Genomic DNA, 140,470 nt, shown 5'->3' with positions numbered 1-140,470 from the left:
GGACTTGTCTCGATGGTCAGACCCCTCTACTTACAATCGAAGGTTTTGGTTTGATTCTTGGGTAGTGAATCCTTAAAAAATTGGATCTGGGTAATTGTAGTGCAATTTGTATCAAATCATCAAGGATTGATCTAAAGAAGCCATAATGGTTAGATCGTTACCCAAGCCTGTGAAGTAGAGCCATAATGGCTGTTACAGTAATATGAATAGAATAGGATGAACCAAGACTATCCTGGTGGTCACACCCCTCTGCTTGGCAATTGGAGGTTTTGGTTTTGATTCTTGGATGGTGCATCCTCAAAAATCTGGACCTGGGTAAGGGGTGGGGGTGGGGGGATAAGGAAAGAGAGATGCTTCTAATTCTGTATTTAATTCAGTCTGAACCCCTCTTTTTCATGCCGTATATATGGTTGACGCTAGTGGAAGGCTTGATTTTCTGGTGAGTTTTGTAGTCTGTGATTCACCACTTCAAAATGTTGGCTTGCGCTAGTTGGGTGCAAAACCATTACACCAGGGCCTAACAATTCAAAACCCGTCACATATCAACCGAAGAACACTATGCCATAATCGAAACATGATTTCATCAAGTCAATCTTCAACAACCTATATTTGGGGAGGCTAACGTTTCACATTCCAAAGTTTCTAGTTAACAACTTTCGCATTTAATGACTAACAATGGAAGTGAAGACAGTCAATAAAAGGGATGAGTTTAGGTGCTTGCAGACATCATGGTTTGCTTCTCTAGGAAGTGTCACTAGCTCTACTTAGGTATCTGAAAGATATGTTCTATGAATTCCTGTCAAATGTATATTTTGTAGAAATTTAACTTAAAATAATTCTGTATGGATGTCTTTCTGCTGCATGTGTTTGCTATCTAATATCTACTAAAAGGGGTATTCTAGTGAAAATTGAGACAGATTAGAATACCACCTAATAAATTAGCAGTCTTAGATAAAGTGCTTCCATTTACTCGGATCCGACGCTTGCTAATTTTCCTTGTTACATGAGTAATCTCTTATGTGCTTGCTTCTTATGGATCTCAATTAAGATGAAAAGGTGTCATGACAGGAAACATGAGTGCTTTTTATTATATTTTTCTAGCTATTATTACTTAAATGACTTCCTAGCAGGACCAATTGGGTTTTATACTGATTGTGTCAGACATGCTTTATGTTAATAATTGTATTTGTGAACTGCTTCCATTGCTCAATTTTTTCAGAAAAACTTTATCTAAGTCCACTACTGTTTCCCTTATCAGTGGATTGTCACATATGTGGTCATGCAAGTAATGTTTTCCACTCATGAAATCTATCTTCTTAGCAGATTTTTACACAGCCTGGAATGTTATTTCGAAGCATATGCTTGATCATTCTGTTGATCCTATTGTTGCGCATGGGTAAGTAGACCTCCAGTATGTTATCCTTTTCTTTGGATGGGATTGAGTGGCTCAAGTATTCTATAATTCTTTAACTCAATTTCCCTTGATCTATTCTTTTGCTACCTTTTACAAAGCACACGACATGGTTCAACAAGATTGCTCATAAGCAAGATGCCTATATGATGACATTTTGCATGCATCTTTCTTGATCATCAACATCCATTTCATTTTTGCACCAAAAAATTCGAATTTAAGCAAATAAATTGTTACAAGAACTATGCCATTACTTTGGAATTTTGTCAGTTTCTTGTGTCATCTACATGGTTTCATTTTGACTTTTTTCTCGTCAACTACAAGACAACCCTAATGTATTTCCCTTTAGGTCTTGTTTGGGAAATCCAGCAAGATTGGGTTGGATTTCTTGCTAGATTCGTGGATTGGGAAGCCCATGTGGATAGGGCCCATATCAACCCAACACCCTCCCAACTCCAATCCTGTGGGAGGAAAAAAAAAAGATCTTCATGGGTCTTTTTTTCCTTCTTGCAGATCAACAGGCCCATGGACTGGGATTTAGGCTAAGTCTTGGTTGGCCTTTAGGAGACTTGCGGGCTGGCCAGGCCAATAGGCCTGATTTCCAGCAGGAATACCCAAATGCCTTAAAAATTCGCTCTTCCAATCCTTAATTGTTTAGTCAAACACCTTTTTATAATTTGAACCTGAAATAGAGGCCATTTGTGGCTCTTGCTGTGCATGCTCCAATTGGCTTATTCTATCGTTGTCTAATAATTAAATTATGTAGCCTTTATTCGCCAACATTACATTTTAAATAATATTGATGGTTTTTTTTTTTTGGGAATATTGAGCCTAAATGACTAGCCAATAATCATACTATGATTTAGAGAGCTCACTGTCATTTTGTGTATTTGTTTTATTTGATGACTTGAACATAACAATTAATTTCTTAATGGTATCTGTTTGTTATTTAAAAAAAAGACCAATAGCCATCATATAGGTGCAAAGTTAGTATCTCCTACGTGTCATCTTTTTTAAATTTAAGTGCCTTAAATCATGCAAACATGTGAGTTGATTGCAACAAATGAGAAAATCCTGAAGGTGCAGACTGCAGTTGATCTGAAATAAAGAAGAAAAAGCGAAGAATGAAGAAAGTAGATAAACAGAAGGGAGAAAAAGCGGTACGAATTAAAATAACCATGTTGTTCCAGGAGATCAAAATGCCCCTTGGGCTATACAATGACTATTCTATTTGTGTGGCCTGGGCTTATACCTGGTCACAGACCATTCTTTGACCACTCATGTATATTTCTTGCAAGCAAACATTTTTGACTGAAAGGAAATTATCGTCGAAATAATCTCTTTAGCACGTGGCAGTCAGAAATGAATATGGAAAAACCAATGATGCTTAGTTTAGTGGCAATGGAAAATAGTTGAATAAATAATTGGTGAAATAACTAGAGGCCCGACAATAATAAAAGCATACTGAAAAAAATGCTTCACCACCAAAAATAGCATAATTAAATGTTGGTAAACTAACTTGCTTTGTTTCATTTTTATGGGCTTGGGTCCATGATTCCTTTTTGCCCTTTTTTCCTTCTCTATGACCACATTAACGCACACCCTTTCACATATCATCACGGAACTTCTTGGGGAGTTTGGAGTTGTCAATAGCTCATACTATTAAAGGATTACCTAAAGCATTCATTGCTTTGTTATTTAAGTTAATCTTAGCTTCACATTTGTGCCGTTGTTCATTTTTTTTTGTTCTCCCAAACCATTGTGCAGCTTGTGCACCTTGTTAAGATGGGGTGCGATGGATGCAGAAGCTTACCCTGAAGCTGCAAAAACTGTTGTGCAGATTTTGTGGGAAGTTGGAACATCTAGGAGCTGTATTTTGGAATCTTTATGGGTGAAAGCACGGGTTGCTGCCTTTAAGTCCTTGTCCCATTATGAGGTGAGGCTATTGTCCATTGTGGCTCAATGACTCACTCCTCCCACATATGCCTTTTATTTCCTAGAGTAAAATTTTCTTTTTTGGTACATTTTGATCTTTTTAACTGGTTGATTTCTTAAAATATTTGTATTCTTTCTTTGTAGCTGAAATGGCTCATCTCTCATTTCTTCACGTAAATTAAAAAATCTCAGGTTGCACAAATTCAGGACAAGATTTCTGATTTTAAGAGAAGAAATTTTCAGTGTCTCGTTTCTGAAGATAATGTGGAAGTACTCAAGGCCAAGGAGGAATTCCAAGTCAAGATTATCAAATTTGAACACATGTCAACATCATTTTTATTAATTTAACATATATCTTCTTATTATTTGAAAAATGATTGATGTGCACTTAATAAGATTTGTATATTGACTCCAGAACTCGACGTAGATTTCATAAGGAGAAAAGAGTCATGGTGCACAAGGTTGAAAAATTATTGGATGCCTTTCCTCTGGCTATGTTTTCTCCAGGTATCAAGAAATACTGGTTGTTAATTTTAGACAAATGGCCTTTTAGTAGCATGCCGCATATCTGGGTCGGCGTCGGTTCAGTTTGGTATGGGCTGAACTGCCGGTTCGGGTCATTTTGGCGTTCTTTGAAATTTTCATTTTGTTGATCTGAATAAAGTCTCTTGGTGCAAATCTTACGTTTTGTGAATGTTTATTGCTTTTATCATTCTCGACTTTTATGTTTGTTACATATTAGTATCTGTTACAACTGTTTTGAAGCCAGAAAGTTGATTTAAGAACCTGGTTCTAATGTTTTTATGCAGGGGAACAAAAACATGTTGAGTTACCTGGTGCAGCTCTGCTATCTCTTGTTTTCACTTCTAAGGATCCCATTGGCAATGGGACATCAAAGGTGAGGCTTCTATACTACTGCCTAGTGGTTGATGATGCTTTTAGTTCTTTAAGAATTGAAAATTACACTATTGATTTTTTTCCTGTAAATGTGGTTTACCTATAGGATTTTCGCAAACTACATTCTGTTTATGAAAAGACACTGTTGGAAATAGCTGAGTCCCTTCATACATCGAGAAATATATTGTTTGCACTTCTTGCACTGCAATCGTGGAAACCTTTCATTCACCATTGGATGGGGGCAGTGGCTATTCATACTGATGCTAAAGGTTCTTCTGATGGATTGGATAAAAGTTCAAGGGCTGCCAGCGATATCTTCAAGGTTCACTCCTTCACTTTTTTATGACTGCTGCATATCTTGTCTGTTATCACTTCATCGTTTTGTATGGTGCTGCAGTGTAACTTTAGGCCTTCTCTCCAGATTAAATAAATGCACTTTATAGGAATCTAGGGCATTGATATATTATATTATACCAACTTGAGTATAGCTTGATTACCAGAACCAAACAACTTACCTTAGAGTGATTATAGGAAAGAACTGTGAAAACAATGTTTTATTTCAAAAAAGATAATGCTACAAGCCTACAACTGATATTGCATACTTACCTTGAACTTTTTTTTCATTATCGTCTTTCACCTCTTATTTTATGATTGCAATCGTTGTTTTGGAGAATTCTACTTTTTTGTCAGAGAAACTATGCTGAGGTATCTCTAGGACATGGTTTTTGAAGGATCTGATGTACTTAATATCTGATGTATGCCTGAGGAAAGATGTTAACATGGATTTGTTAAGACTGAGATAACAGGGAATCACTTTTCTGTGATATCAGCTACACTGGATTTGAAACCTTTATGTAAACTTTTATGCCAATTAGTCAATGGTGAGACTTTTTGAGAGAGGCCAATGGCAAATCCAAAACCTTGTCCCATGTGAAACTTGCAGTTTATTCACATGAAGTATTCTACTTCATGTAGCTGTCATGTGAGTTCAAGATGGATCTGCCAATCTGGGGTATACCATAAACATGAATGTCTTCTGAGCTTGTGTATGTGGTGTACATGGTGTTATAGGACTTACTTTTGTAGCATACGTATGTAGAGAGTTTTGGGCTCTTGGGTTGTGTAAGCCCAGATCGATGGGGGACATAATTGGGGGAAATAAGCTCAATGTGTATGAATCTGGACTAACAGGCTTTTAGGACTATAGTACAGGGGTGATGAGGAACCCTCCATGCTAGGTGCCTTAGGTTGGTTTTGGTCAAGAAGTGCAGAAAATATGACTTTTTGCTGATCTCATCTCGTAGCTTAGCATTTCATGTCATAAATTGACAATTGTGGCTATTGTTTTCTTGGTTTGAGAGTTCAGCAGCTTTTATTGGCAATATGAAGGCTCAACGTTGTTTCTTCACAATAACACAATTAACAATTTGCCGTATTTAGCCAAAAAAACAATTTAGAATTCTGTAATACAGAACTAGTTCCAGAGACTAGAAATCTCTTGTTCATGCTTCACAAAGCTCTAGAAAGAGGCCTATAGTGGTGAGTATGTACAATTAAATTGAATTTCAAATTAAGTAGTATCACTCCCTTTGCTTGTGCTTTATTCCAGAAGTTACAACTCAAGCTTGAGTTTATGCTTGCTAGTGCTTGAATTGATGTCTCCAAACTAGTGACATAATTTTTTTTAAGGGCATGTTGCTATTATGACATAATTTTCCCAAGCAGATCTCGTGTTCCTGCTGTGAAATTTATTGCTAGTATTTCTGGTTTATCTTGTATACTATTATGCTTAGCCTTGTTTCAGGTTGAGTAAATTGCTTGGCTTTTCTAGTTTTAGGTATTGTACAGATTTCTGAGTATCTCATAGAAGTTTCTGCATGCTAATTATACATTTATTCCTGTGTAGACAATGTGTAAAGTTGCCGCAGATTCTGTTCCTCGAGTTGCAGTAAACATAGCCTTTGCTATTGGTGCACTATGCATGGTAAGATGAGATCTCATTATGGTATATTGGTATGCCTTACTGATCAGTTTCATATTTTCCATAATGGAAGTGCTAGTAGAAAATTTAATCTGCTTGATTATTAAATCCACAAGCAAAGTCATACAAGCAACGCCAAACTAAATTGCCCTCATAATGTGGAATATTATAGCTTCCAATACCATTTTGTATCACTTACAGACTCCCAACGTGGCATAATTTTTGCTAACAATAGGCGATTTGGTTTATGTTGATGTTATTCTTAAATGCCACTGCATTGGAGTAAAGAACTCATTTGACTTCTTTATATGGCTCCTAGTGCGATAATGTATGCTACTCAGAATGACCTTTCAACATCATGTGCTAGGTGGCAGGTGCTATGTTTAGTACTTATTCTGGTTGACCAGATAACATTAAATGAGCTGCCTTTAGTTCTCTGTTAGATCAGATCTTTCACATTTTTTTGAATCTTGGGGACCATTTTGAGCAGCCCAGTCGCAGCCTTATTTTAATTTCTATAATCTGATATAACTTGAAAATTTGTCCGTGTGGGAGAAAAATAAGGAGCCGTGATTTCCAGTGATCTTTAATCCAACCAACAAGAGAATGAAAAGTAACAAATAATACCTTCACGTTTAGATGACTGTCAGAAGAAATGAATCTCTGAGGACTGTTTCCCAAAAGGATGATAGAGACTTTATGGGAGATGAAAGAAATAAGAGGGCAAAGGGAAGAGATCTACAGTAGCAAAAAAAATGCAATGTCCCATTGAACATTCAAATTTTAAATAACAGTTATTTAAAGCTCCACAAAATTGCTTATAACCTTATTCAGTGAAACCATTTCAATAATAATGGCTATAAATCTTATTTAAATCCTAACTTTAAAGATAAAAGATTTCATAAAACCTAATCCCAGAAAATTACATCTTGATAGGCTAGCTGTGTCATAAGCATCTTCTAAACCGCAAACTCTTGTCATTTAGGACCTATGAAGTATGAAGCAATCATACACTAAAGACATTTCCACTATTCCTTTTTAGCTTTTTCAAAACAAACCAAATGATATCTAATAAAAATCATATATTAATACTGTATGACATAGATCATTTATATTTTTGGGTATAAGTTCTTTGAGTTTTATTGTCCTTCACATGCTATCCTTTTTGTTCAATTTCACCTGTAGGCATTCAAATTTCCCTTAACCTTGGTAAGACCCAAGTTACCTTCTACACTCTCACTGAACCTTGTTTTGGGAGATCCTCATGGAACAAGGAACCATTGATTTCTTGCTTTAACTTGTTTGCAAATCATATGCTTCTAAGCCTTTTTGAGATCATCCATGACACGAGATGTAATTCTTCTTTTGTAACCAATAATTGCTTCATGTCTAGAAAAGTTATCTATGAGAAGAGAGAGAGAAAGAGAGGTAGAGAGAGATGTTTCATGTTTTGTTATTTTGGAACAAATAATGCATATTATCTAGGCCTTGCTATGTTGATGTTCCTTGAGAAATTTGTCCTAGCAACCCAAGTCAATGGTATTCTAACAGCAATGAATGGCATCAAAAAGATTTTTAAAAAGATATATTCTTATATTCCCCACTTGGCTTTATAGTATAATTCATTTGTTTTAATTTGACTCTAATGCTCATGAAACTGATTTCACCCAGTAAGCTAGTTAGATACTTAGATATATGCTCATTTGAATTGTAATGAAATATAATGGCCAAGCATTACTATCTGAAATCATTGTCATTTCTTTTTGACAATAACATTATAAAACACTACAATATTTAGAATATCAGGAGTAATGTCAACATGGATTTAGTGCTGGTTGGCACTGTATGACATGACATAAAAAACGTACAAAGCTAGTGCCTTACTGGCATGTGGCATGGGCATGGAATGGCATGCTATGGTTCTATGCTAGTGCCAAGCCAGCATGCCATTGGCATGTGATGCTTCAATCTTTGAATGTCACTGCATAAAGTATTCCAGAAGTTCACGTATTGCATCATCAAACAAATAAGCCTTCTCTTATTTAGGGCCTTTTTGGAATCACTGTCAGTTTTCAATTTTTGGTTTTTGTTTATGAGAATATTGAAATCAAGGAAATCAAGGCTGGAAACTTCTTGATTAGCATTTTGCAGTTTGATTTCTGAAATATGTGAAAGTTCTTAGGAGTAGCTTTCATGGTTTTTTTTTAACAAAAACCATCCATAACCAACACCGTTGCCGCTGCCACCCCCCTCATTGGCCCTATGCCACCGCCTGTCGGCCACTTATCGCCACCATTGTTTAGCACCTCCACCAGCCACCGTTACTGCTCGCTAGCCGGCCGGCCACCACTGCCGCCACAACTTGAGTATTACCAAACAAGTTTTGGGTTCAGTCTTCAAAACAAGAGAAGGTGGTTTTGGTTTTTTTGAAAATTGAAAACTGAATATTGGAAGTGATGCCTAACAGATCCTTAGTTATGCATTCTTGCATATGTGAAAAGAGAGTTTTGGTTTGACTTATGGTTATTGGACTTCAACATGTATGACCCTCCCAATATGGCTCAGTTTTTTGCTGAGGCCTAACAAGTACACCCTGTCAAGTGTGAAGCTGTCAGCACAAAAGGCACTACTCCTGAGGGTCACAAGTGCAATTACTTACCACTGGATCTAGTTTAACTTTAGCTTGAGAGAAAGTTGATTAACTGCTATTTTGTGTGTAGGATTCAAAACCAATAGCTACCGGTTCATAATATGTGGTGGGCATTGAGATTGAAAATTTACATCATTGAATATAATCATGACACCTTACATGCCACAAAACCCAAAAATATTGTTTTTGGAGGTTTACTACCAAAGCATTTAATGGACAAAAATGTGGTTTTTGTCAAGCCCTGAACTCAGGACCTGGGTTAGCTACGTGACACGACTGTATACTCTCTAGGGCAAGGCCCAAGAGAATATGCAAGGCTTGAAAATTTATTACAACCTCAATATTACTGAATAATAATGATCTCAATTCACAATAAATAACAAAACTTGTACAATTACAAAATTTAATCATCTAACCGGTATCATTGATTGTCTATCTATTTATCCTTTTACTCGTGATCCCAATTATAGCCAAGTACCAAGCATCCTGCAACTTTGAAAGAAAAAAGCAAGATGTGGTGTGAGCTTTACGATCCAGTAAGAATTTTCAGACATCCACACCAACACAATAATATAAGTTTGAAAATAGCAAGAAATCATTACCCACAATGAAATCACAAACCGACTATCAACAATGCTCGAATAAACAGTATAAATATCAATAAAAATCCAACCACTCAAGGGTGATATATCATACGATATCTCATAAATCTTTAATAGTATTTTCAACAGGCAGCTTTTCATTCCATTCCTTTTTAACCCTATCTGGATCCAAGATCGATTATCTTTTTGACTTTAGGCCAAATTTCGGTCGCATTTCATGCTCGTGACAGGGCAATCAATAGATATCACGTTTTCCGCCCATGACGGCGTAATTGATAGTGCCACATTTTCAGCTTGTGATAGGTCAATCGATAATAACAAGATCAGCTAGAGTCTTTATTCATTCAATCAAATTCACATCCACATATCAATTCTTTTTATTTCTGGCTTTAGACTAACCATGGTCACGTTTTTCTCCCATGATGGAGCAATCGATTAGTGTCACATTTCTAGCCTATGACGGGACAAGTGTCATGTTTTCCGCCTGTGATAGAGCAATCAATATAACATGGTTAATCTAGAGCACCGTATTTATTAGTTTGATTATACAAATGTAAGTTATACTCATATATGCATCCATCATAGTATTAATCACAAGTATACATAATCAAAATATTGTTTAATACATGAACCATCATAAAATTTTTTTTTGCATCTTACTTATCTTGATCATTAGCATATCATGCATATACATTTACAAAATATTTATAAACATGCAGGTGGGTGTACAAGAATTCTTACCTCTATGCCGACAATCCAGACTAACTAATTACCTGTCCACAGTCCACACTGCGATCTACGAATCAGGGTGTGCAGAATCCTGCTCGATGTCCTCTTGCCCATAAGATTGTTCTCCTACAAAACTAAATTAACATCAAAAATCATTCGAGGTAACTAAAGGGTCCACTATCACGTAGCAAGCTAGGACTACCCACTGAGTCCCTTTCACCCAAAGTTTTGCTGAATAAACTAGAGAGAGAAACACGAAGATAGAGAGAGAAGGGAGGAAGAAAAGGACAACATTCTTTTATGGAGGAGCCCTAGGGCTCCGCTCGAATCCGGCGGAAACGGGGAAGAGAAAAACTCTTATCATGAGTCTTCCTCCTTGCCAACGTGCGTGATGCGGCCCAGTGGCCAGCCCAGGCCCAACTCTTTTAAAAAAATATGGGCTCTTATAATTTTCCATCTATGGCATATGAATTGTGTTTTTGCCCGGCCATGAGACATTGCCTTTTATTGTATGGTGTTGAATGATTGTTATATTCTAACAAATCTTTTTTAACCTATTTTTGTTGCTCTAGCTCACATTTACGATATCTTATTTGCTTGTACTCATCTCTTTGCTACTTCATTTTTGCTCAGGTTGTGCCTTCATCAGCCCATGCAGTAATCTCTTCAGCATCAAACGTTCTTCTGAAATGGTTGTTTGAGTATGAACATGAACACCAACAATGGTCAGCAGCCCTTTCATTGGGACTGGTTTCTAATTGTCTTCATGCAACAGATAGAAGGCAAAAGTTTGAAGTCATAAATGGACTACTTCAGGTACATTATTGGTTTGTTCTTTTAAATAAGATCGAACCTATCTCGTGTAGTGCATGTGGATATCGCAGTTTAGATTGATGCATTACCCTAGATCACAAGGAGGGGAGAAAAGACATGGACAAGATAAATCTTCAAGAGAGACTTTGACCCACTGATTTTGTATAGCCCCCCTCTCTGTCTCTCACTCAAAGGGTGGGGGTGCATCAAAATAATGAAAGAAGGACGAAATCAGCTTTTGAGGTAAATTTATAAGACTTTGGAGCAAACAAACCTTGGCTAATCTCTGGAAGAAAAAGGTATGACACTTAACTAGAAGTATCATTTTAGGCTATTAATTTCAATCACTAAATAATTTAGACCTCTTGTCCTCTAACAAAACACAAAAATATCTGTATCAAGTGTTCTCTTGCAGGATTCTTGATTCTTGAGATTCTAGATACAATGCCACTAGGTATTGTATACAAGATGATCAGCAATGTATAATATTATGCTAATAATACTGTCAATAGCAACATGCTTTCTAAGGCAACCTAACATTTAGCACAAATCTTATTCCACTCAAACAGTCGAACTAGGACTCGTTGGATGCTAAACTTTTTTCCTTGTGCAGATCCTTTTCTAACCAACCAAAACTTAAATTCCTTAAGCTACAACCTAATATTTCACGTGTTTAAAAAGCTTTATGTTTCATATCACAACACTTAAAAAATATACAACTGAGTTAAAATAAAAATAATTGGAGATATTTTTGCTGTATGACATTTCTAGCATTGAAATGAGCTATTATAGTTTGATTAATATATTGGAATTGTTGTATACACTTCACACTTTTTTTTCCTTTTGTCATGTGCTTGTGGTTTATTTTCTTGAAGGTTATCAACCACAAAAGAGTTTATAATATGATCTATTATCTATTTATGATTTACACCCTGATCTGTATTTCATAAACTTGTTTGTAATTCTTCTGCTAGACTAGTGGTCTTGGCATTTGTGTTTACTTAAGATTCTGTTATTGTACCGTCATTACAAGTTTCTATCGAATAAAGTATTTCACAGCTCTTGCTTTTGGTTATTCATTGTATCAGGTAATCTGTAACAGCAAGAGCCCTTTTGTGAAAGGAGCTTGTGGAGTGGGTCTTGGTTTTGCTTGTCAGGACCTTCTTACGAGGGCTGGAATTTCTGATGATTCAGAATTTGAAGGAAGTACTAGGCTTACAGAAACTACATTGCTTCATGATATTGTTAGCACCTTGTCTCGGATGATATGCCAGCTATGCCCTTCTACATCTGTTTCATTTAAGAGCCTCAATGATAGCTTTCCACTGACTGGATATGGAGCAAGCACTTCAGACTTGCCCCTTGAAAACTGTGATAACTTGGAGGAAGATGCTTGGGGTCTTGCAGGGCTTGTACTGGGTTTGGGAAATTGTGTGGTTGCACTATATAGATTTGGAGCTCATGATGCTGTTCTTAAAATAAAAAATATGTTAGTTTCATGGATCTTGCATGTTAATTCCCCTACCTATAGTTCCCTAGTTTGCAATGAACTGGCTGAGATACCACTTTGTATGGGCTCATGTCTTGCACTTCCCAAAGTTGTGGGTTTTTGCCAGAGAGTTGAATTAGTCGACAATAATTTAGATACACTCTTCAATCTTTACACTTCATTAATTTCTGATCTTCTAAACTTAAAAAAATCTGGAACTCTTTATCAGAATCTGTTGATGACAACCTCTGTTGGTGCTGGATCCTTACTTTCTTGCATCCTGAATGATGGGGTGCACTCTATGAGATTTGATGATGTAAAGCATCTTCTGGAAATTCTAAGAAACACTTACACTCACCCATATCCTCCTCCTGTCCACTTGGGTGGGATGCTTGGAGTTGTTAATGCATTTGGTGCAGGTGCAGGGGATCTCACGGAAGTGTATCCTCAGCCCATCACTTTGCAAATTAATCGTGAGCAGGTCATTAGTTATTTCCTGATGTTCTTCAGTGTGTAGCTTCTTCATTAACTGACTTGACCATCATTTTATTAAGCAGGAGTCTACCTTTATCAGGGGCCCCATACTTTCAAGTCCTGTTTGTGAGACCCTCTCAACATCAATGGTTCAGGAAATGTTTCTGGTTGCAAAGAATTCAAAGGATCAACATGTTAAACAATATGCTGCTTGGGCTGTTTCATTTCTTAGACACCGATGGTGGTCAAAGGAATTTCAAAACGTCAATGGTTCCCAAACAAGTTCCATTGATTTCCATCAATCATCACAAAATTTTTCTGAGGAAAGCTTAGTTTGGAAACTCTGCTTGTGGCTAAATGATATTGACTATAATAAGGTGAGTTTGCTGATTCTATTGTCAGTTTTATCTGCATTTTACTGAATTCTTTTTGCGTTAGTGGTTGGTACACAAGTAAGCAACTAATGCTAATGGGAGACATACACTGAAAGAGCTCACATCAGCATGTTGTAGCACTAGGACACCCAAAGCTCAATCATAATTTGTGTCTTTAAGGAATTTCTGTGTTGGGTGAAATATGAAAGTCTAACTTCTCTTAGAACTTAGAAGTCTGGAAAGGATGCCACCCTGGTCATATTAAGGTTGTATCTGAATTGATGGACTTATACTGTGATTGAAGATGATAAAAATATTGCCAATTTGGATGCAGCAAAAGGGGTATTGAAGAATCTTTATTGTGTTGAACAAAGGCTGATGAGGAAAATGGTATATCTGCACTAGAAACAATCTCTAATACACGTCGAATCCTTTTGTTTTTCCTCATTGCAGGGAAACCTGCCACTGGGGATGTCATCAATGGCTTCTTTCCTTGTTTTGTCTCAAAAATTTGGTGACTGAATTACTTACTGACCTTTTGTACATTTTTTCAGAAAAATATCAAGTATTTGTAAAAATCCTTTATCCTAATTATGATTTCAAGAAATTGCATTCTATGAGTAATTTTATACTCTACAAGTTTCATGAGTATTCACATATTCTACCTTCTTGCAAGACGTATGGTTACTTGGTTGGACAAGTAATTTACACCTGATCTGATCCTATGTGCTTTGTATACTTGATTACCATTTGTTGCATATTTTACTTTAATGGGTTAGAGCAAAATGATGCAAAGAATGTCTTGAAATTTGAGTAATTCACAATTTAGTCAATATTATTTTAGTTAAAAATCTGTGCAAATTCTCCAACTGTTGCCATTTGATTGTCACTCTATCACTTCCTAAATTGACATCACAAGATTCTAACTGCTTTTTCTCCAAGTGAGAGCACAGCCATTGGCATGTTTCATCACTCACATCTTGCTTTATACCACACACATATTCATAGCTTAATGCAGTCATCTCAATATTTCCCCCTCCCACTTAGTTCATAATTGTCCCCTTTTTAATGGTGAAACAGTCAAGGGAAATTAAACTAATTTCACTTTCATCTTTAGTTTGCACTCAAACGAAAGGTAACACATTGGTTTCACCCATTTCCCTTTTTTAACCACCAATCAAAAGAAGTTGGTCGGAAAGGAAGAAATCATGCTTGCACTTGCCTATTAGAGGTCTATATAGTTGGAAACAGATGAGAGATGCATTATTCAAGATGATAGTGTACAAATTGGAGATAGGCCAAGTGTGGCATAACATAAGAAACATTAGATATAGGGCATGAAGGTGTTCAAAAATGATAAAGCTACCTTAAAAATATGGTCTTACTGAACTTTTAGCCTTTACAAGGAATATGTAAATAACAAGAAGCATCTATTTGACTTATAGAAACTGAGTTTATAGTTCAATTAGGAACCTGAAAAAAAACATTATTAACTTTTTGGGCCACTGCTAGAATTTAAATATGTTTATACTTGAGTTAAGTGCCTGGAGAACATTACGAATTTTGTAGCCAGCTGCTAAAATATAATCATAAGTTGATCCACAAGGTGTCGTATGATAAGTGGCTCCAGAACTGGTATGCAGGGTAGTTAACCAACCAGGCAAGTTGTGCACATATTCGGGAAAAAATGAAGTGTTCAACAGTTCCAATGATGCAATGTGTTGCTAATAGAGACAAGTGTTAGAGGGGCACAATAAGGCCATGGAAGACTTGACCAAGGTTTGGTCAAAAAAATGAGACACAATTCATTGAGAGGATGGGAGACTAGGTAATTATTAAAGAATAACTAATGTGCGGAATTGGCCCAACTTGTACAATTGCAATAGGCCATCAACTCTACTCAACTCAAGTAAGCCTTAATCCTAAACTAGTTGGGGTCGGCCATATATCCCGTAAATATAAAGATTATATTTAAGAGCCCATAGAACATTATTAAATTTTGTAGCCAGCTACTAAAATTAAGTTGATCCACCAGGTGTCATATGATGAGTAGTTCTAGACGTGGTATGCAGTATAGTTAACCAATAAGGCAAGTTGTGCACCAGTAATTCTGGAAAATTAAGTGTTCAACAATTACAATGTTTGCAACATGTTACTAATAGAGACAGGTATTACGGGGGTACAATAATGCCATGGAACACTAAGTTAAGTTTGGTCAAAATAATGAGCTCAATTCATTGAGAGGACTGGAGACTAGGTAATTATTAAAGAATGACTAATGTGTGAAATTGGCCTCAACTTATAAAGTTGCACCAGGCCATAACTCAACTAAGCCTTAATCCCAAACTAGTTGGGTTTGGCCATATATCCTATAGATATAATATTCACAATTGATACATGAGATTCTGGTTTATACATATTACATACAAAACCTGACAATCAGTTTCCATATAAGAACGTATATGTGCAAGTTAAAGAAGCTTAAAAAGTTGAATCTTGTTTGGAAGATAATTGTGGATTCAATATCTGGAATTCATATTGATTGCTTTATTTTTGCTGACAATTTTTGACTTTATGGCAAAAGGGTGTGCACTTCTAAGTGAATACGTCCTTAAATGATTTATATTAATATTGATCTTGTCAGTTCTTGTTACCAAGCTTTTAGTTGTATATTTACTTGTTTTACTAACTTGCAGACAGGTGAGATACCACATGCAAACACAATTGCAACTGTTTTAAGATGCCTCTCAGAGGCTCCTAGATTGCCTACTTTAGATTGGGGCGCTATCGTCAGACGTTGCATGAGGTATGAAGCCCAGTCGTCTATCAAGGTGCAGATGGAACTGTCTTCGAAATTACTTAGAGAAGAATGTATACTTTTCTCTCTAGCTCATGCAAATGATGTCAGCCACCTCCTGCATTTCTTGGATGAGCTCACAGAGTTATCCAGGTTCAGGACACTAGAGCCAAATCTGCAATCATTACTGCTCGACCACCTGTCTGACTTTTTAAAACTATTTTCTGGTTTGAGGTTAGAAAAACTGTATGATGATTTGGTCAACTACTTCAATTCCTCAGCTTCTTCATACTTGGTTTATGGACCAGATCAGAGAAGGTTATTGAGAGTTTCATTTTGGAAGGGGCTTTGTCAATGCCTCACTGAGACCTCTGAAGAGTCAGTTATATTGAATATGAAAAAATGCATGGAGTGCTTGTTCTTTTTTTTGCCTTTGTTGACTTGTGATGTCATTTCAGAAGGGGGGCAGGTTGCTCCTGTAGAGGAGTGGTCAGAAGCTGTAAGATGCTTGGCTAAGGCACCACAAGATTGGCTGATGGATATGCTGCAAGTACGTATACTTCCCTTGTAATTTGTTTCTAAATATTCCTTTATGTGGTCTATCTATAACGTCATATAAACATATACTCAGACTGCTCAACCCTTGTGTCTTGTTTGTAGAAGCTATATATTTGCACATGTTCTGCATCGCATGACTGAATTTGCCAGGTTATCTGTAGAAATGGAAAGTTTCAAATTTGAAAATAAGACTTCAGTTTTTTTTTTCTTCAAATTATTGGAGACCTTGAAACCCTTTTTGTTGTTATTACTAGAATGGTATTTATTGCACTTTTTTTATGCTGTTTGGTATTTATAGCTTATGTTCCTTTTTACAGGTTCCCGTTTCAGACCTGTTTCATGGAGGAACCCAGTCTAATGAAGTGGCAAAACGAATTTTAGCCAAAGCCAGGCTAGTTAGGATTGGATGTGCTCCAGTTTCTGAACTGGGGGAGCTAAGAGCATACATATTGAATGCAAAAACTGAAGGTCAACTTCTGCAACTCAAATCCTACCAAAAAACTTCTGCAACTCAAACACAATTATAGTCGTACTGATTTTTCACATCCACATACTGTGTTGCATAGGTAGAACTGTAGAAGACATGGGAATACATATATATTCACCGAGTCTAATAGTTGCAAATATCACAAACATTCCCACTATAACGAAGCGAGGATCTCTGGTCGTTCATTGTTGGGCAACTTGCAATATTCCCTATTATTGTTACTAAAATAGCTCTTGTGAGTTGAGGACAATATATCTTGAGTGGAAGATTCCAAGACATGTCTCTGGCATCAGTGTTAAGCACGTGACAGCTATGTAAAACTAGCATGGTGACCCCTTCATGATTTCTTACTAAGGATGGTTGGATTGGATCAGGGAATTAACAGGTGGAGCATAGTTGCTTTTCAGTCCAAAATGTCAAATGAGGTCACTCTGACCTAGGATTTAACGGATGGTAGGATCTCAGAGCTCAAAAGTTACTAGTGACTTGGAGCTAAGGATCAAAGTATAGGCTTTGATAGCCAGAAGATCAAGAGAGTCAAAAAACCTAAAACCGCAATGTTAAACAGAAGAAATGAATATTTACTACATTAAAATTGACTGTACATAACAGGAGCAATGGTGCATATAAATTATAATAGTAAGGTAAGCTCATGGAACATTAGGTGGTAACTCTATTAGGAATTCCATAACAAAAATATTATGGACTTATATGAACTACACTGGCTCCAAATGGTGCTTACTTTGGGTGTGGTTATGAGTGGCAAAACCAATAGTGCATAAGTAATTTAAAAGAAAATCAGAAGGTGAGCTTGGAAGTTTTCTAACTCCTTAAGTGGAGGTTATGGATGGAGAGATCGTGACTGTAAGTGCAAACATGCCAACATTTTCTTGCTTGGAGACCTGTAGGGCAAGGTTTCAAATACTGGTACTGGGTCATGTATCATGGTTTTGCTGGAACGACAGTTTTGGGTACCGATGCACGGTAAGGGACTGCCCTTTGTAGTGACACACTATGTATTGGTGCCTATTTTTAGCCGGAATGATTCGGTATTTCTTGTATCATCCTGTCCTGGCAGTTTTTAAAACCTCGCTTGTTGGTACAAATGTAGAGTTTGGCAAAGATGGGGAGTTCATGAATTCTTCGTAGCGAAGACAAAAGATTGTCCAAGTTCTATTGAGAGAGGTGCATGGGTGGATCCACACTGCAAGGCTGGTACTGCAGCAGTTTGATTGAATTTACTTTCAATGACACATACCTTCCCAGATCAACTCCCATGTTGTTGGACTTTATCTTGGAGTTTTCTGAAAGTGATTTACGTAGATTTGCTTTGAGCCATACACCAACAATTTCAAATTTCTTGGGTATTGGACAAATGACATAAGATTCAATTGGAAACACAATAGTGGATAATGGATCTCATTATTTCCTGATTTAAATTCACGTGGGCAATAAAAAATAGACTTTAAATTTAAAAAGATAAAACGAAATAAAGACATTTTGGGAAATCACCATCAAATAGGAGAGTTTAGAAGTGAAAGTTGTAGGGCATTTAACTTTTAGGAAAATAATGGTTTAGGGTTAAGTGTAAAGTGCTATATGAAGAGAATTGACTGGTAATATAATCTTTAAAACCAATAAGGAAATTTGTCTCAGGTTATTACTTGATTGGGGTCATTTCATAGTGCAATGGTAAAAGGCTTGGGCTAACAAGCACGATGGCACAGGTTCGCATCTTGAGGCAGCCATTTTGTGTAATAAAAATGTCGAAGGTTAGGTCTGTCCCCAATTTACACCTCCTAAGACCCCAGATTGTTTGGACCTCGCCCATATCTGTGTAATGTACTTTTAATCTGTCTCAATCCATTCTCTCGAAGAGAGGAAGTGATAGGATCATATGATGTAAGATATTAGGCCATGCTATTCCATAAACACTTGTGGGGTCAAAAGAACTGAATGCCCTTCATAAGTTTCTACAATATATGCAGTTACAATGGTTTTTAATCTTGTATGATGGCCGATTACATGGAGTGATGTCTAGAATGGCCAGCGGCTCTATAATATATATGAGCAACTTAATTGATCACGACCTCTGCATCAAACAACATTAGTTCATAAGAGTTTCAGCAATGAACATAACGTAGAAAGATTCTTTAAATTTTTGCCTTTCAAAATCAACAAGTCTATTATCTGAGGAGTTTATTTATAAATTATAGTTCAAAGGATAGATCTTAATATTTTTATTTTCTACTTCTATCTGTCTTTTTCGCTTTCAATGGATGCGATTGCTACCTTTGCCCTTAACGAAATACGAGGCAAGGAACACTCATGGTAAATATGATAATGGCTATTTTGATGCTCCCTTTTTTTGTATGCATTGTTTTTTCTTTTTGGGGGGGTGGGGACAGTCTTTATCCTGCATATTCGGGACAAGCAGTTTATGTTGCATACTATTTGGCATTTTAAGAATATTTTAAATAACAGGTATCTGGTGGAGTGTTATTGTGGAAGTTGTTGCAGCTATATCCAGTGCAGAAGTTGGTATCAAAAGACGATGGCTTTTTGATGCATTAGAGATATGCTGCATAACAGAATACCCTGCAACGGTGAGCACATTTCATATTTAACATTATAACTTAGATAGCACGATTCTTTTTTATATTTTGAATTCTTTTGATGTAGTTGCTTAGAGAAGTTTCAGATAATATTTCTTTTTTAAGCATCTGTAGACAGCTTAACCTAGCTTTGAGTGATTTCATCTAGTTCTTTACATTTGCACACACTGACATATAGCCATGCTCCTCGGAGGTCTCATGTTTTTTTTGAAAATGCCTTTTTGCACGTACATGACACCATCGCTAATTAGCATACATAAAATAATACACATTCTAAATCTTTATGTGAATCCCTAAAGTTCTTTATGAAAGCACAAGTACTTTATTCTTTCATTAACAAAAAAAGGGGGCGATATGCGAATTGAACAATCAAATCCATATTCTGCAATTGAATCTTGCCCTGCACAGGAATATTTTAGGGATATCTGTATCACTGACTTCTTTTAGATTGTCTTTAAATCTCTCACAACATATCATCTCCCAATGTCATTTTATATCTTTTTTCTTCTCATTACCCTTCAGGTTAAATTGTCTGTTTTTTTCCTTTTTTTCTGAGACTTCATTTGTTTAACTAATCCTGATTAGAATTGCAAGAGCACACCTGCAAACAAGTTATCAAACTCTATTTCTATCATATCCAGATCTAGTTTAATGGTGAAAATTATGATTTACAAACCTGACCCTAACCGATGGAACCAAGGGATAAGTATAAATGGAAGGTAAAAATACAAATAACATTGAGATATGCATTTTTGCATCTACACTTCATCATGGGTTGGGATCAATCATTTATTAGGTTATTAGGTATAAAAGTTGGCTTTGAAAGATGATATGTGCCCCGTTTTTTTATCAAAAATTTTCAGGCACTGCAGTTTATAGGTTTGCTAGCAGGTAGCTGTTGTATGTACATGCCACTTCTGATCATCAATCCAACCAGCGTCTTAAGTGACCTGCCAGTTACCCTGCCATCGCTTCTGTCAGACAGCAGCTGGGGTGCCATTTCAGGGCCTTTGGTTGATAAGCTATGGTCATCCACAGAGCGAATCTGCACATGGGCAGCACAGTTAGCTAATGGAAATGGCTTTCCCAGGCAAGACGGCATCAATGAAGCTGAAGCTAGCATGCGCATTTTCTTGGCACGTGTGATGTGTCGGACATGCATTTCTTTGAAAGACTACTTGCCATTCCATAAGCAGGTCAGGCTTGCAAACCTAGAGCTGTTGTAAATCCAGCACATCTTCAGTGTGAAATAGTTCTTTCCCTGCTCCTGTTTGTCCTTGTAAATCTGCTTGCGCTTTTAAATTGAATGCAGTTGTTCTTATGATCTGATTTTGAGCTGAATGGCTGCATTTTTAGCATAGAACAGCTTAACCAGGCAACTTCCTAAGCCTGTTAATAAGAAGGGTAACGGTCGACTTCCATGCAAGCGCGCTGCATATGTATAATTAACAGAGGTAGCTTCCTCTTAGTTGTGCAACTACGAGCACTAGGAAGGTGGACATGCGAGCCGAAACGTTGAGTTGGCGCTATCTGTATGAGAACGGTGGTGATGACGGACGCGCCAAATCACTGCTGAAGGATTCTCAGTGGGGTGCCAATAACATGTTCGACTCTGTTTGACTAGACATCCGATAAAATTTTTCGCGAGTCGGGGGTTGGACTGATGAGAGAGAGCCATCTAAGGCGCTCCATAACTTTGTTATATTTTAATTTTTTTAAATATATTTATATTAGATTTATATGAGCTATTTGGTGTAGCAATATATATATATATATATATATATATATATATACATATTTATGCACACATATACATATATATATATATATATATATATATGTGTGTATATATATGTGTGTGTGTATATATATATAGACACACACTCCTAGCACTTCAGCACGACACGGTAGGCTTGAGAGTTTGGCTTGAGTTTTGAGTTTGGTCTGCGACCATCTTTCAACTTACCGGCCATTTCTCAGAACTGTCTCGTTTGGAAAACGCATTTTTCACTTATAATTATTGTATACCTTTCCATTGTTTGTTTTTAGAAAAAGTTAAACCAACTGAATTATATTTGTATCAGAAAGGAGATACGTGCAACAAAGCACCTGACTGATAGAGTGATAGGCAGTATTCTAATCGTATCCGTATGCAACTCAAAAACCTTACATCAAGACGCAAGTAATTTACATTCGGCAAGGTGAAAAGTGTATGACGGCAGTTTCCTTGAATCTTGCAAAGAACCACTCTTATGTGCTGGGCTCAAGGAAACAAAATATCGGTTTGGGATCTATGACTAAGGTACTGATCAGATGATCATCTCAAACCACCTCCAAGCGTGACAATATATATATATATATATATATTTTGCCCCCGCAGCCCCCCCACAAAAAAAAAAAGAAAAAAAACTTTTTCCTGCAATTTCCTTCTTTTCTTCTTCTGAAATTAATATTCCACCCTCCTGCCAAGCGAAAGGGTGGAAACAGCATACACAGAATCCACTTAATCGCATGGACAGGCATGTTTGAGGTGCATGTAGCAAAAACTCCGACATATATAATACGAGGCTGGAAGTTTTCAACTTGTACAAAGTAAGACGAGGTCTATTTGGAAGACTAAAATTCAAGTCGACTTAACGGGCAGCTGGAACCCGGGGAGGCCTGCGCTTCGGGCCTCGACGACCCTTGACGGAGCTCACCACCCACGAGAGTGACATCAGCGCCGTCAGCCCGAACGCCCCCGACGCGAGGAAACCCATCACCGCCAGTCCAATCGCCAACGCCACTGGTACCAGCACCGGGCTGAAGATCACGAACAGCGGCGTCACGGCGGCGAGCCCGATGACGGTGCCGGCGAGGATGATGCCAGAGAGGGCAAGGAGGATGCCGCCGATGGGGAGAAGAGTGACCACCGCCAGGACCTGCGAGGCCGAAGGACCCTTCTCACGGAGCAGGCCCTTGGTGAGCTCCTCCATCGCCGCTGGTGGCGGCGCCTGGTGGTGCCGCTCCGCCATCAATTGACTGCAACTCTAGGAGATTAAGTTACCGCCAACCGGAGGAGGCGAGGAGGTGATGGTCGTGGTGGTGGAGTTTATAAAGGAACTTGGAGGTAGAGAGGGACGGCGCATGTACGTGTCTGTAGGGATGACACGTGTGGCGCCGCGGTGGTGTCATTACTTGGCGAGCTCGCATGCACCGTGCCACCTTTCATCTCGTATGTTGTTTATGGGGTCTGGGTCTGATAGATTGAAAAAAAAGAAAAAGAAGAAGATAAAAAGGTCGAGGATCTTTCCAGACCAAATTAATATTTGAGGCATAATTAACAGGATCACGTTCCAGCTGGTAACACAAACTAGCAAGGGATGATTAATAGAAACAAGTACTTCAATGGTTGGATTGGGTTGAAAGTGTGGTGTCCACGAGGCATAAGATGCAGAAACGCCCGACCAAAGCATATTTCTCATCTATCATTCATGCTGGCACCTGGCTTCTTATCCATGCATCGAGTACATCTATGGATGCAACCAAAAAAAAAAAGTTCGCACGACAGATCCAACATACAGTCAATTAGTAGGGACACATTTTGCTCCTGAAACTTATCCAAGCCATTGGTAAGGACCTACATGCAATTTGGAAACTGTGTCAGCTTCGAATCTGGTACTAGCAAGGAAGATGGATGGTTGGGGAACTCTACCTTGAAGCTTCCGTTTCGAAATCTATGTCCCAACATTAGCAAGGTTAATATATATCACAGTGGCATCTCAATGCATGGAGATAGAGAGATCACAAATGGCAGTTGCATATTGTATACGTTGATTTCAAAATACCCGCTCTTTCCTCTCAAACAGTATACGTTGATTTCAAAATACCTCCATGACTCTTCCGTTCATAAGAAAATATTTATTTGTCACTTTGTAATCTCCTTCCTTCTTGGTAAGATACTTGCATACATGTTATGCAGATCTGCTTCTCGGGCTCGTTGGCAGGATTATAACCTTACAGTTATCTCTGAACATGAAGGATCTGGCTGGGATTGCTTATTCTCTAAAGCTATAGTCAGACCGAAACCAAAGAATTTGACTTGGGCCAGCGGATTTGGTTCCAATTATCACCAAAATGCATGATCTTTTCCCACCCAATTAATGTTCTATTTGAAAGGAGTGAGAGGAACAAAAAGAAAAGGTTGGGTTCCGTTTAAAGCAATGCTCGGCAATTTTCCACTTTCGAGCTTTAAGAGCCGCGTGTTGCTTCCATGTGTCAAACCAGTGTGGCCGCGGCGACTCCTCCGGAGAAGTCCGAGCACGCCTATTTCTGCGTGCGCTCTCTCGCCTGAGGGCATGACTCTTGATGCCGGAGCCGCAGGTAGCGCGGATCTTCGCGCGCACGCGAACGGGAGATGCGATACCACGCATTGGCGGTAATCGTGGCAGGCGCTCGGCGGTCCATTTCGGGAGGGGCGACCGACACGTGGCCAAGCGCTTCAATATCCGGTGATTTAAAACATGAAACGAGGTAAAGATTTCTTTATTAAAAAAAGAAATAAGAGAAGGGGTTAAAAATACGAGCGCGGAGGCTGCCAGCGGAATCGGAGCATGATCTCAATTCGATCAAATCCATTGTTAATCTTTGGACTTCCTTTCTCCGCTTTCTATCGGTAAGCACTATTTAGAACGGCGTCCTTCTTCCCCTAAAAGTTTGCTTTCTATCGATTTTTTCTCTTTTTTTTCAATTCTTGAATTCTTTTTCACTCATAGGTGTGATCTCGTACTAAAATTATCTGTTTTGATGGGAAATTGGTTGCCGATTGTATCCTTGATTCCGTCCCCCGTTTCCGTTTGTTATGTACTGAGAACATAAAATAATGAGTTCAGTGATTTATGGGTTTCTGTTTTTCTTTTTTCTTTTGTTTTTAAGAATTTGGACATTGCGATGAAAACTTCCGAGTAGTTAAAAAAAAAGAAGAAAAGAATAGAAGCATTCTAGCCTTTCTAGGAATTTGAGATATTAGAAAGGAAGAATGGTTATGGTGGATTTCCTTATTTCTTGTTTGTTTTTTGTCTAATCTTGGCCAGTGCAAATTATTGACTATTTTTCCGTACTAGATGTGCTTCAAGAAAAAAGGCTTTTAGGAAATTCGACAGTTCTCAAATCCCCTCTATGTGAATAGTCGCTAAAGTGGAGAGTAGCGAGTCCATTGCATTTTAGTGGGACAAAACGAGCAGAGAATTTGAAGCAATAACAATTTTGTTTCAGATTAGTGTACATACTTTTTTGCTTTTCCTTATTAGTGCTTTAAAATCTCAAGCCCATTTAATTAGTTCCCTCCAATTTCTACAGCTTTTCTGATCATTGGTTTTGACCCGCTTACGCAGAATCTCGAATTTTGATGATGGTTAATGAATATTGATTTGTGAAAACTTACCAATATTTTGTGGTGACGGTGATTTTGTTTGATTTGTGATTTGATTGTAGAACAATAATCAATCCTACTGAAATTTCCATTTTAATTATTGTGTCTAGTAATGGTTATGGCCACTTTCTTATTATCGCTCTAACTCTGACAATGTGAAATTTTGATTAAGTTGCAGTGTATACTTACCCGTGTTCTTCTCCTAGGGATTATCGGCATTCTGCGTTTGATTATGAGCTGAGACTGGAGTGATAATAAGTCATTATGGCTGGCCTGGAGGAGCTGAAAAAGAGATTAGAGCCCTTATTTGATTCAGAAAAAGGGCCCTTGAGTGGGATGCCATTGGATCCTTGTGACTCATATATGGTTAAGTATTTCAGTACAAAAATCAAATTTCTAGAAAATTGCTCTACGTTGACATCGAGAAACAAAACCAAGTAATGCTTTGCCAAGCTTATGTCGCCAACATACTGGATAGGGCATTGTCTTCTTGCTTAGAATTTATTCCCCCAGTGTTACAGTGGAAACTTTAATCTTTGTCCCATAAAGAGAGGAAGTATAGTCTCTCATGTATGCATGTGTGCATGCAAGTTTTTAAGTGCGCAATGCATGTGTGTGGGATTTCTTATGAGATTTTAATCATCTACAATGCTTGCTAGAGAAATAAGGCAAACTTTCCTGGGCTCTGCTCGCTCGTCTACGCTCCGACCAATTCAGTAAAAATGGAAAAAACGAGGTTTCCTTGCTTTAAGATTAAGGTCAATTATTTTAATTTGATTTTTAATTTATTTATCTTTTTTCCTTTTTGACTATAGAATTTGCACTACTAGGTAATACACTTGTAAATAGATGACACAAAACTGATTGGCGCACCATTTCCTCTTACAAAGGTAGCCTCATTTGGTGGATTTTCCTTCCGAAAAAAACTAAGTTCTTTTGTTATTCTTTATGCTAAACATGGATAGGGAATTTTGCTCAACTTTTTTTTTTAAAATTTTTTTTGGCAATACAAGCTTCTAACATTATTCTATCTACATTTACTAAGATGTGTAATATATCCATGTTATCATGTGCTCGTTGACACTAATAGATATCTCTTTTAAATATAAGTCAGTATGCTTCAGTTTTTCCAGAAACGTGCTCATTGTGTGCCATACATATTACCATCTAAATCACAGCTTATTACTTTTGATAAGAAAGAAACAAATTACTTTTGGTGTTCTGAAGGTATCAGAAGGTGGAACAGTCAACTTGTTGAGCAGATCATGTGGAGTGTACAATATTAATGAACTAGGTCTGCAAAAGCGTACTGCAGGAATAGTGGATGAAGTGGAAGGAGAAAAGATGTATCGATGTGCTTCTCGTGATATGCATATTTTTGGAGCCATAGGTTGTGGAGCAAGCAGTGTAGTTCAGAGAGCAATATATGTACCCATTCACCGAATTTTGGCCCTGAAGAAGATAAACGTATTTGAGAAGGTTTAAAATTTTGCTCCTGTTTCTTTCCATATTTGCGCCAGCTTAAAACTGCATCCATGGTTTCTAATATTGAATCACTTAAGTTGGTCTCACATGTAGCTCTTTATTTCCTAAACAATCATTAAAGACCAACTACCTCCATCAGGACTTCAGTCTTATACATGTCATATACAAGCCAAATATCTTGAACTACCCAAAGTTGAAACCTGTAGTGAGGAGCAGTCAAATCCCTGATATGTCTGCAGAAGTTCATCTTCACTCCTAGAAGTTCTTTTAAGATACCTTTGATCAAATTTTAGTTATTGCCATAAAATGTAGCAGATTAACTTTTTGCTCATGAGAACTTCCTTTTGCTGCACAGTAATCCTCGTTTTTCAACCCGATCCCCAAACAGTCCCCCTTTTTATTAAGAAAAGAGAGACATTGGGCCTCTAACTTTTGGTCAACAAGAGAAATCAACACCTCTCATCTAACTAAAAATTAGCTGCCTTGCAATCATTCTTTTAAATAACTATAACTAATTTTAATGTAAATGATCTGGTAGTTAAGCCATGATCATATAACAAGCTGTGGATTAGATCCAGAAGCCTCCCATGACGTACATCATATGGTTGCTGATTCACAGTTCTCATGAACTAAATTGTATACTATAGCAGGGACACGGTTTAAGTGAAAATGAAAGTACTACCATTAAAAGTTAGAAGGGTCCATTTTAGATTGGAAGGGTTTTAGGTTAAAATAACCATTTAAATGGAAGAGATCAACAAAATTCAATGTTTATTTCATTGACAGAGGCTTTTTTTCCTTTCACAAAAAAAATCAGAGAATGGATGCCTTTCCATAAGAAAATGGGACTGTTTTGGAATTGTGTCAAGAAGGGGGGCTAATGCATCAAAATTCCTTGCTCATCTGCTTGATAATGCTAAGCTTTAATATAGTGTGTCTCCATGTGCAAACCCTACTTGAAAAATAAGGAACCAACATTGCCTCTAGAACCTTTTCATCTGCATCAACTGTGTCATTTATTGGCTCTTGAATCTTCTCAATGCAAGGTGAATTGTTTGCATATCATCTCTCTCTCTCTTTCTTACTCCGCCGCACCCCCCCCCCCCCCCCCCCCCCGCCCCCCGCGCCCGAAGATATGTGTGCGTATGCACATGCTTGCTTGTGATCATAGCGGACACCATACTGTTATTTTTGGTCTTTTCTTTTTCAGTATCGTTCGGTATAAGCATACATGCAATTAATCATGCACATTCAATTTAAAAAATCTGTTCATTCTTTTAGAGATTTTGTTGCATGTGTAGACATCTAAAGCTGGATGTTACATTTAGTCACCCATATTTAGTACTTAGAGAAGTTCAAAGTTATGATGAATGCAACATATTGGTTAGTTATGCATATTTTCTTACCCCTTAAAGGAGAAAAGGCAACAACTTCTTAATGAGATAAGGACACTATGTGAGGCATCTTGCTATCCGGGTTTAGTTGAATTCCATGGAGCATTTTATTCCCCTGACTCAGGACAAATTAGTATTGCCCTGGAATACATGGATGGGGGTTCACTTGCAGATGTTTTGAGGGTGAAGAAATGTATACCAGAGCCAGTTCTTTCACATATGGTTCAAAAATTGCTGCGAGTAAGATTATTTCTTTTTTGTATTTGCTGTTTCCATAATTGCTTATTATTAGTTTATGTTGTGCCCTATTTATTTATCTGTATGATCAGTTAGATGTTTTAACTTTCAAGGGGTTGAGCTACTTGCATGGGACAAGACATCTAGTGCACAGAGATATAAAGCCTGCAAATTTGCTCATAAATCTCAAGGGGGAGCCGAAAATTACTGATTTTGGAATAAGTGCAGGCTTAGAGAATTCAATGGCGATGGTCTGTTATCTCTCGTACAATACTAGTAATCACTGAGTTTATTTCTTCTAATATGATCACTTTCCAAGCCTTTGATTCTTAAAGGGTTGCTTTTTTGCAACTGACTTCTATTCGACGTGGAACTTAAGGGTATATATTTGTAACATCTCTCCATATTTTCTGACAGTGTGCTACCTTCGTTGGTACTGTTACTTACATGTCACCTGAGAGAATTCGAAATGAGAACTACTCATACCCAGCTGACATTTGGAGCCTTGGATTAGCCATATTTGAATGCGGCACAGGAAAATTTCCATATACAGCAAACGAAGGACCTGCCAATCTTATGTTGCAGGTAAAATAGTGTTTGGTAAAATTTCTTATTGTTTTTTATTTTCTTCGTTTTTATTTTTCTCAATCATGCCTTCATTCTGAACTACATTTGCTATTCTGATTCATTTGAAGTAATAGTTTCTTATATTAAAGCAATACAACTGTCACCACTTTTTGAATAGTCAAATAGGTGTCATCAACAATCTATTATGAATAGTTATATTGGTGGATTTTGAATCCAAGGAAAATCTTATAGTTTTTTGAAAAAGCTTAAGTTTGAGAACATGATAGGTACTACTAGTTCTTTTTTTTTTTTAAGTCGTATGATTGGTAGTCATCTTTTTGGTTGCCATTCTGCGTTGCATCTATCTGCCATATACCTATTTGGTGGAGTCCAAAAAATATTGCATCTTTTCAACTTGTTCTCCAAATAACATATAAGCAAAGATCTTTGTGTACTTTTAGTAGAAGCAGGCAATCAATTATCTAAGACTGCGTCATTTGCTGTTCATCTCTATGGTTTAATTGTAGTATTATATGACCCATGTCTAGAATCAAACAATTTGAGAATCTGTTACGAAAACTCAGCACATAACAAGACTTCTGTACCTGATGTAGTGAGGAGTTCGCTTTAGTGATTCATTGATGGATGTTGGATTTCAACTTAACAATTAAGCATCTTGGTCAATTTGTGGCACTTAGCTTGAAGAAATCATGAATTGTTAGCAGTCAGACCGCCATGATTTCATATGTTCATATTATTCCAGTTAACTGCTTCCCCTAGTAGTAGTTCCTCTTTTCCTCTCTATTGGAGTGTTTATTGGTTGTCTATTTTGATTTTTCCAGCCTCCACTTGACAGGTTGTAACTGATTTCGCGTAGTTTTGTTATTCAGCTCCTTTGCCTGAGAAAACATTTAAATCCTGTTTGCCCTCTTACGGGTCTGCTTTTATGCAAGCTTGCCATCACTTCATCCTCTATTTATGAGTTAGGGCCCTTACTGAAATGACGAAGCATATATGAAGCCCTCTTATTTAAGTTGTAGGCCCCCATAATTTAGAGATGGTACAACTTGTGACTCAAGGTTCATTACTACTTAAAACCTGAACTATAATAAAATCAAGAATCAATAATATGAACCCTATGTGGATCTTATATCTAAGCATGACTTAGAACATCATCAATTTAAAATCAAGAACCAACACTTCTGATGTACATTGAACCTTCCATTTAAACAAGACCTATACTTAGTAACCCCTAGAACAGTATGATATTGGGTCGTGGACATCCCCTTGGATTGTCCTTTTGGTTATCATCACTTGATCCTCTTTAGTACAATCATCAACTCAATTAGCATGAATGATATTCAATGCTTTGGATACAATCAAAATAGAAGAGCAAAAGACTAAAAGCCCCTGTAATATATTAAAGAATGTGCAATATGGTTATTGAATGAAGAAAATGCAGAGAAATAATAAACTGGCCCACGTATAGTGTGGCGGGTGCAATTGTTTGCGTGGAGCTAGCCATATAGATTAGATCATCTATGAGCTAGTGATACCAACTAGGATTTAGTTGTGGTTCGCAATTTGTCGGACAAAGCTTCAAATGAAGCTCCATTAATTCATCCACGATGTCAGTGTCACTGTCAACTAAGCAAGCATGAATAATTAAAATGAAAGTGTGTTTATACTGCAATAACAAATACCTTGTGAGGAAGGCAAGCCCAAGTTTTAAGTTGTGGAGGGAGTTAAGGTCTTTCCTTTCAAACTAATGTTGGAGGTCGAACTAATGTTGGAGGTACAATTTTAGATGGCAATCATGATGTCATCACCAGCGAGGATCATGTCCCAATAAACTTGTCCTTGAAGGAGAATGTGCTAGAAACATATGCACCAGGCTTGAGGAGCCTTGTAGGAGCTCAGAAAATATCTTGAATCTTGAGAATTGCAGAAGGATAGCATGCAATTAGACTTTCTTAGAAAACTGCTAATACATTTTGATGTTCATTAAATAATGCAGCCAACTGTGAGACAGTTTAGACAGTGAGCAAAGGCCAATGGTTAATTTCCTTGTTTTAAGCTCTAAAATAAACTGGTGCTCCTCTAAACAAGCTTTGCCAGTGCTCTATAGTCCTTTCTGAATGAATCCTAATTTTGTAGATCAATGTTACAGACCTTCCTGGCAGGATCGGAAAATGATCTCATGTGTGTGCTTGTTGAGAGCCCAAGCCTCATGATGGACAGAATGCATACAAGAAATAACTGTAAATAAGAAGAACAGCAGTTGGTTCCAAGCTAGCAGAACATCTAGAATACAATGGGATATGTGCTCATTATGTCAAGCACTGGACATATCTTGTTCCCATCATGCTTTAGTGCAAATTTTTATTTTTTTATTATAAAATTCTCCATTTCTACCACCACCTTTGCTTTCATTTGAGTAATCACATTTTCTTTTTTTGTTATAGCATATATATAATTTTTCAGGGTGGAACAAGGTTATAAGCCCATCAAGTTACTTTTTAGCTAGGCATTGCCGCATTTTCATAGTCCAGCTTCAAACCTATTTCCATCTGAAAAGATATTTTAACTAAAATAATTTATCTTGGCTGTTATAATGGGATGAAAGACGATAACATCGAGTTTTGAGTAGGTCATTTTTTAGATTATACAATATTTTTGAAATCAGCATACAGACTTAGGCTAAGAATATTTATTTGAACTAGGTCAACAGTGAAAAGTTCAAATAATAGCTCTTATGACCATTATACAATGGCTTATGTATGAATACAACACATACATAATGACTGTTGTTGCTACTTGTCTAATATGTTACTACAATTAGGATGATGCCTAAATAGTGCTGCTTCAACGAGTAGAGATCATTAGTTGAAATGTCACATTTGGCTTCATTAAGTAGATTTCTTTTTTTAAAACTTTATGCCATTAAATAATCCACACCTGCACCTATCACTAATTCTTTCCATCTCGATGTCCTCTTATGCCATAACTTCGTAGCATTCTCGATATGAGTCGAGAAACTCGTCGTTCTTGGCCAATTCAAGTTTTGGTTGCATGCATTTTTTCCCCTTCATTTCTTTGTCCAACCATCCGAGATATTTTTCCCTTTGTTGCGATTTCACTTTATTCTTCATGTAAAGTGTGAATGCTTTCTACAGGTATCATAGCATTTTTCTATTTGTCCTATTTCTATGGCAACAGCATGAAGATTTATCAGCCCTTGTATGATATTCTTCCTCTTTAGTAATGACCAGGATCATCATGCCACTGAATGCCATAAATACCATCCGGTAAGTGGCATATCCCAAAATGTTGAACGGAATTTTAACAGGTAAGTATACATGCTTTATAGAAATGCTTGCCCGAAATAATATGCGTTGTACATGTATAATAACTTGATGTATGTATGAGTGTGAATGCATATTTGAACTTGCATCTTGAACATGTATGAGTGCAGGTGATAATCTTATGTAGTGTATAAACACTTAAGACTACACATCAGTACATGGTTGTAGGATGTCAAAATATATCTAGAGGATTTATAAAATATATTCCCTTTCAGTTAGGTACAGAACCCTAGTATCTCTCTCTCTCTCTAAGCAGCTTTAGAGAGAGAACATAGAATTGCTCACAAATGACACTACGTTTAATGGTTTCCTAATTTAATTGTTAAATTACAATGAAGATGGTTTCATGAACAACAACAGTTGCACCTTGAGTGTTAACATTATTGAGTGGATAGATGATCTCATGCTTTTTGAATATCAATAATATTTATTTTCCATTTTACTCTGTTGATCATTTCCATGCCTACCTGCGTGTCATGGCAGATCTTGTATGACCTATCACCTACACCTCCGGAGGACTCATACTCACCAGAGTTCTGCTCATTTGTTGAGGCTTGCCTGCAGAAAGATGCTGATGCAAGGCCAACAGCTGAGCAGGTGAGAAAAGTATATGCTTTGTGCCCTTGTTTTAATTTCTGAAATTGCATTTCTTCATTGAAGTGATTCCATCTGTGCAGATTGATGGGTGATGCATGTCCTTTTTAAGCGATGTTATAATAGGATGGGTATCATTGTGCAGATTGATAGGTGATGTAATGTCCTATTAAGTGATGTTATAATAGGATGGGTATCACACTTTGATTAGTACGTGTAGTAGTATCAGGGAATTAGTAGGATAGGCTACAGTTTCATGTTTGAATGCTTCGGTCTCTATTCTAAAGTTGCTATGGACTAGTAACTGATTTGGACTTGTGTCCGTTGTGAATTCTCAGTTATATATAGACATAATTCACCAATTCCTTGCTTGTGTGAAAAATATGATATCTTTATTCAATTGTATAGCATGTATTTTGCATTATATTGTAGAAAATACTTCAGTGAAACAAGCTTATTGTTTTTAGAACTATAAGGAGAACCACCAATGGAAACAATGATAAGAATAATTTGTTCATGGTCATTATTGTGAAGAATTGGATCATAGTGTAAATTGTCAAAAGGACGAATCCTAATAGTTTTGCAAAAGGAATCGCGCTCTGAGTCGCGAGTGCTTTGAGGATTGTGCTGTGTCTGGGTTATTTCATCAAACGAGTGTTGGCTAGGATTCATGAGTGGCCAAAAGTTGAAGACGATAAAAGAGGCTCCCGGCGGTGAGGATCGGATGAACTGGGGATAGGATGAAATGAGTCAGACTTGGTCCAACGTGGTTCAAGGGTGTCCCTAGTAACCTGCTTGGACGAGTCACTGGATCACCGATGAGGAACTCAAGACGCTTCAAAGGTGTTTCACCAGAGTGATGGAACTGTCGGAGGATCGCGTCGAAGCCTTGAGATAGGCCTGAGAGTCGACGGCGATAATCGTGCGAAGCTTGGGGCGGAATGGGTGGCTCGAGATCTCAAGACCCGAGGAAAGCTAGACTACAACGTTGAGACATTTTCGTTGGCTAAAGAGCATTGCATTTTCTGCTTCCGGCAAGAAGACGATCGGAATGCTGCCCTTATCGGTGGCCCGTGGCTGGTGGTCGGATAGCAGCTACCATCCGCCAACAGGAGCGGGCCGAGCCCAAATGATGGTCACTGTAGACCAGGCCAGTGGGCCTGAGCGAGTGGATGTGGCAATGCAGGAGGCGATGTCGGTAGCGGGCTTGAAGCCCACAAGCAGACTGGAGGCCTTCCAGCCCAAGAGAGGCCGACCTCTCGTCGGCCTAGCAGAGTGCTTTGAATCATTTGAAGTTTAATCCCTCTACACCACCTGCCCAAAATCCAAACTTGCTTTGGTATGTCTTGCTAGTTAACCCAGTTATCCAGTCACCGCTCTTATTGAGAATGTTAGGCTAAATCATGCAGCAGATGTGTGTGCATTTTTATTGGCTTTTGATGAAAGAAAGGAATGAGTGTTTTGGTCTTTGCCAATATATTAGTCAGGCCCCAATGGCAGAAGCCGCAGAATGATATTGTCAGAAATCAAAGGTGCAAGGTAAGAAAGGAAACTAATCCCTTTAAGTCTGAGTATTAATTAGTGTTCAATGACTTGAGATATACTATTTCCCAAACTTGAGATAATGTAATCTGTTATTAGATCCAAGTTCAATTTTATTTTGGCCTAAAATTCTAGTTGGACTCCTGAATTTTAACCAATCCTGGAACCCTACTTGAAGATTGGACCTGCAATTCTGCAAGATGAGCGTGTCAGTTTACCACGAAAGCTCATCTCTTAGTGTGAGGCATGCTGTCATGCGTGATGTGTATTGAGGAGTTAAATCAATGGAGGTGAGCTGACATGAATTGGGCTGAAGTATTGTGAGTTTGTGACTCTTATGATTGTGAGTATTTTAGATGTTCAACTACATTGCAAGAAAATTATGTGTCCAGGTTACTGTATTTCTAACTTCTGTTTTGTTTTCCTTCTTCACATTCTGGTACTTAAATCTGTTGATGCTTTATTTCTGCAGCTTCTATCGCATCCATTTATTAGGAAATATGAGAACACCAATGTGGACTTGGCAGAATATGTTCGAAGTGTTTTTGATCCAACACAGAGGTTAAAGGAAATAGCAGATGTGAGCATCTGGTAACCTTCAAATAGTAATCTCTCTAGTTACCTGTTTGTAAGATATAAGATGATGGCAAAATTTTGGTTTCTGTGACGAGGTGCTGGGTTGTGTTTTCAACATGCCAGGCCTGCTAAAATGCGCTGTATGTGCATCTATGTAATATACATAGATGACAACAGTAGTTCTTTGAGTGAGTTCTTTTTTTTTATTTTATACGTCAAACCTTGTGATGCAACTCGGAAAGTATTTCATCTTCACTGCTTTGGTTGCAAATTTTGATGCATGGGCTGTGTTTCATGACAGATGCTGACTGTACACTATTACTTGCTTTTTGATCGAGCTGATGGGCTTTGGCATCATACTAAATTATTCTATAATGAAAGTTCAACTTTCAGGTACTTTGCTTCACTGTAATGCTTTTTCAAGATTTCAAGCTGTGGTTTGGGATTTCCACTGTTATTTCAGTATTCCAATGTGGGCATGTCTGGCTCCTACCTTTACAAAGGGTTCTTCATGAAGCATTTCGTGATATGATTTAATGGCAAACACTTTGCTGGTTAATATTGTTTGTTTAACACACAATGCAAAAGCACTTTTTAGGCCAATTTGGTTATAATAGGATTTGATATTATAGATTTCCAATTTTGATAGATTTCTAATTCTGATAGATATAAATCAATTTTAGTTGTAATTTTGCTCTAGGTTAAGGAATCAGATACAATCTGCAAGATTAAATTTTGATGGTCTGGATTTGGTCCATGATGAGATGGATTAATTTTAGTTTGGATAATCCATTTTTGCCTCCCCTCGGATGCTTCAATTAAGCATAAGCCAAAAGCTATTTTAATTGCTTATACTAGAAGTAGCACCAGGTATGCCTTGAAAGCATATGTACATTCTACATGCATAATACATAGAGTAAAGCTAAAGTATTTCTGAAAGTGCTTGGCCACCTATTATTTCCAGTGCAAAATCAACAATAGCCCTTTAAAAGTGAAATTCCACATTGTTGATCATAATTTATGATGTCCATATTACCAAGAAACAGAATATTGTGTGCTTTGGATGTCTCTTACCTATGCATCAATTGAAGACAAAACGAATGTAACAATATAATAACTAAGTACATTGCAGGCCATGTATTTTAAGATTCCAAGAACTGTTGATATTGATCAAGACATGTTAAATCATATACAAACGAAAATTTAACTAATTTGGATGCTGTAAGCTATAGATCAAATCAAAACATGGTATCCTACCATTAAAATTTTCTGTTTTACATCTATTTGATGCATAGCAAGAGACTTCTAAAGCATATGATTTTTGGATTGCAGGCAATATAGACATGACCACGATCAGCCATGTGGATTTTTCTTTAATTTTGCATCAGAAGAATTTGGGCCAACTGCTTGCTGAACTATTTTGGCTCAACTCTCTCTCTCTCTCACTCCCCCCCCCCCCCCCCTCCCTCTTTGGGTGTGTATTTGTTGTTTGTTTTTTTTTTTTTTTTTTTTTTGGTGGGGGGGGAACTCACCCCAAAATATCTTTGAGATCTAATCCTCCTTTGCAAGTTATCAAAATAAACTTGCATTAGCAGAATCTTACCCATAGTCTACTTGTGATCTCATCATATGGAGTCAGATTTATGGATCAAGATATGATCCATTAAGTGGGTATGTTCCTGTTGTTTTTCTTAAGGAAGAATAAACCATTATGTAGATCAAATATCAGACTTCTAAGGTGACAAGGTCAACCTGCACACAAAAGTATTGCAAATCACTGTTTGTAGTACTAGACATTTGTAGCTTTATGTTAGTAATTTTGAGGATTACATCCTGATATGATTCTTTGGCTATTTTTTTTTATCTGTCTTGAGGATTGACGAAGTTTCCTACATCAAAATTTGCCTTCTTCCAATTTAATCAATGACTATTTCTAGGTCAAAATGAACCTTTGGTCGTCTCTCCTGGGTTACATAAGTTTGAATTCCATGACCTGCAAGGTTGTCCTACTCAGAAACAGCCTTTTAGGTTTAAGTTCAGACACTCTTTTGTCCAAGGTTTCCATGAGATGCAGGACCATTCTTTGGGTACATTACTTGAGTCAGACATGGGATCTGTGCCCATCGGATCTCTAATTTTAATATGAAGTTCCATATTTTCATGGAACCCAGCAAGACCACATTCTTAGTGAAGGTTTTAATCAACGTCTGTTGTGCCGGTACGAGGCTCCGTACCGGTTGCCCGGCGGCACGGGTCGGTACGGCCCTGCACCGTGGTGTGCCGGCCCAATACCGACACAGTAGAGGCGAGGGAGAGGGAGAATGGGAGAGAGAAAAAGAGAGAAAGCCGAGGAGGGAGGGAGAGGGAGAGAAAGGAAGAGAGAGGCCTATCGGCGAAAATCGGAGAGCCTCTGCATGGAGGCGGAGGCTCCCTGGTCTCTGCTAGCCGGCCCCGACCGACCTCTCTTCCTTCCTCGCCCTCTCCCTCACTCCCCCACTCTCTTTTTTCCTCTTTTTCCTTCTCCTTCTCTCCCTTCAGCGATGGGGTCTCAGTTTCGATGGCGGAACCATTTCGGTCCGCCGTCGGTACGGCTCGGGACGCCCCAAACCAGGCGGTTCGGGACGGTTCTGCCGACCATGGTTTTAATGCTGTTTGGAGACAGTGATATGAGGTTATTTTAGCATTAGGGATTATGATTCATGGTACCATAGGTGCTATTTATGGTATGCTTTCAGGAAGAGTTGTAGTTCCACTTACAGTTTTTTTGCTTCAAGTCACTGTTACTGTTCTTGGTACTGTAGAATCCATGATGCCATAGCAGGGGAATGTCATGATACTAGTAGTAGCTTATGAGAGGCTTTTAGGTATTTCAGTGTTTCTTATGTTTGAAGTAATTGGTTAGATTTATTTAGTTTAAGAGTAAAGATTTGACGTTGTTAGCACTTTATGTCTAGATCATAAAGCTGTAATAATCTCTTTTTGGGTGTGGGTTTTGAATTAGTTTGATTGAAAGAAAGAAGGCTAGGTTTAGCTGTTCTCGCCTCCCTTTTGCTCTCTCTCTCTGCATCTTATGTCTTCTCTAGTTCTTCTCTATTTTTCTTTTTGGGTTGTGGGGTGGGGGGAGTGGGGAGGGGGGTGAAATGGGTCCATCCGCCCATATTCTCTCACGTAATATGTGCCTCTAGTGTCCTGTCTACACAAGCTCAGAACTTCATGGGACTGTCCAAATATCTGCTTGTTATTGCAGAAACCTGCATCCATAACACAGATTTCAGATTACAGATCTCGTAGGAAGCATTCATAAGCCTTCTCACTATTCACAAAACCCTAAATCCCAACAACCGTTACAGGAAGACCCTCTATCTCCCTTTTCTGTAGTACTGCAATAAGTTCCAATCTTTTCAGAAGTCTGGTGCTGGGAAGCAAACCCCGAGATCCTTCTTAAAAGCCTAAATCCTTCAAGGCCAACCATCACATATATGCAGTGCAGCCCTAATTCCCAGGCTCCTGCATCACATGGCCAGGAATGTCGTACTACTCGAGAAGGGATGACATTCGACAGAGAGCTAGTCATAAGGGTTCTCAAATTGAGTGTCTTAATCCATAAAACCAATGCAACATTAATCGGATTAGAAATGTTCAGTGAGATTAAATTAAATATAGTGCTTCTGATTCAAATGAACCTAGGCTACCATATACACTTGAGATCATCCGAAAACAACTAGGAGGCATTTCTAGTGAATATAAAAAAATGAGAAAATAGAAATGCATAAATGATCTAACACAAGGATTGTCTTTGTTCTTCTTTTATTACTAGTAGATAGTGTTTTTGGTTAAAAGGAACTGTAGATTGTAAATGTAAATCACAAGTGTCCAGATTAGATTTGGCATCATAACAAAGTAGTGTCTACATGCTAGTCATGGCTCCCTTTCCTCTGGTAAAATATTTGCTAGTACATTGCCAATTTAGAAATACTAGCATCAGCAGCAACATTATGGATATTGTCAGTTGTAAGACTAATTAGTTTGGTTGATGTCCCTAGGCAACAACACAACGAATTTCAGTTAGCTGGGGATAACGTTGTTTTCTTGTGTCAAATCTGTTTAGGTGCTCTTAATACATGTTAAGTATATTTACAAATAAAGATATGCAATCTATTATGTAATTGCATTTTTGATGCAGGCACATATACCTGCGTACATAAATCAACACACATTTTTACATATAAAGCAGTATATATAATGGCAATCAGTTATGTAATATTATATATCTCATATTGGTTGGCAGTAGAGGTCCAGGGAAGCAAGATTAATTTTGGTAGCTATAAAAACATTGACTAATGCATTCCAAAATTAGGGAGAATCGAGTGAGGAACTAGTATATTCGAGGTGTAGGAGATGCACCAGTTGGGAAGTAGTGGAAAACTGATCCAGATGGTAACGATCATGTGCAAGAAAGGACTAAAGAGAGATTGACAAAGAATTCTGAATGAAGGGGGGGAGAACTAGATAACAGGGGTGGTTCTCTTTTTCCATTTTTTATGTAAAAGATGGAATAGCCCATCTATCATAATATTCATGGAAATTGTGAAGGATTTGGGAAATTTTATGGTGACAAAATGAGATGCTTTCTTGACAAGAAAGATTGACCGGTAGGGGCGAATAAAGCCAATTCCAAATAGTTGGGACAAAGCTTGATGGATATGGTTGTATAAAATGTCATGTGAGTTTACTTCAAATATAAAAGAATTTTATATGGCTTTGCAGCCAGCCATAACCTTAAGGAAACGTGTGTTTTGTTAGCATTCTTGATTAAATTGTGCACAGATGCGTCGATGTAACTGAATGAGCTGCAGCACCTGTTTGCTAATATAACATATTTGTTTCACCAGCTTCGCAGGAAAACAGTATGTTGGACAGAATGATATATTTGCAATTCTATCAGATATAAGGAGAAAATTAGCAGGTGATCGGCCCCAAGAGAAACTTGTGCATGTTGTGGAGAAGCTTCAGTGTCGCCTGCATGGGGAAGACGGGGTTGCAATTCGTGCGTCAGGATCCTTCATCGTTGGAAACCACTTTCTTATATGTGGAAATGGGATGCAAGCCGAAGGAATGCCCAATATGCAAGAACTATCACTTGATGTTGCTAGTAAGCGTGTGGGGACTTTTCATGAGCAGTTCATAATGGGTCCAGGAAGTTGTATTGGATGCTTCTTCATAGTAAGGCAGGAGCTGTACATACGGCAAACATAGCAACAAACAATGGAGTGATATCATAAGGTCAGTGTAGTTAAAGATTCTTTTGCTAGTAACTTATGAAATTCTACCTTGATGTTTTCTGTTGATTAACCTTGTACCTCAAAAATTGAATTAGGACACTAGAATAATCTCCTTACGAACTTTGAAGGGTGTATTGCTACTATTAGTGCCATTGTGTACATTTAGGAGCAACGTGTCCTCTAATTGACTAATATAATTCTTTTAGGCATGTAGTTCTTAATGTATGTATGAAAGTAAGAGCAACAAGCAGTAGATTTTCCCCTTGTTTAATGGTGGATCTCCACAATCTTGGCATCCCTCTTCGGGGTTCAAGTCTTCATTCTGATGGATGTGACAGAACATTTTAATGTGTATGAAATTGACTGGTGGCTTTTCCTAGAGTGCTAAGAAAATGGGCCATATGGTTCTGGTAATTGACATATGAACTTGGAAAAAAATGAAAAATTATTATCGAACACAAATCCCTTACGTTTACAGAGTTTGAGTTTCTTTAATCCTTTATATTTTGAACCGGTGCAGCTCATTTTATAAATGACAACACGAGAAGTTTTGGACCATGCTCAGGGCCGAAGCAGTCTGGGCAGGTAGGTGATGGTCAATTTGTGGACGGACGAGGAACCACGGGGAGGTCAGGAAGAATGCCAGCTTGTTTTAAGCGTCCTATTTTTTTTCTATGTATTAAGAATGCAGCCGCTGGTGAATTTATTATTGAATCGATGTACACACATGTTGATCAGTGATTGAATAACTGAGTCACGGAACTAATATATCAAAAGTTTCTTTCTTCAACGGAAAAATAAGTACGTTCAAAGTTTAAAGAGGTGTTCCTGATAGAGGTGCAAATGGGTAGGATTGGATCGGGTACCGAGAGACTCCAACCCAATCTGATTACTTGTTCTGGTCTTAAATTTGGATCCAGATCCAACCCAATAAAAGATTGAGTCAAATTAGATCCACAGCTACAATTTTCGACTCAGTGGGTCATTCGAGTTGGGTTGAGTTCATAAATAATACGAATCTGCCCAAAAAATTTGACTCTGATTCGGGTTCTCGTCGGGCCTGTTTATTCAACAACTACATCTTGAAAATTTTTGAAGCATTTAAGAATAATTATTAAACAAAAATCCTATTTTATTAGAGCCGGAGGAAATATAAAAATCTTATTGTAGAATGCTATCGGTGAGCACATCTAGAACATTTGGTAGTTACATCACAATAAATTAAAAACTATAGTATTCCATAGTTATAGAAAATGTTTGAATAGACAATAAATTCATTCATCTTCAAAATAGGTTTTTTTTCCTTCCTATATCTATATGTGCCTCATATTTACCAACTAGTTTCAAAGATTTATATTTTGCTTTTTCTTCCTTTTTCTTTCCAGATCCCTTAGCAAGAAACTTGAAAATCAGTTGTCAAATACCTCAACTATCATTATTAATTATATCATTAGGACTGAAAAGAGGAGCACGCTAGATCACGAACATCAAGAGGATGGCTTGACTATGGCAGGTAAAAAGAGCTAGAAAGGGTGAACTTACAGTGCCACTGTTAGATAAATGTTTTTGAAATGAGAGGCTTGCTTTGTCATAAAAGACACCTGTTGCATGTCTTTTAATGCAACCCCTCCATCTATAGTGGCTCCGGAAGCAAGAAAGACAACCATGCTGCTCTAGAGAAAGCCTCAAAGCATCCAATTCTTGGAACTCTAATTTGCTGTTGATCCGGCAATTCGCACACGCTGATAAAAATCGAGAAAATAAAGAAGAAAGCGAGAAAGTTCAAAGAGCTACCGAAGCCACCTTAAGATATGATAAAAAAATTAGAGCCAATCCCTTCTCTCTCTCTCTCTCTCTCTCTCCCTCCCTCCCTAAATAGTAAATATGCAATCGTAGGGTCTCAGAGAAGGAAGTACCTTAAGAGTCGAAACGAAGTACGCCAAAGTTGCTGGACGCTGAAGTTGCTGAACGCCGAAGAGATGCAGGATCTAGAATTTTGCAAAACCAAAGGGTGCGATCGAACGCCGAAGAGATGCATCTAGAATTTTGCAAAACCAAAGGGTGCGATCGAACGCCGAAGAGATGCCGGATCTAGAATTTTGCAAAACCAAAGGGTGCGATCGATTGTGATTCGCGATGGACGAGAACTGGCAAATCTACTACGACTGGGGTCTTTCGTCTGGGAGAGAGAGTGATGGCCAACGAAAATTTGCCGACCTGGGACAGCCAAACGGATCGAGACTCGAGATGGCGAGACGGAAGAGGGGAAGAGTCAAAAAGATGAATCTCAGTGGAAAATCGAAATGGTGGAGACTACAGAGTAGAGACCGAACACTTAAGAGTTAAGACTTAACTCTTCGGAGTCACAAATGGGCCATACCTTAAGCACCCAACTGAGATGTTAGGCTTGCACCCTTGCAGCCCGCGAGCCCAAATAGTTTAACAGGGTCGGGATGAGTCATAGGGTTGAAAACTCAAAATTACCCAAATTTCAAATGAATCGAGTCGGATCGTGCCAGAATTCAGAAAATCCAGACCCAGCCTCGATAATGAAATAGGTCCAATTTTAGAACCCAACTCGGCCCCACGGATCCTTTAAATCGGATCGGATCGAGTTTAATCGGATCGGGTTAGGGTCAACCCGACCCATTTGCACCCCCTACATGCAGGGGTGTCCCACAGCAACAAACAGATCAAAACTTTTTTCTCCAAAAATAAATATATTCAAAGCTAAAAACAAAAACAAAAAAAGGTATTCCAAGATTCCTACCATTACAACATTTCCTCTCAAAAAAATACATTCAAAGCACCACTGGTACGGAGTTGCACAACAAATATATCAAAACTTTTTTCTCAAAAAATAAATACATTCAAAGCATAGAAGGGCATGTGCGCAGCCTTACCATTCTGCCAATGCCCATCCTCACATTCAAAACAAGAGAATAAAAGTTATGCATATACCTGGAAGGACACTCTTCTCCCTGGAGCGGCAGTAGTATGCTCAAATTTGCCCTGCCAAATAGGTGATACCTCATTATGTGAATCGACACCAAAATTGATTCAACAAAAGGCCACAAACTGTTCCTGAAAAGAAGTGACTGTGAACTCTGCAGAGGTGAACATGACGAGAGCAAAAGTAGAACAGGGCAATAATCCATTGATCTCTTTGAAGGAGAACAAAAAGGACCCATACTGCCTAGCGCGATATCTAGCGGTCTGTATATATGAACATGTATTGATATCGTCAACCAGCAGTTCCATTTTGGTTAGATGGTGGCTCTACAAAAGAAAAAAAAAATGTTTCTATACAGATAAGGAACTTCACATCCTCAAGCAGCTGGTACCATTAGGAAAACTAAAAAGGACCAAAATGATAAAAGCCTGGCCTTCAGTCATGCAAGGGGCTGGCCACCTGCAGTGCCAGATCACCACCCAATTCATCAATAACTTTCTCTAGTTTGAACAGCATCTCTGGTAAGAGCACAAACAAGAACCAAAAAAAATGCTTGTGAGACTACAATCAATTACAAAATTCAGCTAGTAATATATGTATTAACAAGGTAGGAAGAGTATTATCTTGAGTCGTGGCAATAAAATTTATGTGCTGGAAAAATTAAAGGATCCAAAGAAAGTGACAAGGCAAAACCATACCATGAAAGGAAGCATCTGACATGTATTTCTGAAGCCAACATGGGGAAAAAGGAAAATAAAAGAAATACAACAGTACAATTAGGCAGCCAATCATTCTGAAAGGACCAACATAAAAAAGAAAGCAAACAGCAATACCGCAATTTGAGTCTTGAGATCAGTTTCCTCCACCTCCATTGAGTTTGGTTGTTTGGCAGCATCAGCAATTCCTTTAGAAAGAAACAACAGCATGGTTAGAATAACTAAATTGGTGTGTCCCATAAAGATTTTCATGCGTCCAGCATATCAGTGGATGAATATTGAAATACCGTGAGATGACGGATCCAACGGGTATCCCTGAAAGAAAGTTTTCAGATCAAACTAGAACATGCTTTTAAGAGGCCTTGCTTGATTGAAAAGACCAAATAATTTGAAAAAAAAGATATTACATTGAAGAAATTGAAATAGGAAGTAAATGAAAATAAGTACCCCATTCTGTGATGCAGGATCAGTATTTGCTGTCAGCTTTTGCACTGTCTCAATAAAGGCCAAGCAAGACAAAATGCAACAAAGTATCATTCAGTTAGAAATGGAAGAAAAACTAATCATAAATGCTTTTAAGCAGATGCTTCTTACTGGAACTAGCATAAATACATTTCATGCGAATGGCATACCTTTTTCAGTATCAGTTGAGCAATTGGTTAGTAGCTCTGTAAAGCTGGGAGGTAAGCCTGAGAAAATGGTATCAATGTTGTTAGCAACCACAGGCCGAAGAGAGCACTCAGTTTGCTCTTCATTATAGCTCAAAGCTGGCATTTCTGGAGCACATGTCATGACAGGCTCTTCAAAGCTTGATTCCCCATCAAACCTATAAATACAATGCCACAAATGCAGGCAGATGTTTTAGGATTTGTTTTCTTCCCTGAGCCAAATATGCTGTTAAGTATAAGAAATAATTGCAAAGATTCTCACCTATAATGCAGACCATTTGAAGCAATAAATTCAGAAGGAGACGAATTCTCACACACAAAATCACTTCCTGGAGGCATGATATCCATTATGTCCCTTGAGCATTCCTAAAATTGCATGACAGACACCTAGATCAGCTTAAGTAATTTGATGGCGAATCTAGTGGAGATTTAATCAATGGATTCCCAACAATGTAGTTTCTTTTTATAGATCAGTGGGATGCTAGGATACTGATGCAACACTTTATTATGATAATTACCATATGAAGAAAGCTGACGCGGTTGCAGTTCGTACGAAATGCACACTAGACCTATTACATCATTTAGAATTTCATTAGTTACAGATGAAGGAAACTTTGGTCTTATTAATGCCCCGCTGATGTTGACTAAATGGCAAAGTATTTCACAAGGTACGTGTGAGGATCCGTGCGGGCGTGTGTTTAGTCCTACATCGGTTATATGCTGGGTAGATCTTGGGTACTTATACAAGATCAAGGAACCCAAATAATACCTTCCGGCTAGCCATTTTGGGTGAGGTCCCGGGTTGTTACAAATGGTATCAGAGCGGATACGGCTCATAACCTATGTGGACTAGGAGACACTGCAGTACGGATCCATTAGGGCTGACCACAGGCCAATCGTGGTGTTAGTGATTAGATTTGAATAGATTTGAACCCTTAGCCTGACGAGGACGTCAGGGCTTGAATGGGGGAAGTATGTGAAGATCCGTGCGGGTGTGTGTTTAGTCCCACATCGGTTATTCGCTGGGTAGATTTTGGGTACTTATACAGGATCAAGAAACCCAAATAATACCTTCCGGCTAGCCATTTTGGGTGAGGTCCTGGGTTGTTACAGTACGCATACAGCAAAGCAACAAAGCGTTCTGCGATAAGATCGATGGAAAAGCTGATCATCAAAACCAACTTCTACCTGTAATTGTATTAGAACTCTATATGCAGTTCTTTAGACCACCAACTGCTGAGTGGACTGTTCGGTAACCCATCATCACGCAGTTATGCCTATACAAGAACCAATCCCAGGTCCTCGTGAATAATTAATAATGTAGGTACATGCCTATACCTTCACAAAACTGGCTGCTGTTGCAGTACTTATATAGTGCATAAAGATCTCCTTCCGACAATTTTAAATTTGCAAAAAAAAAAAAACAAGGAAAAAGCCACCAACTGCACTAATAAATGGTGTTCTTTATTTTTTCTAATGTTCCAATATGTTTTCTATAATTAAAAAAACAATTCAAATACATAAAACTGTGACCTCTCCATTAATAATTCCTTGATATCTACTATAGAATTTCATGCAGTGCATGTAAACTAGCAAAGCCAGCTGGAATTTTGGATTTATAAAGAAATAAAATAATTTACAAAAGGGATCTACCAGAAAAGATGCTCTATTACTTCATATGATGCTGTCCATTCTTCTACACTCCCCGGAGATAATAACCCCAAATTGCAATATACTTCTAGTCATGCTGAGCTCAATTTGGCATAAATACTTTCAGGGTGTTTAGTCCCCTCAAAAGTGTGGATGTCCATAGTCAACTAGTATTGCTTTCTAGAACTCTTAGTAATGCAGGAAAACCTTTAAAGGCATTCTTATTCACAGTTTCATACTAGCATGATCTTCAGCTACTTAATTAAAAGAAGAAAAAAAAACTCATCAGTAATCATTTCTGTTAGAGACACAGGTAATTGCACCTCTATCCAGCTAACAAAAAGAATCTAGGCTTATTAAGAACACATTATAGACAAACTTGCTCATTCTTTTTGATGCCAAGCGCATGCCTCAGGTGCTGTCATCACAAAAGTATCATTAGGTCAAGGTTTCCAAATATGATGACTAGCTGAGCATGCATGTCACACTCTGTTCTCAACGCCAACCGTGATGGCCCTATTTCATTGTCACCTTCCTGCCCACAGCATCAGGAAAAGGGCAACAGTGGTGTGCTTACATCACAGCACATATTGAATGATCATTATCGAATTAATAAAATGAGCGGGTAAAGCAACAGAAATCCCATGTAAGAAAGAAATGGGATGGTCTACCTTCACAAAATTTAAGAATTTTTCTGCATCACAACATGCAGGAAACCGCACCGCAAATTTCTGAATCTGCAAATTCACAAGATGAGCTCTTTATCATCAATAGTTGTGCAAGATAAGGACCAAACATTCAGAATAATCAACATAAAGCGCAAGTAGTGCTATACAAGTTAACAGTCATATAAATACATTAGAAAACTGGAGGGAGTTGCAAGCATGGAGACACATTATTTAGTATAGGTTGATTATGTAGAACAGGAAAGCAAACAACAAACAACTGGATAGAAAGAGCCTCATACTTACTGACACGGAATTGCAAGATTTACAAATGATGTCAAAAAGAATATGTAAAACGGAAGGCTATTAACTTTCCACGGGTTTCCTTCATATGACTCAAAGAATTTTAATGAACGTTGTACACATTGAGTTATTGAACTTTTCTATTTCCTGATCAATACAACAGGAATTGAGCTATAACGATGAGCATTGTACCATAATGAGATGGTAGCTCTACTTGCCTGACTGGAGCAATCCCTGTAGCTTAGGAACACTACCCTGCTCCCCCTGATCGGGCACTGGGAAACGCATGACACCTGTGGCCATGAGAAGTGCAGATTCGAGATAAAGTGCTCCTCCTGGAGCAGAAAACCAAGATCAGCTTGCTCAGTTTATGCATGAAACTCCAAGCACTAATAAAGTTGTCTAACAACCCAGAAGTTTCAGAGCAATTTGAATGAGGCCAAAAATTTCCGGAGGTAACAAAAGGGGAAGTTGGGTTTTGGGGGGGTGGGATCCAAACATGTTGATGATCAGAGAAAAATAAAGAAAACCCCCTCCATCTCTGTACGCAGTTCACAAAATGATTTGAATAAACAAACATGTAATCTGAAGAACCCTGTCGGCTTCGAGCACCCAGGTGATGGAAAATGCTAGATGTTTCATGAATATTCAAGAAAATCGTAAAATGATCCTGATATTTTCTCCAAAAAAAAAAAAAAATCAAGAAAATCTTGGAGCTGGAGTCTAGCTATCGTGAGATAACAGAAGAAATCAAGCAAACAAGGCCAACTTTCCATGAATCTAAACGCAACTATGACACGAAAACTCAAGAAACTACCAAACTGAATGTTGAGAATAATACATAAACAGCAATGCGACGCAAGAAGAGACAAAAACTCAAGGAAGAAAGAAAAATACCATCAATAGCACCGCAAATCTTGGGAAAAATAACAGAAATTATGCATGCAACTAATTAAGTCTACTAGGCTTGCATGGATCTCTCCCTCGACAATAGCGGAGGGAAATCTGCGAGAAATCCATTGTAAGCTAGGGTCACCACGGATTTGAGCTGCAAAAGGAGTTCGATCGGGAGGGAAGAGAGAAGACCTACGTGGACATTGCCGTTGACGGAGACGGAGAGGACGGGGGCGGCGGAGGCGTGGGATTTGAGGACGCGGAGGAGGGCGGGGGAGGCGGAGGTGATCCAGGTGCCGTTGGACCGGAGCTTGCCCTTGGGGAGGGGCCGAAGGCCGGGCGGCAGGAGGGACGGCCGCCGCGGGAAGTTGAAGAACCGGGAGAACTCCACCTCCCACTGCTCCGCCACTACCAACACTCCGGCGGACGGCACCGCCGGCGAGAATCCCAGGGCTCCCGCCATTTCTCTCCTCTTGGTTGTCGTCAAGAATAACGGAGCCGATAAGGGGAGTGCGTACTTATAGGGCGGCGGATGTGGGGGACGGAAGCCGTTAGTAGCTCCGTTCCAAAAGCTGTTTGAATGGATTTCTTTTGATGGGCTCAGCTCGTGACAGCTGTCTCATACGACGGCTACCAATGTATGGCCACATGGAGCAGCTGCTTTTGGGCGAGGCAGACATGGCAGTAGTCGGGGATCCCAGAGGAGGTCTGGCGGGAGAGGAGATTGTTTCTACAGATGATTCGTCAGTGGCTGGCTAGCCCCCGGACATGTCAGGAGGCTACCCGAGCGATTTGCACCGCCCACCAGATCTGGTTGGCACGGAACGCTCGCACCTTTGGCGAGCGTAGGATGTCGCCGAGGTTTGTTGCGGAGTCCGCTCAGTATTGGCAATGGAGTCCAGACCTACCAGCCATTCAGATACGACCTTGATAGCTCGGGACACCTGGGGTTCTTTCTCTGCTCCGGCAGTTCTTCGGACGGTGTTCTTCACCTGGGAGCCCCCACCCCCGAGTTTCCTCAAGGTCAATTTTGATGGTTCAGTACTAGACAGTGGCACACGAGGCGGTGCCGGCTTTGTCATACGTGACCCTCACTCTAGGGTAGTGGCAGCGGGCGGTTGCCGGCTATTTGACATATCAGTGCCAGCGGCGGAGTTGCGAGTTGCCTGGGCCGGCCTTTGCCATGCGCGGCGGGTATTGCGGGCTAGCTCGATCATCTTGGAGGGCGACTCATCCACTGTCATTGGGTGGATTCGGCGGGAGAGCACTGACCATCCTTTGATCCGGGATATTAGGTTGATGGTGAGAGATGTTGTGGCCTTTGAGGCTAAGCATGTATACAGGGAGGCCAACGGGGCGACTGACTGGGTAGCTACATATGTAGCACACCATTCGGGTTACGCCCTGTGGTCAGGAGAGCGGGAGCTGCCATCGGCGCTACGCGAGATTTTGTATTTTGATGTTCTTGGGTGTATTCGGACACGCTTTGTTTGAAGAACCCGTTTTAAGCGAAAAAAAAAAAAAAAAAATTGCCGTTCGCGTGAACGGACTTGCCGTTACGGGCTTTTGATGTCTTATGGTTGCTGCTATTTTATCCGAATAACTGCAATAAAAGCCCCACACCATGTTATGTTGCCGGCCTCAACGCCAGCGTGTCTCCCAGAGGCTATAATTTCAAAGAAAGAAAGAAATAAAAAAAAATTGCATGGATACTTTTTAAAAATTTAAATTTATATAATATTTTTTCAAAAATTATATTTATTTATAAAATATTTTTTTTATAAATATCTCCAATATAACGATTCTCCTAACACCGTTAATAAAAAATATATTTATTTTAATTAAAAATAAAAGAAAATTTTGAAAACATTTTTTTTTCCTCAATCACTTATAAATATTTATTTTTGCACATTTACTTATTAAAAATATTTTAGTCATTTTAATTTGAAACTATTAATTTTTTAACATAGGTACATATAAAAAATAAAAATAAAAAAATAAAATAGCAAAATAAGTATTTTATAAAAATATATATGTAAATATTAATTTAGAAAAATATTTATGTAAAATTTGATATTTAAAAAAGTATACATGCACTTCTCTTTCCCAACCTAACTTTTGGTCTTCAAAGTTTATTCTTAATTAGAATTTTATCCATCCAAAACTCTTTTCAATTGAAACTAATTCTATATAGTTAGAGCGATTCATAGTTTGAAATAATATATTAGCAGAAAATATTATGCCATATTGTTTTCAAAAATTAAATATCCAGGTACAGCAAGCATGCACATATACCTTACGTGCTAGGCTATATGTGGAAGAAAATTAATAATGTATTTGGTTGATAGATAATGTTAGAGACCAAAATTTTATGGTTGAAATATTTCTCATATTTTTTGAGACGCTACTCATCCTAATCTCCCGTGAGTAAGGCCAACAGAATCAAAAGACTCTCTGAAATGATAGGCTATATAGAACGGACCTAGTCAGCAGTACTATTTGCTTTTCTATATACATACACAGCCTGATCGTATTCTCTCACCAGCCAATGGATGCCGTCCAGTAATGAATATAGTGCCTCGCTCCGTGCGTCCTTTAATATCAACTCAATTATCGTTACTGGGTTACCTTCCAAAATGATGCGCTTGGCCTTTAAAACTTATCTTGCAAAAAAGATATACTTTCATGCTATTTTAAGTTCTGCTCTAAATGCTGATGCCTCGAAGGAGCAACGGCCAGCAGACCCTGGTTAAACTTGATCATACCAGAGTTTATGTGGACTTTGACTCTTGAGCCATCAACCGCTTGATTGGATCTGGGTCTCATATGTTGATTTGACCTCGCATGGATATAGATAGGCACTAAAGCAACGACAGCAAAAACGTCGCACACTTATTAAACAATTGTTCGAGATCCACAAGGGGGTTGAAAAAAAGAAATTTAAAGAATTAAGGTTCTACATGGGGACTAGATAATAATTTCATGCGGTAAATTTGTCTCCATGCGACAAAACCCCTTCCCATCCTCCACCCTCCGTGCTCGAGCTCTACGGGACGACAATACCATGAACTCCCTCCTACACCCAAACCCTAACCCTAACCTTAACCCTAGTTCCTTTTGCTTCTCTGCTGCAAGAAGAACGACCCTCTCGAACTTGACGAATTGGATCCCCTTCCGGCTTGGGGAGCGCCGGATCGGCCTCTCCACCCCGAGGAAAGGCCGCCACCCGGCGGTGAGATCTGCGGCGACGATTGACGAGGCGGGGTTCCTGGAGGCGGACATCCGGAATCCGGCGATCTCTACATCGTACAGGCCGTCCAAGATTCCGCAGCCCAATCGGGTGGTGCTGGAAGCGCAGACGAAGGTCTGCACCGGGCCGGAGCAGACGAAGCCGCTCAGCCAGGAGCAGGCGGTAGTGGTTCTTGATACAATTCTGAGATCAGGTGAGTTTCTTTCAGTCGTTTTCCTATTGATTGCAGTGCTGTTGGTCTTTCTTGAGTTAATTCATATGTTGTTTTCTTGATTCTTTCGTAATATGCGCCAAATCCTAGTATTTTGATCTGGATTTCGTTTTCTGTACTTGGAAGTGGTTATATCCAGTTAGTTGTCAACGAATCGTAATCAAAAAAAGAAAACTGAAATAGATAATTTTGGTATATTGTTCTTCGTGGGATATGCTTAGACCAAGAACCGATAACCATCACGCGATATTTGCAATATATTTTCTCCCCTGATTATTTGGTACTCAAATAGTGTAAATATTATTTGCTTATTCGGAAAGACCTTTAGTCTGTAAAGAATCCAACCAAATGAGTAATTTTATTGCTGATTCTTAAAGTCTATGACTTATTTCTGTGAAAATCAATATGTTACTGCAAATTATCATCAGCACATGAAAGACGTAAAACAACTTCTAAAGCACAGTCGAATGGATTTCTTCATCACAAGCCTGGACGAAAAGATTGCTTGGAGGTCAATTAATGGGTCTAGCGACCAATTTGTAGATGCTGCAGGGCAGCTTTAATGGTTATATGGTTTGTGGCAAATAAAAAGAAAGTTGAGATCATATTCCAAAAGAAAAAATAGCCAGAACATAAGCACAAGATTCTGCATGGGTTATTGTACAGTGGCATGTATGTTTTTGTTTCTTCACTATTTCTGAAGTAAGAATACCGCTATAGAGGATAAACCTTGGGCGATGCTTCATCCCTTTGAAAGAATATATCTTCAATTAAAAGGAAGACGACCTTCCTTGGTATAAAGACATGACCTTGGGTGATGCTTCATCCCTCTGAAAGAATATATCTTCAATTAAAAGGAACACAACCTTCTTTGGTATAAAGATGCAACCTTCCTTGGTATAACATAGTAGAAATAGGATTATAGGAATGTCCACTAGAGAAGACTTTGGATGAGGATTCAACAAGAAGAACACTTATAGGAAGACTCAATTTTTCCATAACTCCTTGTATTTGTCCTTCTCTAAATCTTTTATCACTTTCCAACTTTAAATCCAGGTATCATTTTTTTTTCCTTGCAACAAAACCTTCTTGGTTGAAATACTTGCTGCTTTCCTTTTCAAAATCTTCTGCCAATTGCTAGTAATATTTCTTCATTAGTCCCTATTTTTTGCAGACCTTGCTTTTAGTATTTGACTCTGCCTTTATTGTCTTGGCATGAAACTCCTCACTGGCTGCAAAAATGATTAAAAGAAAGTATTGTTATTCCAGCACCAACCTTGGTGGGCTATGCGTCCCATAAACTCTTTTTTGCTTGTGGGCCTCAAAATTTGTACAAATTCTATATCTTTGCTTGCATTTTTCCTGTAAAGTTTAAAATCTCTATCTTCAACCTCCCTACCCACATGTGGAAGACAATAAATGAAAAGTAACTAATGAATGTACAAATCAAGTATGTGCTCATTGTCTGCCTGAAGAGTCCAACTGTTGCTCTGATTTCTCATAAAACTTATGCACTTGATCTGAGTCTAGCCAACATGGTTTTTTTTGCTTATCAAGCATCAAGATGTTTTTGTTTTATTACTGATTTTCTTATGCATTTTTTTGTTGCTATTTTGAGCGACAAAATTTATGCTTATACTGTTTTGTGGCTAAATTTTGGGAATGATGTCTTCCTTATTGTCCACTCTTGTATTGTATTTTTTCACTTGTTATTTTTATATCTGCATGGTATAGCAAATCTCCATATATTTTTAAAAATATAGATAGAGCACAAAAATATAAATGTAGATAGAGCACAAGCCTAAGTGTTTCTACTGAGGTTAAGATTGGTGTTCAAATTGTGTATTATTGTTGATTATCATATTCATATTATCTTGTAATCTTTTATTATTTCGAAGCTAGGGGAGAACTTAAAAATGAAGAAGTTTCCAAAGCACAACTTGGAGCCTTTTTTGCTGCAATGACAATACGAGCAAATGCTTTTCCAGAGGCCACCCAGTGGAGTGAGGGTGAAAGACATGCCATGAGCATATTGTGGCCACGCCTTGTTCAGGTTCTTCCGCAAGATGTAATCTTTATTGCTGATCCTGAGGGCACAATCATGGGACCATGTAGTTCAATTGGGCCTCATTTTGTTGGCCATGGAGCTGCTGAGATGAGACTGGTGGGTGCTCTAAGGGAGGTTTTGGCAGGTGGTCACTTAGGTTATGAGGAGGTTCAGGGTGTCTTAAGAGATGTTCTTCCATTGAATCCCGAGGATGATACATCAGTAAAGGTCAGTGAGTCATTGCTTGCAGCATTTCTAATCGGACAGAGGATGAATAGAGAAATTGATCGTGAGCTCAAAGCATATTGTCTAGCATTTGATGACGAACTAGGTAATGCTTGTATTTTCACATTCAAGATAATGGTACGATGATTTCCGCCCTTCAGTTCCTATGCAATGCTCAATCCCTCCACTGTTTATTAGGTTCCCCTCCTATTGCTGATGTTAGATCCTTGACACACTATGGTGAACCATATGATGGAAACACACGTTTTCTTAGGAGTACATTGTTTGTTGCTGCTGTGAGAGCTTGTTATGATGAATCTTGCTTACTCCATGGTGTTGAATGGATGCCACCCAAGGTCCGTGGCACATTTAGTCTTCTGTTGTCCCATGCTATTTACTTTTGTATTCATTGTTGTTTTTCCTGAGCTCCTGGTTCTAAATACAGTAATTGATGATCAGTACATCCTACATGCAATAAACTTCTCTGAGATTTCTGGCTATCAAGGTTTTCAGGGAGGAATAACAGAAGGGCAGTTGCTGAAGTTTATGGGAGCAAATACATATTTGTCTCCTGCACAAGCAAAAACTTTGCTGGAGGTGCTTACAATTCTGCACATAAATTTGAAACTGGTATTCTATTATGTCTTTATTTCTCATCTGCTATATGCGACTTTGTTCCTGTTTTTCCAGGATGAAAATATTGGCTTTGCATATGTGAGTCAGCGGGAAGCTTGTCCATCTTTGTAAGGACAATGGCAATCCCTTGTTTATTTTTTTAATCATCAATGACCTCCTTTAAGACTTGTTGATTCCATGGCATATTCTTTCTTGTCCAAAGTTGCAAATCATGTATTAGATGGATTTCATCATTCGTATTATGGATGTGGTTGGTGACTCCATGGACATATATATTGGAAGTTTAAGCTAGAAACAGGATGCATGTATCATTACTGTGACTGCAATATTGTGGCAATACCAAAGTGAGTAGAGATAGCAAGACAAGAATCACAGAGCATGCACTGTTAGATGATCGATTGAAGAAAAATCAACTAAGATAAAATAAAAAGAAAAGCACTTGGAGCTCGAGCTTATGTGAAGGGTCTGAAAAAAGACAGCAGGATCTAAGCAATTGGAAAATTTCTTGGTCTGACTGAGGATCTATAATGAAGGAATGACAGCAAGGAAGAATTGGTGAGGCCAATCTAAAGTAGATGGGACAAGACTTGTTAAGGTTTGTTTGTGCAAGTGGCTGGGGAATGAACTTACCCTAGCAGTGGTTATTTTTCCTTGTCAAATTTAGTCAGCTTCCAAGCAAACTACAGTTATCAAAGTTATCTTGTACATTGGTTTCTTGGCAATTCAGTGTGAGCAGATTTAGCAAGGCATCATCTGTTGCTTTAGATACCCAGGAAAGTTGCTCTGATTTCTATATATGTACATAAAACAGTTGATTTGTCACAACTTGTGAACCTTTCGCTTACATATTGATAAACAAGACAATGAATTATATTAGAAGACTAGTTGGGATGAATGAAGCCATAGTATTGGAATACATTGTTTCTCTACTTTAGCGTCTTTTATTGTATTGTCAGTACTTAGGCATACATATCATCCTGAACTAATAGAACATTTTCTCTCATTATTTAACACATCTTAACAGCTCAACTTTTTGTCATGGTAACCCCATTTCTGCTATAACTCTGTAAATTCTTGACTATTTCTTTGTCATTTTTTAAGAGCTTGTTGAACATGTATCCTATCAACCCCTTTAGACTTGTGAAGTGCATAACAGGTTCACTTTACACTAGAATATCCATACCTAATGCTGAAACAACTTAGTCATACCATGACTTCTTAATCATGATTATGCTGCAGATATTCCCTGATTGGGCTCAGGGAGCACATTAAAAAACGTCCACCATTGGCAACTTCAGAGAAAGTTCAGCAGTTTGTGAGGGTGAGTTGTAAATTTCCTACCATGCTCCTCTAAAACATTCTACATAGCCGCATGCTTCTAGCGGCAGCTCCAAGAACTCTGTTTCCATTTGGAACTCGATAGGAAATACCATGAGAAACATGATCTGATGCCATGAAATTTGAGAGGTTTTAATATTTGCAATATCTGTTTCATGTTCGTTGAGATGTGATTGATTCACGGTTTTCTTTGCAATTGCAGTATTGAAAGATTCTCCAAATTATGGCCTTGCTGCATGATGTACACACTTGTATAATGGTTTATATATATTTTTCTTTTCTTGATAAAAATGTTAAAACATGTTTGCTTATTTTGTCATATATTGCTAGCATCAACTGTAGTCACGTGAATAGTTTATTTTCTTTTCTTTCCCCCCATGTTGCAGAATAATTAGTGTTGATTGCTTGCACTATGAATTGATGTAGCTCAAGACCTGCCTCTAATAGAATGCTTCTTGACATCCATTATGCACTTCTGGTGAAAAATTATGTCTTTTTAATCTGCTGATAGGTATCATGAAGTTAGATCCGACTTAATAAAATGCTCAAAACTTGTTTGACAAAAAGTTCTTTTCTGGATGTTACAACAAAGATATATTTTCAATAAAATTTTCTGCTGTAGCACTCACAGATAGTTGACACTCAAGTTCTTGGACAATCAGATCCTGCACTCTATAAGACAGGCTCTTGCATCTTTAATTGTTTGAGCATAGGTACATTGGAGGTCCACCGGAACTCAAGCATCAGCTTTTATTATTTCTAGCAGGTAATCTAATGGGGCTTCTTTTTCTGTTTAGGCACGTGGGAGGGAATCTATTGTCGCTGGATTCTATCATGAGGGTTATGAAGATCCGCTGTTAATGCTTATGAGAAGAAGAAAAGTTCATTCTGGATTGGTGGTGAAGGTATTTTGCACTCTTATAGTGTAAAGCATACCTTAAGTTTTCAAGGGACCGTCTATTTTTTCGCTGCTAGCTTGTCTTCTTAGTTCAAATTGCTTGTGGCTACCTGTCCTGTGGGCATTCAAATTTTATATCCAGAATTTTGGACCAAACCTGAGCAAAAACAAGCACATATATTTGACTTAGATGCACTAAAATAGCCATCTTTTTTCTTAAAATTTCAGTATAAAGCCTGTAAACATCCAGTATAACTATGAGAGTGTCATCAGTATTTGTTTTTCTTTTAAACACATTGTTTGTTTCTGATATTCAGAGTCTGGACAGAAAACACTCATCATCTTTCATGCTTCAAAATCAGTCCAAGGCATTCATAAAAATAGCTCAGTACAGTATGTGTATTTTGGCTTATATCCTTGCTGGTTACAAGCTGATTGAGTTGATTTCTCTGAACCCATCTGTCTTAAAGTTTTGTGCTTCAAATGCGAAATATAGTCTACTACATGGAGCATCATTTGCATATGTTGCAAGCTTAATATCTGTCTACCAACATCGCATTTAGAGTCATGTTGTACATGATGCTCATGTAGGGTGAGGAGGGTGCACTCTCAATGACAACAAAGGTGAGATCAGTAAATGCATCAAAAGGCCTTCCAGTGAACCACTGTTCTGGATTTCGCTCGCCAAGCAATGCAACTAACTCTGATGTTGATGGTATGGACTTGACTTGTGGGGGTCTTCTTCACAACTTGGATCTCCTGTTCCTAGTTCTTGATGGATTATCAGAAAATAAAAGTGAATGTTTTTCCATCTTATTAGCCATATTCATTATTGTTGAGCCAACAGTTTTACATTATATGTATGCATAATACATTATGCACAAAATATTTGGATTTTAGTAAATATTCTGGTGGAGGTTATTTCTGCTTGTTTTGCCAGGAATTTCACGTGAAAGCTTCAGTATTGAGGTTAATGCAAAGGATTATGGATTTGAACCCACAGATACTCCTAGAACTGATAGATCGGTAGGCTCCTGTCTTCTTATCCCTACTGTTTGTATCAATTGGATTTATTTTTTTTATTGCATTTAGCTAATGATTGTGGAGCTATTTAAAATGGTGCTGGAAAACTATAGGCTTATGGTCTTCTGACCAACTCTATCTCAATATGATGGTAAATAAAAAAAGGTGGAAATTGGATGCGAAGGGGAGGGGAGAAAGCCATGCAAGAAAATAAATACCACCATTGATTTTGTTTAGACGAGAGTGACGACAAATGGGTGACTGGAAATCTGTCAGCTAATTCCTATGGAACCTATTTTATCAATTTTGTGTAATCGAATCTAAAAGGCTTAGAGTGATTGAGGATTGGAATGAATGCCAGAAGAGCACTTATAAAAGCTGACAATAGATAAAGTTTACTAGTGTTATTGAGATTTTATGATATTATACTTCTTGTTTTGCCCCGAATTCTTACATATTTAGATGCCAATATTAATGTGCTGTTTTATCCTCTCAATCAGGTTTTAAGAAACATAGAGTTGGGCCTAGCAGCACTTGGTGGCGAGAAAGGACCAGCGTACGACCGGATTGTTTTGAATGCAGGCATGGTTGATCACTTGCTAGGCTGCAGTGGAGCTGGGGATATTATGTCAGCTCTGGATAGGGCTAGAGAAGCCATTGATAGTGGTAAAGCTTTGAACAGGCTCATGAATTACATACAGGCCTCACACAAGGTCACATGATTTCCGTTCCTAGGGCTAGCTGCTTTTTGTTTGCATGTCGTCCCCCCCCCCCCCCCCCCCCCCCCCCCCCCCCAAGACTTCTGTTGTAAACATCTGTAGATCTGCACAGAACTAAAGTGAAACATTTAGGAATCGTCTAATTCCTGCCTTCTCGATACCCCCAAAAAACAAAGATAGAAATAGGATTAGACGAAATAAAAGGGTTAAAAAAGTGAAAGAATCTGTTGTAGAGGCAAATCGTGAGAGAGTCATTGTTTTTTTATTTTCTTTTCTTTCTTCGCTGTATCTTCATGAAGCATAATCTGAGAAACATTGGGTTCTTGATTTGACCAGCCTTTGGTTGCTTGTTTGTAATTATCCAAATGGATCAGAAAATCATGTTCATGATACAACCCCGTTCCAGTTTCTTTTACCGTTGCTTCTTTTTCTTCGTTTTGATTTGATACCGTGTGTTTGGTTTGGGTGGTCACATATGGACCACCCAAACTGGGAGATATCCTATATCAATAGCAAACAATGGAAAACTGGGAGATGTCCCGGCTAACGTCTTAATAAAGCCTGCATATGGACCTTCCCATGGACTCAGTTAATTGAATGGCACTGAGCTGCTATTGCTTGGCGTTGCTGTCATTTGTTGCTATTGATGTAGTTGCCCTAAAGATTAGACAAGCCTCCAGTCTACTTATTTTTGGTTTTTAAAAAAGGGGCATATTTTTTGAGCTTGACAGTGATTAAATTTAAAATATTAGGAGCTTAGCTAGCTTGCTCTAGCACTACCTCTGAAAGGTCACCGAGCCATCAAAATACAACATACATGTTTTTTGAACTTAAGAGTGAGAGTGGAATGGATAATATCCGTTTGAATCTATTTTTATATCTAAATCTATTCAAATATGGATAGAAATTTGAGTATTCGACTAATATCCGTATCTATATCTATCCAAAAAAATGGATATGAATATAAATAGATGGTTATCTAATCCATATCCAAATATCTAATTTCATTTATAATGCTATTTAATTTTATATAATACTTATAAATTTTTAAAAAATAAATAACTACATTAGCATATTATTAACTTGATTTATCGTTCACTTAATAATATCTTTGATCCTATGATCATAAAATTTAATTATCAGATTTATCTCTATATGTATATCTAGTATCGAATTATGTATATCTAGTAGCAAATTTGTATCTGTATCCATCTAAAATAAACATGAATATAAATTTGTGTATCCGACTAACATTTATATATGTATCTACATTCATCAAACAAAACAAATATAAATATGGATAACCTAGTATCAGATTTATATCCGATCTGATTTCAGCTCTACTCCGAACAAACTATGAGTTCTAGCTCTTGTAGGCCCAAAATAGCCCAGTCACTGTCTCCATCCTGGCAAGCTAAACAATTATAGGCCAGCCAATAATGCCTCGATCTTGACATGCTAAACAATTATGTAGCAGCAAGAGCTGCAGGGTCTGCATGAATCACTGGCTAGTCTTTTCCTACCTCTATGTTGGACTCAAAAAGAGCCCCCGGCAACATACCGCGACTAATGTTTGCCACGCCAGGCCCTGCACAAACCCGCTTATCCCGGACCTCGTGTCCAAATACCAACACATATTCAACAGCTGGAAAAGCGGATGGTAGCCTGGATCGCACCACCACCAACGTTGCTCAGTGGGATCGCACGAGAACAAACTCACCGTTTTTGTCCAAGAAGCCCATACCACCACTCAGAGGACCCGTAATAAACCGGTACCGTGGCTGAAGGAAATTCAACTCCCAAACAACAAAAGGTTCGATTAAAAAAATGACACAGTCAAAAACAAAACAAAGAGAGTTTAATCAGGCTGATAAAACTCTACTGAAAGATAGATAGATCTATATCTGAAGGGCAACAGCTATAGCACTGGCAAGGCTGAGGACTTCAAAGGGAGGTCTATTTTTCACCTCCTTCACGGTAAGCGGACATGAATCAGTAATCCAGAAGTTGCTCAACCCATTCTCTGGACCCACTGGAAAGGAAGAAAACAAGGGGATCGGTTTAGTGTTCAAAATGCAGAGGAAGAGAAATATGACAAATTAGTTCAGAAAAGATTGTTACAAGAAACACTAACATATCTAGCTCTATTTATCCATTAGTACCTGTTCCTAATGACAATTTGATAATAATATAATTTGAGCAGAAAGATTCAAACTGGATATTAATGTTAAGCCAATGCAGCTTCTTCACCCCCCCACCTCCCCTTTCTATTTTTTTTTAAGAAGAAGAAAAATAATGGATCATCAAAATTCACCAAGAAAATGGGCCCAAACATCAAAACTAGACTGCAACGGCTGCCCTCTCAAAATCTCTTCAGCCTTCCCTCTATCCTTAAGAGTCAAAGGGCAGAAATCCAAGATATGGATAGGGCTAAGGAGGTTAATGCAGCTTCTTACTGGAAAAAGACTGTCCATTTTATTTTTATCAAAAAATCAAACAAATCAAAGTTGTTCTTTCTACATCATTTCACATATCAAAAACACCTGGTCATAAGACTTAAAGTTTTTGTAACACTCACCATCCAACTTCCCATTTTGAATATTATGCCCTCGCAACTATATTCCATCTCATAAGATACATATTTTATGCTCACAATTTCTATTGGTTTCTCATGTGTGCCATTATATATAATAAATTACTGCCATTCTTTGTACATGGCCACCAATTCCCTCAAATGTCCGCCAAATGCTTTTAGAGCCTGTACGATTCTTTCCACCATGAGTTTCTCATAAAGAAACTTGATTGTAAAGTCAAACTCTTCAATTGCTAAGTTGGACATGATGCAGCAGTTTAATTCCATTTCAGTTCTTACTAACATATTAATCCAATTGAATTTGAGAACCTTGAAATCATAATCTAGCAAAAAGAAGATATCCAAAAACAACACCTAAAAGTTGCATTACCATCAAGCAACAATCCTACTCTTTCGATCCCATTACCATCGAAAATTATATTATTTGGAACATAGGCAATCAATATGAGCCTACATAAAATAACATATCAAGATGATCTCCATCAAAAATCACCTTCCAATTTCCACTTAAATTAGATGATGCTAGACTTTTTCGTTATCGTACAGGAGTTACATAATTTGAATTTCTCTGACATTCTACGTTCATTCCAAAGGAATTCCGGCTCAGATATCACTGCTCCAAACGTCGCCACGGAAGCCTTTGTAAAGTAAAGTGTTTCATCTATCTTTATCCTCACTTGTACCTCCTTGTCAGGCTTAGCTAGGCAAAGTAGTGATAAATAAAGTTCAACACTCGTAATTCAAATTTAATGATAGATATGCATGGTCATAATTATGCACTTATACGACTTGGCCTTAAGGAATAAGCTTTTGCAACTCAGTGTATGTATTAACCTAGCCTTAATGGTCAAGTTTTTACAACTCAGTTTAAATATCTATAGGCCGAAGTTGGCAGTAGATACTGTATGTGGTATCTCCCACAGGACTGGGAGGCACCTGCAGAGACGGAAGAGAGGACGGAACAAGTGACCCAGAATGCTCTTGGTCCTTTTGTCCAAATACATTCAGGATTCTGTTATCCAGAATGCTCTTGATCCGTCAGCCCGCTCCTCCTCACGTAGGATATATCACAAGTTTCCAAATAACCCAACTCTGTGTGTTTAAAGGCGAACCTTGGTTTAAACCATTTCATATGTAGAACAAGAAAAAGTGTAGTGGCCAATTTACCATAAGTCAGTTCTTGAAAGTTATGTTTATATATATGAATGGTACTCCTAGCAAAGAAAAGAACACTGGTATTACTGGGAAGTTACTCCAGGTGAAGTAGATACATACCTCCATTATCATACTGAAATCGCTCCCATGATCTATTAGGGAAGATACCATGAGTCACATAAGCACTGACTTTTGCTGCTCCATGAGCTGCCAATACTTTCTAAGGAAAAAAAAATCAGAGTTCAAATCCAAGTGGGACTTCAAGGTTCAATAAATTAAAACAACATATATTGCATTAAACTCTTACACAAGCACATGATGTAAAGAAAAATTTTTGCAGCAAAAAGCAACAACATATGCTGATAGACAAGTTCATGTAACAAAAGGAAAGAACATGTGGATAATGCTAGCTTGCAGATAACACATCCAAACAATAATCACATACCTGGCACTCAATCAGAGTACTGCCTGATTGCACCAAGTCATCAACTATCACAACATGGCGGCCTTTGGGATCTCCCTCCTTGAGACGAACAAATCGTTGGTCACCTTCCCTAACTTTGTTACAGATAATCTGAAGTTGAGATCAAAAATTTTTGCTCAGCTCACTGTCACAGGCAACAGATATAGTATGCCAGTTTTGTGCAATAGTAGTTTCAAACTATCAATACAGAAAATTACCACTGGGAAATGCTGAAGTTGCTTATGAAATCTCTTCCATGAGCCATCATCTGGAAAAGCAATACAAATCTGAAAAAGACAGTGCAGAATCACATACTTGACATACAAAAGCATTTAGGGCGCATCTGGATGCCTGGTCGCAATGCTGTGAAACATTCCCATAAGGTGGGAGTTGTGTAAGGATGGATTAAGGCAAGAGGGACTAGGATTGAGATTGAACCCACAAATACCAAGAATTTTGGGATGTCAAATATCATTTTTCCTGATAAATATCGGTAACCATAAATTTTTGGGATATAGTCTATTTGGCAAAATTTTGGGATACAGTCCATTTGCTGATTCCCATTCCTGTGGTACTTAACGCAAGATCCACCGACCAAGCATCCAAAAAAGCCTTAGTTAATCATCAGAAATGAATAACTTCCAGTAAATTTATGGCTTTTTACGGCAAATACCTAAAAAGAAAAGTCACTGGTCAGATAGAAGAATTGCATCAATTTGAGTTCATGGTTAATGACACAATGAGAAAACTTTGCTACTCTTTGCCCATGAGAAACCATGCACATCTCAAACAATTGAAAAATCATTGCATACTAAAAGTAAATTTTTAAGGCTATGATTTTCACAACAGACATTCAAAAAAAAACACAGCTGAAATTTTGTCGAGAGATCATGATTTGACATCCACCTTTGGTTCAACGAAGTCCAGTTCTATAATTAAATCCAACGTTGAATAAGGACCGATCGTCAGAGATTGGATATCAATAGTCAACAATTTGCTTTAGAGATTATGTCACTCACATTTTCAGAATCAGGTAGCTGCTGAAGCCTGTTTTTAAGCAAAGGAATGCCACTCTCAAAGCATGGTAAGACATAATCTCCAAAGTAAAATCTCTCCTGGAAATAAAAAGGCTTAATTATATCAGAGAAAGATCATGAACAGTAAGTAAACATGTATAAAAAACAATTTACCATATATTAGTATAAGAAAGTCGGATTGCCAACCTGTAAGGCATGAATATCAAATATGACTAAACTAGTCGGTCCACCTCTTGATATTGGTATATTTGATAATATTCTAGCAAGAGTGAAGGCTGTTGCTACATCTCCTTCCTCCTCCATACGCTCATAAGACCCAGTTGGGAAGAAGGGAAGCACAACTGTAAATGAGGAGATGAACAACCTGGGCAATGCATAGATAATAGATAGTTGCTCAAAAATTACTCCAGGGGAGCTAAATGAGGCCAAAAAGGCTACATGCTGCCCACGAATGCCATGAGCATTTGAGATGAATAGGTTGGGAAATCCATCCTCAAATGCCCTGAAACATATAAATATAAAAGACATTGTCACATGTCAGTAAGTGAAGAAATCAAATTAAGGTGAAATCAGCTATAAATGACAATAACAAAACAATATCAGTAGATTCCCAAAAAAAAAAAAAAACAAATGTTAGGAAAGAAAAAACTTATTATTGCTTAATAAAACTGAAATAGTTTGTCCTTACTCCTTTATGAAAGACATGTGAAAAGCATTGCATTTTAGGGAATAAAATACAAAATGATTTGCTTTGAAAGTTGATTTTGTCCCCTAATGAAACACTTGAAGAAGCCTTGAATATCATGTCCCTTTAGGATTAGGCATGGCAGATGGAATAATTGATTCTTGTAGAATTGTTAGCAAAAAAGGGAATATTAGGAACCGTCTTGCTAAAAAAAAAGAAAGGACGTCTACAATCAGAATCATGGCTGGTTGTACCACCTCAAGCAGTCCAATTCAGGAACCGACAAGGAATTGGGATACTTCGCCCTATCGGCTCGATAAATAGGCCAAATCAGCTCCAACACTTGATTAAACCCCTCCCCTTGGCTCGGTAAATAGCCCACCCCGCGCCGCTCGTGATGGCAGCACCCCCTACCCATGCTCATGACTGCTCGGAGCACCTCACCCCCCCCCCTCGATCGATGCTGCTCGCCCCTCCCCCCCTCCTTCATCACCGATAAACATCTCCCCTCTCCGTCTCTTTCTCACTTCGCTAGGGTTAGGGTTTTCCTATTCCCTCCTCATTCCTCCATCTCCCTCCTCTCTACCTCTCTTCCCCTCCCCCAATGACAACGACGACGAGGGCTTTTGGGCCCTCTCTCTCCTCCTCCTTCTCCTTCTCTCTCCCTCCTCTCTCTCTCTACCCCTCCCTCTCCGACTCTCTCTATTTCGGTACACCTCGTGTAAGAACCCAGGGTCTCATTCAGAAAGGCTAGTTGGAAGGTATTATTTAAGTTCCTTGACCCTATATAAATATTCAAGATCTATCGAGTGCACAATTGATATGGGACTAAACACATGCCGGCATGGGTCCCTCCCATACTCTCCCTATGTAAGTCTTAACAGCCTGGCCAGAAAAAGGATCCAAATCCATTCAAATCTAACCACAAGTACCATAAATTTAATCACAAATACCACGATCAATCCTTGGTCAACCCAAATGAGCCTGTGATGCAGTGTCCCTTAGTTTACATGAGTTATGGACTGGATCCGCTCTAATATCATTTGTAACAACCCAAGATTTCATCCAAAAAGCCTAGTCTGAAAGTATTATTTGAGTTCTTTGGCTTGTATAAGTAACCAAAATCTAATCTACCTAGTACATAGCCGATATGATATTAAACATATACTCGCACAAGTCCCTCACATCCTAGAACAGCACGGTGGTACGGACTTGCATTCCATGCTAAACCAGACACCGGCTGGTACGACCTTCGGTACTAGTTCAGCAAATCTTGATTAAAATAAAACTCTCCTCAGGCACCTTGCTAGTCTTGTAATTGCTAACTCAATAAAATAATTTCATTGCAACTTATTCATAAGAAAATGCTGGAAATAACTAACCAACCAACTATGCTAAGAGATTTTGAAAACCTCAACAAGGAGTGTACCCATGAAAAGTCACAAGCATCAATAGGAAAAATATTAAAATTAATATATAAACAAAAAAATGTTCTTCGTGCTTTTGCCTTATCATTTCATAAAAATATGTTATGGTAATGAAATCAAATAGAACGCATGCTAGAAAAGAAAAGAAAAGACTTAGAACTCAAAGTTCAGTATTTTAAGGATAATACTTGAAAATTTTGAATTTCAATTCATGAAAATAGAAACAACACCAAGCTTAGCAACTTGAAAAGAAATTCTAAGATATAGGAATTGAGTACATTGGAACTAGTTTGGAATGCTTCTGGTTATACTTATAAACTTTAGCAAAGCAAATGGAAGGATTAGCACCATGTAGGTCCACAAAGAGGCCTTTCTTTATTATGCATTTCCAAAGACCATGATTAAGGTAGGGATTGGAAGATGGATGATGAAAACTTCCCTATGCTGATATCGATGGCATTCCAGCAAATTAGTTCACCTAGAGATCTTATTGGCAGTTCTGGAAGCCTAAAAAGACTTTATTTTATTACTTTTTATAGGACCTTTTGTTCTTGCGGATTTTTGTATACTAGATCTCATGACTATGGGATGGTCAAAAAGATAACTTGATTGACTGTAAGGCAGTGGTTGCAGACTTAAGTCCACAATTGGATACTCTTTCCTCTCTAATTTGGGGTCTCCTTTATAGAGTATATTGAAGTAAATAATTTATTGAACTAGAAAGATCAAAAAATGCTCCCATGAAAATAGACTTTAATGGTACAAGAAATGATCGAAGAGATAAACTGAGGCAGAATGATAAATTAAATAAAGTTAGTAAAATAACAGAAGTAAAGGGCAAGGGTTTAAGAAAGATATGACAAATTGAGGCATCAATAGATGCTTTTTTAAAAGAAGATAATGTCTTCCTTAGAGAAAATCATTGCCCCACAAGGTGCATGGGATGCTGGTGGTCTTCCCTAAGATACAACGATCCACTATCCCTCAAACCATGCACTTTGGTGAGGAAGTCCGTATGTTGTACATAGTAGTTGCCCTGGGAAGTAGAAAGCTGATAGTATATTGTTTGGAAAGCCTTCTCTGATATTCTCACAACAGGGAGAGTTGATAAATATAAAACCAACCATAATGTCCCAACACTCACTCCCCATCGAATCTAGAGGTCAGTACGGGCACGCTAGATTAGTAGTAAAAATCTCAACGGGATAAAAGACTGAGTCAACATAAGTCAACATAATAAAAAAGAAATTTTAAGACACTAAAACTTGCTTAAAAAGAAATGAATAAAACTATAAAATAAGTCATAACAGTAATCAACAGGAAATGGTAACAGAAGTACAACATGGGAAAGGATTTGATGGCAAAGGAAAAATGACTGGTGTGGATGTATATTGAAGAAAATGATGATTGAGTGAGTTCTTAATGAAGTGAAATAGCAGATAGATTTTTGAAAGTGCAAGGTGTTGCTTCAGAACTTCTGACAAAGTCACTAATTTTGCAGCCCATATTTCACATGACATATAGGCCTATCATCAGTTTGTAGTACCCTGCAGAACCAACAGTTAGATAATTTTGAGCCATATAAAATACCCATTAGATGGTATAGTCTCTCGCTTTGACCTTCACATGACCGTGCACAACCATCAGTTCGATAATTTCGAGCCATATAAAATATCAATCAGATGGTACGGCCTTTCACTTTGAATTCATAGCTTCTAATTCGGCGCCTCAGACAAACAAATCCCTAAAACAAACACTGTTGTCTTTACTCTTCATCTACATGCTTTCCAAGTCTAGGGGGTGTTTAGAGGGTAGGTCTGCACACCAAGTGGCTTTCTAGGTTCCATGGAAAAACCTATTACACGACCTTAATCTCAAACAATTTGGGTAGGTCTACCCACCAAGTGGCCTTTCAGGTTCCACGGCAAACCCCTTATCTAGGGAACTCGGGACAATCAATGCCAGATGACAACTCCAACACCAGTCTCCTCACTAGAGCCTTTATCCACACATTGTGCCAAGATTAATTAGGAGGTAATTGTACTAGCCCATGGTAATCAAGGAATTTTAGCCATTTTCATTCAGTTATTTTCATCAATATCTTCTTTATCGGATGGTAGCAACATGACAGCATCTTCACACTGAATTTTTCATACAGAAATACTTTTCAGTGCTTGTGTTGGCTCATGTCTAGAATGTATTTTAAACTAAGAAAAGGACTAAGATGTCACAGACAAACAAAAACAAATTTAGTATGGATTTCAGTCAGAGTATCAGAAACAACATGTAGAAGATTAAGTATGAATCTATCCAGTTATGCTGACGTTGTTGCTATTGGAATCATCCGATTGGCAAGATTTCAATGCAAACAAATGCATGAAAATGAGTAAGCAATATTGATCCGACAAACAATTCCAGCATCAATAGTGGATGAGAGAGAGAAGAGAGAGAGAGAGAGAGAAAGGAAATAGAGAGGAGGAGCGCTTGGGAACTGTCGGAGGTCTCCTAACATTACTCTCATCGACGCATCATCACCACCGCGTTGGTTTTCAAAGAATCATTAAAACTCATTGATATCACAAGAATCAGATTCTTGTTTATAGAGACGCAAAATTTGAAATATGAAGATTCAAGAAGCCCTGAAAGAAGATAACGCATTCAAAGGAATAAATAAATCGAGAAACTTTATTTGATTCAGATTAAAGAAGAAGAAGGGCTTGTACCTCCAACTGATGCTGCGGAGCTCGACGGCGTCGATCTCCGAGGCGACGCGCTCGGCCAGCTCCCTCATTTCCTCGCAATAGAAGAGGAGAACATTCTTCCGCGACCTCTTCGGAGGCAAGGCGACGGAGGAAGCCACCGTCGCCGAGGCCGCCATTAGACATGAAGGGGAGCTCCGGGAGACGTGGACGGTCGCTCCGCTTCTCCCTGGCGAGAGATCAGGGCTCGTGAGCTCCGATCGGAACCCGCTGCTGCTCCGCTTCGGGAGGGCCAAGGATCGAGCTCCGACGAATTTGGGCTTGTAGAATCTAGGGTTAGGGCTAGCGTTAGGTTTTGGGCTTCCCCAAGAGGGAGCCGGAGGAGCCGCCGCCGCCGCCGCCGCCCCCATCTTTCTCCGCCTACGACGGCGAAATAGTCTTTTTTTTTTGTTTTTGGTTTTTGAAAGGAGACAGCGAAATGGCCTTCTATAAAACGACATGGAAACCAAATATCCAAATTACCATTTATTAGTAAACCGAAAGTCGGCAAGAAATATGCCGACTCTGCTGCTTCTCGGAGGAGGAGCTTTTAGCACCTTATACAATTTCAATTGGCACAACTTACCAGAGTGCGTATTAAGGTTGATTATATATATATATATATATATATATATATATATATATATATATATATATATATATATATATAATTTTTTTAAAAATTGAATGATAAGTTCCACATTAATAATCTGAATTGTTAAAAATAATATGCTATCTATAAGCTACTTATATTATGTTTATTTAAACTATTCAATTTTTGACCATTTGACATATAGATTAAAAGTCTATAAATTATATAATTTTTGGTATGTAAGCAATTTAAAATTAGATTATATCCAATAGCTTAGATCATTATTTTAAAACTTCCGTCATTCATTTTAAAATAATATGTGGCTCCATAAAATTTATACTAGATATCTTTATATTAATTCATATAGTAAGTTTGAAAGTGTAATTTTTAGAGCTAGATTTTTTTTTAATTGGATGATAAAAATTTCCCATCAATGAATCAAACTATTAGATATAGTTTATTATCTTTAAACTATTTATACCCAATAATAATAATAATTTTGAATATTTTTAGCCTATGTATTAAATGGCCAAAAATATATTTTTATATCCATCTCCAATCCACACGCATGACAAGAATATTTTGCCGTTGGTATAGATAGCTCAGTATCCGCATGCACTTTGGCATACGCTTGAATACAAAGCCAACATTAGGCACGACTTTATGTTGGTTAAATTGCGTGCTTGCATGGAAGATCTTCTGCGCCGCCATTGCCGGAAGGTACAAAAATCTTTATCAAGCGATCATGAAGGTGACTGGCGCTGCTGACTTCATGATAGGACAGTCCAGCACCCACATTTTTTTTTCTGTTGTCCTTTTTTTTTTTTGATAACTATGGAAGGCTTGCCTCCGAAATGGAAAAACAAATAGCCAGAAGTATCAGCATTTGCATGAATGAAAGAGCATATAATTAGGTTACACATGATTCCAGTATTGCTGGTTGGTGTCCTGATCGAAGTAAGACTAAACGATCCTAACCTGTTTGGATAACCTGGATTGAAGGTCCATTAATGGACTTAGACAGCCAGAAATATAGTCGTCGAGCTCTCTTCTTCAAAGACCTCGTTCAAGTGGGAGGGGGCATGGCTAGCATATTTTTTTTAGAAGATTAGGGAAGGTTAAACCATCCAATATATTTTTTTTCCATAAGAAAAGGCTAGGCTACCTAATTTACTAAGAAGAAAAAATATATATATAATTTATGATCTTATTTAAAAAAGAGTAGCGAAAAGATGTCATCGAATTTTGACGAAGTGGAGGTCACAAGAGTTGCCGGTGTGAGGACCCTCCTACGCTTAATGTATGCCAATATAAGTTCAGGAGAGAGTAAGATGCGAGTAATGTATATGAGAGAGACCTAGCATGCAGTCGTCCTTAATTGGAGGTTGGATTTGGACCACACCACCACAGTTGTCGAGAAGGGGGGAGGCGGCGATAACCGGCAAGCGGGTGGTCGACGCGCCGGGAGACCTTGAGGATGCGGATGGTAGCTGTGCCGGGATGGATTGCGCTGCTGGGTTTTTGACGGCTTGTTCGATTGTGCTCGGTTTTGCTGATTGAGAGAGGCTGGAGGGTTGGTGCGTTTTTCTTTCTTCTTTTTATAATCCTGATGGCTCTTCCATTATTCCGCTATCGTCTTTATTTTACCATGAGAGGGCAAGACTCATGGAGGGATCCCTCCCGGTCCAAGATAACAACATATTAACTTTCGATGCTTGTTTAGGGATTAGAAACAGAGCTTGCATGTCTTGTGTCTTCTTTTCCCATGAGCAGATCGGGAGCAGACGAGACTTGTATCTTATTCACCAAATGACGAGACTTGTATCTTATGCGAATGCGCATGATAGGTAAGGTTGACTCATTGCAAGAATAGGATCTTATAGTGGTATGACTTTGTCAACAAAGAGAAGGGAAAAAACCTAAAAAAAACCTGGAAGTTGTGATTGTGCATGTCAGATTTGCATATATATACATATATACACATCTACTAAGGAGATCGTAAATGAAGAATTGATCAATCCTTTTTTGTCCCTGCTGAAATTCTCGTAACTCTAGACCATAACTATAAGTCATAAACATCAAGCCACGTTGCCTTCTTCCAAACATTTGGGGTTGACACTATGAATTATTATCGCCAATAATTTGTATCAAGGGTCATCTCTGGTGTTGTAGGCTTTTCCAAATCTTTTTTCCTAACCTACATTTTGGTTGCTGGCCTTTGGTCTTCTTCCCTTCTTCCTAGATTTTTCAACATGGACTTGAGCATCTCTTCTATTGGAAGATCTTTGTTGCACTTCCCCACTATTCCATATCGATCTAGTGGTTAAATCTCAACTTGAAGCGTTTAATGCTTTTCAACCATAAGAAGCATTTCAACGAACACTAGGCATTCCTGTTATGCAATATATTCTGATATGATATATAAAAAGGGTTGGAACTGTATTTGTGCGCAAACATAATAATATATGTCATTAAGAGCTTAATCAAGCCAATCTTGAGAGAGCTGGAAAGTTTGGATTGATTACTAACTGTGACCCTTATCAAGGCAAATTTTGAGTAGGACAGAAGTGCTCATGAATGGCTTGTTCAATTGACAGTACACTTCATTATTAACAGTAATTCCAATTAAACTATTAATGAAATAATGCATAAAGACTTGTAAGTTTTAGGATACCTGGAACTCATGCGTCAATTCAGCGGCTGCTTTTTCAGTCTTTTTATGCATTGGTTTATCTTTATTGGGGATTTCTTCCATGTTTATCAGTGATTTGTTGTCTATATTTTCTTTTTCAGTATTTGCAATTCCTTCAGTTACTTCAACTTCCTTGGACGCCATGATGAAATGGTTTTCAAGCTTAACAGTCTGTCTCATCTTTGTTTTGTTCAGGGCCTAAACTTTCCTTACTGATTGTTTCATCAGGATGCTCTTTGTCATTATAGATGCAAATTCTTGTTCATGTTCTTTTTCTGAAGCTTCTGTCCATTTGGATTGCTTCATTTCAGCTCACTTCAACATGCTTATCTTCAAAAACTTTTCCAATTTTGTCATTGTCTTTTCCATCTTTGTCCTCATGTTCTTGTATGCCTTCCTCATTTTGTTCCTTTGATACCTCTGCAGTGCCATATTTCATGATCTGGTCTGTGAGGTCATCCTGGTTGAGTACTTTTTCGTGACAACGATCTTTGTCTTGCACAACTTCATATATTTCCTCACGCTTCTGAGCCTCTTTCTCTACATTTAGTGGCTGTCTCATCTGTTAGTTGTGAAGAGGCAGAGGCATCAAGGTTTCCATAATTGGTTTCTTCCTCTTCTTGGACATCATTTTCCTTTTCATTTCTTGAATGCTTGGTTTCTTGATCTTGAATTGTTTCCTCTACTGATATCTCAGTAGCTGGTACAGCATGAGGCTCATCCACAGAAATTGCTATTGCTCTTCTCTTCTTCAGGTTTGGCTTTAGCCTGATCATTCAAATTTCCTCCTTTCAAATTGTCTTCAGCATCAATAGTGTCATTTGCTTGGAGGCTGTTCTCTTCATGCATCAGACTGTATGTTTCCTTGTGAATCATATTATTCACTAGATCATTCTGGATGCTTGGAACTTCTGTTTTTGTTGAGATGGAGACATCCTTCAGGTCATCTTCTTGCTGTTCCTTTTCATCCAATTATTCATTCTCTTTATTTTTGCTTGCATATTTTGTTTCAGGGCTTTTCTCTGTTACAACTAAATTAATGTACTCGACATCCTTGTCTGCCATGCTGTCCTCAATGAAGTTAGACTCTTCTGGTTCTTTTTTCAACTGTAAAGTGCCTGTATGAGGGTTCATTTCAGTATTCTTGTCACGCCCCGAACCCGGGGCCCGGGGCGCGAGCAGACGCCGCGCACCTGCAGGGCGGACCCCGCAGGCGCGCAAGGCAGATAAATCAGATCAACCATCAATAGCTAAACAAAGATAAATTCCAGTTTCCATATCAAATGTCCATAAATATATACACATGTCAAAAGGAAAGTCAATGTCTACTAGCTAAATACATCATGATCACTCCGTCCCATAATCCCTATAATCACATGTCATCACCTGAAAAAAAAATGTAAATAATAGGAGTGAGCTAACAGCTCAGTAGGCGACATCATGCAATAAAGTCATCATATAACATGTCATAATGCATATAAAAGCAGCTAAACTCATAAATCCAAAAATCCACACAATAATCTGTAAACCCGATCCGAGACTCAAAATATCTCAACCGCATGACTACGGCCACATCACCCAGTGGCATGGTTACACCGAAGTGCCAATACAACTCTCCGAAGAGCCGCTCTACTGAGCCAACGCACCACTGTGCCGCACCCCCTGGTGCCAATCTCACGCTCCGCAGAGCCAACGCACCACTGTGCCGCACCCCCTGGTGCCAATCTCACGCTCCACTGAGCCGCTCCGCAGAGCAAAACGCACCCCTGTGCCGCCACTATTCTATCACCGGTGGTCACGGTGTCGGAACCAGTTCCTCAGTACAAGTCGACAGGGCCAACGTATCATCCCATTGGCGGGGTCTAGACTATAGTCACGCGGTCTTTAAAAATCAATAAATAAATTTTCCACATCGTGAATTTCCAAATCAAAGTCATGAACATGCTCCCAATAATAAGTCACATAACAGTTTATAAAAAAAAAAAAATATTTAATTCTAATTCTAACACATAATGCCAAGAATAAATCATAACATCAAGATATGCAAGATACATGTTATAATTCGATTTAAAAGCAATAAGTCACCTACCTGGGTTCGCTTAAAAAATCCCTGCCACAGATATCACGAACCCCTGATTAAACATAAATATTAATTATTTAATTAATTAAGAAACATAATTTAAACTAATTTCAACCCCTTAAACTCCTAAGTTCATAAATCCAAGAATGGGCCCCCAAGATCAAACATATACCCTAAAATCAGAATCCTTTAGACCTAAGTCAATTGTGGCCCAAAACAGATTAGGCCCAATTGAACCAAACCGGATAACAGGTTCATATCAAATTTCGGGCCCAACCCAAACCAGTCCACAGTTCCAATTTGGCCCGACTCAGCCCAACACAGACCCCCAACCCAATCCAGACCAGGTCTGATCAGACCATAACAAAACCCATTCACTTAAACTCAGACCCAACCCAATTCAAGAAATGGGTGGAACCGGTACACGGTCTGATCCACACTACCCAACTCAAGTTTAAGCTAAATCCCATGGTTCAATCAGATCAGGGTCTGTTGTGTCTGGTTTGAGACCCAAATAGGCACGGAAATCAAAGCAAGGTATACGCCCAGGAAGAAGAAAGAAGAAAAGAATAAGAAGAAGAAGAAGAAGAAGAAGAAGAAGAAGAAGAAAAGGAAGGAGGGGGGGTGGCTGGTGGTTCCGGTCGGCCCTCGGCGGTCGACCGTGGCCCTCGGCGGCGGTGCTCGGCCAGCCGCCGTCGGCCACGCCACTGTCACAAGCGGCGCCGGACGAAAAGGAGAGCAGAAGGAGAGGAAGAAAGGAAGGGAAGAGAGGGACCGGGGCTGGAAAGCCCGACCCCTGTTCACCCATCTCCGGCCGAACTCGTTTCGGCCGGATTGACCCCGGCCGGCCACCGTCGGCCGGCCGAATCCCATCAAAAAAATTTTCCAAAACAGGGGATGAAGACCGGTTGCCATCCCTCATTTCTCTCCCCTCAAATCCAAAAATAATGATAAAAAGAAACATGTCTTTCTCACCTCCAGTCGTCGACGAAAGGACCCCTGGCGGCGTTGGCGGCTCCGGCGGCGGCTACGGCTCCGGCAACTGTCTCTAGAAGGGGGAAGAAGATGAGGGGAAAAACTCAAATTTTTAGAGAGATGGGGAAGGGATGGGGCTCGGATGAGGCTCTCAGAGGAGAGAAAGAGGGAGAGAGAGAGAGAGGGAGAGAGGGAGAGAGGGAAAAAAGGGGGGGGAGGTGCGAAGATCCCGCTGGCCGTTCGGCCGGCGTGGTCTTCGTGGGGCGACATGAAGAGCGAACTGAAGTCGGCATCCATTGCCGACTTCAGTTCTTTGGGCCCAATAACAGGCCCAAAATTCAGATCTTTACACTCTAACCAACTAAAAAAAAAATTTCGTCCTCGAAATTAAAACATACCTCAATCCGAGAACATGGCAGGAAACTTCTCTCTCATCTCCTCCTCCAGCTCCCAAGTAGCTTCTCTCTCACTGTGATTGCTCCACTGCACCTTTACATAAGGAATCGTGCGCCTCCTCAAAACTTGGTCCTTCCTATCCACTACACGGATAGGCTGCTCAACATAAGAAAGATCTGCGCGGAGCTGCAAAGGTGCCACTTCAATCACATGACTGGGATCAGCAATGTACCTCCTCAGCATGGAGACATGAAATACAGAATGAACTCCCGATAGAGCAGGTGGAAGTGCCAGTCTATAAGCAACAGATCCAACTCTCTCGAGAATCTCGAAGGGTCCCACATATCTCGGACTGAGCTTTCCTCGAACTCCAAACCGCATGATCCCTTTAGAAGGGGATACTCTGAGGAACACATGATCTCCGACCTGAAATTCCAATTCCCGCCTCCTGATATCTGCATAGCTTTTCTGTCTACTCTGAGCTGCTCGGAGTCGTTCTCTGATCAACTGAATCTTTTCCACTGTCTGCTGCACCATCTCTGGACCCAAGATCTTCCTCTCCCCCACATCATCCCAACAGATAGGCGATCTGCACTTCCTACCATATAGAGCCTCATAAGGAGCCATCTGTATGCTTGCCTGGTAGCTATTATTATAAGCAAACTCTACCAGTGACAAGTGATGATCCCAAGAGCCCCTCATATCAATAGAGCAGGCTCTCAGCATATCCTCTAGAATCTGGATGGTCCTCTCAGACTGTCCATCTGTCTGTGGATGAAAGGCTGTACTGAAGCTAAGGGTGGTCCCCAAAGCTCTGTGCAAGCTGCCCCAGAAATGTGCCACAAACCGGGAATCTCTGTCTGATACAATGGATACTGGAACTCCGTGCAGCCGTACTATCTGCTCGATATATAATTCTGCCAGCTTCTCCAGTGTCATCCCAGTCTTGATTGCCAGAAAATGAGCTGTTTTGGTCAGTCTGTCTACGATCACCCAGACTGAATCATGACCTCTAAGGGTACGAGGTAGTCCTGATACGAAATCCACAGTGACATGCTCCCATTTCCACTCTGGAATCGGCAGAGGCTGTAGCATACCTGCTGGTCTCTGATGCTCAATCTTAACTTGCTGACAAGTTAAGCATTGAGATACATGCTGGGCAATCTCCCTCTTCATGTTATTCCACCAAAACACCGCTTTCAGATCCTTGTACATCTTGGTACTGCCTGGGTGCACTGTATATCCCGTACTGTGAGCTTCATCCATGATTTCCTTCTTCAGACCAGGATTATCTGGAACACAGATTCTGTTAATAAACCTCAAAGAGCCATCTTCATGTATACGGAAATCTGACTGTGTACCAGACTCGATATCCCTCCTGATCTTCTGGAGTCGAGGGTCATCAACTTGCGCTGCCTTAATTCTATCAATAAGTGTAGGCTGGACTCGCAAGTTTGCCAATTTCATAGTAGCCTCATGTAGATACACCTCTATCTCTGCTCTCCTCAGATCTTCCAGAATATCCTTCTGAGTAGTAATCAAGGCTGCAATATTTCCTGAAGATTTCCGGCTCAGTGCATCTGCTACTACATTTGCCTTTCCAGGGTGATAGTGGATAGTCAGATCATAATCTTTTAACAACTCCAGCCACCTCCTCTGTCTCATGTTCAGCTCTTTTTGAGTAAAGAGATATTTCAGGCTTTTATGATCAGTATATACCTGACATGTCTCTCCATACAAATAGTGCCTCCATAATTTCAGAGCAAATACAACTGCTGCAAGCTCGAGATCATGTGTGGGATAGTTTTCTTCATAAGGCTTGAGCTGTCTAGAGGCGTAGGCAATAACTTTTCCATTCTGCATCAGCACACAGCCCAAACCCTTCTTGGAGGCATCACTGTAAATAGTATAATCAACACCCGTGACTGGCAGAGTCAAAATAGGTGCTGACACTAGCCGGCGCTTCAATTCCTCGAAGCTCTTCTCACACTGATCCGACCACTCGAATTTCACTCCTTTGCGAGTGAGTCGAGTCAAGGGCCCAGCAATACTAGAGAAGCCTTCTACAAATCTTCTGTAATAGCCGGCTAATCCAAGGAAACTGCGGATCTCTGATACATTTGTCGGTCTGCTCCAGTCAACTACAGCTTCGATCTTCTTCGGGTCAACCATAATTCCTTCTTTAGATACCACATGTCCCAAGAACATCACCTGATCCAGCCAGAACTGACATTTCTTCAGTTTCCCATACAATTGATTCTGTCTCAAAATTTTCAAAACAATTTTCAAGTGTTGCTCATGCTCAGTATGACTCTTGGAATAGATTAAGATGTCATCAATAAACACAATTACAAATTTGTCCAAGAAAGGTTTAAATACCCTGTTCATCAGATCCATAAATGCAGCTGGAGCATTTGTCAACCCGAAAGGCATCACCAGATACTCATAATGGCCATATCTGGTGCGGAAGGCAGTCTTGGCTATATCAGACTCCTTTATCCTCAACTGATGATATCCAGATCGCAGATCAATCTTTGAAAACACCTGGGCACCCTGAAGCTGATCAAACAAGTCATCAATCCGGGGTAGGAGGTACCTGTTCTTGATAGTCACTTTGTTAATTTCCCGAAAATCAATGCATAGCCTCATACTGCCGTCCTTCTTCCTCACAAATAACACTGGTGCACCCCAAGGAGAGACACTGGGTCGAATGAAACCCAGATCCAATAGCTCCTGCAACTGTTCCTTCAGTTCTTTTAGTTCAGCCGGGGCCATTCTGTAAGGAGGTCTAGATATGGGTGCCGTACCAGGGTTTAGATCAATGGCAAATTCCACCTCTCTAACTGGTGGTAAACCAGGAAGCTCATCAGGAAAAACATCAGGGTATTCCCTGACCACGGGTATGTCTTCAATTTTCTGTTCCGACTGCTCAGAATCCATGACGGCTGCCATATACACAGAGCACCCCTTCCTGAGAGACCGAATACCCTGTAAGGCTGCCACTATCTGAGGGGAGACACACCCTCCATCACCCACAAAATAAAACTCTTCAATGTCAGGGATTCGGAAAGTCACCCGCTTCGAGAAGCAGTCAATGGTAGCGTGATATATAGCTAACCAATCCATACCCAGAATTAAATCAAATTCATGTAAGTCCATGACAATAAGGTCAGCTTTCAAGTCTCTACCCTCTACAATTACTGGGCAAGACTTGCATATCAGTGAGGTGATCATCTTACCCCCAGCTGGGGTACTCACACATAATTCCCTCTCCAAGGGTGAGCAAAATATATCATGCTTATGCACATATGTAGATGAAATAAAAGAGTGTGTGGCCCCTGAGTCGAATAGTGCATATGCATAAGTAGAATGTACTAATAAGGTACCTGTCACTGCCGTGTTGGATGCCTGAGCATCCTGCTGTGTCAGTGCATATACCCGTCCCTGGGTGCGAGATCCTCCTCCCCTCTGCTGCCTGAGGACAGCTGACTGGGTAGCCTGTACTGGAGTAAAGGAAGTCTGTCGTTGAGGAGCTACAGAACTCGGTGGCCTCTGCGCAGATCTAGTACGAGGACAATTGGAAATCCTGTGACCCGGCTGACCACACCCGAAACACACTCCAGAAACTGTCTGAGTCTGAGGGCACTCAGCTATCCGGTGGCCCTGCTGACCACACCTGAAACATGCCCCAATACCAGGCCGTGTCTGAAGACACTCAACAGCTCTATGTCCAGTCTGGCCACACTTGAAGCACATTCCTGATATCCCCCTGCGATCCGGTGCAGTCCTCCCATATGGAACTCGCTGCCCTGCTCCTGGACGGAACTGCATAGGTCGGCGCAGATGCCGCTCACCGTCAGAATCAAAGTCCCTGGTCCTCTTTGACTTCCCTTTCTGAGCATCCTGTGTCTCCTTCCAGATGATCTCCATATTTTTAGCTCTGTCAACTAGGTCATCATAATCAGTCGAGTGAACAGCAGCTAAACCCTGACGCAGGCGAGGCCTCAGTCCTTCCTCAAATCTACTCATCCTAGATTTAGGGTCTTGGACAAGAGATGGTGCAAAACGTGACAGTCGATCGAACTCAGCCTCATAATCCTCCACAGTCATACTCCCCTGAGAGAGACTCAGAAACTCCCTCTCCAACTCCTTGATACGACTGGAAGGGAAATACTTGGAGTAGAAGGCCATGCGGAATCCCGGCCAGGTCACATATCCTGCATCCTGCATCATAGTCCTCTCCACAGACTCCCACCAATGATGAGCCCGGTCCTGAAGCATATAGGTGGCAAATCTGATCTTCTCCTCCTCAGTACAACCCATGGCCCTGAAAGCCTTCTCCATCTCATCTATCCACCATTCGGCCTCTTGGGGATCGGTAGTCCCCTTGAAAGCCGGAGGAGCCAACTTCCGGAATTCTGCAATGCTCCTCCCCTGATCCGACGAGCTAGCAGAGGGATGCTGTGGATGTGGGTCCCTCTGCTGTCTGACCAGCTCAATCACCTCCCTGACCAGTTCCAATACTGGGGTCGATCCTCCCGCCTGATCCTGTTCTGGTCGGTCTAAAACTGTCGGAGCAATCTCCTCTTCCTGAACTCGCTCAGCTGGGCGAGGAGTCGCCGGATCATCTCCCATCGTCTCAATCAGACGACGAGGTGGTATACGAGTACGGCGGGGCGGCATCCTGATACAGACATAATACCACAAGTTAGGGTTAAGTCAAAAAAATCTTCCTATGAGTTTACTACCCCACTCTCATTTCCTCACATGTGTCCCTATGCTCCTAGGGTTTTCATTAGTTATTGTTTTTTTTTTTTTTTTTTGTTCTGATGTCCCTAGTGATCGTTAACCTATGCTCTGATACCAATAAATCTGTCACGCCCCGAACCCGGGGCCCGGGGCGCGAGCAGACGCCGCGCACCTGCAGGGCGGACCCCGCAGGCGCGCAAGGCAGATAAATCAGATCAACCATCAATAGCTAAACAAAGATAAATTCCAGTTTCCATATCAAATGTCCATAAATATATACACATGTCAAAAGGAAAGTCAATGTCTACTAGCTAAATACATCATGATCACTCCGTCCCATAATCCCTATAATCACATGTCATCACCTGAAAAAAAAATGTAAATAATAGGAGTGAGCTAACAGCTCAGTAGGCGACATCATGCAATAAAGTCATCATATAACATGTCATAATGCATATAAAAGCAGCTAAACTCATAAATCCAAAAATCCACACAATAATCTGTAAACCCGATCCGAGACTCAAAATATCTCAACCGCATGACTACGGCCACATCACCCAGTGGCATGGTTACACCGAAGTGCCAATACAACTCTCCGAAGAGCCGCTCTACTGAGCCAACGCACCACTGTGCCGCACCCCCTGGTGCCAATCTCACGCTCCGCAGAGCCAACGCACCACTGTGCCGCACCCCCTGGTGCCAATCTCACGCTCCACTGAGCCGCTCCGCAGAGCAAAACGCACCCCTGTGCCACCACTATTCTATCACCGGTGGTCACGGTGTCGGAACCAGTTCCTCAGTACAAGTCGACAGGGCCAACGTATCATCCCATTGGCGGGGTCTAGACTATAGTCACGCGGTCTTTAAAAATCAATAAATAAATTTTCCACATCGTGAATTTCCAAATCAAAGTCATGAACATGCTCCCAATAATAAGTCACATAATAGTTTATAAAAAAAAATAAATATTTAATTCTAATTCTAACACATAATGCCAAGAATAAATCATAACATCAAGATATGCAAGATACATGTTATAATTCGATTTAAAAGCAATAAGTCACCTACCTGGGTTCGCTTAAAAGATCCCTGCCACAGATATCACGAACCCCTGATTAAACATAAATATTAATTATTTAATTAATTAAGAAACATAATTTAAACTAATTTCAACCCCTTAAACTCCTAAGTTCATAAATCCAAGAATGGGCCCCCAAGATCAAACATATACCCTAAAATCAGAATCCTTTAGACCCAAGTCAATTGTGGCCCAAAACAGATTAGGCCCAATTGAACCAAACCGGATAACAGGTTCATATCAAATTTCGGGCCCAACCCAAACCAGTCCACAGTTCCAATTTGGCCCGACTCAGCCCAACACAGACCCCCAACCCAATCCAGACCAGGTCTGATCAGACCATAACAAAACCCATTCACTTAAACTCAGACCCAACCCAATTCAAGAAATGGGTGGAACCGGTACACGGTCTGATCCACACTACCCAACTCAAGTTTAAGCTAAATCCCATGGTTCAATCAGATCAGGGTCTGTTGTGTCTGGTTTGAGACCCAAATAGGCACGGAAATCAAAGCAAGGTATACGCCCAGGAAGAAGAAAGAAGAAAAGAATAAGAAGAAGAAGAAGAAGAAGAAGAAGAAGAAGAAGAAAAGGAAGGAGGGGGGGGGGTGGCTGGTGGTTCCGGTCGGCCCTCGGCGGTCGACCGTGGCCCTCGGCGGCGGCGCTCGGCCAGCCGCCGTCGGCCACGCCACTGTCACAAGCGGCGCCGGACGAAAAGGAGAGCAGAAGGAGAGGAAGAAAGGAAGGGAAGAGAGGGACCGGGGCTGGAAAGCCCGACCCCTGTTCACCCATCTCCGGCCGAACTCGTTTCGGCCGGATTGACCCCGGCCGGCCACCGTCGGCCGGCCGAATCCCATCAAAAAAATTTTCCAAAACAGGGGATGAAGACCGGTTGCCATCCCTCATTTCTCTCCCCTCAAATCCAAAAATAATGATAAAAAGAAACATGTCTTTCTCACCTCCGGTCGTCGACGAAAGGACCCCTGGCGGCGTTGGCGGCTCCGGCGGCGGCTACGGCTCCGGCAACTGTCTCTAGAAGGGGGAAGAAGATGAGGGGAAAAACTCAAATTTTTAGAGAGATGGGGAAGGGATGGGGCTCGGATGAGGCTCTCAGAGGAGAGAAAGAGGGAGAGAGAGAGAGGGAGAGAGGGAGAGAGGGAAAAAAGGGGGGGGAGGTGCGAAGATCCCGCTGGCCGTTCGGCCGGCGTGGTCTTCGTGGGGCGACATGAAGAGCGAACTGAAGTCGGCATCCATTGCCGACTTCAGTTCTTTGGGCCCAATAACAGGCCCAAAATTCAGATCTTTACAATTCTGTTCTTCCTTCCAAGTCTCTGTTTCCATTAATGTCACACTGGCTTCTGGAATTTTTTGTGGTTCCTTGGAAGATACTTTCCCAACTTCATCTGACAACATTTCATCCTCCTGTACTGATTTCTCTGCTGATAGGTGCAGATAGGATAACTCTTTGACAGATGCATCAGCGGATGTCTCCCAATCCTTTATTTCACATTCTTTTTCTGTGGTATCTTAGTCCCATCTGCTAGAGCTTGAAGAATTCCCAACGGACCAGCATATTCAGGCCCAATACGTTGTTAGTGATTTAAGGATCTTCTCTTCTGATGCCAGCTAAGATGATTCTTCATGCTTCTCTTCTTTATCTTCTAATATGATGCCTTGACTTTGGGATGTCTCGTTGGAACTGACAACTCCTGTGATTTCTTCTTTTTCATGTTGCTTTTCCATGCTTATTCTTCCACCATCTTTGGGACATTGCTCTTCAGATGGATGGCCAGATAATTTATCGAGGCTATCATTTTCTTCATCATCTTTCTGTAACCCTGTTTCACCCAAGTCCTCTGGAACTGATAAACTTTCTGGATTCACACTCAAGTTTTCTGCTGATTCCTGTGTTTTTGGTTTCTCTCTATCTTTGATCGCTTTGGAATTTTTTCTTTCCATGCACCACATCCATTGATTTCTCTAGCTGCTCATCATCCAATTCATTTCCCAAATGTTCTAAATATTGATATTGGTTGACCACTGAGTTTTCAAGGATTTCAGTTGAAGTCCTTTCCTCCCTCAAAACAGCAGCTCTTTCAGTATTCTGATTAGAACCAATTGTTTCAAATATATGCTCATCAGATATTGAGTTAGATTTTTCGGCAGGATGATCATTCACAAATTCATTTCTCTGCATTTTCTCTTCAAGTGGAACATGTGTGACAGATGCAGTATAAAAGCATGTATCCTTGAAATTTGCCTCTGATGACAAATTCTTTGGGATAGTCACATCTTTTTCCCCTTTCAGTTCATCTATTTGATCCTTCTCCAGCATGTTTTCACTCTCTAGATTGTCCTTTTCTTTATGAATTGGGTTTTCTCCATGTAAACCAGCATTGGAACCGTTGCAGATATCTTCTAACCGAATCTGAGCTGTGGATGGTGCTTCAACACAATCTTCACCGTCAGAGGTATCTATTGTTCCTACAGTAACTGAATGCAAGGATTGATTCTTGGCTTTCTCAGATGAAATGCTGCTGTCATTTGTAGCTGTGGCAGCTTTATAAGGTGTGGATTGCCGAGTCTTCTGTGAGCTCCGCAAAGCAACTGAATCAGTTTCACCTCCCTTGATCTCTCACTTATGCGAATGTTCCTTCAAATCTCCCAGTCGTTTATTTGTGCACTCTGGTGGATTGTGAACTTGAACACATTTCAGATCTCCAATTTCATCTTGTGCCTTCTGCAGTAAACATGGCTATATAGGAAGTTACAAAAGCAGGTAATATAGTCACAGGAGACTAGTATTTCACTCAAATAATCAGACTACCATATTTTTTTCCCTTAAAGAGATTTTCCATCTGAGATGATAGAAATAGCACTACTAAATGTTAAAATACTATGGAAGACACATTTCTTATATTGTTGTCTTAAAGAGGAGAAAACTCTAAAAATCTTGGTGGAAGTGGACTTTAATCTGATTCTCAAATATGTTTGAAACATCTTCATGCCAAGTATTTTATGTAACATCCGTTATATCTTTTTAGGAGAGAAAACCTCATTGCTCTCTGTGAGGCGAAAGATGGAAGGTGGCACTTGCATGAAATAGAAAATATTAGATCCACTCCTTTACAAAGAGGGGACTGGTAACCTAGTAATGAGAGAGAGAATGGTTTAGGAAGCTTCAGAAAGAGACACCCTAGTATTATACAAGAAAGAAAAGAAAAGAGTTTACTGTGTTTATTGGGGAATTACAAGTGAACACTTATGCGTGTATCACCTTTGAAGCTATGTCCATGGGCTAATGCAACAGGTTGACTCAGTTGCTAGTCATGGATTTCCTTTTTGATTATATCTTTTGGCAAAAGAGTTTGTTATCCTCCTTGTTTGAATTGGTAGGACCCCAATATGAGGGAAGGTATCCTGCACAACGAAAGTTCTCTACCACCCATGGTAAGTTATAGAATGCACCAACTATTTCTACCATGATTTTCATTACCTTAATTCGGACTTATTTTGCCATTGCTGTTCACTTTTCATGTCCTGATCGAACAATGGTACAGATGCATGATACATCCTTACTAATTATGGTTCTCCTAGGTATTTCTGTAGTAGAGCCCTTACTAAGCAACTTCTGATGACCTACATCCATCGTTCTGTAATTTCACTGCCTTTCATGTAATTTGTATTATGTTCACTTCTAGTGTACCTGATTTCATTGGCATAAAAGAGTTTGGATATAAATGCTTTATTAACTACAGATGAGGTGCTACCAATATGCCTTGTGCAATCATAAATGGGTAAAAAGTAGGCATTACCTAAATTGAGCTTATTAGTGTCAAAAAAAAAACAGAACTTTTGAGTCGGCTTATGCTAAAAACAATAGTTGCATGCAGAGTTAGCAACATTTGGGCCATAAGAGCAGTCAACACTTTTATCTTTTTTCTTTCTTGTATGTTTTAAAAAGTTAGGTGCTGAATGAACAAAAAGCACTTGTGCTGTTATATTACTATTGTTGGCATGAAATAAGGTAGCAAGATAGATAGGAAACAACTTGCTAATGTAACTATATTGAACATTAAATCGATGTATGAAAAAATACAACTAGGCAAAAAAGTGAAGTATAAAATTCATGCTATGCCAAAGAAGAGCATTGAGATGAAAGTATATCAATTTCTTCATAGTATATACCATGATAGAATATGGTAAAGTCAATCGTTAGTTGCAAAAGTTTATGGATGTTAATGCATTAAAAGAAATTGTCACATGAAAACAAATATATCTAAGTCATGCTCTACTTTTGAAAAAATCAGGAGAGAGATTAAAGTAGCTAAACTAGATAAAGTAAAACTGAAGATTGTAAGCATTTTATGGTTAGCTCATTTTATCTTTAAACTATTACAAATCTGAATTTATCTCTGTGTTTTTCATGTTCAAGAATCGCATGTCTGAAGAACCGAACTTAAAATTAACCATTTGCCTGCTTCTTTTGACATCCAATCAAGAGTTTACCATATTCTGTATTTGCTTACATGTTTTCCAGAAAAATTGCTTCTGAAACATTTTTAGGCTGCAAAAATTATAAGAAGCTTTTCTTTTTCTAGAGAAACAGTTCTTTTGTGGGAGAGGTACCATCTCTCCCCTATGGGGATTTGAACAAAAACTACCTCCTTAACTGAACTCTTTATGTGTGTTATATGAGCTGGACTGCAATTTTTTATTCTTTTATTCTTTTGAGATTAGAAGGGCTAGTCCCCATCTTTTCTACCTATGCCAACCCTACCCTTGAGGGCTGACTCCAATAAGAATTGTACCCTGTCCCTTTGCCATTCCAAGGGGTGGTACCATTCTAAGGAAACGCTTGGTGGTGACCTTGACGGCAAATTCAATTTGCATTTAAACATCTGTAATGGAGTTAAATAACTTGTCGGTGGATGATGTGCTTCCGCAGGTGCCTACAGGACGGTGTGCTTGTACAGTGATGGAAACATAGGTCATGCACCAGCCAAAAACTCATCAACTCCACCAATAGAAAATTTAATGAGAAATGCACTGTCCAACTGCGTTTGCATGTGTGGGTATGGGTAGATCTGTGACTGTGTTTTTTTCTTTCTTCTTTCTTTTTTTGGGGGGAGGGGTGTTGGGGAGATATTAATTTCCCCACAATATATTCTTATTTCATGAAACCAAAATATTTAACATCTTTTTTTTTTTTTTTGGGTGCAACGGCGGCTTACACACAGCGGGTGTGAATGCGGCCAATAAGATAACATCTATTCAGTATGACACTATAAAACATTCAACTACACATGTAACCATATGTGTGTGCACACTAGGAATGTTTTTGGACAACAAAAATGTGTAGAAGATCATATATGTAATTCTGCACTGTTCTTGTGCATGTATTGTTGGTGACTGCTTTTTAAAAGATTGGATAACTCAGTTCAACCTTTGACTTGCCATGTCAACTTCAATCTAAGCATGGGTTTAATATAGTTAAACCTCCAATTTTATAGCAATAAGAATTACTCTGTTAAAGTTGAAGCTCTGTATTATATTTTCTTCCTCCCATGTTATTTACTTTCATAGCTTTGGAAACTTAATTTTGCACTCTGTCCAAGTAATAGTTGATTGTTTTCAATTGTGACAGTCTAAAAGGGCTATTAGAACCTAAGCAACTTAAACAGTCATATTCAAATGCTACTATAAGATGATTCAGTGTCTTCCTGAATCAAGTCATGACTGAGTCCATTACTGACTGCATATCATGGTCCTGGATGAGGATCTGCAACTTACTTTAATTGCTAATAGTTTGATGTTAAATATGTGATGATGGTAGGAACTAAAAAGAGCAAGAACTTTAGTTTCTCGAATCCCCTGTTGTTCCAGCAAGAACATTGCTAAACTATTTCCAATTAGGAACAAGTAGTAACACGCATTGATTATATTGGACACAAGTGTGCTGTATTTTGTCGAATAAAACAAAGGCAATCCATAGAATGTAGAGAAGCATACTGAACCACAAAGAGTTAGAAGATTTTCTTCAGATTCATTTTTTTATCCATCAATATCATGAAATCTGATTGAGCCAGGGGATTTAATCTACTTCGCAAAAGAGTGAAGCTTATTCATAACTTAGCCAATGCAAAAAAATATATTACAGAAAGTCTTACATGATCCTATCTACCAAGGAGTTTTAATTACATCACCTTCGGTTGCCATAGCCTTAGATCAGGATGAAGAGGCTAGAGAAGCTTTCTTTTGGAAAAAAATTATAAATGAATCTCCAAAAGTAGGTACTATTTATACCCCTATTTCTCCCCTAATTTTCTTGTATGTAATTAAAAGTCATGTGGACAGGCAACCTTGTTGAAAATTAATTCAGCTATAGTTGATGAAATTTTTTGACTTTTAATTTTAAATGTGTGAATTAGGTAGAATTAATTATCTTCTGATCGGTAGATTACGGATGTGGAAGTAAGCATAAGATGACAAAATGCCACCTGTTCTTTTGCTTATTTTGTTGCTGGCCAGATCAACGTGTTTCGACAGATTTGCATGCTTGCCCTGGTGGATTGCAACTTTTATTATAAAATAACAAATATGACTGTGCTTTCTCTATTATTGATGTGGACTAGAACTTCTATCCCTCCACTATTGTGGAATTATGCAGATTATTTTGCTTTTGTCAGAAGGCACTACATAACCTGCAGTTAAAGACTGGATTGTGGGGCTATTGGTTCACCTAAAGGTCAGGTGCTTTTGCCTCACCTTATGTTTATCACCGACTGTACAATTTAGGCTGTTTAGCTCAGTGGTGAAATGTGGTTGGGTGCCCATTTCTGGCCCTTGAGAAATGCCTCTAGTTCTTTAAATCAAATCCATTAGCTACCTTCAGGTTTCTGAATGACTCAAATGGTCTTGCTTGTGATTTGTGGGTTGTGGTTTGTGTTTTACTAGAATTTCCAATGACGGCGTTTTCACCATCTAGAAGTTTTGAACTTTTTCGTTTATGGCATTTTAGATAGATTAGTTGACTAGTTTGGGATGTTGCAAGACTCTAACAAAAGTTTATTTGTTCTAAGACTTGCTTTTGGAAGGCTAGAAAAAATGCAAGGCCGCCTCAGGTGATTATGTCCATGAAAATGATATTCTTATACTAATAAAACCAAATGACTTTAGTCTTTTTCACATGGTCAAATATAGCCGCTAGAATAAACTTGGTCCGATGGACCCTTTTTTTATGATGTCGAATCCAACTTGGGAATATATATGAGTTCTATTATTCACCTTTTTTTTTTCCTTTCTTTCTGTTGTCATTTGAATTATTAAACAAAACAAAATGGCGTTGTTGAATTGATTTTATATAAAACATTGAGTAATGCATTTTCTTTATAGATTCCATCGACATTTGCAGTGTCTGACCTATGCATAACAGACCATACAGAAGCAGAAGTAACAAAAAGAACATTGTTCCTGGCCTTCCATGATTAAGGAAAAATAAGGACTGTATAATTATCAATATAAAAGAGAATTAAGCGAGTCGAAGTCCAGCAGCAAATCCTGTGTTGATTCCCGATCATCAAATGGCTATAATCTGTGGACTGATCACTTTCAGGTTAGGCTGCCTATGTAGTTGCCATGAGACGTGATGATCCTTATCTTTAAGCGGCGACTTCTCTCATCGTTCAGTAGGCTGCTTTGGTGAGAATTCTTCCAATCCAATGGGAGACGTCTTTTGTCAAGTCATTCAATTAATCAATGAAGACAGGCCGCTGTGGCATCATTTTTGCTGCTAATTTTAAGATGGGACTGATTTCACAAACAATGTTGTTACATTTGACCTGTCTTTTGTTTTCTTTCCCTTTTTTTCTTTGTTCTTCTTTTTTTTTCGTTTTTTTTTTTTTTTTTGCTTTTAGGAATCTGATCTTCTCTTCTAAGTTGCTTTCTTAATGATTTCATGAAATCAAGTCAGCAGTCTTCTATGTAGGAGGCTGGGAATCTTTTATGTTCTTCATCTACAGTACTGATAGATAGGTATTTTGTCTTTGTATATTTGTTTGAGAGAACCAAGAATGTTGCCATCAGCTTCACATGCAGGGCGGAGAGGAAAAATGAAAATATGAGGGAATAGGTGCTGCTAATCATAAAAGAACAAAGATAAATCAGAACAGCGGACTATCAATCTCACACCGACCAACCTAAAGCTCTCTTGTCATGATGTGCCACCCTCCATACGGAACAATATGGCCCAAAGCAGCAAGTTGGCTTGGATTGGAATATCTGGAAAAAGAAAGGTAATGAATAGTGCAAGAAGAACCATATATAAATAAATGTTTTTTTTTTTTAATACTTTGGTACCCAAATAAATGATAGCTTGCCTTAACTTTTATATTCAACCATTCAACCATGCAATGCTTAACACTTCCATTTTTTTCAGGGTGACCATGCTTTGTAATGAAAGGCGGGGAAAAAAGAGTCAGACGCAGTGGGGCAGTAGGCAGGCAGGAATTATCCATTCATGGAATGTGAGGTGCATTGTGAGGAGCTTTGCGTACGTGAGCTGTCTCCGTTCAGGGAGGGTTCGGCCCCGCTTGAAAGGTCAAGGGTCGTATAGTCCAAATGTGGGTACGAGAAGTCCTCCTGGCCAACCTGGTGCCATGTCACTAAAATCCGAGAGGTCTCCGCTGCCACATCTCCAGATTTCTAAGGATCACCACCCTTCTTCCTCCCACTCTCCAACGCATCATCTTGCCGGTTTTTATTCTAGGGAGGCTACAAGGATGGTTTTGTTGTCGGGTTCCCATTACTTGACGATACGGTGCCATCCTATGAGCCCAAAATTGACTATTAGATAGCATGCTGTTTTGATAGCATATTAGATAGGCTGCTTTTATTTAGCATATCTAGTTTTATTCGCAGGCGACGACTTATTATGCATTCTTGTCAGATCGCTAAGTCAATGATTTATTACATTCCGATTGGTTTTATCCGTGAACAATGATTCATTACATTCTTGTGATGCACCAAAGCTTTCAGCTTTTCCCCTTTTTAATTGCCCGTTGCCCGGTACCCAGTGTTTAAATCAGCCCAACAACTCCTAGAGACTTCCTCGTACTCTTCGTGACATACACACCCTCCATTTCCTGGGCCAAGCATGGAGCTGTCGAGGATTGCCTTGCAAGAGTTGTTGATATCTCGATTGATGAGATCATGCCACGGTGATAGCCTGGCTCGCTAACTACGCAAAGCCCTAATGCGAAGTATTATTGACAGGATGTTGACATTCTGAGGTGAAACTTTGAAAAGTTTTGTACCCCACTGTTGGTGGTTCGACTAACAAGCTGCCATATTAAATATTGATTATGTTTAGTCGCGCCACTTTCAAGACATAGTTGAAGAGAAATAAATTAGTAAAACTTCGCAAGCTAAATGAAACCATTATACTTGGTATGGTTTACAAGATCATCAAGAAACTGATTGATCAGAGAAGGCTCAGAAAATCGAAGCAACTGAATAGTAAGCCCAAAACTTGGCATGACTTGAATAGGTGAGATTAAATGATCCATCTAGCATTCATTAGGCAGGCGTCCGAAGGAAACCCATTTCAGAAAACAAGAATAAACACAGCAGAAAAAGAAATACATGTGCCACTATATGTGCGCGTGCGTGCATGTATATATATAATCTTTCCCAACAAGTGTCCCCGAGAAAGGGCGTAAGCTTGGTTTTTGATCGGATGCTTGAGGATTTAGGATATTTAGTTGGGCTCGTGATGTCAAACATTTGGCTGAGCCCGGAGATGGGGGGGGGACCGTTGGTAAAGCGGCGCCAAGTCCCTCTAATTTTGGCGCGTAGCCCAAGGGAGGTTTCCGGGCAGCGCGGCAAGTCACGGGCACTTCCTTGCTTCGGCTTCTCTCTCTCTCTCCTCCCTCTTTTATACTGCTGGTTTCGGCTCTCCATTTGGCTTGTGTTCACAGAGTTTCCTCGGCGCTCAGCAGATTCTCTCTCTCTCTCTCTCTCTCTCTCTCTCTCTCTCTCTTAACCACTCAACTTTTCCCCTGTTCCTTATTTTACCTATTACTTTCTTCTTAAATAGAGATTGGGAGGGAAAATAATAGTGGCCTCTCCTCGTTCCCCATTCGTCTCTTGCACCTTTCATGTCACATTCTTATCGCTCCCTTCTCTTACATTCTCCACTTTGTAACACCACTTCTTTCATTTGCTTTACTCTCGTTTTGCTTTGTTCAGTTAACGAGCAAAACTACGTTTTCCTTCGTGATGTTGATCTGTTCTCGTTGACCTAATTAAATATTTTGTGCCTTGAGAGTTCTGAATCTTGGGCTTTTAGCAAGAGAAGAAAAGCTTCTTTTCGCACTAGACCCTCAGCTCTCCGCGTTCATTGTCTTGCTTGCCGATTTCTATCCTCCTCCTTTGTAGCTGTAAAATTAGATACTGCAGTAGCCTCTCGAGCTCTTTTTCTTTTGGTACAAAAAGAAAAAGACTAGTTGGACTCTTCTAAGGTCGAAGGAGTTGGGCTCTGCTTCTCCAGATGCGGTTCCAAGAGAAGCACCAACTCGAAGTAGCCGAAGAAGGAACGATATGGGCAATCGCCGGAATTCCACTGCCAGCTCCTCTGAGGCCGATAAAGATCAAACCGCCACAAATTGATGCCCAAGAAGAAGAAGAAGATAGGTTGGAAATGACTCCCAGGCAGAAGGAAGCAAGGATTCCAGAGAGGTTGTCCTGCCCACCGGCTCCAAAGAAGCCAAAGCCTTCTTTGAGGTCTAATCCAAATGAAGTAGAGTTCTTCAGCCCACCGGACTTGGAATCGGTGTTCATTCGCCGTGTAGAGAGGGCGAAGTAAGAGAAGAGTCTTCAGTCTTGTAATGAAGAGAATTTCTGTACAAAGTTGTAGTATATAAATTGCACTTGTAGTTTGAGACTTTAATCACATCAAAGAAATTGCATCTTTGAGTTTATTATGAAAGAAGAGATCACGATCGATTCCAAGCTTCTCTGCCATATTTTTCTTATCACTTTGCATATATGTGGTGGTAGCGAGTTTGTGAACAAGCATCATCATTTCTGAATTTGAGTTTTTCCAGCTTTATCTCATATTTCAATGGCATCTAGCTCCAAGGAAGAGCGCTCTCTCTCTCTCTCTCTCTCTCTAGGATGACATCATATTATAGCCCCTATTTCTAGGTAGCCAAAAGCTGCCATGAATGTAGAGATCTTTTAAAATTTAGTTGCTGCGTTGGTGCCCCCAACTAATTGACTTAAACGGCTCCCAGTTAAGTGCCCTCTGCCTTTGATTGCTTCCCCTTTAAAGGGCCCCAACTTACCTCCTTGATACAGTAGTAAAGAGATGCATCCTTTATTGATAAAATCAGAGCAAAGCGCATCTAGAATTGGATTGCAACCTTCGTTGGTGAAAAGAATGTATACAAAGGTTTTCAAGATAAAAGATGGCGCTTTCACACTTTCGAGGAAACAATGCTTTCGCATTCAAATAAGGTTTTGTCTATCATCAATTGGTCAAGAAGGATAAGACATATATATTTGAAAATGTCACATGCTGAAGCTGATTGAGGTAACTCCACCTTGTCATGTCTTTCATTACACAATCAAAATGCTGTTGTTTTGACCAGACAACAAGGAAGAGTACTAGTATATACCTAATAAAGATAAGATGGATAAACTCGAAACCTTGTCCCAGTATGTATAAAATAGTGATCTCATTATCGACTAGCTTATTGAAGCTAATGTAATTTAGCTATTGCAACATAAATAGTAAATACCATATGCTAGTTGACTAGTTCTAGGCCTGGAAGAGTCAAAATGTTTCTTACTCTGGTAGCAAGCGTTACTCACAGAAAAAGGAGGGGGAAATATATCACTTTTAGATACCAATAGATACCTTTCAAAAGCAAAGGAAAAATATTTCTACCAGTATGGTGCATTTCTAGGCCTAGATGAGCATGTGGTTGACAGAGGAATATTTCACCGTTTTGGTTATACCTGCACATTAGTAATTCAGAAAAAAAAAATGGTGCACTATCTTTATATTTAACATAACAACAGCACTGAAGCTAAGTATCACTATTTATGAGTAATTTAGGAGGGGAAATGATCGACATCTCATTCCACTATTATGCGAGGTAAGATGCAACAGAGAGCCCATTGTATGTGGGGTAACTGCGATGATGTAATCCACTGGAAGGGGAAGGTAGACTACTAGTCCATGAAGACCCCAGAGAAGCTGTGCATTTCGCCAGGACTGCGACACTAATTTGGTGCTGTAACATTGTCTTCCTTCACGACACATTGAAATCTCTGTTCAGTCACAATCTCAGGCACGTGACTGTCAAATTGGTATCCAAGGAACCTGAGAAGTCCCTGTAGCTAACATGGTGATGGGATGGTTTTGAAGTGAGAAACATGGATGGCTACTCCCTTCCCTTTTTGTTTTTTCTCTCTCTCGCTCTCACACACACACACACACACAAAAAAAAAAAAAAGAAGTAACATAGATCCAGCTCAGATGAAATTGACAGCACAATCGTTCATACGTCAACAGCCTTTGTGGTCCATTGATTGAAGTCCATGGGAGGCGCCGCGTGGCATGCGCATCACCGTCTTGAGAGACCTAGATCAGTGATTCCCCTCATCATCGAATTGATTGAGCCATCTTATTGGATGCACTGATTTTGCCGGTCCCCTGTGTTTGCTAGTTCGCTTGATCCGGACTCTCTTCTTATTTATAATTTTCTCCTTTTGGATCAATTGGTTTTTTCAAACAACAACAACATTTTAAGACAGCATATGAAGAAAAAATGCTAGTTTACATGCATGGTCACATAAGAGAGAGTCGTAGCTCAGATTGGTATTTTGCATGACGTTGCAATTAGCAAGCAGTTTATTGAACTCAGATCAGGACGATGGATGAATGGGCAATTCAATACACGAGCAGATTAGTCGACCAAGTAAAATAGGAATTCGGATGGTGCTGCCTCGTGGCACGGTGGGTTTCCTTCGGAGTCAATGAAGCTTTGTGCAAGGTGAGAGGATGATTTAAGCAGCTAGGGGAGCTTTTCATCATGCGAGCTCTGTTCCCTTCCCATATTTTACAAAGAAACGGCCACTAAAAGAGTTAGAGAGAGAGAGAGAGAGAGGATGTACGGTGTACTTCATTCATTGAACAGTGACATTTTAGGGAATCCTATGTACAAGAAAGTAGAAACTTTAAAAAGGGCGTGATAAAGATAAACATATGGACCCAAGGGAGAAGATTCTGTAGGGGTAATGCCAAATTCCATCCAGCTTTGTTCCATAAATCCATTATCCGCTGCGCCCCCCTTCTTTAGCGGGTATTAGGAGTTTGGAATTTTGGATTCTAATGGAGTTTCCCGCCAAGGCGCCAACCAGTATGCTCTGCTATTGGGATAAAGCTACTAGGGTGGCAGCTTAGCTCCACCCAGGCCATATAGCATTAAGATCGTCATACAATATTATTATTCTTTTCTTTATACATAAAAAAGCTTTTAGCAATCATACCTCATCATCGTCGCCGTCCTAATGAATGTGACATCCCTTGCATCACATGCAAAATATCATATTTAGATGCAGATTTTAAGTCGACACATCCTTTTTAGCCCCATGAGGAGGGCTGGAGGCTTGGTTGGCCCGAGCTCAAAGCCTGACCTCGCAACCTTTTTTTAGGTTAGAATTGAACCCAAGTAATTTAGAATGCCATATGTGCCACATGACCCAGATGAGAAAGGCCACCAGCCCATCCCCAAGGCACGTACAAGGAGGCCCCCGGGGCCATTTCTAGTCCTATTTTTTAGTATTCTGATTTTTTTTAAAAAAAAAAATATTTTCTTTTTCTTTTTTGCCCCTCTTTTCTATACGATGGCACTCTAATTTCTGAGATATGGACCTGGATGCCATTACATAATCAAAAGAGGAGATTCTATACGTTCAGCTCCAATCATTTTGGTCGCAAACGATGCATGATGCCACCTGCGAGTGAAAAGTCGCAAAGGAATCATGTAGACAGCATAATCGACTGGTGGAACGGACAAGAAGGAGATGGGATCGCTGCCTTGATGTTATAAAGAACAAAGGCTTCAATCTATGAGATCCATGGCAATTCCCATGAGCCTCTGCTGAAACTGAAATTAAATTAAGAGTGTTACTGGCTATGATAAATCCAAACTTTCCATCACTAATAACACAAACTACAAGAAGCTGCATATGATTCTAATCGCAAAGTGATATGCAAAAGCCTATGTGGTTGCATTTGGTACCATGGAGTAATCTTACAAAGAAATAACAAAGTATTACCATTACAAGATATCATTCTCTGTCATCTTATGTCTTTGCCTTGTTTTTGTTGATGTTTCAATGCAACTTCCAACTCAATCTCGAACATCCCTCCTCAAAACTTTTTTCTACAACAATACCATCTAACACTTTTCCACCACATAATCCACAATTAACGCAAATGAATTGCCTCCCTTAGTGAACAAACTTCTAATCTTATTGTTGTTTTACCGCACCCAGCTTCATATATTTTCTAGTAGCAGCCTTATTCTCAGTGCTTGGGCTTTGTTTATTACCCAACATTCTAAATTACGCAACACTGCAGACTTTACTATTGTCATAGAAATATATCCCTCTAGTCTCAGATGCAACAATCACACAGCACCCCAGAAGCGCTTCCAGAGTTCATCCACCCTACTATCATTCCACTTGATATGGTTGCCTTTGTCTCCATTCCTTTGTACAACAGATCATTACAAAATTGAACAAACATGATTATCTCCTAGCTGACAGTCTTAATATATGGCTCATTTTCATTTGTGTCTCTGCTAACATTGCATTCGTATATTGCTAGTTGAGGTATCTATTTGGCCTGCTAATAAATATGGGCATTCTAAATATATAACGTTTATCTCCGCTAGTTCTTATTTCCTTCTTCTTCCTCTTTTGGTCTTTACCTAGGTCATTTTTTACCACTGATAAGCATCTATTAATATAACCTTTTTCTTGATTCTTGTTTTTGATTATCTTTAACTGAAATCTTATCTAACATGTCTTACTTAGGTAGTATATATACACATATATGTGTTTGTATGTACACTGAGAAAAAAAAAATGATCACAGCATTGAAACTTCCGTTTTTTTTTTTTTTTTGTAGGTCGAAGCCAGAATAACTGAAGTTTTGCTTGACCTTATCTTGAACCACACTTGCATCTTGTTCCCTATGCCACATCGAACTGTAAACAAACATACATTTTATCACTCCTCTGAGTGGAACACATTCCTCGTAAATGCTTCTAAGCTCTTGAATGGTCCATAGTAAAAGAGATTGGTGTTTAGGTCATGAAATTAATCAAATGACCTCAACTCGAGCTACCCATAAAAATCATGGATGAATATTATAATGAGGAATTACATCAACAAAAGAAGAAAGCATATCTTGTGTCATCTTACGCTTCAATGGACACTAAGTTATGTACAAGGCACTATATATGACCAAAATTCTGAATTACGTACAAAAATTGTTGAAATTTAAATGAATAGGTCAAAAAAGTTTGCATGCACTATTCAAAATATAATATACAAGAAAGTTCCCAGTTTCCTGGTTTGGCATCATAACCATGATCAACAAGACCTAGATATGTAAATGTAATTATTCAATAACAATCATAAGGTAAAATTATGCGAACTAACCTACAGGAAGATAGAAGGAGTGATAAGCAGTTTTGTATTCGATGAATGCGAAGATAACTGCACATAAATGAAATCATTATATTGAATAGCAATAAGTAAAAGGCAAGTCTAATAATGGGAAAGTGAAAAGAGGCAAAGACAATGACAATTGGGTGAATTAGAATTTAAAAAGAAAGATAGAACATATGCAGTAAGTATGTTGCTTCTGCAAAATCCTTAGGATATAAAGAATGGAGCATACTGCTGCAATATCCTTAGGATAAACAATGGAGCATAGCTCACGCCAAGAGAATATTATTTTATCAACTGTAAATTTCCTGCACAAATAGGCATTCTGTGTTTTGAAAGGTCTTTTTCTCCTTCATGGTTAGTAATCAAATCCAGAATCGCACCACAAGCTGTCTGAAGTGGCATAGCAGCAATTCACATCAAAGTTTAAGTCGATAATGCATCCATTAAATTGAGGCTGACTAAATGAAGTGACATACTTGGAGGGAAGTTCAATATTTGTCGGATTTTCGAACTCAAGTGGTAAAAATTATTTAATTTGTAAGTACATATAGCTCTCACTATGGAAACAAATTTTAGGTCCTCGTACTAAGAGCAGTCCATAGGTTAGAGACTGCTAAACAGGTAATTTTAGTTTCTAAGCATTTTCAGTGATATAGATCGTGATCAACCATGTGGATCTTCAATTCAAATAATTGATTATTGGTTTTGGACCTAAGAGGAGTAGATATCCTCCCCTCTCAAGAGGAGCGCAATCCATCCTAGGAAATTGAATTAGCATGATCAACTACATTTGATTGTTTTTTTTTTTTGATTTTTTTACCTTTTGCTCTCTATCTCTTGTCTACATGATATTCGGAAACTAATTGGAATCTATTTATTTGAAGAAAAAAATCTGTACCTATCTCATCCATACCCGCAATCCATTGGACTCTGTTTTAGATTTTCAAAACAAACAAGGAAAAACGAAACTCCTTCTAATCCATGTATTTTGTCTATCTAATTCCCCAAGCTTTTGAATTTTATTAATTTATGTTTTAACAGGCATTACATGCGTCCAGATTGCTAGTATTGTTAAAATGTCCGAGTTGTATATCATGCTCGGTAGGAGCAGTAGAAACAACTCACTGCCCTTTGGTTCGGCCAGCTGAGGAAATCTATGCAGTGGTGGAAAGAAAAAGAGCAGAAATTTGTAAAGAGCTGTAAATTCTCTACAGTGCCAACGAAATTAGATGAATCCAAAGTATAAATCAAAAACACTGCATGAACATTATCTTTCAATCCACGATCTTTACTACATTAAGCTTCTCAGATGACGAAGAAAGCACCCTGACGAAATCATATCAATTTATAACCAAACGACTAGATTGTTTTGCAAAGATTATTGAACTGGTGGTAACTTAAACAGGTATAAAAGAGAACGACGCCTTCAATCTCAGCCTGCATCTCTAATCACGCGCGCGCCACACACACACACAAAACCTACTGATCTGAGAGCCGGAAGTAAAGAAGAGGACAAATGAAATTGTGCAAGGTCCATCATAGCCATAAAAAAAAACAGAGAGAGATCATTCGATTTTTCCAATTCTACCAAGCAATACGGACTTCAACTCAATTTCGAATAAATAAAACAAACAATCACCTGTCCTGCACGGAGAGAAAAGGGGGGAAATAGTTCTGGAGCAGAGTGGAGGAATTCAATGAGCAGAATGTGACTGGATTCAAATCCAAACACAATGAGACATCGGTGGAGATCTAAGGGCCTAAAAAGAACCTTACTCTCTCTCTCTCTCTCTCTCTCTCTAAACAGGTTGCTCTGATTTCTTGCCGAATCGGCCGCATATTTGCCCTAAAATCTTCTGCACTCTTCTCGATCGCACCAAAGAGAGACGGGCTTTTTTCACCAAAAAAAACGAGATCGGCCTTCATTCTCGCTGGCGACATGGGCTGTGCCTCGTTAGATGGACCCAAACTCACCGTTCTCGTTTACTTTGGCCATTCGGCCGAGAATACAGATACCGATTACCCGCAACCAATCACTGCTCAATACACCTGCCACGTGGCAATCAGGGGTTGTGAGACATTGTGGGGTTGTCGTGCGAGTCGGGCTCCGCGCATAGCAAGCCGATCATAGGTAGCAGGTGATTTACAGCCTTTTTTTAACGAAGGAAAAATTTTGTGACACCATATTTATTAGTTTGAAGAGTAATACCAGGGAATCCAACTTACATAACGAAAAAACCTCAACACCAATGTGGCACCACGCCGAGGGCGACCACGCCAGTGGAGTCGAAAAAGCCGCCGAGGACAAGCTTGGTCGGGAGAGTCGGCGAATATTCGAAGTTGGTGGAGCTTTTGGCGGAGTCCCAAGAACGAGCTGACCCTAGGCCAAAGTGAAGAATCAGCTGATTGTCGTTGATGCTTACTGGGCGGCCTTTTAGTTGTGGGCTGAACAATCCATTTTTTCCCTATCAGTGCTAATTCACATGATCTTTTCACATATTAATCTCTAAAATTATCATTATATGTATAGATATAGATATTCTTCAATATTTAATTTACACATTTGTGCTTAAAAATTATATATTGAATTGGATATGAGTTTCCGGGGTCAGATTAAATAAAGCTTTAGCATTTGTACCGATCATCATTCCGAATGCAGCTTTAATACAATAATGTCTATTTGATCTAAAATTGTCGATGACTAGAAGAAATATTGCATCTTCCTTTCATCTTCCTAGGATGGTTATCATTGGTGTTATTATAAAAATCTAAAACAAAAAAAAAAGCCATCAGAGCTCTCTAAAGGGAGGGGGGGGGGGGGGGGGGGGGGGGGGGGGGGGGAGTGATAGGAGAAGATGAAATAAATTCTTAAGTTTGCAACGCTAAGTTTTGATTTAGGAAAATAGTTCTTGTTCCGTAACTATCTTCTAGCATAAAAAAGTCGGGCAGATCAATCATTTTATAAGTTGAGAAACTAGCAATGATATCATGATTAAGGCTGGCATGGACATGGACGTGAAAGGATTTGCAAGTCTAAAATATGCAATTTGTCACAAGCTTAATGGTCTAATATGCTATATGCATGTCAAAAAAATTTAAACGATGATGCAGGAGTTTTTTATTCTGACTTTGTTTTGAGAGAGTATTTTACTTATTTGAGTTTGAAATTAGATAACCATATGGGTAGAAAATAAATAAATAAAATCACAAGAGAATCCTACAAAAAAAAAAAAATATCATGATCTTTGCTGCCATTTGTCCGGCTGTGCGCATTTAAACTCCATGCATGTAAACCAAACTAAGCAAACCCTAAGGTACGGCAATGCGGCATTAACAAGTGCAAATAAACCCGAACATAATAAGATATATGGTTTATGCCCCTTTTCTTTTGATAGAAATAAGAGTTACCAAAATGCTATCCTTTATTTATTAATGAGTAGAGAAAATCACAGAAGTACGTGTATTAAGGTTTATGCCCAAATTTCATAATAGGATTTAACCATGGAACCACTTAATCATCTCATGATCAAATGTCCCGGAGCCTAGAAAGTAGCATCAATCGATGGCATGCATAAAGTCCGGACCAAAAATTGATTGCATCCAACCGCGGCGGCACGATCTGATCAGGTCCGCGAGCCCCATGCTCCGAGGCAAGCACGTGTTGATTTGCAAAGTCGATCAAAATGGGCCTCTAGTGGGATCAAAATGGTAAAACCTATGGTGACTCTAAGTCTCTAACCCAGAGTATAACAGACACTGCATACCCGTATGGTAGATCATACAAATATACAAGACTATAAATTATATCATAGTAATAATATTTTTTTAAAAAAATTATTTAATCAAGAACTTATTCAAATAATTCTTACAATAGTTCTATACTGACACAAGTCAACAACATTATTTATTTAAATCAAATAAAATATTCTAACTAGTCTAAGTCTGACTAAAATTCTAAGAACTAAAAGTATTTTAAGAAGATATAGCACACTCTCCAAGTTCCGAGCAATTATGAATCTAGATCTGAAAAATAGAGAAAATATAATAATGAGCTACACTAGGCCAATAAACAATATAACATCCCAACGTGGGATTTAAGCATGCCAAATAATTAGTTAAAAGCAAGATATTTATTAAAAAATAATTCAATTCTTGAATAATACATATCTCTCTTTTTTCAAAAAAAAATTATTATTATTTTCATAAATTGATACTAGAAACCCAGTAGCATGGGTCAGCATGTATTACAAAATGCCAAACACAACTATTCTTAACCACCGATGGTATGATGTCTAAATACTACTATTTTAATCATCGGTGGTGTGATGTTGAAACTACTTTCTCAGATTACAAGTCAACAAGACTAACAAATAATGTCTATTGACAGGGCCAGATTATAGCCGTGCTGAGAATACATACATATAAAATAAATTTTTCATAATTTTTTTAGTCATATATTTCAAATTTTATAACATAGCACATAACATATTTTAAAATAATTACTATTATAACATTAACACGCCCGAGTGTTTAACGAAGTATAAAATAGATATTATACTCAAATTTAATCAACTAATTATTATTTTATTAAAAATTTAGAAAACACATTTTCAAGTATTGGGTTACTTACCTCTTCTTGTTTCAAAAATCCTACTTCGGTTAGACAGGTCAGATACACATGTTTTAATATCATTAAAATATCATTAATTTCATCATCATCTCATAGATCAAGCAAAATCAAAAATTAAAACACTATTAGAAAATGGTTTTATGTCCCTAAATTAGGTCGGTCAGATGGCAGTGCTTGACTGCCCAGGTCGGTTCGAGCAAGAAGAATTCAACTGGTCAGGTGAAAATCAATAATAGCTAAATTTCAAAAAGATGTAGCTGTAGCTGAAGTAATGGCCGGTGGTTTAGGGCCTCCACCCACGGGTTAACTTGAATCTGAACAAAAGGGAGTCAGGGCTTTGAACTAAGATCTCTGGTTCTGCCTAGAGAGAGAAAGAGAGAATCTCAGTCTAAGTCTCAGTCTAATTCTGATCACAGTTCCGGTCTGAGTGGTCCAGATCGACTATTAGAGGAAACGTCTATATCTAGTGAGATTATAGACTTGATCTAAATGTCTAGATCTGTTTCGATCCCAAAATTTTTTAAATTTTTCCATTTGAAGTCTGTGGGTATTGCCGACTTCAATGTAGGATGGGCCCAATTGGGCGGATTCTCGCAAGATCTAGATCACAAAACCGTCGCACCCTCTTGAGAACTTTTCAGCTAAAATGCATTATTTCAAAATTCTAGCTTCTTCCTCTCAGGGCATCCTCCAAGGCGTCTTTTGGCCTAGCTCCAACAATTAGCCTCTGTGCATGGAGGCACGCCAAGAGAGGGACTAGCTTGGACCGTATGCAGCTCAGGCATGCAAAATGTGGGGACAAACCTTTCTTTCTTTCTAGTGGAAGTTAAAACGACAGGGGGTGGTGAATTGAAATGGACCACTGCAGCGAGTGGAGAAAAAGTTTCTTCTTTACATGGCGACAAGGGACATTTCCAGCGAAGCCGAGAGAGACCTTATTGTTTGGAACATATGAGTGAGAAAAGTCATGAGGCTCCATATCTTTTATCTGTTCACTCTTGGATCATGATCTCTTGACATGGAAGTTTTCTTGTGGGGGAATGGGGACCGTGAGAAGTGCACCACTTTCTCGAAGGGAGAAGGACGTTTGTCTACTCATTCACTCATTTATCTCCATGCAGAATTCTACGATAGTTCTTTTGCCCAAGAACTACCAACGACGTGGACATGGCTTTCAAGAATAAAATGAAATGATGGCGTTCCTACAAAAAGGGATCCTGTTTGGGTTTGCAACGGATTCGCATGGACCTAAATGCTATACTGTCAAAAATTTTAACAGTAGATTCTATCATACCTTGTTATCTTCTACAAATACTACAGAATTCGAGAAAGACTCGGAAGAACTGAGGAATTAGCACAATATTTTGGTTATTCATGTGGACCAAGAGATGAAACCAGTGAAAGTTACATGAGAGTTGTTGGCTTGACCTTAATGAAAAAGTAAATAAGCACCGTTGGAAGTGCATGGAGGCTGCTTCCCCCACTCCTTCTTCGACTTTTAGTTTTTGACTCTTACAGGTGCACTCATACATATATGGTGTGAGTTGTCGTTGTATTTTTTTTTAAAAAAAAAAGTAAATAAGCACCTGACTGGATTTTGTGATCACAATATAATGTTTGCATGCCAGCTAAAAGAATAATCCATCAATATCTATTTCTATATGAATATTGTGCTACAAATTAAAACGGTCATCATCAATGGATATATCCATTTCCACGTGTGTCAGATTTAATAACGTAGTTAACTTATTAGGAAAGGAGGGCTTTACGGAAACAAGAGTCGTTCATTACTAGAAGTTAACCAAAACAAAAAAGTAGAGAGAAAGTGTAGTTGGGATCAAAAACGGAACTACAGTCACTTTACCGAAAAAAAAAGGAACTCCAGTTTTATGCACCGGACAAGCACTTGAGGACAAATTTTGGTACCATCAATTACTACGATCTATAACCACTCCATGAGGTTTCTTTAGTTCTTTACATGACTTAGGTGAAGGGATAACCTCATGATAACTCGCACAAGAGAGGGACACCTCGTGTTAGCTTATAAAAAGGTTTAAGTACCAAGCAATCGACTTGCTAATTAGTATCCTGCTCTTTTTTGTTACTCTTTTGGAGATGCACATATTTTCTTCATCGCAAACTGTTTGTGAGCCATACAGGCAGTAGAAAACTACAGCATAGTCTCATTTAGACGAATCATAAACCGATCATGGAGTTTGCAGTTGGATTATAGCATTTATGAATGGATGCACACTCTTAACTAAGCGGACGTCATGATTTAAATAGGTAGAACATATAAAGATCACGTATATTTAGAACCAAATAATTTTAATAAAAAAATTTTGTCCAGCTTTTTTTTAATATGAAATTTATGTCGCTTCACATCATATATCCGTAATCTAGTGGGATCAATTTGGTGGTTGTTATTCAACCATCTAAGTCGCAATCATCTTATACAGACAAAATACATGCATAACATATACTCCTCGCATGGATTGTGAACTCTTCGAGAGGACGGCGGGGGATGAACCCGCAAGAGAGAGAGAGATTACAGGGGCCCACCATTGGCTTTGTCGAGTGGTTTGTCTCTCAACGTGGATCGCCTCACATCGCATCCATAGCTGTCAACCTTCCCATCATTGGACCCTCCCTAAAGTGTATGGATTTCAGTGCCACAGTCCCAATCCAATCGTGGACGTTCCCTCTTGATCGGATGGATATAATAGTCAAGACACCACAAACGGGCGTAGGGATGAGATGGATTCGATCCCTAGATTCCATACACCTGTACGTACTTAATTGTTCACTCTTGCCAAACCATACGTATGTTAGTTTGTTAGCCACCACAACGGGCGGCTTGCAAGCATTCCACGAGTTTTTCGGGAGGTCAAGGAGTTTTTTTTTTTTTCCCTTGCGACTGTAATGTTGCATTTATTGCAAGGTTTTCTAGCGAGCCGGCTGTATCTAGAAAACAATGGCTTACAACTAATCTTCGAAAAGGAAATTTGCTTTTCTCGATGAAAAGCTATTCCTATTCTAAAGACGCATTTGGATCGTAAAACTGAGTTCTAAAAAGGGGGGTTTGAAATATACGTGCGCCTACGCATGGATATGTTACTGTTGATGTAGGACATATGGGACTTAGAAATGACCAAGGAAACATACGCTTTGAGTACTATCATAAAATGTATCCACTCCTCGGTATTTGTTTGATTTTGCGCATGAATAGTTAGGATATGTCAGATACATTAAATGCGGTGATACGACACAAAATGGCGCTATCAATGGTTCTAGAGCTGCATGATTTGTTTCCTCCGAACCAATAGTATTCATAATTAGAATCGCACTCTATCTCCAATTATGATCATTGGTCCATTAGTGCTTTAGTAGTGTTGCTCATCTCCCATGGAGCACTTTAACACCAACTCCACCTTTGCACTCACCAAAGGTAGATTAGCTGCTTTTATTAACATCGTTAGGTAGTTTATTCATTTAAACTTTGGAACTTGATGCTGAAATTTATGTCGATTTCAACATTGTAATCGTTGGTGAAATTGTTCCCAACCACAATCAAATATTACCGACATAAGCATCCTCAATGCTTGATATTCAATTTTTTTTTTGTATCATCAGCTTTGCTTAATACAATTAATTATGAGATGAACTCTACTAAGTATTTATAGTTGCTGTCATTTGTGCCCTCGAAACAGATGATCCACATGCACCGAAGCAGAAATTGACTACAATATGACTTGAATTAATTGGAATGGCAAGTTTGGATGATATGTTCGCATATGTTTTATATTAATGAGCGCGTAGTTGAAGGAACTAGGAAGTATCCTTGTTCTAATTATCAGGGAAACGAGAATCAGATGTCATATACTAAAAGTCACCCCCCTACCAACCCAAAAAGCATAGCATCTTTCCTCCATCCCTCCTAGCACTTGAATAAGCTTCGTTGCAAAACTCTTTCCTAAATTATTTTCTCGAGCACTTTTCCAATTGTTTAAGATACCTCCGCACCCCACCTATTTCAATGCAAGAACTTCAAGGTCAGCTTAAAACCCCACTCGATTGCCTCACCTGCTGTGGGCAACACCCTCTTCTTTCTTCCTCCCCTCCTTCCTTTCCTTGAGCGTTAAACATGATATCATTTTAATCAAGAGGAATTTCTTCTATATTGTCTAATATTCCTTCCTAAAAATTAGATTGATCGTCAAGTCCGCCAATTGCCTCGGTCTCTCGAAATCTGAAATCACCAATAACCAACAGAGTTCTTGGCCTTCCGGTCGGAGAATGGGGCGGCATCCGCACTGCACCAAGCAGAAGCTAAGGAAAGGCCTGTGGTCACCTGAAGAAGATGAGAAGCTTTACAACCACATCGCTAGATTTGGCATTGGCTGTTGGAGCTCTGTGCCCAGACAAGCAGGCATGTTTTAATTTTGTATCCTCATTGCATTCTCTCTGCTCTCTCTTCTAAGCTTTCAAACAGAATGTGCTCTCTTCTACTTCTTTCAGGATTGGAAAGATGTGGGAAGAGCTGTAGACTGAGGTGGATAAATTACCTGAGGCCGGACCTTAAGAGAGGAAACTTCACGCAGCAGGAGGAGGATTTGATCATGAGCCTGCATGAAGTTCTAGGCAACAGGTACCGATCAATCCGAAGACTTTCCCTCGGAGCTATATCTTTCTATTTGACAGCACAAGTAGGTCTCCAATCTTTTCTGGTCTTCTGCCGCAGGTGGTCTCAAATCGCAGCACAATTGCCAGGGAGAACCGATAATGAGATCAAGAACTTCTGGAATTCGAGCCTAAAGAAGAAGCTTAAGCAGAGGGGGATCGACCCGATCACCCACAAGCCATTAAGAGAGACAGGAGCACAAGAAGAGAGGCAAAAACCCAGCATGAAGCCCATCTTCGGTCCCTTTGCCTCATTCGAATGCCAAGCAGCTATCGATCGGGTCGAGACTGGCGCAAACTTCTACCGCCAATTCCGACAAACTTGTAGACCTCTAGAGCAGAACGAATTCATGATGAATTTTGATTGCAGTTTTACTTCGGGACCCAACTCAGTGTATTGCGATTATGGTGAAGCATTAGATAATTCAGACAGCTGTGGAATCCAAGAGAGTTTGAACAATGGCAGCAACTGGAACTGCAATATACCAGCTCAGACGAGCACTGTGCTAGGAAATGAGGTCTTCAATTGGTATTCTTCTGGGATTAAGTTGGAATCTCCAATTCGGACAGAGTTCAAGACTTATGAGAGGAGGCTGAATCCATGTCAAGGACTTCAACATGTGGATAGTTCAGAAGAATTCAGCAGCTATCCGACGACATCGCGGTCCCAAGATCTATCTGATGCATGGTTCGATGTCTCTCAGGGGGAACTGGCTTGTGAATTGAATGGGAATTTTCTTAGTTCTTAACAACCCCTTCCCCTCCCTCTACCTGTCATAGATGTTGATGGAAGAACGTATGGAGAATTACAGGTGGACCTTTTTAAAATTTTTCTCATTTCGCTTTGTCTATAGGTCACAAAAACAAAAAACAAAAAAGCACGAATAATGTATTTACAGAGGTGTGTATGATTTCGAAGCATTGTTATTTTGTATGCAGTGGGCTTGCTGAAATTGCATCATCTCCTCCTTTCATGTGTCGCATGCGTTTGTTGTCGAAGGTTAAGCGGATTGATATATAATTAACATGATCATCATTTTAAATTTCCAGAGCTCTCAATTTAGATCTCAGCCTCTGAATTCATTGAGGTACTCGTTGCATGCAGCAACGTCTTTCTTGCCTTTTCTCTGGTATTCTTTTAATTTCTCATAATAATGGGCCTCCCCTTGCAGTCCTTTTCTTATGTTATTATGATCACAATATCAACATGACTAATTATTTAAGCATTGCTGTCAGGCTACTATTGTATCATACTTCCAACTAACGAAAACACAAAATATTGCTTAAAATCTTATTGAATATAACACAGGTAACAAATGATATCCCCTGAAAGCACATACAATATGTGCCATTATACTGGCAGCACAGCAACGACACACACGTAAGAACATAAGAGAGAGACAAAGTCATGGTTTTATATATGATCCATCTTTTTCCAGTCATGGTGTGAAGCACATGTGATTGAGTAATCTGTTCTTCTCTTTATTTATATGTTGCGTAAGAGGACGGAGGCAAGCTGTTGCTCATTGCTTCTAAAGGCTCACCTAATATCCTGCTATATGTATATATAACTAGAAAGGAGGATTAGTGACTCTCTTTCTTTAATAAAACATCTTCTTTTTTTTCTTTTTCTTTTTTCGAATAAGAAATGTCGTGGAGTGCCATCTCCACCCTCTTCATAGTGCATGCACTTGGAAGAGGGACGCCAACCGGCAGACCCAAGTTCCACCAACATACAATACATTGTTTCAGTCTATATATATATATATATATATATACCTCTCTAAATATCGTGGAGAGAAAAGGTGCAAATTTTTTGAACAAAAGGTTTATTTAATAGTCTTGTCTCTCGCAATTGCATGCAAGGCAGTACTTTAGCTCTAATTTGCAAAATGTATGTTTTCTTATTGGTAAAAGAAATATACATAATTAAACATTAAGTAGGGTTCTTCTAATTTTCCATACGTTACCCGTGCAAATAGCTCAGTTCGAGGTGGAGGAATACTCACGCTATGTTGACAGCCGGCCTGCAAAATTATTAAATTAATCTGTATCTAATCTTCACTAATGCTAGGGCAATACGGCAAGGTGCAATCTATGCGTGCGTTGTTGTAACAATGTTTAAATTATCTTGATGCCAAGTTAGAAAGTACACGACCGAGCGAGTCCATCTCTTTGCTCAATGAATTTGTAAATTATCAATTCAAAAGGTAGAGATGCAGTTCATCTATTAATCTAGGTTGAGATGATTAGCAACATGCCATCCAAGGTGGTCTTTGCAAAATTCAGAAGCCAAGAACCAACAGATTCAAGAGTCAAGACAGTGATTTTAGCGAAATCGGAAAGATTATCCAATTCAGTAATATATGCCCTAAACTTGTCTTTATGGGAAACGAGGTCTCTGGTTTACTGGCTTCGGAAACACTCGCATATATAAACTGGGAAACAGCTCTCTTTAGATCCCAAACACAGTGCAAAGCATATGACCCTAATTAGCATGAGATAGGTGCATTATTAAGCGTCGGTGCCAAAATATTAAAAGCATTGAGCCGTAAGCAGCTGTTGCTGGCCCATCAGAATTCAGAAGCAATCGGTCGCCATGAGTAGATAGATGCTCGGCCATGTGATCTTCGACACCGGTCTCATCTTCCAAAAGCGCCAAATTTGAAACCCGGCGAGCACAATATTCTTCGGCCATCGATGGCCATTTTGAATCCTTTTCTGGGTCGTTAGAATAATGCACCCGAGCGACGTCAAGTCAACCGACCAATTGTCGGCAGATGGCCCAGCTCCAAGACAATCCAGCAATCACTTTCTTTGGGCGGCCCGGAGATCATAATTAAGCTTGAGGGGAGTATAAAATAATCCGAGCTGACGCAAATTATAATAGTGTTGAGGGCGAGCACCATTCTCAGAGAGATGTCGCTTAATTGCAGAGTTCTGATGGAATCCGGTGCATCGAGGGTCATGCCTTTTGGAGTGTAAATTAGTGAAACATGAATTTTAGAGATCGGAAGATTAATAATCCGGCTAGGTTGCAAACCAAGCAGCGCGTATTGCATCCCATGAGAAATCGAGCACCGGGTTCTGCCCACTGTTTCAATTTGTGCATGTCACCACTTGGTCTCTTGTGCTTCCCTGACTTGGATGATCGTCTCCGTCTTTTAAAGGAAAAAGATTGCCGCTAGCACCGTTCTTCCAGTAGGAGATCACAGGAAAAAAAATAAAGGATAATACACTACTAACCACCGTTTTAGATCATTGTTATGGCATCTTAATACCATGACCGGCACCTCCATTAACTGCTTATGATATAACCTATACTTATTGCACACTATGTCTGCGAAAGGAAAAAAAATAAAAAGAAAGAGAGATAGAGATTTTTGCATTGGAGTAATTCGTATAATGAATTAATGATATTTCACAAATTATATGCATATCATGCGCGGGCTGATATAATATGACACGAGATTTTTGGAATATCACTCTGCTAACTTAAACACGGGCCAGCTTGACCGCCTTTGGAACATTCCCTAAAAAATCCTGACCCAGCCCATAGAATAGTTGGGCTGGATCAAGCCCATGGACGGGCTCAGTCCAATTATGCTTCCGAACCTGAACAAAATGTCCCACTTGTTTTTTCTTGATGGAATAGATTCGTGTACGAGTACATCCTACTAAATGAGAAAATAAAATTTGATATAAAAAAATCGAAATAGACGTAAGTCCAACTCATAAGACTCTTCCAATGCTCCACCATATACGATCTAATCCGATTTGCGGTTCTATGTACTTCACAAGAAACATGAGTGACGTAGAAGGAGCTATAATTAGCGCTTATTCGCCAAATCGGGCACTCGATCCCGTGTCGATATCCAACACCAAATATCCAGCTGGTTGCCCAAATCCTACATTCCAACCGAGACTACCGACACCGAATAAAGGAGTCTGGCGAAATAAAGCCAGCTCAAAAACTAATTCAGCAGCTTAAGAAATGGGATAATAATTCCAATAAAAAAAAAAGGCGAGATAATAAAAAAGCAGGGAGTCAGGCTTTCATTTATCCACGGATGGAGTGAGTTCTAAGTTTGAAATGGAAAGGGCTAATAAAAGTTATGTCGGACTACAATCTTACTTACGAATTATAAATCCATAATCTTATTTATGGAGTGGTTAGCATCCCATCATCAAGATGCCTTCCCGACAATAACATGATGATCGAAAGAAGAACGCATGGATTTATTGTTTTGAAATGAAATAACAGGACACAGTAACTCCCAGTACACCAATAGGTTACAGCAGCAGCATCGCATCTCTCGCTTCGAAGGCACTCAAAAAATGAAAGGAAAGGGGTACAGCACATACAACAAGACGGTAGGAACAGCTTCATGTTTCTCGATCATATCGGTTCGTCGCTCGATCGATTAAGAGTTAAGCTTCCTGCAATTCTTCCGAATCTGTCCCCTGGAACCAGTGAGCGGGGTGATGTTTCCCATCTTAATCATGGACCTAGCGAACTGCTCGAGGAAGAGCTCGTTGTTCTCGGCATACAGCTTCACCAGTGCCATCGTTTCCGCGCTCTTCGTGAATAACACCTGGTCCGAGTTCAAGAGACCCTTGGAAGCCAAGATATTCTTGAAGTAGAAGTTGTCGAACTTGGTGGGACTGACCAAGTCTAGAGGGAAGAGATTGTTGTCGCCACCGGATCGCGGACAGCCTGATCGCAGCTGGGAAGCGTAGGAAGCCTCCAGGGTGCTATCGGCGAGCCCGTTGCCTGACTGGTTGTAGAGCCTCTGTCTGAAGCTGGTGCACCGTGATAGCCCAATGGTGTGCCCGCCTGCGTTCGTACCACCAAATTGTTAAAATATTTGTACCAACAACAACTCCGAAACAAGAGTCAAGAGAGAAAAAAATAATTCTATTTCGTATGGATACGATGCTTGCCTCTATAAATACTACCTAGTATTAAGCTGAATCGAAATTGTAACGAGACCGTAACGACATATTTATGGGAACATTTTGTTTGATTCCAAAGATGCCTCCTAAGTTATGTTTTATATGATTTTGGTCATTTTTTGTCGTCTAGCTCGACGGATTTAGGGCAACAGGGTTATTAGATTTCAGATTCGGAAGAACTGGAGGAATTTAGGCTTGCCTGAGAGTGCAACAAGATCGACGAGGTCGAGGCCTTGGAGCTTGAACTTGGTGATGATGGTGGGTAGCGTGTTGTTAGGAGCCGGAATATCGTTGTTCGAGCCACTTAAGCTTGCACCCAAGGAATCCCTCCTCCCAAGTGGGACATCCCAGCTAGGGCCACCAGCCTGTTCGATCGCAACCAATGCACCACAGGAATATTAGTTAATTGTCAGCAACGAGTTTGCCCCCTTTTTAATCTTAGAAGTTAGACTGCATGCGTTGACAAATTTAGCAAGGCACAATTTTAGCTTGCAAGGCGCACCGTGAACAAGTGTACTTTGAGAGGGTAGAAGGAATGGAGCTGATTATGGGCTGGGTTCAAGCACAGAAAATATCAAATTCTATATATATCCGATCTGAAATTCGACTGAAAATGAATATAGTTTAAGCCCGAGTCCTAGCCCATGATCAGCTCTATGAAGGATGATGCGAACATGGATGGAGCTTACCAGAATCGTGGAATCTCTAGCAGCAAGAGTTAGGATGTCGGCACAGGACACGATCTGTGGGCACTCCTTTTCTAATGCAGCCTTGATTTGGTCGATGACCTCAAACCCTCTCGCCGAGTTTCGATTCGGGTTGGACTGCTTCTCACTAATAATGCTTCCGCTGCTATCCAACAAGAGAGATGCATCACATCCCTACAAAATGGAACATCTTTCATATGTTAAAGTTGAAATCAAAAAGTAATCAATCTGATTCCGCTCATTTATGCAAGGACAAATGTGTGCAATATATCCCTTGAAATCTTTCAATTTGGTCCGACTACTTGCCTGATCAAAAGAAATAGTGCGTGAAGCAAATGGTATTGACCAAAATAGCTTTATAGGTTGAAAATATTCTACTTTTTCTTTTTTTTTTAATGAATGAGAAAAATAGGAGGGTGATTTGGTCATTTTATGCAAAAGCTAGAGCATCTGTGGTGGAGAAAAAGGATTAATCATCCAATCAATAATACTGGATGTTAATTAAACGGTCAGATTTCAGGGATACTGACCTATCAAAAATCTAGGTAACTAAAATACAGTTAGAAATGGAGGATATTACCCTTACTATTAAAAAACGTTATAAAGACCGGCTTTTGACGAAAGCACTCAAGGGGATGGCTAAAGTGTAAGTCCCTAGCTATCGACGTGTAATAAAGTAAAAATGAAATAAATAAGTTCGTGAAGCCAAAATTATAACTGTTTTACGGAGGAAAGCTACTTCCTTATGTGAAAATGGTAAGAGGGGGAACCTTAACGAAGCAGTCGTGGAAATGGAGCCTCAGCAAAGAAGCAGCCATTCTGGTCTCCTTAGCCACAGCTTCGGCAACGATAGACTTGACAATCTCCTTAGCCTTGGGGCATGAGTGGTCATAAAACTGCGGGTAGAGGTACCCACCACCACTAGCAGCAAAGCACAGAGGAACGAGAGCAAGAACTGAGAAAATTACAGCAAAGTTTCTGAACATGGCCATCTTGTCTCTGTTCTTCCTCTTCTAAGAAGCTACACTTTGTTCTAAGAAGAAGCAAAGCAAGCCACACTCCCACAGAGAGAGAGAGAGAGAGATGTGATGGAAAGAGAGAGGGATGGGTGGGTATTTATAATAGAGGAGGAGAAGCGAATGATGCCTTGGGAGAAGCAGGGCGAAGAGGAGGTAACATAAGGAGTTGGTAGGCACTATAGCCTCTTCCTACTATTCTATGGAAGGGCAGGTTTCACCGGCCCACCTGTGGCTGGCATCATGGCCATGCAAATTATAAGGTTGGGCAGGAAATGTTCAAAATGCCCCTGAACAGTTGTTCTAAGTTTGACTTCATCTACAAGGTATTTGTTCTGTCATTAGGACCAAACCCAAGATTATGGCACCAAACTCGGATTGCATGTCTGAAAATAGCTCTGCACATATTTGTATACTTGGGCTATAAAACATAATCTAAGGACTCAGAAAATAAAAGGACAACAAGATAGGAGAAATTTTTTGAAAGCATTGAGAAAGTGGATTTGGTATTTTAATTACGATTAGCTTGTTTTATTTAGCACGTAATTAATTGGAGAAGAAAAGTGGATTTTGAGGATGCCGTGTAAGATTTAGTCCTGCATGAAATAACTAGTAGGAGATAAACAGGTCGATATAGATGATTGGATTCAAGATTTCCTAACTTCATCTTTTAGGTCGAATTAGGTTCTGACTTTTATACGAAATCCTTCTGACATTAGAACTTTTCATCTCTCTAATATAGGTAACTTTTAGCAGCGACAAAGACTTTATTAGAGGATAAGACTTATTTTTCGTAGATTTAAGTTTGGGATTTGCATGTAAAACCTTTAATTTGAGGAAGTCTAAGCATAAATTGTTTTTGATCATTATGATAATTATAATGCCCATATTGATTGTATTGGGTAACTTTTCATGTATCTCTATTTCATGCTAAAGTGGGGCAATTTTTTCCCTGTTCTTTTTAGGCCTCCGTTTTGAGCGTCTATGCTTAACAATTGGTTTTGCTGTTAGCGTCATGAAGATGCGGAGTAAGGGCCAACTGAAAGCCATCTGAAAGACCAATTGTGTCATTTCAATCAGATAAATCGTGTGGAAGGCATAAAACTATGGCGAATGAGTCTCACTTTGGAAAACTGGGAAGGAGGAGACATATAACTTGGTCAAACACTGGCCAAGTTAGCATTATATTATAGGGCTTCGGTGCTCTTTGGCCTCTCCGACTGGTTCATAAAGAGACGCGGAGTAGGAGCAGAAGTACCTGCGGTTTGACTATTAGCAGTCTTCTTTCCGTGTTGTCTATGGCATCACCTTGCCTTCTTCCTCTTCCTAACTTAAAATGTCTCTTAAGCCATAAAAATAATACGAAAAATGGGCGAGCACCAATAATGGAGTGAAAAGAAAGGGTCTAGAATACATGCCTGCAGCGAACTCATGACAAATTGACACTCTTTAACTTAGGGTCCAAGCATCGAATCACTGAGATCAATGAATATTGTCTGCATCCATATAGTCTAATTGACATGAGGTTTGCAATGACATGCCAAGACCCTTGCCTTGTTGATCATAGATAGCGACCTCACATCTCCCATCCTATCGGACGCTGAATTCGATTGAAAATTTAGGACAAAAAGATTAAAAAAAAAGAAATACAACAAGAAGAAAAACAACTTGCATTCAGATGACATCATGTTAGCACTGGGGCAGCGATCTTGTCCAAACAACCATGGAAAACAACATCAACAATAATAACAAGAAGGAGGCCAGGGTTCGAGGTTATAAGTTAAGTTTGTGACAATGCCATACTTAATGGCCGCTCTGCTTTTTTTTTATCGCATTCTAGAACTTATATAATTTCAAATATGATTGATATAGTATTTTTTGAAGAATTTGTACCAAGTTTTTAAAAATATGATATATCCATGTGTTGTATTCTTGAATGTAAGCATAACTGCTGTATATCTTCTAGTAACGGTATTACACATGTAATCTGATGCTTATACAGAGGTTGTTGGTTATTGTGCAGTGCACTATGATTTGGTCATAATAGGTTGGGAATTATTGTTAGTACAATGTTGTACAAAGTTACTAGTACTACCTGCAGCTAGTGAAATGGTGTGGAGTTCACCATAAAGTTAAAGATGCTCGTTGCGCCTATCTTTATTAATAATTTATAGATCCCTTCGGTTGCAAGGAGAGGAAAGATGTAGAAGGTGAAGCTGGACAATGCTCTTTTCACTCATAAATATTTTAAGAGAAGAAGAAAATGAAAGATCTTGATGTCTAAAAGCTTGGACACTAACCTTTAAGCAAGCTCCTTAAACCGATCTCACATCAAAGGATGATCCCTATCGATGCCAGGAATTTATTTGATGCATTATCTTAAACACGAGATGCAAGGCAATGACATACACATGATACATGTTTCCAGAGACATCAATTTGGCCCAATTTCACTGAACTGCGGATAGTGGAAACCACTTGACCTTCCACTGAAACCCAGAGGCATGCATGTTTTTATATCCATGGAAAAAATTACATCAAAAAAATTAAAAAAAAAAAAGATATCAATCCAATCTCCTCTTCTTTTCTTTTTTTTTTCTTTTTTTTTTTTCTGGTAGTGTCCATGCGACCTTCCATGCCTGCCTTTCAGGGGCATTTTCACCACTTTTACAGTGTTGCCCATGCCTTCTAGGTTCATTGATGCGATAAACATAGGAGACATCCTATGACAACCTGTGGGTTAAAGTTTGGCGACTAGGGCTGGGAGTGGAGTTTGGGAGAAAATCTACAATAATTTCGTCGGAGGTTCCATGATGACAAGAATTTTCGGTATGATGTGAGTGATGTGAAGCCCCAACGTAAAGGTGACTCTAATGGCTCTAGGCGAGGGACTACCTTTAGTGCCGTCCAGTCTGATAAGATAAAGACCCAACCAATTGCCCATGTTTTCTCCTCCTGTCACGAACTCTCACCAGTACAAGTTCTCTGTTCCCCTAGAATCTAAGGTAGATGTCTCCTGCGTCTAAATTTTTCTTAATACATTCACTGCCCCCGTTAATGTGTGGGTCCTTGACAAGCGTCCACGAAAATCTCCTCTAGAAGTATGTATCATATCTTAGGCTATTATTTATGGATTCTGTAGGGTCTACTTCAAGGATTACAATTTTTTTATGGCCATAGTTTGAAAGCCACGAAATGGGAAGGTACAGATACCATGTGAGTTTTGCTTATCAAGGATCAATTAGGTTAGATTGGTTCAGCTACCTGCTCGTTCAAATTGTCAAAGGAAAAGATAGAGATTCGTACGCTCACCAAACAATGCTATCTTCTTGACCTCGCAACTATTTTTAATATTTAGTTTTTTGTCCTGTTAGACCCCACAACTGATGCGGATTGGTGACATTAAATTATTAGATCACCATTGCAACCACTCCAGCTTCGATTGCGGGTGGCCATTGACTGCATGCATGCACAAGGCCAATATTTGAATAGCCAAAAGCCGACCCAAAGAACAGACAGGCTCAAGTTTATATTTATAGAAGCAGAAGTTGACTAGTACTCGGCTTGACTAGAAATACTTGAGATCGAGCTGGATGACTGGAGGTGAAACCTAACGTATCTGTTGCATATCTGCTTTAGTAGATAAAGAATCCACCTCAAGCAAAAAGAATCAGGCAGAGGGCCCACAATCACCCTTCATCCATCCATCATTCAATAGTCTGGCGACATAACTACGGAAGAGATACATGTACCTGCCCTATCGGACCGCCCGTCGCTGACCAGCGCATATGGGCAAAAGGAGCGCTGTGGGAGTTGAGACTGCACGGGATCTCGACTCCAGAGAAAATGCCTGGTTACCATGGCTGGACCTGTGCAATGAAGCCTTTTTTGTTTCTGAAAGAGGTCGAATGCCGAAAGCTGAGGGCTTAACAAATCATTGCATAATCTCAAGACTCATAAATTGCAGTATTAGAAACCTTCTAGTGAATGGTGATCAGATTAAGCCATTCACTAGTGCTCTTTCCTCATGATTTAGTCAACATGCAGCGACCACAAGCATCCGCTGCATCACCGTTGCTCTGATCATGGTTGTTCAAAATACTACCTCCTCTTAAACTAGTCCCTGGCCAATTGCATGCCGAATCATAGTACAGAGCATTGAGTTACCTCCACCTCTAAAGCAACCATCACAACATCATGCAGTTTTATAATTTTGATATATTTTTCCGTGGAAAAATATGACTAGTCATCACCCCTGAACCCTGCACAGTACTCTGAACAGACAAAACATATTAAGACAATTCAGAAAAATGTGAGCACATGTAACTGCAAAATAAATGCTATCATCGAGAAGAGATATATGCATCTGTACATTCCAGGATGGGTTTAGATGGTTATCTCAAGCCTTCCTGCATGCATGAAAATTCATCGTTCATTATTTGCAGATAGCATATACTCATGTCCTTGCGCACTGTGGAAGCAACTCGTTTTCCTCTGCACTTAATTCTATACGACGGTGGAACTTCCACAGCATCCCAGCTATTCAACTATATAACCAAACCAAGGAGGGTGCATTTGTGAAGCTCCAAGCCGCCAAATTTCCAGCAATGTATACATACAGCATAGTCTGGAAATGCATAAAAGTTAGCTAGACAACAATAGGGATGGAGTTAAAGTAATAGTTTGGCCGGAGAACTTGCCAGCCTCTTATTCGTGATGCATGAATCATTTTGGCGATCAGCTAAAAAAGCTTCAAATATTTAGAATAATGTCTCAATTACCTGTCATCAAACGTGCAGCTCATCAAAATTACTTTTTGTTGGACCAGTCCAATTTAATCTTGTTCTCCTGTACAAACCAATCCAACTAATTCCTTTTTTTCCTGAGTCAAAAAGTCTTCGAGAGAGCTTTCATTCTATATGCTCTAGTCCATGTAGGGCAACAGCAATTAATCTTGCTAGCATCCTGCAACCATTTGACTCTTTCTTTCTTCACCTCTGACATCTCCTGTCTCTCGCGTGAATGGTCAACAGAGCGGCGGTGGTTATGGAAACCTCCATATAATTAGCATGGCCATCCGACTCCATAAATATGATAAATTATTAGATGGACAAAGTCCAGTGGGTCAGCCCATACGAGGCTGTGCTGGTGGGAAAAGACATATTCTGAATCGTTGCTTTTAATTTTATGCCTTTGTAACCTGCTCCCTGTACTAAAGAAGTGGGTATAACAAATTCCAGGAACCTTTCCCCTCAATATGAAAAACAAATTATAGAGAAAAGTGAGCTTTGATTATCTCAAGAAGGAGAACGTCCAGCCCTTCTAGAAGATGCCTTGAACCTAAACACAAAAGCATCCTCTGATCAGACAAAGCATTTGACAAATAGAATACAAAAGGAGTACGCGAAACGTAAGAAGGCCAATTCATTTGAACATGGAAAGCAAAAAATATAAGCAAATTTACTGCAGTTAAAGTTAGCATGAAAAACAAACATTTCTAGAAACATAAATGATGTATATAACCAAGGTTCACCGTACCGACGTATCGGTGCGGTCCGGTACCGGTACCGAACCGGTACCGTACCGAAAGTGCCTCAGCGCGTGGCTGTCTTCTGTGAAAAACACCCCGTACCGGTGCGAACCGAGCCGGTTCGCACCGGTACAGGCTATAAACCGATCGGTTTCGACCCAGATTGGGTCAGAACCGATTTCAATAGCCATACCGTATATCTGGGTTGGAACCGGTTTCAATAGCCGTACCGTACCGATACCTGTCGGTTCAGCAGACTATGTATATAATAATTCTCTACATATGGTCAGCAAGGCTGAAACCATGTGCTGTGCTTATTGAAGATTCTCCGGGCGCGGACTTGGTAGGAGGAAGCAGTTGGCTTGATCATAAGGATGTTTATAAATGTGAAGCAACCGTTCACTTAAGGTACCGTTCAGAGCTCTTGGCTTTCTTCCTCCACGTAATAGCAACAGTGCCACTCTGCTTCTCCCTTTCCCTAGCTTTCTCTAAGTACAACCATTTCTGGGGAGACGTTCCAACTATCAACCAGGGACAATGTGAATCTTTATTTTAGAATGCTATCAGTACTCATGTGCTCTGTCCTGGAGAGGACCATAGGGCAAGACCCTAGGGAAGCTGCTTCCTTCCTTAGACTTCACTGCCATGTCTGTTTTGTGTAGCTTGAAAATTTCAAATATAGTTACATCAGAAAAAAATCAAATAAAGAAAAAGATGAATTCGCATTTACCAAAAGTAAGAATTGAACAGTGTTGCTTTATATTCACACAATACCGACATCACAGCATCATATCACCAAATCATCATGTAAGAGCATGGCTATCTTCTTGCATGAATTGGTCATCCACCATTAAACTATCGACTAAGCCACATCACATTCACAGATATATTCAATGTTTAGCAATTTTACACTACGTTTGTGCATCCATCCATCCATAAGTCAGAGGTTCACAGATAGACTTCATCCCATATCTTTATGTCATCATCTAAATCCTGCTCAATATATATAGTGTTTCAGGACCGCGCGCATCACTGCTGCTGAATGCAGCGAGATAATTATCAGTTAGAAAAATTCGAACCGAAATAAAAATTCTGTTAGATGATTTGAAGTGAGCGATGAGATCAAGAATAAACTAGAAGAAGCATGCTCAGACTGTTTCTGGGGCTGACATTCTTGCCCTTTCTGACAGAGGTTACACTGTACTGCTGAGATAATAATGCTAAAACATACGCAATTTCCAAATCACCCCTAAGTTTTAACATTTTTGAACAAATCAGGCTAAATTTGTTTAACTGCTAAACAAGCCATCGACATAATATCGATCCTTCATCTTATTTGCATCCTAGTGAAGTAGCACTCGAGGTGACAACAATTAAAAGTATAGCAATTCAACGCACATTTACTTTGTCATATGACTAATGGTTCTTCAAAGCCAGATTAGGATTTTTCGCAGACCACATAATGATAACTCATTTAGTATTTAAGGCCCACTCAGTCATACAAAAGTAAAGTTGCGAAGTTCTTGTAATGATGCCAAAATGTAGACCAGGATTTGCTGATAATCCTGTAAAAGTGGTGGACCGAGTTGGGAGCTTCCACTGGGTGGAGTGGTTCAAAGTGGGCAAGTTGACATAGCTCAAACACCAATATTCCCCTACCAAATTCAACTTTACAGAATCTCATGGCTCTCTCTTCAACAGGCAAGGGGTAGATGATTTGGACCTGGTAGCACTCTCAAACAAGTCTTCAGTATGAAAACGTACAGTAATTTTCTGGTTGAAAATTTTGATCAGAATGCTGTAGTCTAAAACTTATCATGAGCTAAGAATTACCTGGAATTTATCATTCCTCTGTATCAAATCTAAAACTTATCAAGAAAGGATGATGCCTAAAGCTTTGAAAACCTAAGGCATCACCAAATTTCAGCTTGGGCCAACTTGTTGGTAACTGTTGTATCGAATGTGGGGTCACCAATGAAGGAAAGGTTCTAAAACCAAACATAAACTAGGCAATTACTGACATATATTTTCTCAAAACAGGAATGTGGATGTCGATTTTCTTCTTATCAGTGTCAAACAAAGGCTTTCCTATGAGTTGGCGCCTCACCCTTTATGGAAGTAGGAGATCTACAATAAGCTTCGCTTGTCTTACCATATAAAAAATGCATGTCCTTGTACCGACAAAATGTGATTTGTACAATTAACCCTCTCAAAGAGGTATTTATCAACCCACACCAGATGGGGAAAAGCTACTCTTTCTTCTCTTTTACATATCATGCTTCCTACATACAAATTTTCAGCCAAATATATATTTCCATTATATACTATATTACATTGAATTAATGCAACGAACTTTTGTCTAATTTACTATTTTCTAAGCCACATAATTAGAAAAGATAAGCTTTTCCTGGTAATCAGTTATCCCATCAATGCCATTACATCAACCACTAAATGCATCTGATTTTAACTATCAGTTACTTTAACTATCCTTCGACCTGAAAGGCTTCATCCCGGACTTCATCTTGCTACCATACCACACCACCATTGCTGCATGGTCACCGATCCCCACTAGCCCATTATGAACAGATTTGTTATTGCTTTGTATCCAATCCACATTGACTAGACATGTAACCATATAGGATCTCATCCAAAAAGGCTAACCAAAAGGTGTTATTTAGATTTCTTGATCTGGTATAAATATCCAAGATCTACCCAATGCATAGCCGATATAGGACTAAACACATGCCCATATGGGTCCTTGCATGCTCTCCCCTTCCTTGCCAGGCTAAAAGTTGTAACATGGATTCTATATCCAAATCCTAGATTTAGTGAGCACAGAGCCTAAAAAAGAGATCAAAACAAAGAAAAACCTACAAAATCCAACACCATTTTTATAGAGCGGCAAACCGTAGATTCAACAGGTACATAGCATAACAAAGAGATTATAAAAAAGAAAACCTACAGAAGCTTCAATGAATAGCATGGATTATAGGGGCAAACCCTAGATTCAAGAGTATAGAATAATAAACAGAAAGAAACCAGGTTTCAATGGTGAAACCCTAGCTAGAATTGTAGGAAAAAATGCTATTGAATATGGTGAGTCAAAACCATAAACTCTTCGGTCTTTCACCAAATATGGTGATCCAACACAGAAACACAAACACACACAGACACACACACAAAAAAAGAAAGGCATCCATATAAAATCTTAGATCATGAACGATGGCTGTCACCATCTTAGAAGCTCTCACCTCGAGTGAATACAAGGGAAAAAGGCCTGCTGGGGCTCACCATCTCCGTCAACGCTTGGAAGGAGGAGCTTACCGGGCAATTTGAGCCTGATTGGGTCGAGAACACCATCTGGGAGCAATAACGCAACGGGAAAAGCAACAGGATCGACGACATGGAGCAATACCATAAGATTGGGATAGATTGTCGACGGCTGCCACGAGGGTCAGGGAGAGAGCGGATCGAGGGGGAGAAAGGGGGGCAAGGGTGGTTGCGCGGGGGAGGGTTGGTGCAAGCGATTCGAGGATCAGAGGAGGTTGAGAGGTATCCGAACTTGATCGAGGGCAAGAGAAAAGGAGTCAAGTGAGGGTTTTATGCAACCCAGGTTTCAGCGACTTCGGCCCATCCCGAGTCCGAAAGTCAAGAGAGTGAGTGTTAGCTAACACTGGTGGGAGCAAGTCGGGTGTGACTTCCCGTGAGGATTTATTATTATTATTATTTATTTTATTTTATTTTTATTTTATTTTGTACAATGGCTGCTGGTATGAGTGCAGCCCATATAGAGTTGAAGAAAAAAAAAGAAAGCATAAAGATAAAAGGGCGACTACAAAGCATGTCCAAAATACCTCTCTCAAATGGTAAGTAGCGAAGAAAGCGACCCAATGTATAATCATGTTTGCCTTCCAATATACATGAGCAACTTGAAATGAGTCACAGGCTCTCACTAACCTATAGATATCCCTGAGCAGTGGATGGTCATCGTCCCTCCTCCTCTCATCCTAGATCCACTTGACCATCGTCATTGTCCCCTTCCAGGAAGATGTTGACAACCCCTAAAATATGCCTCACAAAGGTGATGCTCTCCCAAGCTACCATGAGTTCCACCCCAATGACTGTCATGTCATAGGTGCAACGCACTCCCGTGGCAATCAATTCGGAGTTGTGATCCTTAATCACAAAACTCATACCTTCTATATCTCTATCTGTAGACATACTGTCGTCGAAATTCACTTTGAGATGCCTGAGGGGTAGGGCCTCCCAAGAGACAAGCGTGCATCTAGGCGCTGCAATAACGAAGTGGAAGTCTCATATGTCCTTAGCTATCCCAAATAAAATCTTTATGGTCTTGTTGATGATCTTTGCAGCCTAGAGGAGAGCTCTATCCACCACAACCCTTAGAAATGTTCTCCTATCTTCAAAGAGACAGGCGTTCATGTCCAGTTAGATGTGATAAAACCAAATAAGCACATGTGATGTCCTACTCAACAGAACTCAGTCTTCTCATGGCCTTCCTCAGCTGGTATAGGAAGCTCCTCAACTAACTCCACGGAGCGTGGCATGAGAAACAAAGCCCTCCTCCACACCTGCATTTTCCGAGGACAATCGAGCAATACATGGTTAATAGACTCCTTTATGTGAGCACTCCTCACATATTGAAGTAATTCTCGCGCCTCTCTTGGCCACTATACTTCGGATTAGTAGACAGCTAGGGATGGAAATGCATCCTCTAAATTCATCTACTATCGAGTCGTCTCTCCTTGCATCAGTGCCGGCAAGTTTCTCGCTTGAACTTTCGCCCTCCTTTGCTCGCATTTTCCGAGCCAAGCGGGTGCCAGAAGTTCCATTTTATTTTATCTATTTCTAAGAGTATTCTCTCGTTAGTCGTTACAAAAAAAAAAATAAAAAATGAAGAGAGTGGTATCCTGCTCTAACCCCTAACAGCGGGAGCGTCCTGGGTCAGGTATAGATCGCCACCGCCGAGCGAGCGAGACAGAAAGCAAGAGGGTTATTAACTTGGAGCTCGATTTCCGACCAATCCCAAAATCCTCATAGATATCCATACCGAGAGAAACCCTAGAACCCTAAGAACCGTCATTATACGCAGGGATCCCGAGACCCTATCCTAGCATGCTGGATCTGGGAGGGGAGCTCTGATCCGGCCGTCTCCAATGGCGAAGCCGGCGCCGGCCGGATGGATCTCTCTCCAGAACAAGCGCCTCCTCCTCCTCCTCCTCGTCGTCTTCTCCGGCTCCACCGCCTTGGTCGTCTTCATCAGGGGAGGCCTCGACTCCTGCGACCCGCGGCGGGAGGGAGGACGAGCGGCCCCGGTGGCCAGTGATCGAGTTCAGCTTCTGCCGCCGCCCGCCCGCGTGCAGAAGAGCCCGCTTGCCTTCATGAGGTCGAAGCTGGTGCTCCTCGTCTCTCACGAGCTCTCTCTTTCCGGTACTTCTCGCCTCCTGCTCCATTCCTTGGTTGCCCCGACTCCTTGGGCTCATTATCTGCGTCTAAGTTATATACAAGGAACATCTCGTGATGTTTCAACACTTCTCTCATTTCCTTTAGGATTTTTTTTTTTTGTTTTTGCTATGATCATTTCCTTTAGGATTGCTTTTTAATAAAAGACAATAAGTTGCTTCCTAGGACAAGGTTTTGGGTTGGGTTTGTGAGATCCATGGAAGTTTGTAGCGGCAATCAATAAGTCAATCGAGAAAGAAATGAGGGTTTCGGTCCTTATAAGCTAGTCTATTGAAGATTTTCTGAAGCCGTGGAATCATATGGCTGAAGAGCTTTGGGCTTCATGGAGGTTAAAGAAGAGAATGTAGCAAGGGTACCGTGCATCTAGCACTCCCTTGATTAGGATCTTGAGGATGGCAATGGCTGTTCTTTTGTGGCACTACTAATTTGCAAAACACTTGTTGAAGTTTGGGCAGGTGGCAGTGGTGGGAAAGTATTGTAAGGTGCCACAAGTTTTTGGAGGAAATGTGATGGAATTGTTAATACCTGGTGTCAAGGTTAAACGTAGCATTGGTGATAATGACTTGCATTTGTTGGTTTTAGGGCATTTCTTGGTGTTGTTGAGCAGGTTTTTCAGAGGAGATGGAAAGCTGTCAATGAATATCTCGACGAAGGATACTACCGGGAAGGTGAAAACCATAAGAATTATTAAAGAAGCCTGATTTAGTATCTTAATAATTGTTATATCCCACATATGTCATTTGAGTTCCTCACCTTCAAAACTTTGCATTTTGATAAATCTTACTCCATCTCGGAGTCTCTTTCACTAGCATGGAGACCTGTTTCTAATCTGGATATTTTCTTGGAGAAAAAATGCGAGTTTTTAGCCTTAAAATATTACATGTTTGCAGAAAGACTGGTTATAAGGAAGCATGCAAAGATGAGTTAGCAGGAGGATGTATCATCACTTACGTAAATCATAATGAAGATGAGCAGCACAAGAAAAAATGGCTAAATGTCCATCCCAATTTGGGATCCTGTAGTTGCTGCAAGCACAAAAGGAATCACACAGTTTTGACCTTTGCCTGTCCAAGCGAAACAACTGAACTTGCAATCAAAATAAGTTCCAAACAATGCTATTACTTAGATGGATGTATTTTCCTTCCCTTTATTGATATGGTTGTCTGCCAATACATTTGACCTACTTTAATGGCTTAAAGCAAGCAGAAGTTTGCATCTTGGCAATTATTTTTTATATGTATATATATTTTTCACTATAAAACTTTCGTGTGCAGGTGGACCATTACTGTTAATGGAGCTAGCATTTCTTTTAAGAAATGTTGGTTCCCAAGTGGCCTGGATCACTAACCAAAAATCAGAAGATGCAAATGAGGTCACATACAGTTTGGAGCATAAAATGTTGAATCGAGGAGTGCAGGTAGCATGTTGTTAACACTGAACTATCCGTATAAACTGAGTATGCTCTTTTGGTCCACCTAATTAGCTACATTCTACAACGAATGCAATCATTTATTTTTTCCTTTTCCAAGCAGAATATCAACAGGATTCAATAGCAGTTCACTGATATCTCTTACTCTTACTACATCCTGTGCTTAAGAGGGATTGACAGAGACTTGATAGTAGAAAAGCTTAACTCACTGTTACCATTTTATTTACCATCTTACTATGATCCTTCACATTGGCAGGTCTTTTCTGCAAAGGGTCAAGAGGCAATCAATACTGCTCTTAAAGCTGATTTGGTTGTTTTGAACACGGCTGTTGCTGGGAAGTGGCTTGATGCTGTTCTGAAGGAACATGTTTCTCAAGTTCTTCCAAAGATTTTGTGGTGGATTCATGAAATGCGAGGGCATTACTTCAAATTGGAATATGTCAAGCATCTACCTTTTGTCACAGGTGCCATGATTGACTCTCATACAACAGCTGAATACTGGAAGAATAGAACTCATGACCGTCTAAAGTACGTAAGAAAGTGCAGTAAATCTCATCTTCCAGTTGCCGTATTTTGTCAATAAAACCTTCTTTCATCCTTTATGCCTTTTGTATCTAGCAATTTTAAACAAACTTTAGTTATTCCAATATCATGTATCCTTTCCAGACCACGCTAAGTTGTGCCTGAAAATGCAATTCAAACTTTTGATAGAATATTTTATCCATGGATGTTCACATTTGGTGCTTTTTTTCACTCTTTTAGCGTCACCATTTTGTGTAGTATATAATTGTTGATACTTAACTTTTCTATCATATGTGGTTTTGTTTATGATCAATGAAAAACAGTTGCAGATAATTACTTGTTACATTTGATCTGTTCATGTGCCAGAAATCTTGTGGAGAACATAATCTATGGCTTCTTGTTGGTCGTTTGACGGAGGACCGTCTAATATTAAATCTAGGCGAACTTCTATTAGGCACAAATATAGAAAATAGAAAATTTTATTTTATTTGAGAATTAAAAAAAATTATTTTTATGTAGACTCTAGGACTAGAATTTTGTGGACTCTAGGATTAGAATTTTATGAGGACTCTAGTATTTTATTTTTGCACAGACTCTTATAAGATTTTGGGTTGTCTATATAAACCTACTACTATATTAATTGAGAAGACAGCTTGCATTATTGGGATTTGAGAATACAAAATATTAAGTTGCCTTCTCCCTCAACCTTCTCCTCCTCCTCCTCCTCCTCTTCTCTATCCTCCTCTCCTTCTCCCTTTTGTCCTGCATCATTGTTAGCATCTTATAATAAAACAGTGGATTAAATATAACTATTCTCTATCATAGTTGAAGTTCAATATTTACTCTATGCTCACAATTAGCAATCTAGTGATCTTATACTTAAACTAGCATGAGATATATTTTCTATATAATTGTTGCTTAAAAGTGTAAACTTTTTCTACTTTAAAAGTGTGAACTTTTCCATTGTTGCTTAAAAGTTTTCCTTTCTGTGACTTTAAGAATTCATCCTTATCTACTTCACTTTTTAGAATCCGGATGCCCCAAACCTATGTTGTTCACCTTGGGAATAGCAGAGAACTAATGGAGGTTGCTGAAGATAACATTGCTAGAAGGGTTCTTCGGGAGCATATACGTGAGTCCCTTGGAGTGCGGAGTGATGATCTTCTCTTTGCCATAATAAACAGTAAGCTCGCCATAATGTAATTTGTTGGATACAGTTTCGTAGCATTAATGCTTATCTACTAGTTCAATAAGCTTAATTCCATTCAAAGTGATTTTGCTTCATAATGTGTGAATTCATGTTGTCTTTTGAACATAAGTATGAAATATATAGATATCTTCTGTTTCTTCTTTTTTTTCCTTTCTTTCAATGTTGTTTTCTTGTCATGATGGAATATAATAATGGATGTCAACATGATATGACATGCCACGTTGTTAACTAGCCATGTGGCTCCAAAAGCTTAAGCTGTTAGCACCAACATTCAGTCCAAACGATGCGCATGGAAGGATAAATGAGTCAACACACAAGAAGAGTTACATAAGCTTGAGCTATTAGGAAATGGTTCAACAGCATAAATCAAGCTTAACATGCCCCAAGTACTGAGTGTGCAGGCATTGAAAAAATGCAACAGTTCAAAATGATACACTAAAAGGGTTACTGCTGTAGTCGTGGAAAACCTTATTATTTTTAATTGCATTACATTGAGAACTAGACTCATTTTAACACAGATTTTGGTTTTCTGACCAATCAGTTGAAATCGATTCAAACTGTGGAGATGTTTTAAATTTTATGCTTGTAAGTTTTTTTCATTTTTTTAAACTTGTGTACATAATTTGATTGGACACACATGTAATTGTAATTTACGAGGCAACAGCAATTTAGAATAATAATCGTTCTTTCTTTTATATACTTTTACAGCTTTTTATGAGAAGAAAAAAAATCTTGTTGCACATATGAAAATTAAGCATTATCCATGGAGTTGGGACATCATCTGTAAGCAGAACATACTTATATGAAACCGACAAGACGGAGACTTAGTTAGCGTTTTTGCATTATTCTTCCTTTAAGACGCCGATGAATTTTATATTTATTCATTCCAATAATTTGTACTAGCATAACCAACATAAGTCTTTCTACATGGAAAGAAAGATCAAATTTACCACGGATACTCACTATATGTGAACAAAGGCAATTTTGTATGGACAAGTTTCAAATTGTTGAAATTTAGCAATTTTTATTCAGAATACCAGTACGATACAATTACTTCCCTCTTTCTGAGAACTTGTTATGATATATATTCATTCCATGCTTCTCAGTGATAATCCTTGACTAAAACTAACATGTAAATCAGGATTGTGTGCCATTAGAATTTCTGAAGATTAGCGAGAGGAAATGGTTTTTACCTCATATAGATAACCCTGTCTTCTGGCAGGCAATAACCCTTTTATATGGCTTTAAATTCTCACATATGTGGAGCTAAATTTATGTCTTATATGATGCATAGTGTAACCCGATGTTCTGATCGATTCGATTTTTTGATCTGTGCTGAAAGCCATATAATATTAATGCAGGTGTTTCTCGTGGGAAGGGGCAGGATTTGTTTCTTCACTCATTTTATGAAAGTCTGCAGCTGATCCAAGAGCAGAAGCTCCAAGTGCCATCAATGCATGCAATTGTAGTTGGAAGTGATATCAATGCTCAGACCAAGTTTGAAACGGAGCTCCGTGACTTCGTGTCAAAGAAGGGAATCCAGGACCATGTCCATTTTGTCAATAAAACACTGACAGTTGCTCCATACTTAGCTGCAATCGATGTGCTTGTTCAAAATTCTCAGGTATATATTAATATATTATGCTCTAACTATTTCAGATAATTGCCTGACCATTTTGATTTCCTTGTTCCTTTTTCTGTCAAGGATAAATCATTAGAATTGGTGTCATTGCTTTTGTTTTACACCTTCTTCCCCTGATATTTTGTAGTGGCTTCAAGAATTCGGGCTTATAAGGTTACCTTCACAGCCTATTAAACATCATGTTTTACACAGGCCATGAAATGTTTGCAATCTTTCTGTAAAATAATCTGTTCTTACTGGAACTCTTTCAATCAATGAAACTCTTCTCCAGACAATCCTAGCATGCCCTGGGTAGCTCCACGAGGACATCTGATAGTTTTAGGATGTGCAGAACTGTGCAGTTATTTTTCGCTTTCCTGGAGCACTTGAGAGTTGACTGCAATTGTTTGACAGGTGGTCTGTTGAGCATCAAGTGGTTCAATGAATTTTTTTTGTGTTGTGGTGCAATGTAATTACTTAACTGGAATATAACTTGTTGTGCTTAAAGTTTGCAAAGAATGATAAAAGTGGATAAATGTTATTGATATACAACGAGAAGAAATATATGATTTTATAGAAATTTCTGTTGTAATGTGGAGGTTCCAAACTGCTTCTCCATGACTTTATCTGATGTCTCTTCAATCACACTTTCTTTTTATAGTTTGGATGAACATTTTGATTGGATGGTACTATTTTCTTGCTAATTTTCTTCTACGACATTTTTCTTTTAAGTCTCAGTCCAAATGATGCAAGATGTAAGTTCAATGTTAAAACCTAATCTTCCTTATCTTGTAGGCCCGTGGAGAGTGCTTTGGGAGGATAACCATTGAAGCTATGGCATTTCAGTTGCCAGTGTTGGTAAGTTTTGTCCCTGTCACACTACTTTGTTGCCATTGATTATGGAACCTGAACATTTTTAACATCATCAATATCTCTCATGTTATCTTCTTAATTTTAATTGTTGAAAATCAATTGACTAGGATTGATCATGGTAGGCTATAGCCACCTGCTGTAATGGGATCATATCTTAGGTTATATTTTCGTTTATTATATAGCATTATATTGTTATAATATTCTGAATCTATAGCATAGATTGTTATATCTTGCTTTATAAATTAACTTTCACATTTTATTGATGCATATCTATGAAAAAATGCATGCAATGATGCTAATCCAATGCATAGATGACATGCCTGCTGGTACACAACTTTTTATTTTAAGCTGCCCAGCATAAGCACCAAAACCAGTATGCATTTAATGAGATGTCCTGTATGAAATTTTCTCTTATAAACCATATTGCATCAGAACTGGCTCGTCCTTAACGGTCCTATTTTACCATGAATTTGGGTAAGTGTCAAGATATTGGTTAAGGTCAATTTTTCTTGGGTCTTCCATTTCTTTTATGACCTTTTGTAAATGAGCCTGATGCACAGAGCTTCAATCTGATCTCTTACGCTTGGCCGTTTTTCTCATCAATATTGTGACAAATGCTCACGTCCACTTTTGCCCTTCATAGTCCTGCCACAGTTTCAGAACTGCATTCATCGAATGTTTGCCCACCATTTTTTTTACTGTGTCCCCAAATGTAGAAGACTTGATGAGAAAATCCATGATTTTTTTTTTTTTTGATTCCTTAGAAAGTAGACGCAGTTAATACTCTTGTTGTTTTGTACGCACCCTGACTGTTCTTGATCCACCTTCAGGTGTTGTCCATGATTTGTTGTTTTCCTTCCCAAGCAGTTTACAGAATTCTCATGCAATTCAAAGCCTACAATATTTTTCTGTCTATTTTGGTGGATAGCTAAATGTTTTGATAACCAAAGTTGGACCCACGGTCTCCAAAGTATGGGACAAACCACATCAAAAAGAATACATGCCCACATTCTTTACACATTGATTCTACAAAGCAAATTGTGCCTGTCTTCTTCTCTGGCCACCTGTGAAGAGTGAGCCAGCTGCGAGCCTTCCACACTGATCATAAATAGGGTTCTAATTCCTCATTCCTGTCTAGTAATAAAGGAGAAAAGAAGTATGCATGAGAAGTGTACTCTCGACCAAGTATTAGCTAGTGTGTAAAATCGTATGCACATTTCCTTCTTTTCCTTCCTGCTCTGAACCAAGTACTGGACAAGGATGTATATGCATGTTATATAGCAATTCAATTCTCATGTTTTTCGATCTCTCTCTTGGTCTTGGATGTCAAAGTCGGAGGGTTGCTGGCCTGTTCTGCTGATGTTGATGCTAGAATCGGCTCTGGTTGCCTGCTAATGATGGCACTAGATCAGGAACCATTCAGTCTTTGTCTTCCTCGTGGTTATTTACACAGTAAAAATGCTAAAGCTAGGTGCCAGACCATCACTAGTTGGTCTCGGTAATGGCAATTGTGCACATATCTCATGTTAGATAGCTTCCTATCATGATTCTTGTAAATTGCGTTTCGAACTTGACTCTGTATTGTTATTCTACCTGTTCAAAATACTTAGGGGACTGCCGCAGGCGGCACGACGGAGATTGTTGTGAATGGTTCAACAGGTTTAATGCATCCTGTGGGGAAGGAGGGTGTCACCCCACTTGCAAAGAACATCGTAAAACTTGCCACCCATGTCGAACGAAGGCTGACTATGGGACGGAAAGGATATGAGAGGGTGAAGGAGAGGTTCATGGAACATCACATGGAAGAGAGAATTGCATCAGTTCTTAAAGAAGTTCTACAGAAATCAAAGAGTAGCTCTCGATCTTGAGATGTTCGGCGCCCATCCAAAGGTCATGAAGAGGTCACCCTGATTTCTGCCACAGCTTACTGTCCTAGCAATCCCCCATCTGTATATTACGAGCTGAACACGCTTTGGGGCATATATTGACATCCTGCCCTGCCAAAAAATCCAGTGTAATTTTCTCTCTCTTTTTTGTATACCTACATTTCTTGTGAAATGCGTTTTGAAGTTCAGTAAATAGGAGTATTACCAATTTGACGGCTCCCGGAAGTATGGGCTTTTGTTTTAGACGGGCCGATATTAGTGGCCAGCACCCCATCTTGGGCCCAGGATGCGCTGTTCTGTGTTGAAACCGTGAGGCTGCTAAACGGTATAATCGTGCGAAAAAAAAAGCATTGGTGGAGGGGGGAGGATTGGGGGGTTGCGGTGGCTGCGTCAGTGGGAAGGGAGATCCATTTAAAGACATTGGCCGGTGAAACTATTGCGTATGGAAATACTATCAGGACCTGCTCGTGTTGTTGTTGGTGCAACGAAATATTCCAAAGAACCACAGAAATTGTTGATCACAGACTTAATGTTGCTGTTCAATAGATGAGAAAGCACCGTACTTCCAGTACACACTTTTATAAATGAACAATTAAAACTACATTGGCGTACACCTAGATAATTTTTCATATCATGCACCTGTTATTTGGACTGATGAATTCTTGGCGAAGCGGCCAACCTAGCGGCTAGGAGTTTTGGCAGCTTTGTTGGGTCCCACCCTCTTGACCACTTTGTATTTCACCATTCTGAGAATCTTGTAGAACCAGAATGCACTCACCAGCTGCAATCCTAGTGCCATTGCCTGAGAATCCACATATACAAACGAAATAAACCATGTTATCGTAAAAAGTTTATACTAACTCCAGCATCTAACTGGAAGCACGGCACGGGGAAATTTCTTGTAGCACTTAGAACCGTCCAATTGACTGCATACTAGTTCGCAATGCCAGAAACCATGGATGACAAATTGTCAAAGCGCACATATATATATATATATATATATATATATATATATATATATATATATATATATATATATATATATATATATATAACGTAACCGAAGAACTGAAACTTAAGATAAAGCTAAAATTTAATTTAAGACAGCTCTGTAATTTTGCACTCGTACCTTGATGAGCAGTGGGTTGCCTGCTGTCAAGGTTAGATATGTTAGGTATGGACCGCCAACCATCCTGGCAAATGAGAAGACTGCTGCAAATAAAATCTGCATCAGAAAGAAGCAGATCAGTAGAAGTTTCTGTCGTGTAAGTCGTCTCATGTCTTTGCAAGTATTTTTACAGAACAAAACTCTGGTGAGTCAAATTTAGTTGAATCCATAATGCCTGGCCTGGCCAAAGGTATCCCTTCTTTGCGTGGTTTTTACTTCCCTTTCCATCGAATTTGAAACTTAAGGAAAGAAGCTTCCTGTCCGCCATATTTATCTATGCATTTAAAGCTGAAGCACTTGCAGATAAAGATTAGAAGAGATTTTATTTCTTAAATTACCATTTCATTCATTGATGTGGAGACTTCCTCATTTTCCCTTAATCTTTAATGAATTTTTGTTTGCTTTTCGGATAACATAATTGTTAACACTTAAAGGGGAAATGGAAGATAGCAAAATGATGAGATGATGAGGAAGCTCACGTCAACTGCTAAATTAAGGTCGGTGTCTCTGTAACCAAGCTCCTTTAGAAGTTCTCTCGTGTGCAAGAAAGGGCTAGAAATCTCTGTTATCCATAAAGCTGCCACCATTTCTGATCCACACTATGCAAAAGGGATGGTGCAAATTAGATGCCAATCAAACGACCGTACCTACATCGTTCGTATGTTACAGTGTAGATCAGCTAGAACAGAAGGTTGAATGGTTAAAATATAAATTGCTTACAATTTGATATGCAAGACCCGCTCCAATACCAATAATGCTGACCAAGTGATGAACTGAATTGTCGAGGTTGACATGGTTGTCAAAGAGGCAGCATATCAGATCATAGATCAGATAAGAAAGAGACACTGCCAGTGTTTTCATCTGCATGCGGATTTGAAGACAAGTAAGTCGGAAACCAAATCATGCAGAATAAAAGCTCAAAGCTTAGATCCTCGAATACATCAAAAATTATAATCGAAGTATATGTTGTCCGACTCAGATACGTGATGCTGTATACTGATATATCTCAAGCCTTGCACATGGAATTTCATTGGAACTGTTCGAAGTAAGAAGCAGAGAGCAAGTGATCGATGTACCTGCCATGGAGAGGACCTTGATGCCACAGGACACACAGGGCAGCTCCAGTCTTGCACAGAGAGAGAAGCTAAACAGACAGCCAGTGAAGCATGGATTGTGGAAACAATACGGTTACAGAAATCAAAGGTACGTTCGGGAAATAATTTTCTGATTACTAAGAACGTCGTCGTCCAGAAAACCACTCCAGAGATAACCCAGTTGATGATATAATCCTCCATCTTACTTATTTGAAGGGACTTTCTGCTTTGTATTGAACAAGAGCAAGAAGCTTCCGTTTCTTTGGGAGAGAAAACCGGTTGACTGCCTTCACTGAATCCTGGGACATCAGAAAATTCAACAAATTACTGGTTTTCAGAGACTTGGAAGACAATAGGCGGGAGAAACAAGATAAACCTTTTCAGAAAAGAAGACATATTGCCAGAAAACGGTAGGAAGAAAGTTGCTGTCAAGATTCAATGCATACTTCAACAACCAATTCTTCTTTTCTATGCTTCAAAAGCTAAGGAGGACGCAAATACTAAAAAGTTGTCCACTTGTTCCAATTGTCTCTCACCCTCACACACACACACACACACACACACACAGAGAGAGAGAGAGAGAGAGAGAGAGAGAGAGAAAGAGAGTTGAGAGTACTTGGATATAGGATAGAAGCAAGGGCAGCAGGGAAAACGGGTTTTTCATGGTAATAAAGATCAACATCTTGTGAACGGAGAGCTGCATTCAATCTCTAGTTCAATTCATGCAGTTGGGGATTTATTGGTAAACGGTGGAGCAGGAGCTAGAAAGAGAACAGGATAAAACAAAGAAACTTCTACGAGATTACTTCCTTCAATCACCAACAAAAGAAAAGGAAAAGACAGAAAGATGACTTCCTTCTCGTTACATGATAAGCTACTCAGTTATTACCAAAAAGAAAGCTTTCCTCTGTTACAAAAAGCTGTGTGATCCGGATACCGGTGTTGTTAGATCACTTCAAAGTAGATTGCGAATTAATGTTGGTGCGGTAGATCAAACTTCAAAGGCATCTTTCTTCCACGTATCCCTTCCTCTCTCTTCTTTCTTGTTCTACCGTCCTTTGAATTTTAAGCAACAGGGAAGGTTTTAGCAGTACAATTATAATGGGATGCCCTTTAATTTAACTCGCATGACCCATGACCTCAGATGATTGAATCATGAGTTGCCACTTGCCACACCTTCCTCGTGTGTGCCCGAGAAATCTTTTTGTACGACATAGTAGTGGTCCAAACCACATATATATATATATATATATATATATATATATATATATATATATAAAAGGCTGCAGCTTCTCACGGAAAAAAACTTAGAAGCCTACACATGCATCCTTTTTTCAATCATGAGTTCTAATTAGAGTGTCAACTGATTGATTTTTTTATTTTATTTTATTTTATTTTATTTTGCTGAAGTGAGTGTTTCATGCAACACGAGTATGGACGCACCTAATAAAATTAGCAAACAAAATACCACGGAGTGCCTGAGGCAGCTCCCCCTCCCTAGTTCATATGGTGCCACCAAAATGGCTGGCCGCGTAAGCGGCCACTCAATCTGCGGCCCCATTTGTCTTTTTAAATACATGCTTGGTCTGAAAAGCCACTCCATTTTTCCCCATCGCCTAGATATCTCGAAATTGGGAGGTGATCCAACCCTAAACCGCTCGGATCTCTCTGGATCCATCCGATCACTGTAGCCGAGTCACCCTCTAATATAATAGAGTTAGCATGCAGAACACGCCGTGCATGGCGAAGACCTGCCCATCAAGCCGACGCTTGCGGGAGGGAGCAAAAGCAGGGCCAAGTTGCAGTGATTTCCCCATGGGATGGACTGTTACTCGGGCAGACCACGTGTGAGGGCTTTTGTGGGCCTTACTTAGACACTGTCCAAAAGGGCAAAAATAAAAACTCGAGCTGACCTTTCCTTCTCACGGGGCCAAATTAATCAGAACATTCAACAAGTATTTATCTTAGTTCGCGTACTTAGAAAATTATTTCATATCTTTGTCGCATTTTAATGCAAAAAGATGGATGTGGTTCACTATAGCATGAATGGAGAAACCTTTTTTTCTTTTTTTCTATTTTACCATTCAGTCGTTTTAGTTTTGTATAAAGTCAGCTGTGAACCATTGTCTCGCATAATAACTTAGCATTATAGTTAAGATAGGTAAGAAAAATGAGATCAGTGAAAAAAATCTGAGATATGACTAGGTGGCAATAGATGAGCAGCATATGGATTTGCTGATAATTCGTTTTCGGTGATACAATCATCAATAAGAAGAGCATTTGGTGTGATGACCAGTCTTTACAATTTCTTAACTACTTGAAGTGACTGCCAACTAACAAATGCTTATGGAAAAATTGGTCTAGGCTATATGGCCATCACATATTAAATTTGATGTATTTGGGGTCAAGGTCGCTGGCTGAACGACCAACCATTAATAACTCGATTCCGAATTATTGCTACCATTTTATTTTAGAGCTTGAATCTGGCATGGATGCATATAAACATGTATGCAGCTTAATGTATGTACAGTTATAATTTAGTTACATAAAAGGAGTACTTTTCATGATTTACCATCATTTTTGTAATCCCTATCAACAACATGGCATATGCAACACACAAGACACTCAATTCAAAATAACATTATTCAGATGTATCTAAATTTCACCTTTTTTTTTGGCACCAATACTTAATTACCAAAAAAATTTAATGGAAATTAGTCTAGGAATTTTTATATATTCACACTATATATCCACGTTACCTGTGCCTGCAATCAATACATGTTTTTTTTTTTTTTTTTTTCTGAAGTATGTAGTATAGCAAAATCAAATGAACCATACCTGCAATATTACAAAATCAAGGATGACCAGATTGGCATATGACTTGACCATGATGAACTGTGCCACCTGTACATATTTATTAGGTGGCCGTATGTCGCGTGTTAACTATGCATCAGCCTATCATTGTCATTATTAATTGTTTAGAAATGCTAGCATTGCTTTTATATCAAGCCTGGAGTTTATAAAGTCCACAAAATAGAGATATTGAAGATGTTTGCTCATGTCGTTCAAAAGTAACAAAAATCATATAGGCAGGCATCATAGAAGAGTATATGGGATGGGCTTTCTATTTCATCATATTTCCTCTAGTGCCTCTCTTAAAGAAAAAAATTAAAAGCCAGAGATTTCTCCTACTAACGAAGCTGTCAGTCTTGCGACAAAAAGAGAAACCAAAAGAAAAAAAGAAAATCGCACACAATATTTTTTTTCTTCCTCATTTTCAGAACAAACTTTTTACCAATACATAGTTTTTATAATATGGTATTTATCAGTGTTCAACACATAGTTAAGTAATACGCACGTAGCAAATTAATCATCAAGCAACCTGATATATACTTCCAAGTAAATTAATATATGGTTTTCAAAATATCATGTTCATCAATATATACTATATGACCAGATGAATTAGTCATGCAGCAAATCAGTGTACACCTCTAGATAAATTGATATGTAGTTTTTAAAACATAATATTCATCGGTATTAGTAGATACCATACAGTCTTTTAGTTTTATCTAACATAATAAATTATATATATACTATTTTTAAGATTCCATAAATTTTTAAATATAAAAAAATTTGAAAAAAATAAAGGAAATTGAATGGGGAGAAAAGCACCTGAAAAGAGGACGGATGGAAAGGAAACCTCGAAAGTGAGCTCTGTTGGTAGAAAAAAAAATAATTGATTTTTATTTTTTTAAATAAGTAATAAAACATGTAATAAGATAGGAATCTATCTTGTATTTTCTTCTATGATGGTCTCTTCATAGGAGTTTTGTTGGTTGAAAAAGGAAAGTTGGTGCTATTTGGTGATAAGGTTGAATAAAATCAGCCTGAAAAGCCCCAAAAAGCCGGGGTCAGCCAAAAGGCTTCAATGCTCCAGCTGTCTCGGTTGCGAGCTAGCTGTGACGTCCGGGGCGCTGGAAACCGGCCAATTGATGGTCGTCCGTCCCCAAAGGCGGGCGATCTAAAAGCTGCATTTATTATTGACGGAAAAGGATGTGCAGCCAAAGGCTTTAATGCTTTTTACCTAAAAAAAGGCTTTAATGCTTCCCTCTGCTCCAGGTCGGACCTAATTTGGTACGCACGGTGTGTCCCATGGACGTACACAGTTAAACTCGGGTACCTCTCTGATGGGACCGCACAATAAAATTTGATTTTTAAACTATTATAGGCATGGTGTGTGCATTGAATAAACCGACCATTTGGTCGTAGAGCAATTAATAGTGCGCGCAAACATGTGGTGGTATGATAGCAGCAGAAGGGTAGTCGAAGCAGAGTTGCAGCCAACTTAGGAGAGTGTCTCCTATGTGTGGCATATACTTGATATGGAGTGGGTCTGCCTCGAGAGAGATTCATCTGTGATTATCGACTGGCTTCAAAGGATAGATCGATTTGGGGATGGTCATCCCCTCATTCGGAAGATCTGTAGGATGGCGCGGTTGATGTGTGATGTTTAGATAGGACATGTGTTCAGAAAGATAAACAAGGCTACAGACTGGGTTGCCTCGTTTGTTGTCCGACATTCCAGAGATTTTCTTTGAACGTCTGTATCAGACATTCATCTCTTTCTGTATCTTTTACTTTTCCGCAATTTGGCAGGTTGTATTCATGTTAGAGTTATACGAGATGAGTAGCAGCTTTTGCCAAAAAAAAAAAAAAAAAAAAAACATGTAGTTGTAACCGAAATTTAACTTTTAACATGATGTATCATGGGAAAAAGAACGTGTTGTTATGCTGTAACGCTTTGGGCCCATTGCGACACAATATCGCAGCCATAGTTTAGCAGGCGCAACAAACCCTATTATTAACGTATTATGGCAAACTACTAATTAAGGACTTTTAAATTCATATAAATAAATAAGCATTGTGGCCTGAAAAAGCACTCGGATGAGCGTTGGAAAGGGATCATCTTGGATGCTCAGGTTCTAACTATTTTGAAAAGTATTTTGCTGCCGATGCATTTGGAATAAAGTTTTTCTTTTATCAGGCTACCTATAGGTTTGTGATACATGATCATCGAGGTTTGTGAAGTGGCTGATGAATCGCACTGCGCCATTTGCAAAGTTGGCAGCAGCATGGACTGGCTTGGGGGTACGATAATGCTCGATTTTCAGGCACAGCAGCTTTGGATTGAGGGAGACTCCCTCACTATTATTATCTTAATTAAATTAATTCTTCTTCCAAACGCAGGAAAACAGAGAATCCATGGATCCCGGATGTCATCCGGTGGAGAAGGATCCTCTTTGCATTTCAAGCCACATATACTTGCCGTGAAAATAATCAGACCGCCAACTGGATAGCAGGTCAAGCTCTAAACAGGGATCTTGCAATACTGAGACGGGCTGCCATTCCAATAGGGTACCTCTCAAATTTATTTGCAGCCTTGTTAAATTAGAGAATTCACTTCAACATTAACGTAACCGTAGGGGTTCTAACTTAAAACATGTGTATTTGAACTAGAAGTTATATTGTAAAAAGTGCTTATTGGAACTAGTCTCGGCAGCCAGTTTGGCGCTAGCTCGGACTTAAACTTTTGGGCCTCAATGAATGCTACGTGGGGCTGGATTTGGAGGTTACGCATCCACCTACATGTCGCCCAATTTGTGTGGAAGGCGGAATTGAGATGTCTGCCGACTAAGGACGTGATGGCCAAGAGAAGAGTTAGAGTCACCCCGATGTGCATGTGGTGCCCAAAGGAGAAGGATACTATCAGCCATGTTCTTTTTGGATGCCCATGGGCGGCTCAGATATGAGGGTGCGCCATAGCTTCGTCCATTATGGCACAGGCTATACACTTGATTAAGAACTTCTTAGACCATCTGAAGAAGTCCTTGCGGAGGCCCAACATAGTAGAGCAGGACATCAGATGTGCTTATGTGGCTTATCACATTTGGCTGGACAGAAATGCTCGTATTTTCGAGGATAGAAGGGTACACTCGAGGATTATTGCGGACAACGTACTACTTCATATTGCGGAGGTTACCAACACTACTGCGGTGGTTTTACCTAGGGCGGCTAGGGATATCTAGGGCTCCCACTTAGCTTTTATGATGACCAGGATGGTTTTTGTATCCTGAGAGCCTCCTCTCCTTTGCACTCTTAAGGTTAACTTTGACAACAGTATTCCTCAGGACAGAGACGGAGAAGGTGTTGGCTTTGTAATTAGAGATCACTACTTCAGACTTGTCGCAATTGGGGGCGATACATTTTTGATGGCATTCGGAGTAGAGTTGAGAGTGGCATGGGAGGATATCATTTATGCGAGACAAGTTCTCAGTGTGAACAACATTTACTTGGAAGAAGACTCGGCTACAGTGATTGAGTAGATTCGAGGTCAGCATATCTGTGATAATTGACATCCACTTCTTTAGGATATACGCGGGCTTGCGAGAGAGTTTGGCTCCTTCTGAGCCTCTCACAAATATTGGAAGGCAAACAATATAGCGGACTGGATCGTCTTCTACACTGCGCATCATTCGGAAGAGATTCTCTAAGAGAATCATAAGTCTATTTATTTTCTATTTAGTCATATACTTTTTTTTGATTTTATTGGATGCACTCATGCTTGACTAGTGTGACTTGTTACTGTATCAAAAAAAAAAAAAAAATGTTATGCTTACATGAGGAGCGAACCGGAAACAGTGTTATGGAACAATATAGAGGGCTCATTTGGTTTGCGAAAAAAAAATCATGGTCAACAAAATATAAAATAAAAAAATTTTAATTAACATTTTA

The 140,470-nt window shown here is 39.2% G+C and overlaps 10 protein-coding genes and 3 long non-coding RNA genes across 47 annotated transcripts in view; 6 read left to right on the top strand and 7 right to left on the bottom strand.

Moving 5' to 3' along the window:
• Positions 1 to 21,231, top strand: part of RST1 (ARM repeat superfamily protein) — a 52,822-nt gene extending 31,591 nt beyond the window's left edge. For 3 of the 4 annotated variants that reach the window (XM_088701983.2, XM_039127020.3, XM_039127019.3), the window contains 14 exons: positions 1,324 to 1,396; positions 3,179 to 3,347; positions 3,539 to 3,669; positions 3,762 to 3,853; positions 4,156 to 4,244; positions 4,350 to 4,565; positions 6,150 to 6,227; positions 10,839 to 11,021; positions 12,107 to 12,988; positions 13,065 to 13,358; positions 16,052 to 16,702; positions 17,028 to 17,178; positions 19,682 to 19,803; positions 20,676 to 21,138. In XM_088701983.2, coding sequence (XP_088558109.2) covers positions 1,324 to 1,396; positions 3,179 to 3,347; positions 3,539 to 3,669; positions 3,762 to 3,853; positions 4,156 to 4,244; positions 4,350 to 4,565; positions 6,150 to 6,227; positions 10,839 to 11,021; positions 12,107 to 12,988; positions 13,065 to 13,358; positions 16,052 to 16,702; positions 17,028 to 17,178; positions 19,682 to 19,803; positions 20,676 to 21,038 — 3,494 coding nt within the window. In that variant the 3' untranslated portion in view covers positions 21,039 to 21,138. Of the gene's footprint in view, positions 1 to 1,323; positions 1,397 to 3,178; positions 3,348 to 3,538; positions 3,670 to 3,761; positions 3,854 to 4,155; positions 4,245 to 4,349; positions 4,566 to 6,149; positions 6,228 to 10,838; positions 11,022 to 12,106; positions 12,989 to 13,064; positions 13,359 to 16,051; positions 16,703 to 17,027; positions 17,179 to 19,681; positions 19,804 to 20,675; positions 21,139 to 21,178 lie in introns of those variants that run through there. The other variant, XM_088701982.2, reaches the window with a different exon arrangement.
• A 991-nt stretch (positions 21,232 to 22,222) lies between these two features.
• On the bottom strand, positions 22,223 to 22,889 carry OLEO2 (oleosin 2). Its single transcript, XM_008786754.3, has one exon. The coding sequence runs from the start codon at positions 22,824 to 22,826 to the stop codon at positions 22,446 to 22,448; it is 381 nt and encodes a 126-aa protein (XP_008784976.1). The 5' UTR covers positions 22,827 to 22,889; the 3' UTR covers positions 22,223 to 22,445.
• A 1,187-nt stretch (positions 22,890 to 24,076) lies between these two features.
• On the top strand, positions 24,077 to 41,062 carry MKK3 (mitogen-activated protein kinase kinase 3). Of its 13 annotated transcripts, none has more exons than XM_008786752.6 (11): positions 24,077 to 24,466; positions 25,429 to 25,588; positions 26,450 to 26,701; positions 28,123 to 28,341; positions 28,452 to 28,589; positions 28,756 to 28,923; positions 32,754 to 32,867; positions 34,879 to 34,986; positions 35,284 to 35,375; positions 39,875 to 40,265; positions 40,785 to 41,062. In XM_008786752.6, exons 2-10 carry the CDS (start codon positions 25,487 to 25,489, stop codon positions 40,236 to 40,238), a joined length of 1,557 nt encoding a protein of 518 aa, XP_008784974.3. In that variant the 5' UTR covers positions 24,077 to 24,466; positions 25,429 to 25,486; the 3' UTR covers positions 40,239 to 40,265; positions 40,785 to 41,062. The 13 variants fall into 13 exon arrangements, 11 of the variants coding, with proteins under 11 accessions (XP_008784974.3, XP_008784973.3, XP_088558102.2 ...); XM_008786751.6 differs by having other exon boundaries at positions 24,327 to 24,466; positions 32,754 to 32,876; XM_088701975.2 differs by having other exon boundaries at positions 24,339 to 24,466; positions 25,429 to 25,980.
• A 2,339-nt stretch (positions 41,063 to 43,401) lies between these two features.
• Positions 43,402 to 48,618, bottom strand: LOC103703844 (poor homologous synapsis 1). 4 transcript variants are annotated; one of them, XM_008786861.5, is made up of 10 exons: positions 48,310 to 48,618; positions 47,438 to 47,554; positions 46,923 to 46,988; positions 44,864 to 44,967; positions 44,566 to 44,759; positions 44,381 to 44,424; positions 44,221 to 44,248; positions 44,051 to 44,121; positions 43,916 to 43,943; positions 43,402 to 43,735 (listed from the first exon to the last, which is right to left on the bottom strand). In XM_008786861.5, the coding sequence occupies exons 1-10, from the start codon at positions 48,574 to 48,576 to the stop codon at positions 43,653 to 43,655; spliced, it is 1,002 nt and encodes a 333-aa protein (XP_008785083.1). In that variant the 5' UTR covers positions 48,577 to 48,618; the 3' UTR covers positions 43,402 to 43,652. The 4 variants fall into 4 exon arrangements, with proteins under 4 accessions (XP_008785083.1, XP_088558105.1, XP_038982951.1 ...); XM_088701979.1 differs by having other exon boundaries at positions 47,438 to 47,512; XM_039127023.2 differs by lacking the exon at positions 47,438 to 47,554.
• A 2,378-nt stretch (positions 48,619 to 50,996) lies between these two features.
• LOC103703775 (anthranilate phosphoribosyltransferase) lies at positions 50,997 to 58,787 on the top strand. Of its 5 annotated transcripts, none has more exons than XM_089924579.1 (11): positions 50,997 to 51,556; positions 53,473 to 53,952; positions 54,045 to 54,202; positions 54,360 to 54,443; positions 54,537 to 54,589; positions 55,722 to 55,803; positions 56,618 to 56,725; positions 57,310 to 57,433; positions 57,659 to 57,744; positions 58,242 to 58,491; positions 58,540 to 58,787. In XM_089924579.1, exons 1-10 carry the CDS (start codon positions 51,115 to 51,117, stop codon positions 58,461 to 58,463), a joined length of 1,839 nt encoding a protein of 612 aa, XP_089780705.1. In that variant the 5' UTR covers positions 50,997 to 51,114; the 3' UTR covers positions 58,464 to 58,491; positions 58,540 to 58,787. The 5 variants fall into 5 exon arrangements, 3 of the variants coding, with proteins under 3 accessions (XP_089780705.1, XP_089780702.1, XP_089780703.1); XM_089924576.1 differs by having other exon boundaries at positions 57,310 to 57,514; XM_089924577.1 differs by having other exon boundaries at positions 54,306 to 54,443.
• An 880-nt stretch (positions 58,788 to 59,667) lies between these two features.
• On the bottom strand, positions 59,668 to 69,014 carry LOC103703773 (ribose-phosphate pyrophosphokinase 4). 3 transcript variants are annotated; one of them, XM_088701969.2, is made up of 7 exons: positions 68,544 to 69,014; positions 63,895 to 64,072; positions 63,691 to 63,786; positions 62,890 to 62,958; positions 62,654 to 62,782; positions 62,329 to 62,428; positions 59,668 to 60,492 (listed from the first exon to the last, which is right to left on the bottom strand). In XM_088701969.2, exons 1-7 carry the CDS (start codon positions 68,927 to 68,929, stop codon positions 60,359 to 60,361), a joined length of 1,092 nt encoding a protein of 363 aa, XP_088558095.1. In that variant the 5' UTR covers positions 68,930 to 69,014; the 3' UTR covers positions 59,668 to 60,358. The 3 variants fall into 3 exon arrangements, with proteins under 3 accessions (XP_088558095.1, XP_008784969.1, XP_089780706.1); XM_008786747.5 differs by having other exon boundaries at positions 63,895 to 64,210; positions 68,544 to 69,012; XM_089924580.1 differs by lacking the exon at positions 59,668 to 60,492 and adding an exon at positions 61,435 to 61,753 and having other exon boundaries at positions 63,895 to 64,210; positions 68,544 to 69,012.
• Positions 69,015 to 70,103: 1,089 nt separating this feature from the next.
• LOC148703040 (uncharacterized) lies at positions 70,104 to 90,105 on the top strand. 5 transcript variants are annotated; one of them, XR_016396061.1, is made up of 5 exons: positions 70,104 to 70,727; positions 70,874 to 70,997; positions 83,532 to 83,591; positions 83,671 to 89,414; positions 89,558 to 90,105. It is a non-coding gene; the product is annotated as an uncharacterized LOC148703040 (long non-coding RNA). The 5 variants fall into 5 exon arrangements; XR_016396062.1 differs by lacking the exon at positions 70,874 to 70,997; XR_016396058.1 differs by having other exon boundaries at positions 83,532 to 89,414.
• Positions 90,106 to 93,900: 3,795 nt separating this feature from the next.
• On the bottom strand, positions 93,901 to 99,014 carry LOC148703038 (uncharacterized). The gene is made up of 3 exons (XR_015967595.2): positions 98,513 to 99,014; positions 96,862 to 96,918; positions 93,901 to 95,297 (listed from the first exon to the last, which is right to left on the bottom strand). It is a non-coding gene; the product is annotated as an uncharacterized LOC148703038 (long non-coding RNA).
• Positions 99,015 to 105,245: 6,231 nt separating this feature from the next.
• On the top strand, positions 105,246 to 107,166 carry LOC103703771 (myb-related protein Hv33-like). Its single transcript, XM_088701967.2, has 3 exons — positions 105,246 to 105,932; positions 106,022 to 106,151; positions 106,245 to 107,166. The coding sequence occupies exons 1-3, from the start codon at positions 105,800 to 105,802 to the stop codon at positions 106,930 to 106,932; spliced, it is 951 nt and encodes a 316-aa protein (XP_088558093.2). The 5' UTR covers positions 105,246 to 105,799; the 3' UTR covers positions 106,933 to 107,166.
• Positions 107,167 to 110,403: 3,237 nt separating this feature from the next.
• On the bottom strand, positions 110,404 to 113,088 carry LOC103703770 (peroxidase 72-like). Its single transcript, XM_008786743.5, has 4 exons — positions 112,617 to 113,088; positions 111,829 to 112,020; positions 111,339 to 111,504; positions 110,404 to 111,020 (listed from the first exon to the last, which is right to left on the bottom strand). The coding sequence occupies exons 1-4, from the start codon at positions 112,836 to 112,838 to the stop codon at positions 110,608 to 110,610; spliced, it is 993 nt and encodes a 330-aa protein (XP_008784965.3). The 5' UTR covers positions 112,839 to 113,088; the 3' UTR covers positions 110,404 to 110,607.
• A 3,256-nt stretch (positions 113,089 to 116,344) lies between these two features.
• Positions 116,345 to 122,069, bottom strand: LOC103703769 (uncharacterized). Of its 3 annotated transcripts, none has more exons than XR_016396056.1 (3): positions 118,633 to 122,009; positions 117,643 to 118,201; positions 116,345 to 117,488 (listed from the first exon to the last, which is right to left on the bottom strand). It is a non-coding gene; the product is annotated as an uncharacterized LOC103703769 (long non-coding RNA). The 3 variants fall into 3 exon arrangements; XR_016396057.1 differs by having other exon boundaries at positions 121,643 to 122,005; XR_016396055.1 differs by having other exon boundaries at positions 117,643 to 122,069.
• Positions 122,070 to 122,884: 815 nt separating this feature from the next.
• Positions 122,885 to 131,624, top strand: LOC103703767 (uncharacterized). Of its 2 annotated transcripts, none has more exons than XM_008786741.6 (7): positions 122,885 to 123,842; positions 125,150 to 125,292; positions 125,561 to 125,832; positions 126,855 to 127,009; positions 128,398 to 128,660; positions 129,453 to 129,515; positions 131,141 to 131,624. In XM_008786741.6, the coding sequence occupies exons 1-7, from the start codon at positions 123,569 to 123,571 to the stop codon at positions 131,396 to 131,398; spliced, it is 1,428 nt and encodes a 475-aa protein (XP_008784963.1). In that variant the 5' UTR covers positions 122,885 to 123,568; the 3' UTR covers positions 131,399 to 131,624. The 2 variants fall into 2 exon arrangements, with proteins under 2 accessions (XP_008784963.1, XP_088558092.1); XM_088701966.2 differs by having other exon boundaries at positions 122,956 to 124,543; positions 124,766 to 125,292.
• Positions 131,625 to 131,908: 284 nt separating this feature from the next.
• LOC103703768 (uncharacterized) lies at positions 131,909 to 134,725 on the bottom strand. 4 transcript variants are annotated; one of them, XM_039127029.3, is made up of 6 exons: positions 134,568 to 134,725; positions 133,661 to 133,977; positions 133,305 to 133,445; positions 133,064 to 133,183; positions 132,546 to 132,641; positions 131,909 to 132,218 (listed from the first exon to the last, which is right to left on the bottom strand). In XM_039127029.3, the coding sequence occupies exons 2-6, from the start codon at positions 133,877 to 133,879 to the stop codon at positions 132,096 to 132,098; spliced, it is 699 nt and encodes a 232-aa protein (XP_038982957.1). In that variant the 5' UTR covers positions 133,880 to 133,977; positions 134,568 to 134,725; the 3' UTR covers positions 131,909 to 132,095. The 4 variants fall into 4 exon arrangements, with proteins under 4 accessions (XP_038982957.1, XP_038982955.1, XP_038982954.1 ...); XM_039127027.3 differs by having other exon boundaries at positions 134,055 to 134,604; XM_039127026.3 differs by lacking the exon at positions 134,568 to 134,725 and adding an exon at positions 134,055 to 134,490 and having other exon boundaries at positions 133,661 to 133,970.
• Between the last annotated feature and the right edge of the window lie 5,745 nt (positions 134,726 to 140,470).

This window comes from Phoenix dactylifera, chromosome 7 (assembly GCF_051530095.1).
Source record: "Phoenix dactylifera cultivar Ajwa chromosome 7, Ajwa_hap1_PhDact_Kaust_v1.1, whole genome shotgun sequence".
Lineage (NCBI taxonomy): Eukaryota > Viridiplantae > Streptophyta > Magnoliopsida > Arecales > Arecaceae > Phoenix > Phoenix dactylifera.
The sequence above is the reverse complement of the archived record's forward strand: the minus strand, read 5'-3'. Positions and strand labels throughout refer to the sequence as shown.

What these genes read in the sequence shown, in the direction of transcription:
- LOC103703775 (XM_089924576.1), top strand. Translation starts at nt 51,115, where the DNA reads ATGCGACAAAACCCCTTCCCATCCTCCACCCTCCGTGCTCGAGCTCTA. An exon ending in AAGTTCAGCAGTTTGTGAGG is followed by an intron (nt 55,804 to 56,617) that starts GTGAGTTGTAAA and finishes TTTTCTGTTTAG; the next exon opens with GCACGTGGGAGGGAATCTAT. An exon ending in CTCCTAGAACTGATAGATCG is followed by an intron (nt 57,745 to 58,241) that starts GTAGGCTCCTGT and finishes CCTCTCAATCAG; the next exon opens with GTTTTAAGAAACATAGAGTT.
- LOC103703844 (XM_008786861.5), bottom strand. Translation starts at nt 48,576, where the DNA reads ATGGCGGGAGCCCTGGGATTCTCGCCGGCGGTGCCGTCCGCCGGAGTG. An exon ending in AATTCTTAAATTTTGTGAAG is followed by an intron (nt 44,968 to 46,922) that starts GTAGACCATCCC and finishes ATGCAATTTTAG; the next exon opens with GAATGCTCAAGGGACATAAT. An exon ending in CTCAACTGATACTGAAAAAG is followed by an intron (nt 44,425 to 44,565) that starts GTATGCCATTCG and finishes TTATTGAGACAG; the next exon opens with TGCAAAAGCTGACAGCAAAT.
- OLEO2 (XM_008786754.3), bottom strand. Translation starts at nt 22,826, where the DNA reads ATGGCGGAGCGGCACCACCAGGCGCCGCCACCAGCGGCGATGGAGGAG.
- LOC103703767 (XM_008786741.6), top strand. Translation starts at nt 123,569, where the DNA reads ATGGCGAAGCCGGCGCCGGCCGGATGGATCTCTCTCCAGAACAAGCGC. An exon ending in TCACGAGCTCTCTCTTTCCG is followed by an intron (nt 123,843 to 125,149) that starts GTACTTCTCGCC and finishes TTTCGTGTGCAG; the next exon opens with GTGGACCATTACTGTTAATG. An exon ending in TCTCTTTGCCATAATAAACA is followed by an intron (nt 127,010 to 128,397) that starts GTAAGCTCGCCA and finishes ATATTAATGCAG; the next exon opens with GTGTTTCTCGTGGGAAGGGG.
- LOC103703770 (XM_008786743.5), bottom strand. Translation starts at nt 112,838, where the DNA reads ATGGCCATGTTCAGAAACTTTGCTGTAATTTTCTCAGTTCTTGCTCTC. An exon ending in TCCACGACTGCTTCGTTAAG is followed by an intron (nt 112,021 to 112,616) that starts GTTCCCCCTCTT and finishes TCCATTTTGTAG; the next exon opens with GGATGTGATGCATCTCTCTT. An exon ending in CTAGAGATTCCACGATTCTG is followed by an intron (nt 111,505 to 111,828) that starts GTAAGCTCCATC and finishes GCGATCGAACAG; the next exon opens with GCTGGTGGCCCTAGCTGGGA.
- MKK3 (XM_088701970.2), top strand. Translation starts at nt 26,291, where the DNA reads ATGTGCTCGTTGACACTAATAGATATCTCTTTTAAATATAAGTCAGTA. An exon ending in TAGAGAATTCAATGGCGATG is followed by an intron (nt 28,590 to 28,755) that starts GTCTGTTATCTC and finishes ATTTTCTGACAG; the next exon opens with TGTGCTACCTTCGTTGGTAC. An exon ending in CTGCCAATCTTATGTTGCAG is followed by an intron (nt 28,924 to 32,753) that starts GTAAAATAGTGT and finishes GTGTCATGGCAG; the next exon opens with ATCTTGTATGACCTATCACC.
- LOC103703768 (XM_039127026.3), bottom strand. Translation starts at nt 134,074, where the DNA reads ATGTCTTCTTTTCTGAAAAG. An exon ending in CAAGGTCCTCTCCATGGCAG is followed by an intron (nt 133,446 to 133,660) that starts GTACATCGATCA and finishes ATCCGCATGCAG; the next exon opens with ATGAAAACACTGGCAGTGTC. An exon ending in CGGGTCTTGCATATCAAATT is followed by an intron (nt 133,184 to 133,304) that starts GTAAGCAATTTA and finishes CCTTTTGCATAG; the next exon opens with TGTGGATCAGAAATGGTGGC.
- LOC103703771 (XM_088701967.2), top strand. Translation starts at nt 105,800, where the DNA reads ATGGGGCGGCATCCGCACTGCACCAAGCAGAAGCTAAGGAAAGGCCTG. An exon ending in CTCTGTGCCCAGACAAGCAG is followed by an intron (nt 105,933 to 106,021) that starts GCATGTTTTAAT and finishes TACTTCTTTCAG; the next exon opens with GATTGGAAAGATGTGGGAAG. An exon ending in CATGAAGTTCTAGGCAACAG is followed by an intron (nt 106,152 to 106,244) that starts GTACCGATCAAT and finishes CTTCTGCCGCAG; the next exon opens with GTGGTCTCAAATCGCAGCAC.
- LOC103703773 (XM_089924580.1), bottom strand. Translation starts at nt 68,929, where the DNA reads ATGGGGGCGGCGGCGGCGGCGGCGGCTCCTCCGGCTCCCTCTTGGGGA. An exon ending in AGCTACCTGATTCTGAAAAT is followed by an intron (nt 62,959 to 63,690) that starts GTGAGTGACATA and finishes TGTCTTTTTCAG; the next exon opens with ATTTGTATTGCTTTTCCAGA. An exon ending in GTACTCTGATTGAGTGCCAG is followed by an intron (nt 62,429 to 62,653) that starts GTATGTGATTAT and finishes TTTTTTCCTTAG; the next exon opens with AAAGTATTGGCAGCTCATGG.